The following is a 144,179-nucleotide window of genomic DNA, read 5'->3' on the forward strand; positions in this document are numbered from 1 at the left end:
TAAACGCTTGCATTAGGTTATTCTACCAGCGCAATTGAAATACTGAACTTACCCATAGTCTCAACCTCTGAGTTATTTTTCCCATTCTCATTTGCCAGACAGGGAAATTTTCTAAGATCCACAGACCTCGTCTTGACCATGCCACTGTATCCTTCCTTCAGGCAGCTTTTGCATCTTCAAATTCTACTGCGTTGAGGTTCAGACTTCTTCTTTTTTTTTTTTTTTTTTAAGATTTTATTGTTGCTTTTTCTCCCAAAGCCCCCCAGTACATAGTTGTGTATTTTTAGTTATGGGTCCTTCTAGTTGCGGCATGTGGGATGCCGCCTCAGCGTGGCCTGACGAGCAGTGCCATGTCCGCGCCCAAGATTCAAACCGGCAAAACCCTGGGCAGCCGAAGCAGAGTGCGCAAACTTAAGCACTCGGCCCCGGGGCCGGCCCTACGTTCAGACTTCTTGAGATCAGTCCAGCTCTGCCACTTACTAGACAGGTGATCTTGGGCAAGATAATGAGCCTCTCCCACAGAGTCTCCTTACCGATCCCCACAGAGATGCCCACGTCACCGACCCCAGGTGCCCACCACTGACCCTCCCACACATACCAATCACTGCCATGCAGACCCCACTCACTAAGCAAACCCCTCAGCTGACCAGTCCCAAGACACCATCTCAGACTCAGGAGCCCCTGTTCACTGACCCTCACAGACTGCTCATTCATTTTTCCAACAAGGATCATTGGGTGCTGACTCTGCTAGGAGCCTGGGACACATCAGGCTACAAAATAGAACAGGATTGTCTCCTTCATGGGACTTTTATCCCAGTGGTAGAGACAAACATTAAACAATACGTAGGACAAATAAGTAAATTACACAGTGTGTGAGAAGGTGACAAGTGCTGTGAAAAAGAAAAGAGCAGAGCAGGGTGAGGAGGCTGGAGAAGGGCAGAGGGGACGGGCTCTGACTTAAACCAGCGTGGCTTGGCGCAGGCTCCATGGAGGAAGGGGAATTTGAAGGAGGTGGGGAGCAAGCCGTGGGGACGTGTGGGGGAAGAGCGTCCTGCAGATGGAGCAGCCAGTGCAGAGGCCCAGGGCAGGGGCATGCCTGGTGTGTCTGAGGACCCAGCAGAGAGGCTGGCATGGTTGGACTGGGTGAGAGAAGGAGACAATGTGAGAAGGTCAGCAGGTGTGCCAGTCAGGGCTCTCCAGAGAAACAGAACCAAGAGAGCACATTGGTTTCTCTGGAGAGCCCCAATAGATAGATAGATGTAGATATAAATACAGATCATGTTGGATATAGGAGTATATATAGATGTAAGATATAGATAAAGTATAATAGATACAGATAAATATATGTAATATATATACATATAGAGAGAATATAGTATATATAGACATAGGATAGAAAGGCTAATAGGTAGAGACATATATATCTCCTATGTAGCATCTATCTATCTTACACCTGATAAGATACATATACTTCATATATATATATATATATATGTGTGTGTGTATACACATACATAATGTCAAGAGATATATTTTAAGGAATTGGCTCCCATGATTGTGGGGGCTGTCAAGTCTGAAACATGTAGAACATGTGGCAGGCTGGAAACTCAGGCAGGCACTGATGCTGTAATTTTGAGGCAGAATTACTTCTTTTCTGGGAAACTCGGATATTTGCTCCTAAGGCCTTCAACTGATTGGATGAGGCCCACCCACATTATTGAGGATAATTAATTCTCTCTCCTTTACTTGAAGTCAACTGATTGCAGGTCTTAACTACATCTACAAAATACCTTCACAGCAACACATTGATTAGTGTTTGACTGAATAACCTGGCTAAGGGGACACATAAAACAAACCATCACACCACGTAATGGGGGCATATCAAGTGGAGGCCCGCAGGCCATTACCACTACGGACTTGCTTTTGTTCTAAGGGAGATAGGAGACATTGCAAGGCTACACTGGAGGGTTTTAAGAGAGGAGTGAGATGGTCTGACAAATTAAAAGGACCACTCTGGCTACTGTGTTGAGAATATCTTAGAAACATCCTTTGTGCATGTGTCTTTTCAAAGTGTATTACAACAGAACAGTGTGGTGGATGCATTCATTCACTGAAATAACACTGCTCTCACTCACGCATGCACTAGCATTCTTAGAAGCACTTTTTGATGTGACCTTCTATTTTAGGAAGAGGATAAAAAGGAAGAGAGAGAAGAGGTAAGCAGAGGACGCTGGCAGCCAGGGGGACCAGTTCTCCAAGACCTATGGCCATAGAGCTTAGTGGTTAAGGGTTTGGTTTCTAGAATCAGAAAGATTTCACATTTAAAACTCTTCTCTTACTCTGCCACTGGGATCTTGGGCAAGTCACAGCTTCCTTATCCATGTGGTGAGCATGAGAACCACGTCTAGCTGATAGGTAATCATCCACCCTCACAAACCTGGGGGTCTGGTATAAATGTCATGGCTCAGTGCACGGTGCCTGGCTGATAGGAAGAGCTCAGTGGATATGGTATGATGTGAGCATTATCTATCATGCTATGAAGACCTATATAAGGAATAAAAACCCCTAGAAAGGGTAAGAAAAAGTTGATGATTAAAGAAAGCCTAAAAGGAGACGAGGACGAGGATCATGACTTACTTCTCAAGGAAGAGCTGTCGACACTTCCTTTACCTACATTATCCTTAACTCAGATGAATCATTGTAACAGCTGCATAGCCCCACTCTCAAGATCCAGTCTCTCCCTAACTTCAGGCATCCATAATATCTTCCTACTGCAGAATCTGAGGAGTAGGGCCGAAGACATAAACAGCTGCCTTTTTGAACATCTCCATAGGTAATCTGGATCGCCAGCTTTGGTAACAAACCACTTTCCTAATGAATGTGTGATCATGACACTCTCTTCATCTCATCATCCCGGTCCATCCCCCCTGTCTACTTTAGAATTTCCAACGTGCGACATTGGTAACAAAAGCCCTTCAGGATTCGTTCTCAGCCTGCATACTCAGCGACAAAGGATGGCAGGAGTAATAGAACTGGATAGGATCTTTAAAACTCTCCAGTCCACTCCTTTATTTTTTTAATCAGTAAAGAAAATAAAAACTGGATGATAAGATTTGCCCCAAGTAACACAGATAGGAAGTGGCAGAAACGAAAGGCAAGTCTGTCTCCGAGTTCATCGCCCCTACAAAAACACCGTGACTCTTCCACGAACACCTCTGCATCGCTTCTTCCACACGCCTTACCACGCGATTCCGGGTTTCAAGATCACTTACTGTTTGCAGCCAAGTTTCATGACGTCTTTGCCAACACCTCTGTCATTTCTGTGGATTCCGACAACAGTTTGTCTTGTCTCCTCACGGCACCCTTCGGAGTTCTGTCACGCTTTGTGGCTGCTCACTGCTGGGGACCCGAGTGATCTCTAATGGTCCATGGCTCATTCGTCTCTTTCAGTCTCCAGTGACTCTGAGCGCTCAGACTCCAATCTCAGGAGAAGAATACTTAGAAATGTATTAAATGTAAATCCTCGGTTCTCAACAATTCTCACTCTAAAAGACAGAGTGGGTAGCACTTAGTATGCAGACCAATAGTGGAAGTGGAAACAAGGACAGTAGGAAGGAGCACTCACTTCTCCTGACACTAAGTAAGGTGCAGAACTTTCATCCAGTCTTTCTGCATCTCAGAATTCTTCTCAGAAAGCTTCCTAACAACACAGTGACATCAGACGTAATATAATGAACTAATCAAGGTTAGTCCCTTTAAAAGCAAAATTTAACTCCCCATTATACTCAAAACGTATCTTACCATTTCTCCCAAATTACACACCTTAGTTTCCGGGATAGTATTAGTCTCCTGGATATACAGACTTTCCAGAATGGGGACCGAATCTCCTAGTTTATGTGGACACCTGACTCTACTCATAACTGTTCTCTCCAGCTCTGCATCTTCTTTATCTAAAGGGTAATTCCACATGCTGTGCTGACCTCTGGAAAGCTTCTGATCGGCCAGATCGTTAGAGCTCAGTGTCGGTGCCTGACTCTTAATGCCCATTTCAACCTTTATCATAATGTCATGAAAAGAACGAGAGTGGACATGAGTGCACAGGACACGTTTCGACTCTAAATAGCATAAAACAAGGCTACTCTTTTTTTTACCTTCACCTAAGTAAACCGATACAGCCTTTTGGTGTAAGTGGCTGGGTAAACACACATGCTCGTCTTCTCATCTATATAAGGGGCGGTGGTGGGCGGGGGAATGTGACAAGAGGGGAGCAGAGAACAGGAAGTTATTTTGAAAGTCCATCTATGACACAATGAACCCCCACACTCACCCCGGACACAGAAAGACATCAGCAGACTCCTACCTTCCAGGGATGAGGAAAGAGGGTAGTTTTTTCCCTTAAAGACACTGACTGGGAAAGTCTGAGGTCTTAGGTATACAGGGCATAGGAGGGGAAAGGGTGAGGAATGGGGCTAGAATCAAGAGTATTATTTAATAACCTTCTTACAGAAAGATTATCTTATCTCCTCTCCCACTCTTAGAATTCTATAATCAGTCAACTACCAATCAGTGTGAAGTCAGAATGAAGATACATCCAGACATGCAAGGACATGAAGTTCATCTTTTGTGTTTCCTTTCTTAGAAAGCATTTGGAGGATATGCTCCACAAAACTATGGTGTAAACCAAGAAAGAAGAAACATCAGATCCAAGAAACAATGGATCCAATAGACAGAAGATCCAGTTGGAAAGACACAGGCAGTTTTAGAAGGCAAGTTGTCTAAATTGGAGGAGGACCAAGGGTTCCAAATGGAGGAATACAGTATAAACGTGAAATCAATAGAAGATGGCAGGCTCATATGATGAAATATCTGAGAAGAATTAAGGATCTGTGGGAATTAATATAAGCAAAACTTTACGGCAGTTATCTTAGGAAAAATACAGTGCTGTATAAAAATAAAAATTTTATTCTAGGTTCCAGTTCTGGGTAATATGGAAGAAGCAGCCTCCATCCTGTCACCTCCACTGAAAGCTGCTTTACGACCTGGACAGGACGCACACAATAGCTATTCGAAGACTCTGGAAAAGAAATGATAGCAGGCAGATCGGGGGAAAAGACCAAAATCCGAAGTACTACTGAAGTCCCCCTACCCCAACTTCCCCTCTGTTATCGCCTAGTCTGCAACCTGGATGTGGGCACCAGGGTACAGACAGAGAGAGCGCTCCACACCGAAGCCTCTGGTTCTGGATCGAGAGCAGGAAAGGGGATTTCTAATGCTCAGAGAATAGGGAAATCCCCTCTAGTCCTCCTTTTTCCTTGCCCTCTCCACCTCAGTCCCAGGCAGGTTTGGAGAGGAAGAGTATGAGCTCCACTCGGATGAGCTAAGGTTGAGATCATGATTAGACAGCCCGCAGGGAATTCTGAGCAGGCTGTTACATACATGAGTCTGGATTACACTGCAGCTGCCCACACTAAATATGAAAGGTGGGGAGTCCTCCGTCTATGGGTGGGAAAGTCATTCATTTGCATGACGTCACCATGGGTGTGACTGTAAAGAGTAAAGAGAAGAGGTCAGAAGTTGAATGGTAGGGCATTCCAGTATTAAGTGGTCAGGGAGATGAGAAAGAACTAGCAGAAGATATTATCACCAAAGAATGGTGGGAAGAAAGCAGGAGTATTGAAATAGCAGCCAGTAAAGCAGGAGGAAAACCAAGACAATGTGTTGATCTGAAAGCTAAGTAAAGAGAGTAATAAACGATGTCCAGTGCTGCTGGTAGGTAATGTCAGATGAGGACGGGGAAGTGACCATCACGTTAGCAAACGTGCAGGGCACTGGTAACCTCGCCAGGAGCAGTTCAGCGGAGACGTGGGGGCACCTGACAGGATGGCTTTGAGAGAGCAAAGGGACAAGGGAGTGCAACTTTACTGAAACCAGAATCTCCTGGTTAAAGCCACTAAAAGACATAATAAAAATATTTTTAGAATTTTCATTGAAAAGCTGAAAAGATCATAAAGGGTTATCAGGTCAAACTCTCAGTGAAATCTCACTGACCCCAGAGAGGTAAGTGACTGATGAAGCTGCTTTCTCTCTGACAACATTTGAAGATTCAGGCAGACTTGAACATGGGTTTTGGACAACCTGCTGGGGCAACGTAGACAGAGTTCAAAGGCCAAGGTCAGCTCCATGGGGAACATCTAATGGGACACCCACCCCTTTTAAAGCTGGAAACTCAGAGGGCTACATACATCCGGGTAAGGAAGAAACCAGCTGAAACTTGTCCCCGTCTCTCCAGCATCCAGAGGGCATTTGTCTTGTGCATTTCAGAGCAAGAGAAAAACGAACCAATTCCTAAGATGTTATAACCACGTGACAGCCCTCACGTGGACGGGTAGCCAAATCCTCATCCCCTAGGTGTTCCGAAATATCCTGCCATAAATTGAAGTGTTCCCAGAGTGGTCCATGAGGGGCTTCGCAGAAGCAAATGTAAATCTTCCCTGGAAGATGGCACCTTCATTTGGGCCTTAGAATTCCTCCAACACAGTTATTCAAAGACAAGCAACAGCATAGCGTCAAAAGTAATTAAAGAGGGAAGTAAGGTGCCGGGAGAAAGAACCAGCAGAAACAAAGGCAATGGCAATGAAGAGACTTGCAAAGACTTCGGATGCTGAAATTAGCAGACACAAAGTAAAAAGGAACCTGACACAGCCCCCCCCCAAATCACTTTGGGCCTGGTAAATAAGCCCCCACTCCCACACCAGCGTTCCTTCTTTAAAAATTGCTTTCTAGAGGAATCTGCACTTTCAAAAAAAGCAGTAAAATAGCCTGATGGTTAAAAACAGAAGACAAGCTTGAAAATATCTTCTGTGAAGGGGATCACACTATAAAATGTGGTCTAGCATCTTGAATAGAATAAAAGATCCACTTTAGTTTTGATATTTGGTGTTTTCATTACCATGCGGCTTTCTGCAGGTGTCAAAGCCGCATTCTGTGTACAGTTCCGTAAGGCTGAGTACGTTAGCCGTGCTGTTCAATTCTTTTACATCATACTGTCCAGTGATTCAAGTGAAAAAGCAAAGACAGATAAGAAAAAGGGCTGAAACCATATCGAGTCAAAGACACACGGACACCCTTAAACAGGCCACAGCACTGACTCAGCTCCACCCAGAGTCGCTCGTAGACGAGGTTGGTTGTCAGGGAATTCCATCGTGGACGAGAGGGACAGGGACAAAGGACTGAAATACATCCTGAAAAACTGGGTCTAAAAGGTGAGGTGTAGGGCAGGACTCTTTGAATCGTCATTCAATGGAGACTTTTAAAATCTTGATTGACATTCTTCCCAGCATTAAAATTAAGTTCTAATTATCCTCTTAAATAGAGTGAAAGAAGATAAGATTTTGAGATAAGAAATTACTTTAGAAAAATATAAATTTTATTTTCTATATTTTAGGGTCAATCCATATTTTAGAAGTCATATTATTATCAAGCTCTAATAATTTAAAGTAGTGGCTCACAGATCATAGATAGACCGATGGGACAGAGTAGCCCAGAGAGAGACCAAAAGATGAGTAAAAGGTTCGAAGATACAGAGGGCATCTTCAATCAGCAGGGGAGAAGATGAGTTAGTGAATAAATGGTGTTATGACACCTGGATAGTCATCTGGAAAAAAATTAAATAGGTCCTATAATCTCACATCTTACACCAAAATGATTCCAAGGGATCAAAGATGTTAAAGTAAAAATAAAACCGGGGGAGTGGGGCGGCTCTGGGGCCGAGTGGTTAAGTTCGTGCTCTCTGCTTTGGGGCCCAGGGTTTTGCCGGTTCAAATCCTGGGCGCAGACATGGCACCGCTCATCATGGGAGGCTGAGGCAGCGTCCCACATGCCACAACTGGAAGGACCCACAACTAAAACATACAACTATGTACTGGGGGGATTTGGGGAGAAAAAGCAGAAAAAAAAAAAGCAGAAAATTAGCAACAGTTGTTAGCTCAGGTGCCAATCTTTAAAAATTAAAAAAAATAAAACCGGAAGAGTGGACAATTTAAAAAGTAACCTTGGTGTGGGTAGGTAGTTTTTAACTGTGATTTAAAACTCAGAAGCCATGAAAGAAAAGATTAATCAATTTTGTATAAATATCAAAAGCTTTTGTAACAAACAAAAACCCCATTCTGTTCAAAGACCAAACAACAACAACAAAAACTAACTAATAAAGTACATTTGCAACTTATAACAAAGGATAACAAGACTGATTGCCTTGTTATGGGAAAAGAACCTATAAACTGATTTCTAAAAACCAACAAGCCTATACTTACAGATACAGTGGCTCTTGGTCATACGACAGATGCCCAGTCTGACTCCCGAACAACAGTGCTCTCAGCTGCGAGAGTGGGCCTGGGAGCTGGCGAGCAGCACGGCGCCCGGAGTTAACAGCAGTGTATTGGACACTTGACGTTGCTATCAGAGCAGAGCTTTAATGTTCTTACCATAACCACAACAGCAAAATGGTGATTATGTGAGGTGAAGGATGTGTTAACTAATCCTGCTGGGGGAAACATTTCGCACTATCTACGTGTACCAAATCATCACATTACACACCTTGAACTTACAGGATGTTATATGTCAATTATATTTCAATAAAATGGGGTGGGGGGGAACCACTCGGAGACACCCTTTTGTCAGACTGGCAAAGATCACAGAGTCAGCTGAGGTTCCGTGCTGGCACGGCACACGTGAGGCAGTGCACACCGGCTCATCTTCTGCGGAGGGCAAGATGGTGCTGTTTTTCTAAATTAAAAACTGCACACACCGTTTGAATGCAGCAACCCGCTTCAGTGAGTTTTTCCCTACAGACATACTTGCCAAAGTATGAAATGGCATAGATCCAAGGACATTAATTGCAGCATTTTTGCAATAAGGAAACCACCTCACTGCGCCTCAATTTGGGACCACTGATTGAAATGTATTGGGGTGATCCATGCAACAGGATACTCTGCAACCATTACCAGAATGAGGCAGCTCCATATGCACTGCAATAAAGAGATCTTTGAGGTACGTTGTTAAATAAAAGTAGCAAAATGCAGAATACCACATCTAGCATGCTACCGTCTGTGTTTACAAAAGGGGTGTCGTTATGTACAGACTGTCTCTGGAAGGACACACAGTCAGGTAACGGTCGTCGCTCAGGGAGGAAACCAGACCACAGCGGGGATGGGAGGGAGGCAGTGACTTTTCACTGTACATGCTTTTGAGTTTGTACCGTGTGCTATCAAAAAGAAAAAACTTTAAATCATTTAAAATAGTTACGTATCTACTGAATAATGCTCAGACGATAATGCAACCACAACGCTCCCCACCTCCTTCGCGACAGTTCGACATGCAGTAACGGAATGAGTAGGGACTTTCCCTTATCATGCGGCCCTGGGAACAGAATTGCCCTTTATGACCCATAAGCCGATTGAAGGCATTTTCTTTAAAGAGAGGTGTGTGTTATATCCTCTACAGGCCTCAGCAAATATTTGTTGGAAATGGTGAGGTTCACGTTTATTAATTTAACACACAGTTGTTGACCCTACTGTGTGCTCAGCTTGAGCTGGGTTCTGGGCACAGAGGGCTACGCTGGGCCAAGTCCTTGACTTTGAGCTCACAGCCTAGTTGGGGAACTAGACAAAGAAACAATTACAAACCAGCCTCCGGTGCCAGGAGCTCTCCATTGCCGTGGGATAGGCGGGGCGAGGAGGCTGGAGAGGCTAGACAGATCTGGTTGTGAAGGGTCTTGACGGCCTTGCTTTCCACCCTCGGCCAAGGGGAGCCACTGAAAGGCTTGAGCAGGTGAGAGCCATGGCTGGGTCCGTGGGGTGGACAAGTCGATGGTGGCTGGAGTGGGAGATGGACTGGAGGGGACCAGAAAGACTGGTGAGGAGCCTGGGGCCATTCACCAGGGGGAACCTGGCTTGTCCCCGCAGGGAGAAGTTTATAACTCCTTTATTTTTCTTATCACAATGACTAGGAATTATAAAATCTTAGGTAATATATGTGTCAGAGAGCAACCTTGTATCTCAGTTGAGGAATATTAGTGAACAAATTAGTAATTGAACTTTAGGTGATGAACAGTTTTTTTCCAACTTTGAAATTTCTTATTCACCTCAAGGGAAATTAATTGGGAAAGGACAAATTAATTAGAAATTTTTCCATCTTTCATGTTCTGGTAAAATTTATATATCAATAGAAACTATCTGTAGCTTGGAAGTTTGAAACGCAGTCTAAAACGTGGTAGTAGCTTTCCCCGCACGTAGGCAGTGCCCAGAGCTCGCTGAGGGCTGCCCCGCTTCCTGCCAAACCTCGTCCTGCTCACCTAGGTCCCGACATGCTGGGCTCCACTCACACCTCTTTAAACCAGCCCAAGCCAGTTGTGCCTCTGAGCTTTCCCACGAGCTGTTTACTCTGTCTAGAACGCCCAAACCTTTCTCACTCACCCATCCTGTGTGTCTCTTGTCACCAGTTAATTCCTCACTGAGGCCTTCCCTAACCACACCAAAGCTGGCCCGACACTCTTTCGTAGCATCCCATTCTATTGACTCATTGCATACACTACAATTATTTGCTAATTCTTCGTTTCCTTTCATACTACCTGTCTTCCCCATTTAAGGTTCATGGAAGTAGTAACTATACGCGTCTATAACCACATATACTATGCTTGGCAGAAATTTTTAAATTAATGACTATGGCCCCTTTATGTTCCTCTGGCCACTGGCCTCAGCTTTCCTCTTTTGGGTCACCTCCACAAGGGGCATTCCCTAGCGTCTCTCTCACTGGGCCTGGGTCCAGCACCTGCATGGCTATCACAGGCTGTACCAGGGGATGCCCAGGGCTCAGATACCTATCTGTGAACTCACGGCTCCTGCACCCTCAGGTTGGAAGAGCACCTGAACTCTTCCCACCTGGTCAGCCCAAGGCTGAAGAAAGGTCTTCTTGCAGAAGTGCATGTGGAAAACCGTGCCTGGAGCACGGCCGCAAGACTGGGAACTTGCTGCACAACCTCCCACCCACCAATAGCCATGCCAGCCCCACCCCCGTGTCTGGAGTCAGGTGGCTCTCTAGGGTGGCCTGGAATGTGTCATAGAAGAGACGGCTGAACACAGTAGGTGAGCACGTGGGCTCTGGAGCTACCCCGCCTGGGTCAAGTCCTTGATTCACCATTTACCAGCTTTGCGACTTCTGAAGTTTCCAAACCTCTTTCTTCCACCTTCAAGTGCAGAGTGCTTACAACAGTACGTGGCACGAGGTGCGCCCTCGAACGTTAGCTGTTATTCCCAGTGACAGGCATATAGATCTTTCCATCCCACAGCCTGAACACTACGGTTTCTGGGGCCAGGCAGGTCTGGTTGGTCATTGTGGGGATCCAGTACAAGACTGGCCATAAAAAGATAAAAAACGCTTGGAAGCACGACTCTGGCCATGTCTCAGTGACATCTAATTGGATAAGCAGCCAACACAAATGCAACTTGTACATCTTGGAACACCAGGAACTTTCCTCATTTATTTTCAGAAAAACACAGTGATAATAATTCTTATGGCAACGATTTTTTAAGGACAGTGATGTGTGGTGTGTAGGGTAACACACAGAACAAGGAGGGATATGTCCGGGCGACCAAATCCTGGCACTTGTGGACAATGAGTGGTAGCACAACTGAGAAGTGCTTCAGTGATGGCAAACAATCAAGCCTTCTATTTTTTCTCCTTCATAAACAGGTATAAAAATATTAAAAGTAAAAATACTACCAAAAACATATTCAGCAGGAGTGGAGGTGGGCTGCGAAGCTGGGAACCCTCCTTCTGCAGGATGAAGCAGGGCGGGTGTGTCTTGTCTCCATGTCGTCCTGCTGGCTGGTCCAGCAGCAAACGGGAGGGCAGTGTGAGGAGCAGGGGCAACAGGAATGAATCGAGAGGAATCAGACGCCTGTTCTTGGACTCAATCCATGCTTAGGGGAAGGGTTTTCCCAACCAAAGGCATGCATGCAGTTCAGGGGTCTTCTGACCCAAGCCTCTGCTGCTCACGCACAGTGAGCTGGAAGCCTGAGTCTGCGGCGGCCAAGGTGCCGTGGCAGAGCAGTGCTGGAGATGGAGGAGGGCACCACCTCACGGAGATGCCGCTGTCAAGGCTGGGCAGACCCAGGTGGATGGGGAGAAGCTAGGTGTAGAACCAATCAGCTGGAGATGAGGAAGACCTGACGAGAGAGAGGGATTCGAGGAAACTGAAAGGGGAAACTTGGAGCAATTTTTTTTCCCTCGAGAGCAGGCAGTTTCAGCAGCTGTTCATGGGAGCCCACAGGCATTGAAGACTATAAGTCTAGATGCTAACCCTCTACTGAAACCCCTTCCCCTGGGCAGAGCAGGGTTGGCACCTCCAATGGGTTTGCTCCCTGGACAATTCCAAAGTACGCCAGGAGAGCTCTGATGTGGGAGGGGGGTCCTAGGTCTGCTTCTCTGGCTCATAGCTTTTTCTATAGTCCAGGTGAGGGGGCTGGGGAGACTGGCTCGCATGTAAGTTCAGCAGTCCCTCTGCCACATGCAGATTCGTCATCTTGAGATAGCATAGTTGTGGGTGTACCAGGAAGTCTGTGCACCACGTGGGGCAGGAAGTAGTGGGGGATCATCTGGATGTGCTGAGGGCAGCACGTTACCAGCTTGCAAACTCTGTAACCCTGAAGGGTCCCAAAGAGTGGTCCTGACCGTCTGTCACAGTCAGCCTCTATGTGGTCAATCAGTAAGACTAGAAAAGTGAGGTATGCAATGAACTCCTCTTCCTAGGACTCTCTGGATGTCTTGGGATTAACCTGGCTGAGGGTGGGGTAAAGTCCCTCCCAATAATTGCCAACATCTTGTCTAACACCATGCAGATCAGTTGGCAGAAGAGAAGGTAGCTGAGGATCTTTAATTCAGGGTTCTCAAAAATGCACTTTTAGGGGTCAGCCAAAGGTGATGCTGGGGGAGGTCCGACTGCCCAGAGAGCCATACTACTTCAGATTAGAAAAGTACAGAATAGCACCCAGGAAAATGCTGATGCCTATGGTTGAGAAAGTCACGCAGTGAGGTGCTGATCATATGGCAGAATGTCACCGAGCCAGAGCTAATGGCCTGGTCCAGCAGCAGTCCCATGAGTGTATCCAGGCTGGCCCAGCTCATCCCTCCAGACAGGGACGAGTGAACAGGCACCTCAGAGTCGAATTCCCTGAAGACCCAAGCCTGCTAGGAGGTGGGCTCAGGGAGCATGGACTGATCCCAGATGGAGGGCTTCAGACTGCACTGGTTCGGGTGGAGGAACAGCTCCTGGGGCTGTCACTGCGATGAATGGAGCCCTTAAAGCGGCAGCAGGTCTTGGCTCAACTGCAGGCACAGACCAAGTGGCGACAGCTCTTGTTAATAACAAACAAAATGAACAACAAATTGGCAATGTATTTCTCAGGGATTCAAGGTGAGAGAGTGACAGTCAGGACCAGGCAGGCCACACGGATAGCACTGAAGGCAGGTGTCTGCAGCAGGGACTGACTCCAACATGATGGACAACAGCCTCTTCTGAGCCTTGGAGCTGAGGTGCAGCATGTGTAGGGGCCAGCAGATTGCCCAACCTGATGGACAGCTGTTCCACAGGCCAGCACCCTGCCACTTTGCTTCCTGGAATGACAGTTTACTTGCTCTTCCATCTTCATTACATGATGTGTTCCAGCCTGCAGTGGTGTGGGCTCCCCATTCTCTGTGGAGCGGAAGGGGAGAATGCCACCAGAGGCTGAGTGTGTGAAGGCACAGAGATGTTATTTTATCTGTGATTTCCACTGAAAGCACTGAAGGTTTAAAGATGGAGACTGGACCTGTAGGACTAGAGTCTCAATCAAACTTCTGAGCATGGACACTGCCCCTGCCAGAGAATGTCACAGTGTAGCTGACCACTTCTTGACCTGTAGAATCATTCAACATGTCGCCCACCACTGTAAGGATGGGAGAGTCTTTAAGGAGTGCCATACCCGGCCGGAGAAGGAATGGCTACTTTCAAATCCAAAAGCAGAAATTCAAAGCTCTCTGCCTTTCCTGTGAACAGAGTAAATACCTTCAGAAAACTGGACAAAAGTAGGGCAAGAACTAGGATGCAGCAGGTCAATATCCCAGTAGTAACAAATACACTCTAATGCAGGGGACACAGAGGACAGCCCAGCTGAGGGGAAGAGAGTGGGTCAGAGCCTTCTGGGAGCTGGCCTTGGGGTTCCAACCTTTCATGCAGTTGCACATCAAGAAATGCCAAGTCCCAGAAGTGGAGGTGGCCTGGGACACCACTAGGTGGCTGGGATCGCCACACCTGAAGCTGCGCATGCCCTGACTGCTGTGTGTAGACTGCAGTGCAGAATTGGAGGGTATCCACACAGACTAAGGCCCTGCTTTAGGTATCGTCCCAGGGTTAGAGTCGAACTGAGGCCCAGAGGAAGTGGGTAACTCAAGATTTTGATTAACCTCTGCCTCCCAGACAGAGGTCCCAAGTTCTGAAAGCTGGGTTTGACTGCAACACCCAGTATCATGGACTGTGTATGAGATCAGATCACCACATTCCCCAAGGGCAAACGGGATGGTAATAAGTGACACAATGTTACCACTTAGGAGTTGCTAAAGCAAAAGAGGGACATGCCATTCAAATGAAGTGTCTCAGAAGGAGAATACAGGTAAGCAGCAGTGGACACATAGCCCAGGGAGACCTGGCCCCACATGGCTTGAAGCAGAAGGCGGGGAGCATAATTCAAGTAAGTCCTGGGCTGACCAGGGTGGCTGCGCGTCTTTACACTGGGCATCGGGAGTGTGGGTGTGGAGAACAGAGGGTTCCATTGAGGTGGGAATCCTCTTATATAAGAGAAGCAAGTAGAGTAAAATGCTTGTAGGCCATTTTCTTACTTTTGTGTTCCTTTGCTTCTCAACCTTAATTTTTACAATTTTATAATTTGTCTTAACAGTCAAAACATAAATTTGATAAACCAATTTCTAGGTTGTCAATGAAGATCCATTTTGGTTCTGACACTTGGTAATTCAGACTATTAAACAGCACTGGTGTTCAATTGAGGCAGCACTGAACCACGAGGAGGGTTTGCCATTCCTAAACTCTCAAAACCCACAATATCGTGAAGCTTGACTCTCAGTAAATAAAATGACTGTCTCACTGTAGTGTTCCTGGTTATTCTCTAGAATGACTCGCTTACATTTAATAACTCATAAATTCAGTCTTAAAGCTCCTCCATCTACACTCCCGTCACGTCACTTTTCTCCAATATGATGTCTCTGATGCTGAATGAGGTTGGCAGTCTGGTTGAAAGCTTTCCCACATTTATTACATTTATAGGGTTTCTCTCCTGTGTGAATCCTCTGATGTTGAGTAAGGTGTGTGCTTCGGATAAAGGCTTTCTCACAGATCTTACATTTGTAGGGTTTTTCTCTAGTGTGAATTCTCTTGTGTTGAGTGAGGGCTGAGTGGTCACTGAAGGCTTTCTCACATATGTTACACGTGTAGGGCTTTTCCCCAGTGTGAATTCTCTGATGCTGGGCTAGGGCTGACTGGTCCCTGAAGGCTTTCTCACACAAACCACATCTGTATGGTTTCTCTCCAGTGTGAATTTTCCGATGTCGAGCAAACGATGAATTATCCCTGAAAGCTTTCCCACATTCGCTACACTTATAAGGTTTCTCTCCAGTATGAATTCTCTGATGTTCAGTAAGGGAAGAGTTCACCCTGAAGGCCTTTCCACATTCATTACATTCAAAGGGCTTCTCTCCAGTGTGAATTCTCTGATGCTGAAGAAAACTGGTACTCTGATTGAAGGCTTTCCCACATTCATTACATTTATAGGGTTTCTCTCCACTATGAATATTCTGGTGTTTGGTAAGATGTGCCCTGCACACAAAGGCTTTGTCACATATGTTGCATTTAAAAGGTTTCTCTCCAGTATGTATTCTGTGATGGTGGGCAAGGTGGATATTTCGGATAAAAGCTTTTCCACATAAGTTGCATTCGAAAGGTTTCTCTCCAGTATGAATTTTCTGGTGATATGTAAGTGAGGAGCTCACTGAGAAGGCCTTTCCACATTCCTTACATTCATATGGTTTCTCACCAGTGTGAATTCTTTGGTGATGGATAAGGTGTGTACTCTGGTGAAAGGCTTTCCCACATTCTCTACATTCATATCGTTTCTCTTTAATAAGAGTTTTCTGATTTGCATTAAGTTTATTAGTATGAGTTTTCTGATGTTTATTAAGGACTGAACTCTTAGTGAAAACTTTTCCACACTCACTACACTCAAAGGCTTTTTTGCTAGACTGTAATCCCTGACTTTGAACAAAAGATGAGCTCACGGTGCAGCACTTCCCAGGTTCATCACATTCCTGGTCACTAACCACAGACAAGGTTTTCTGGTGAGCGAGTACCGCTTGCTGCAACTTCATCTCCTGGCCTCTATGCTGACGTTCCAATAGGCTGTCACATTTCCAGTGACCATCTCTAGTGAGTCTCTCCTTTATCACCCACCGATCCAATCCTTCTTCAGGAATATCTGCCTTGAGAGTAGATTTCCTACCTACAGGCATAGTGATCCAGTCTGAAAGACAGCAAAAAGAAAAACGTCTGTTTTATCCTAGTAAAACTTGTAGTTGGGATAAGAAGGTGAGCCTATTTATAATGGTAACAAATTGGTTTTAGTTTTGAAGATTTCTTGCAGTGAAGATAAGAAAGGAAAAGGGAGGAGATTCACAGAGGACACAGCAGGAGGGGTGACCTAATGGATAATGGATAAGGCAGAAGAGCCTGAGTGCAGGTCACAGGCCTGGGTTGGGATGGTGGGTACAACACTTATTTTCTTTGTGATTACAGAGAAGTTCCCTGACTTTCTAAGCCTCAAAAAAACCTATACAGACAAAACCATACCAACAGATAAGAAAAAAAATGTACCTTGTCTATTTTAGTGATAGCCCAGATGTGGCCTGAAGAAACCATTTAAACTAGAGGTCAACACTTGGTAGAAAAAAAATTCAGCTCCAGAGTAACTACTAAAATGAACATTTTGTATTTTATACTCATTTTAGCATTCAGATGGATATTAAAAATTTAGGCTACTATAAAGGCTGTGTGAAATACTCATATCTACCAATCATATTGGGACCTCCTGCTATCAGTGAGCAAGCAATATTTTCAAACCTATATGAATACTGTGACATCCATTTGAGGAAAATGTACCATGAGGACGTATGTGTGAGCACAGGAAATTGAGACAAAGCAGCAAACCTGCCAGGACACACCAGCATGTCCAGGAAGGAGAGGCCCTGCACCGAGGAAAGGAGTCTACTAGTCACTAGAAGTGGGATTCTGCTACTGGGATGGGCACCATGGTCTATGAATTATCTGACAAAATGAGTCCTCTCCCAACACACAAATTCTATACTTATTCAACAACTGTCTCACTGGGGTTCATGGGTACCTTGATATTAACAAGCAGAGTTCTGAATTGCACTTTACTTTTCCGTATATATTTGTGAATATCTGCCTTTTATGTTAAGTCTATTTAAGACTTTGTACTAGGAAATGCAATGATGAGGACTAGAGACTAAACACAGATGATGCAGAGGTTCCCGGGAAATCCTATTAAGAACAGCCTCCCTTGTCACTTTTTTTTGGTACTTACTCCAGAAAAATCTACAAAGAGCTACAATCAAAAAATAATCTACTTTATATATCTGGAAAAGAAAGATAAAGAGGTGCCTTTCAAGGCTGAAATTCTGGTCAGCTCAGAGTAACGCATCTGTGCTCAGCAGAAAGAAGGGTTGGGTATGCCGGTACTGCCCAAACTGAAGACCTTGGGGCTGGCTCTCACTTCTGGACCTGACAGAGCAGCCTGTAGCAGACCAGCATTCCTGCAGAAAACAATAGGAAAATCTGAATTAAAAATATATTCTGTCTAAAGGCATCAGAAGTTACTTGAGGCAAACTGGACAGTCTAATATTTGGAAGAGAAGGGAAATAGAGAGGTGATCCCAACACTTAGTGGTTTTTTCCTCATAGAACTTGCTGAATTCTTATGCTACTCAGGGCAAGAGCCTAAGCTAAGCAGAAATTCAGAACTTTCTATAGTCTTATGGTACTGTAAAGTCAAAAACTGGAGTTTAGGACCCTCCAAAGAAGGCAGAGTGGTGGTTGCAGCAAACGTGAAGCTCTCCACTGGGCCTCCTGGAGGGCTACAACCTAGCAGTAAGGGCAAACAAGAGACGGGCAAAGCTTTACAAACATTGCACCCCATCTCTAGCCAACAAGTCCTGGCTGGATGAGAGGGGCCTGCTTGCACTCCCGCTGCCTGTCAGAGGAGAAAGCCAGTCTCCTCTGGAGGAATACAACAGCATCCAGAGCCTCTTCACTCCTTCACACATAAGGTCACACATAACGGATTCAATCAAAAAGTACCAGGAGTACTAAGAAACTGAATCAAGAGAAAAACAGACAATAGACAAAGACCCACAGAACTCAGACACCCAAGTTATCAGATATGGATTTTACAATGTGTAATTAATATGGTCAATAAAACAGATAAGAAGGAGAATTTCAACAGAGGATTGGAACCAAAGAATCAAATGAAAATTCTAGAACTGAAAAATATAATAATTGAAATTAAGAACTCAATAGATAGATTTAACAGTATATTGGACACAGTAGAAAAGAAGAATAGTGAATAGAAAAACACATAAGCAGAAAACATCCATGGTAAAACCTGGAGGAAAAAAATTTAAAAAGAGACATATAAGTCATAGTGAAAAGGCTGAACATATGTGTGACTCGAGTTCTGGAATGGGCGGAGGAAAAGAATGGGGCAAAAACATTATTTGAAAAAATAAAGGCTGAAAAATGAATTGGAGAAGGAATACAGACTTTAAGCAGAATAAATACAAAGAAAATCCACCTAGGCACGTCATAGTAAACCACTGAAAACCAAGACCATCTTGAAAGGTGCTTGAGAGAAAAAACACATTACCTTCAAAGGAGGAAAAATAAGACAGACAGCTGTCTTTTCAACAAAAACAATGGAAGGCAGAAGACAATGAAGCAACATCTGAAGTGTTGAAAGAATGTAACTGCCAAACTAGGATTCAATAGAAAGAAAATATTCCTAAAAAGTGACTATGAAATAGATACTTCCATACAAATAAAAAGAGACTGTGTCATCAGAAAACCCACGTTAAAAGAACACAGTGACAACAGGGCCAGGCACATGGCCGAGTGGTTCAAGGCCTGCACACTCCACTTCGGCAGCCTAGGCTCATGGGTTCGGATCCTGAGGCCAGACATACTCCACTCATCAGCCATGCTGTGGCGGTGTCCCACACACGAAAAATAGAGGAAGACTGGCAAGATGTTAGCTCAGGGCTAGTTTTCCTCAGGCAAAAAAAAAAAAGAAAGAAAAAAAGGAAAAGAAATGATGATCAGAGTGCTCCAGGCAGAAACGAGGAAATGTAAGAAGGAATGAAAACCAATGGAGAGAGTGAATACATGGATAAATAAAAATATTACTGCACAAGACAATAATCATAATGTCTTCAGAGGTTGAAAACATATACATAACTAAAATACATAGCAAAAATAACACAAAAGGTTGAAGGAAGAAAACAGAATTAATGTTCTAAGGTACTAGCATTGTCTGAATTATTAAAAGTAAAAATTAATTTTGGATAATAATAAGCTGGTTTTACTTATTAGACTTATCAATAAAAGACTAGTTAAAGAAAGTACATAAACTAGCTAATACAGGGTGAAAATGGAACACTAAAAATAGTTAACTTAAGACAAGGCAAGATAGAAGACAAAAAAGTATTTAAAGCAGGAGAGTAAAATAGAAAATAAATAATACGATAGTAGACGTCCAATCTCATATATATTAGTAACTGGTCTAAATTATCTTATTAAAAAACTTAGATTGTGAGACTGGAAAAAAAATAAAATAAAACTAAATGCCACTTAGAAGAGAAATACCAAAAATACAGACACAGAAATATAGAAAAGACAAGAATGGGAAAGGATTTACCATGTAAGCATTAACCACAAGAAAGCTGGTGTACATAAACTAATATCAGACAAATCTCACAATATTAGAGAAAACAGACTTTAAGATATTCCATATTGACAAAAGGGTAAATTCTCCAGGAACATATAACAAGTCTATATTTGAATATAACGCAACTTCAAAATGTATAAAGTAAAAATTGAGAGAATGAAAAGGAAAAATAGAGAAATCTTAACAATTACAGTGAGATATGTTTACATACCATTCTCAATAATTCAGTAATCAAACTATTGAGAATAGGGATGATCTCAACAACCAGAAAAACAAACTTGACTTAATTGATATACTTAGAACACTATACTGAACAATGACAGAACACCCATTATATGTAAGAGTATACAGGACACTTACCAAGACTGACCACATACTGGGCCATGAAGCAGCATGAACACATTTCACAGGACTGAGACCATTCAGAATATGTTCTCTGAACTCAGTGGAATAAAGCCAGAAATGAATACCAAAATACCAAAAAGATAATTAGAAAATCAACAGACGTTTCTAAATTAAGCAATACATTTCTAAATAATTGATAGATCAAAAAAGAAATCACAACAAGAATTAGGAAATATTTTAAACTAAATGATAATAAAAACATGAACTGGAACTTATAGGATGCAGCTACAACCACCGTCAGGAGGAAATGTGCAATGATCTATTTGTCTATATTGATGATCAATCTCAAGAAATTAGAAAAATAGCAAAGTGCACCCAAAGGAGAAGGAAAGAAATAATAAAGATAACAGAAATTAGTAACTTAATAAAAAATTGACAGACCTCTAGAAAGACTAATCAGAAAAAGAGAAGGCACATACTACCAAGATCAAGAACGATAAAGGTGACATCAGGACAGATTCCACAGAGATTGATAAGATAATAAGATAATGAGGAAACTTTATACCAATAAATTAGACAGTTTAGACAAAGACTCCAATTCCTAGAAAGGTACAATGTACCAAAACAGACAAAAGAAGAAACAGAAAATCTGAATGGTCCTATATCTAATAAATAAATTGAATCTTCAAATTAAAACCTTCTCACAAAGAAATTTCCTTGCAGAGATGGCTTCACCAGTGAATTCTTCTGAACATTTAAAGAAGAAATAACACAATCTTACACAAGCTCTTCCAGAGCACTGAAAAGAAGGAAGACTTCCACTGGTTTTATGAAGTGAGCACAACCTACCAGAATCTGAGAAGGACAATTAAAAAAATATAAAATCCCAGACCATTCTGTCTCATGAACACAGATAAAATTCCCAAACAAAATATTAGCAAAAGGTATGACATAAAAAAGGATAATATGTTACAAATAAGTTGAAATTCAAGGATGTTCTCATACTTCAATCACTCAACGTCATTCGCCACATTAGCAAAATAAAGGGAAAAATCACATCATTATTTCAATAGATGCTGAAAAGGCATCTGACCCAATTCAACACTCAGTTATGATAAAAATTCACAGCCGAGTAGGAGTAGAACAGAATTTCCTTAATCTGATAAAAGAGTATCCCTCAAAAATCTACAACAAACATCGCAGTTAATTGTAAAATACTGAAAACATCAGACGGGGCTGAAACGAGCATGTCTGCTGTCACCTCTTCTGTTGGACACCGTAACAGAAGTCTGGACCAGTACAAGGCTAAGAGAGAAAAAATAAAAGTTTGCAAAGGAAGAAATAAAATGTCATTATTCTCAGCTAATATGATTATGTTCATATAAAAATGCATAATACTTTGTGGACAATCTCTTAGAATTAACAAGAGAATTCAGTAAAGTTTCTGGACACAAGATCAATATATAAAAACCTATATACCAGCAACAAATAATTGGAAAATGAAACTTTCAAAACATATTTATAATTGCATCAAAAACAACAAAGAGTTAGAAATAACTATAATACTATGAAAGATGTGCAAGAACTATGCACATAAAATTACAAAAACATTTCAGAGAAATTAAAGAAAACCTAAACAACTGTAGGGATATACTATATTTATAGAATGGAATACTCCTCATTTTCCCCAATTAATCTACAGATTCAGGCCAATTCTTATCAAAATCTCAGTAGAAATTTTGTTGAAATTGAATAGCCAATTCTAAAATTCTATAAACAAAGAAAAGAACAAAGCTGGAGGACTTAGAACATCAATTGTAAGACAATATACTGTTGGAGTAATTAAAACAGTGTTGTATTGGCACAAGATTAGACAACAAGAATGAAACGGAACAGAGTCCACAAATAGACCTGTACACAAACAGACCAGTGGAATAGACTATAGAGCCAGAATCAGACCCATGCACATGAGGTCAACTTAAGCATGACAAAGGTGACAGCGCAGTACAACGGGGAAAAGACAGTCTTTTCAGTAAAGGATCCTGGGCCAGCTGGATATCCACATGGAAAACAATGAATAATGAATCTTCCGTGTGAACTGTAGACCTAAGTATGAAAGACAAAAGAATAAAGCTGCTAAAGGAAAACATACAAGATCTTCATGGCACTGATGTCTTAAGTAGGACACAAAAGGCACTAGCCACCGGGGGAAGAAAACCTTGATTAATTGGACTATCTGAAACATTTAGAACTTCCGTTTATCAAATGACATCATTGGCCAGAGTGGGAAACAATGTTTGCAATACACATATCTATATGACAGAGGACTCAAATCCCAAATATACATCCCTACAAATCAATAAGAAAAGATCAGACAACTAAACAGAAAATGGGGGAAAGACACATAGTTACTTTAGAAAAGAGGGATATTTAAACAGTTAATAAAAGTAAAAAGGATGATTAATTTCAGCAGTAACAAGCTGAGACAGGAAATATTCAATATATCCTCTACAATGTGAAAATTAAAAAAAATAATACTAAGTATATAAGAGAATATGGAACCCTCATATCCTGCTGGTTGGAGTATAGCCTGGTATAAGCATTTTGGAAAACTATTTGGCAGTGTATAATAAGCTCACAAATTGATGAACAAAGTACTCCTAGCTATATATTCGAGATAAATGTATGCATATATTCTCTAAAAGACGCACAGGAATGTTCATCGCAGTACTATTCATGATAGACTCAAGCTAGAAATAAACCAAACGTCTAGCAACAGTAGAATGTATGAGTAGCGGTAGGTTTACATGGCAAAATATTGTACATCAGTGAGAACGGACTAACTATTGCTACCTGTGACAACATGGATGAATCTCAAATACACCACTGAAGGAGAGAAGTCAAACACAGAAGGGTACACACCGTATGATTCCATTCACATGAAATTTAAAAATAGGCAAAACGAAGCTATGGTCAGGGTAGTAGTTATCTTTAGGACAAAAGAAACAGAGGGGACGGAGGTTTCCGGGGTGCTGGTAACAGTCTATTTCTTGATGTAGGTGCTGATTATGCAGATGTATTTTTACTGTAAAATTTTGTTGAGTTGTACACTTATGATCCGTGTACTTTTCTGTGTTAGTATTACCTCAAAAAAGTTTACTTTAAAAAATCCAGGAGATGGCTTTAAAAAATAATAATTTGGCTCAAGAAAAACAACCACTTGTTAGCTTTCTTTTTCAGCAGCTACTGATGTCTAGTAAAGCCTCTTCCTGATTGTGATCATAGAAACACATCATCTGTGCATTTTAGAGAATATTTGTCTTTTTCATGTTTTCTGTTACAGGGTAACATTCATCTAATTGTTTATTAAGAAGGGAGTCAAATGCACCATTTTTTCTGCGCTGAAGAGTAGCTGAGGTGTAGAAAGACTGGACTCACCGAAACCGACTGTCCTGTGATAGAGCAGGCTCGGATGGGCACTCAGGCTCAGCTCTGGCTGGGGCCCAGGGCACTTCAGGGTGGGCTGAATTAGGGAGCCACACGCCAGGCTGCACTGACCCACATTCAAAAGAAAAGGGTATGGTTTTAAAATATATACCCGAAGGGCTTCAAGCAAGGCATGCGAGGAGTATGAGCCCAGGCCCTACACAGTGTGGTCAAGAAGTCGCCCCTCCGTTTCAAAAGGTTCCAGAACTGGCACCATCAGGTACGGCTGAAGTGGAGGGGTGGGGCTGCCACAATAAGGAGGACTGGTTGAAGGTCAGTTTAGGAGGGATCCCAGATCCCTCCCCCTCTACGGACGGAGGAGTTCCCTCTCCTGACTGGGCAAAGAAGGGAGGCTCTTTCTCCGGAGAGGGTACATCAAAGCTGCTCTGGGCTGAGGACACCAGGGCAGCTGGCAGCAGGAGAGCCGGCTGAAGCCTAAGCCCCACTGACCCACCCACGCACAGCTTCTTAAAAGGACGTCAGTCCTCCCACTGTTGAGTGGGGCAGACAATAGGGAGTCACTAGATAGCTGGGGAAGCTTCTAGCAAGAAAGAGATAAACTAATCAAAGAGAAAATTCGAGAACACAGAACCTATGAAGGGAGAAGAAAATGCTTTTGAAAATCATTATCTTTAGAGGTAAAGCATTTTAACTGTAAAACATGAATAAAACTTTATAAATATTTAGAGCGATATTCAGAGAAACAAGAGCTCTTGGAAATTAAAAATGATGGCAGAATTTGAAAACTCAATAGAGAATTCCTGCCAAAAACAGTTAAAAAGCCAGAAAAAAAAAAAAAAAGAAAGAAACAACTGTTTTTAGGCCATGGACAAATGACAGTGACAGATACAGACCCCCGGAGGCAGGGCCAGGTCAGAGCACAGAGCACGGAGCAGCCCAGGGGTCTGAGTGAACCGAAGCGAGAGAGATCAGGGTTTGCGGAGGCCGAGTCGGCAAACAGCTGTGGCCCACAGAAGAGAAGAAAGCCGCCGAGAGTGAACACGAAGTTTAAAACTTCCGCACAAGGAACATCCCTGGCCCAGAAGACTGCACTGTTCTGCCAAACGTTTAATGAAGAAATAACACCAATTCTACACACATTTTCTCAGAAAACAGAAAAGGGGGAACTTCCAAATTCATTTTATGACACTAACATTACTCTGATACCAAAAACAAAGATATTACGAGGACACAAAATTACAGACTAATAGCCCTCAAGTACTGATGCAAAAATTCTTAACAAAATGTTAGCAAATTAAATCCAGCAATATTTAAAAAGGATAACAAATCAAGACTAAGTTGGGTTTATTACAGGAATGCAAATTTGATTTGATATCTTAAAACCAATCAATGTAATTCACTATGTCAACCATTGCATCATCTTAAGGATTCAGAAAAGCATTTGGCAAATATTTAATACCCATCCACGACAAAACTCTCATCAAACCAGGAAAAGGTGTAAACTTTCTCACCTAATAAAGGGCATCTACAAAAAAGCCTACTCCCGACATCACACCAATGGTGGAAGGCTGGATGCTCTCCCCTAAGATGGGGAGCAAGCAGGGCGGCCCCTCACAGCTGCTACCCAGCACTTTGCTGGAGGCCTAAGCAGCACAGCAGGAAACACCTGGGCCCCACACACACCACTGTGGGAAGGCAAAGTGGAAGGGTCACTGAGAAAACAGTTTCACAGTTTATTACAAAGTTAAACACACATTTAGTTTACACCCAGCAATCCTACTTCTAGACATCTGCCTTGGTGAAAACATATGTCCACAAAAAGCATATGAACTAAAAATCATGCCCACACTTGTACCAGAATGTTCACAGCAGCTTTAGCCAAAACCTGAAAACCCCAATGTTCATTAATGATGAACGCATGAACAAACAGTGGGAAGGTCATAGAAGAGAATGCTACTCAGCAATGGTAAGGAACTACTGACACACGAAACAGCAAGGATGAGCCTCAAAGATAATGTGCCGAGTGAAAGAAGTCAGATACGAGAGCACATCCTGTACACTCCCCCTCCTATGAACGCCCGGGAAGGTAAACAGCGACATCGGCAGAGCAGTGGGCTGGGGAGGGGGAAGGGACTGACGGCAAAGGGGTAAGAGGGAACTTTCAGGGATGACAAAAATGTTATTTTTCTTGATTTCGTGATGGTTACACAACTGTATAAATTTGTCAAGACTGATCAAATATTACACTTAAAATTGGTGAATTTTATTGCATTTTTAATCAGCTAAAACATCGAAAATAATTTAAAAATATTTTTAAAGCTCAATAAAAGAACTGGAAGATAAACTTGAAGAAACTTGTCAAAAACTACAACAAAAAGGCACAAAGATGGAAATTTTAACACAAAGATAAAATTAGAAGATCGGTCCAGGAGGTATCAAGCACTCCATGAAGAGTGAACTGAAGTGGAAATCAAACAACGCTAGACGAAAATGTCCTAGAACCAAAGGGCAGGGATTGCAGATGGAAAGGCCCACCAAATACCCAAGCACAGGCTCACCGGGTCTCAGCGATACAGATACAGAACCACCCAGGCAACACTCCAAGAAACCTCAGCACACGGGAGTAAACGAGGAGATCCTGCAAGCTTTCCGAGAGAAAGATACTTCCCAAGTGGTGAAGAAGTGGAATGATTTTGGATTTCTCAACAGCAGACTGAGGTCGAGAAAACAATGGAGCAAAGTCTTCAAAACTCCGAAGGAAAAAGATTTCCAGTGCCGAATTCTATTTAGTCAAACTATCCAGAAAGTATCAAGCAGAAAAAAGACATTCAGAGACATATTAGGTTGCAAAAAACTTATTCCCATGCATCCTTTCTTAGGAAGCTACTGGAAGATGTGTGCCACTCAAAGAAGAAAGTCAACCAAGAAAGAAGATGCCATGGGCTACGCAGCCTGGGAGAGAGGGGACTCGCAGGAGGATGACAGCTGGGCACCAAGCATTCCAGCATGGAGCAGGTCAGATGGTCCAGAAGAGGCTTTTCCAGGAAAATGGAACGGTCAGCATGACTAACGAATCACCCGAAAGGCCTGAGATGCAGCCAGCCAGAGAAGGGCTGAGCTTAAACCAGTGACCAATAGAAATGAAGCTAAGAAGCAATGAACTCTGGGAATAGATTGCTGAGGAAAGCAAAAGTTGTCATAATTTACTATGGATCAGTTGTGAATAGTGTTTGAGAATGTAAAACACTGATTATTGCTCCGACTAAAGTTACACTCCCACTCTACAAGCGAGGGCAGGGAATGGAAACAGCGATAAGCATGAGGAGTTGGGGAGGTGAGCTGAGTCCTCACGTTTTATAGAAGGAATTCATAAAAAATGTCTAAAACTGCAAAGTCAAGAGGTAGCAACACAAACATGCTACTTGGAAACACAGAACCAAATATACCAAATAATCAGATAAAAGAAGAGAAAGTGGTTACTTCTAAAGAAGGGAGAATGGGGAAAAGGGGGACGGGGGCCACTGTTTTTCATAGTAAACACTGTAGTTCCATTAAACTAAATGCATGTATTACTTTGATAAAATTTAATACTGAACATAAAGAAAAAGAATAAACTCCAAAAAAGTTGAAGGAAAGAAATAACAAAGAGCAAAAATTAATGAAATAGATTAAGACAAAAAAGAAAGGATCAGCAAAGCCAAACATTTATTCATTTAAAAGTCTATTAAATGGGCCAGCCCGGAGGCGCAGAGGTTAAGTGCACACGTTATGCTTCAGTGGCCCAGGGTTCACTGTTTGGATCCCTGGTGCGGACATGGCACTGCTTGGCAAGCCATGCTGTGGTAGGTGTCCCACATATAAAGTGGAGGGAGATGGGCACGGATGTTAGCTCAGGGCCAGTCTTCCTCAGCAAAAAGAGGAGGACTGGCAGCAGATGTTAGCTTGGGGTTAATCTCCCTCAAAAAAAAAAAAAAGGGAAAAGTCTACTGAAAAAGCAAAACTCTGATGAGACTTATAAAAAAAAAAAAGATAAAAGTAAATACTACTAGAAAGTCATGCTTTCATTCAACAAATACATACTGGACCCTGGTGTGCTGAGGATCCAAGAGCAAACCACACCGAGTCCTTCCCTCCTGGATTAAGGGTAGAAAGGCTGATTTACACAGGACACAGAAAGCACAAAAATGCTTTCTGATCGGGGCTGGCCCCGTGGCCGAGTGGTTAAGCTCGCACGCTCCGTTGCGGGCGGCTCAGTGTTTCGTTGGTTTGAATCCTGGGCGTGGACATGGCACTGCTCATCAAACCATGCTGAGGCAGCATTCCACATACCACAACTAGAAGGACCCACAACGAAGAATATACAACTATGTATCAGGGAGCTTTGGGGAGAAAAAGGAAAAAATAAAATCTTAAAAAAAAAAAAAAAAAAGCTTTCTGATCATAAAGACAAACACAGGGGGCCAGCCCCGTGGCCGAGCAGTTAAGTCTGTGCGCTCCGCTGCAGCGGCCCAGGGTTTCACTGTTTTCGATCCTGGGCGCGGACATGGCACTGCTCATCAGGCCACGCTGAGGTGGCATCCCACATGCCACAATTAGAAGGACGAGCAACTAAGATATACAACTATGTACCAGGGGGATTTGGGGAGATAAAGCAGGAAAAAAAAAAGACAAAGACATATATTTTACTTCATTAATTAAGAACTTCTGTTAGTAAAGAAACAGAAAAGATAAGCTATAGACTGACATACATATTAACTGATAAAGTATTAGACTCCTGTATATATATAGAACTCCTTTACAAATAAATAAGAAAAAGATAAACTGTAATAGAAAAATGGACAAAGAATATGAATATGTAAGTCATAGAACACAAATAATCAACATACGAAGAGATGTTCAAGTTCATTAGTAAATAAGGAAATGCAAATTAAAACCGTGAGATACCACTTCTCAGGAATGGGCTAATTTTTTTTGTTTTTTAGGAAGATTAGCCCTGAGGTAAGATCTGCCACCAATCCTCCTCTTTTTGCTGAGGAAGACTGGCGCTGAGCTACCATCTGTGCCCATCTTCCTCTACTTTATATGTGGGACACTGCCACAGCATGGATTGTTGGGTCTGCACCCAGGATCCGAACCCACGAACCTGGGGCTGCCAAAGCAGAGCAGGTGAACTTAACCACTACACCACCGGGCCAGCCCCAGGGCTAATTTTTAAAAGTCTGACAGTTCAAAATTTTGGCAAGAATGTAAAGTAACAGGAACGTGCATCAATTACGAGTATAATTTGGAACAACTAATTTAATCAGCGATCTGAGGAAATCTAGGAGAGCTGAAGAAGCACATACTCTTAAATGCGGTATTTCTACACCCAAGAACGCACCTACGAGAAACTCGCAAATGAGGCCTGTGTGGATAAGGAAATATTACTGAACCATGACCACCTGGTTTTTCATGTCATTACCCACACCTGACTACGAAATGCCTCTAGGCATAAAAGTCCTCATTTACCTTCATATTTCCCCCACCAAGCGCAACAAAGAATTCGTGTTAATGATGAACCAAGGGAAGAATGAACGACGTTAGGCTGCCAGAGTGGTAGGACAGTAGGTGAATTTCTTTCAATTCCCGCCTTTTTTTTGTTATAGCACTGCTTGTGTAATACAGAGTGAAATATTAAAAATGCCTTAGTTTGGTTACAATAGAAATTCAGAATCGTATTGGGGTAAGCTAAAAGATTTTTTTTTGATAATTGAGTTTTGGAGTTCAGATATTTAAACTCCCTAACAGATTGGGTCCTAGACATTGAAGGTACAGTCACGTGCCACATAATGGCAATTTGGTCAAGGACAGATTGTATATATGACAGTGGTCCCATAAGATTAGTATCTATAGCCTAGGTGTGTGGTAGGCTGTCCCATCTAGGTTTGTGTGAGTACATTCTATGATGTTCGCACAATGATGAAATCGCCTAACCACATATTTCTTGGAATGTGTCCCCGCCATTACACAAAGTATGACTGTATATAGTTATTTACTGTAGTGTATAAATTCCTGCCCACTTCACTGGGCTACCTTGAAAAATCACTAATAAAAGGTTTTAAAAAATATTTTAGAGTCTACAAAATGCTAGCTGAAGGTGAAGTGTTGTCATGTCTCACACAAAGCAACGTGCTCTCCAGAACACTGAGGCACCTCCTCCTGCTCTTACGCTACCAGATCCAGTGGGCTCCTCAAGACAAGTATCAGCCACTACACCATCATGTTCTCTGTAGCCCCAGGCAATAAGTCCATGTCGCTTACGAGGTGCCAAGCATTGTGCTGGGTGTGAGCAATACAGCAAAATGTACCACGACCCTGGCCGCACTCCCACAGTGCTTACAGCCCAAGGGGATGCCAGCCCAAGGTGGAGAATAGTGAAATGCTGGCTGAGTGTACATACACATGGACAAACAAATATGAAGGTGGCTGAAGAAATGTGCAATGTTCAGCTGGAGGAGCTGCCTCAGTAGGCATATGGTGACTGGCCTTTAGGACCAGAAGCAGCCCTGCTGTGTGTGCCCACGGGGATTCCTCCGCACTGGAGCAGTGCGAGCAGAGACTGCACTGTCACATGCTGAACAGGACGACAGGACACACAAGCACCGGGGGGAAATGCCCAGACTACATGTCAGGACTTTTCCAAATCAGAGTATTAACCTATGCCCAATAAGGAGAGAAGAAAAATCATGCAGAGGAGGGTCCAGGGAGGGACAAACTGCCACATAAAAGGAGTGCCACATGCACACAGGGACAAATGGGGCAACACGGTATTGAGGTGAACACGGGAAAAGATACTCCTTCTCACTCCACAAGCCTAGCGCACTTGCCGAGTTCCTCCCGATGCCTCCCGGACGCAGGGTTCTTACCAAGACAGAGGCATCTCGAGGCGTCCTCTGGCATCCAAACTCCCCCTTTTCCCAGCTGTGAAAGCATATCTGGTTCAGGTCCTAAGAGTCCTGTTTTTAAAGGAAAAAAATGGACCATATCTGTTCACACCAGAGAGAAAATCAGTGCAAGGATGAGATCTGGTCCTCTAAACTTCCTGGAAAAGGTGACATAACAGGAAGGCCCAGGGTAGAGACGAGTTCCCAGGAGGCAAAGATGGCTCAGGCCTGACACAAGCAATCTGTTCCCATGTCTTTCTCCCCGCCAGAAGGGAGGAGGATTCGACCCCTAGTCCCCTGTGAGGCATCTGCACTGAGACTCCAAGAGTCACCAAGGATAGGCAGGCAGTGGCCCTGAAGACGACATCCTCGGTCAGCCCACTCCAGCCCAACCTTTCACATGTAACCAGTTGAAGGGTCCCAGAGCAACGTCCAGATGTGAAGATCAGCCTTCAGAGGCTGCCCCTTACCCAGCGAGACCAGGGTGCTGTAGTTCTCCAGCATCACCTCCCTGTGCAGGGCCCTCTGAGCAGGGCTCAGCTGCGCCCACTCGTCCCAGGTGAAGAGCACGGCCACATCCTTGAAGGTCACCGATTCCTGTAACAGGAAACCCGCCCCTGTTCACCAGCGGCTACCCTTCACGGGGCTCTCTGGGAATGCTGGGACCCTGGGCCCCGGGGGCCACTTGAGATCTGCAGGACGTTAGCATAGGGGGCCTGGCGTTCTGTGACAAGGCAAGCACTTCCTCAGGGTCTCCTAGGGGCCGAGGTTTTATTAGACCTTGTTCTCCACCTTGAAGAAACATATGTCATGGAGAAAACATGTTTCCTCAGCACTGGGACTTCATACCTGCTGTTCATTTTGACAAAACGTTTTCTCCCATCTCCCTCAATGTGCCCAGCCCTGCCTCCACCCCCACCCCTATGACCAAACCCTCCGCAGGTCTCGGCTTAGACATTACTTTCTCAGCACGGCCTTCCTCGACTGCTCCCATCACCTGTGCAGGTCCATCAACGCTCGGTCCCACTTGATGTGAGCTTTCCGTTCCCTTGGACTGTGAACTCCAGGAAGCTGTGACTGTCTCCACATCTCCCTTCTCCCCAGCATGTCTTCCAGAACATGGCGTGTGCACCTAGCACCTATTATTTGTTGCTCAGCAACTCCTGCTTCTTTCAGTTGCTCACCTGCTCACCCCCAACACACATACACGGTTCCCATGGAAACAGTCGTTCTGGGCAATGTGACCTTGCCTCTCTCTCTGATCACAACTAGCGCCGTCCTTGGAAACTAATGCCTGAGAGGCCAAGGGAGCTGCTGTGCACTGAGAAAGAAGAGTTAAGCAGAAGCCCAGAGAAGAAAGCCAAGGGTCCAAGAGAAAGGACTTTTAGGTTATTCTAGACTCCATTTCCATAGCCAAAATCCAATTGCATCTTTGCCTTTGGAAAAATACGTGGGAGATATACCAGTACCCTTCCAAGAAAAGCCTACTTTTGCTTAAGACAGTCTGAGCTGGGTTTCTATCACCTGCACCCAGAGCCTTGCACAAAGTAGGCAACCAAGAAACACTTACTGGATTCAACCCATGAACCAGTTTGCCAGGGACCACTGTCCACCTTTGTATCACCTGCACGGATCACAGCACCCGGCACGTTTTACATCCCTGAAAGAGGTCTGCTGAATGGCAACCAAATCAAGGCAGCCTGTAAACAGGAGATAAATGTGTGACACCAACGAGTTTGAGGAAAAGGCTAGGGCACGGAAATTTCACAGTGGACTGGCATCGTGCGGACAGGGTTCACAGAAAAAGTGGTGCCTAGGATGAGTCCTAAAGAACAAGTCAGAAACCAGGAGGAGGAGGGTGAGCAGCCAGTGAGCTGCCACTGGGTTGAACACAGCACCCTCAACTGGCTGCTCACCCCTTCCAACGATTTCTGCCACAGATTCCTGTCCTGGACAGGCTTAAATGTGAAGGAATTAGATAATTTTACCAAATTCATCAGAATTCATACATTCAAATGCTATCTCCTTCAAAGTGGAGTCCACACTCTTACTCTAAACAGGCTGGCGCTCAAAGCTTTTTAGTAATTTACTGAAATTGAAAACAAACCATTTGAACGATTTCATTGGTACCTAAAATTCCTCTGGAGTAAAAAGCCAAATGTCATTTTAAAAAAGAGTGCAGTCAACCCCACCTCCCCAAGAAAGTGTCAGAATTCCTCTCTTCTCTCAACTCCTATGTCAGGCACTGCCTTTACTGCTTTACAACCCTAATCTTACTTGCCAGTGGAAAGAGTACAGGTTTCCATTTTGGACCAACGTGGGCTCCAGTTCCTGTTGTGTCACTGACAATACCTTTAGCAGGATACTTAGCTCCAACATCCACTGGGACAAGCTCAATATGGTGGGGGGCGGGGAGCAACTGGGTCAGCCTCTGAGCGAGACTGGATTGGGAGAAAAGCTCCTGGTCAGGGAAAGAAACATGCTCACACTCTTCAAACCTCCAGATTCAAATCTTCTCAGGCAATCTGGAGGGACCCCATAGCAAATCCCCTCTCACCTGGGCCATGGTTGGCAGGCGGCTGACTGCCATTCCTTCTTCTCTGATGAGCCCGTTTAAGGACAAGGAGAGCAGGGCTCCTCAGGCTGGAAACTTTGAGGAGAGGACTGGATCAAAAGATAGTACACAGCAGTCCAGAGCAATGCTGTGAGCATTCATATCCTGGGAGGCGTCCAATATCCCAAGCAGTGAATTCTTCGTCCCTCTTTGCTCCCAATTCTCTCTTTCTTCGGAGGGTATTTCTGCTCACCTCCACTGTAAAGGGACTCACTCACTATGCTACTACTTTCCCCCCACATCTTTCCCCTAGCATCGGAGACAAATCCTCCTTTTCTATCTTAAATACATTGACTTCTCCTGGCCAAAGCCACCCTCCAGCCCCAGTTCTCATGCTTTCTACCCACCTTCTGGCCTTCGCCCTTAAGTTATGCTGAGAGGTCTCAAGAGAAGTGTGTCTCCTGCCTGGACAGCTGCCTAATCCTGGGAGGGCAGGGGAGGGGAGGAAGTGGGGAAGGAGGGTCGTCTTCTTTCTCAAAAAGGAAGCTAGGAAGGCTGGATCTTCATTGCCCACCTCTCTCAGGCCAAGCCCTTGTCTGGCCTCAGGCCTCTCCCCCTCTGGGGCCCAGTTTGGATGACCTAGAGTCAAAGGTGGGCGAGAAGCAGTGTATTTGTTGAGGGGGTGGGGGGCTAGCAATCTAATCCACGCAACCTCCCGTCCTGCCCTCTGCCAGGTCCCCGGGGAGCGGCTGCACAGGCTACCCAGCGCTGCCCCGGCCCGCGAGTCCCGCATACAGGGCTCCGAATCCTACCGGGGCATGTATTCCCGGAGCATAAACGGGCTACCCGTCGTCGGCTCCAAGACACACGCCAGAGGCCCTGACCGCATCCTCCTCCACATGCACTCGCAGGTTCGTACTCTAAAACCCGAGAGCCCACACCTGGCCGTCCTCCCTCCTTCTCTTTGGAAGCAAACCTCAGCCATACATCCCGGGAAGTTTGGGGCATCAGATCAGCGTCCTCCAGAACGGACCACAACCCAGACCTGCTCGGCTTTCCCTTTTCCCTGTCCCCGGGCCCGACCACTGCACCGCCGCTCCCGCTCTCCCATGCGGCTGTGGCCACCGTGCCTGGTCACCACTGAGTTGCCCTTCGAGGAACCTGTGCAGGCGGCAAAAGACCGCAACCGCCACATCGCAGGCAGAACACAATGAACTGGAGTCTGCAGCCGGGGTCTGAACTGCGCTTGCGCGTTGCCCTGGGAACCGCAGAGCTGAATCCCCACAAGTCCGAGGGGGGCAGCACTTCTACTTCCCAGACTCCTGTTTCCAGAAGGCGAATTGGCCACGAGCTCCTGCACCAGCGCCGGGCCGAGAACAACATTGCGCGCCTGCGCAGATAAGGCCCTGCCCTTCAGCCCCCTACCCCAGGTCTAGTGGTTTTCGGGGCTGAAACTACGTTTCCCAGAGGCCTCGGCGGGGGTCGCCGTTCCTCCTGCCGATGACTCCCTGCGCGCTAACCCGCATGTGCCGATTTGGTTCCGTTCTGGTGAGAGTTGGAATCGCTGTGTGCCTTGAAAAAATGCCCAAGGACATAGAGACTAGAGAAAAGTTGAGCACGGGAATGGGAGAGGTTATTCCGGGGAAGCAGCGCCTGAGCCGCTGACGAGAGCGGGTCGGGGAAGGCCCCCGAGGACGGAGTAGGAGGCCACAAGCCGACAAGGCCGCTTCCTCACAGAGGACCGCGCCTCGGCCCCGCGGGCGCAAACGATACCGCGCAGGGGAGGGTCGGCCGGGGGGCGCGGCGGGGCCGGCGGGGGCGGGGGGCTGAGCGCGCGCCTCTCGGCGCCTTCCCGGGCGGAGGAGCTCGGATGCCCAGGGGCCCCCTCTTCCCCTACTGCGGGGCAGGAGGAGGTGGTCCTCCGTTTGCGGACAGTCTTCTGCAGGTCGGGCAAGGGTGAAGCGATAGATAGAAACAGGCGACGGGAGCTACTCGTTGCCTTTGAACACCCGTTTTCATGGAGCTCAGGAAGGAGCGATGAGAGGGTTTTAACTTTGTCAGTGGTGGAAAAATAGCCAAGAAAAGTGCCTGAGGCTTGTCAGGTCACTGTTGGTCGCCTCTTAGGAAGCAGTGTCAGTGGCCCTGCCTGACACTAGGGCATCTTGTTTGCGTTTCATTGAAAATTTTATCCTGTAGACACTTGGGAGCATCATGTGTCAGGCTCTGTTCTGGGGGCTGGAGAAATAGCAGAGAAAACCCGGCACTTGTGCAGGTTTAATTCCACTCGGGGAGGTGGTCAATAAGAAACAGAAAATATGTATCAGGTAGTGCTGACACAGTGAAGCTGTGTCAAGGTTTAGAGGATGGGGCTGGGAAGTTCTCTTTCAGGAGGTAACATCTGAGCAGAGATTTGAAGACAGTGGGGGAAGCCATGTGAACATCTAGGAAGAGCCTCTAAAGGGAAGGGGACAGAAATGCTGTCCAGAGATAGACGTGTGCCTGGCGAGTTCGAGGCTCAGCAAGGCCAGTATGAGTGGAGATGGCATGGGGAACAAGGCAGTGGGAGATGAGGTAGGAAGGTAACTAGGGGCCTTGAAGGCCATCATAGAAACTTGGGGTTTACTCTGTGTGTGATGGGAAGCTGTTGAAGGGGTTTGAGCAAGAGCCACATGGCTGAGCACATCCTGACAGAGTCACTGGTCAGCTGTGGAGACAGATGCTGGCTGGGCTACAAGGGATCCAGGAAAGCCAGTTAGGAGGCTACTACGGCCACCCAGGCAAGGGACAGCCTGCCACAATTATACAAGCTTTCTACAAGGCATCTGCTTTGAGAACCTAGTGATTCTAAGATAATTAAGGGTTCTGGATGGCATGCTAAGTTTTGATATTCCATTTTCAGGTATATGAGGGTGATAATGTAACATTTACTGACCACTACCTAGATATCTACTGGGCACTTTTATAAGCACTTTACATTAGTATTGAACATAATCCAAAGCTATGAGGTTTGCACTATTAACAAATAAGAAAGCTGAGGCCCTGATATGTTAAGTGCCTTGCCTAAGGCCTCATGTCTAGTAAGCAGAACCAGGAGTCCTGCCCCTGCCGGTAGAGGAGCAGCCCAAAAGTTGTTCCCTCCTTCCTGCCCAGGACGCCTGGGAACTGACATACAAGGGCTGAAGGCTTCCAAAGCGCCTGGAAAAAGTAGTTAAACCTTCATTTATCTGACCCATTTCTTCTGGTGCAACCTCTAAGATTAATATTTTACCAATTCTGAGTTATTGCATCCATCTTAGGCTTCAATACACTTCATTCTTCCTCCCCCTCTTGTCCTGTGCCTTCCTTTTGAGCCTTTATTTTGCTGCTGTCTTTACCATTTTCATCTATGGTCTACCAATCTCTCTGTCCCCTTTCCTCTTCCCTTCCATTTGTATCTTTTGAGATCAGGTGCGAAACAAGAAAAAGAAATAAGGGAAAGGAAGAAACTGGGTGTAAGGGGACACATTATTAAAAACCTAAGTTTCTGAGGATACAATTAATTCAGTGTTTCATTCCCCTTTGTCCTTGCCTGTTCTAACTCCAAGAGGTAGACCTTAAAGGTCCCCTTGCCCAAAGAGATTGAACTGCTCAAGGTCCAAACACTCCGGGTCCATAGGGAACCTCCCCACTGCCACCCACAACATCTTCTGCACCCATCGTTGATTCCCATCTCGCCCAGTGGAAAGTTTCCTTCCTCCTAGTGAAATAGATTCCTATGGCCTCCTCCTGTGCCCCAGATCTTATTTTCCCACTTTGAGCTGCCCATCCCTTCCTTGTTGCACCTTCAGACTCTCTTACGCCTCTTCTTTTCAGTGATAAACATGCTCAATTCTTCTACCTTAAATCACACACACACTGGCGGATTGTTGGTTGGCTACATCAGCCCCATTCTCGAACCCTCCTTTTCTTTGCTTACCTCTACCATAGAGGCTAGAAGAGCTAAACACTTACGTTCCCAGCCCCTTTTGCTACCAGCCTCTAGGTAACACAGCTGTGGTCAATGAGATGGAAGGAGAAGTCTGCTGAGGGGCTTCTGGGAAAGCTTTTCTGATAAAAGGCAGATGTTGCAGGTGCTAGCCACCCACTTTCTTCCTGCCTTGAATGCAGATACTTTCTGGAGCTGTGGCAGCCATCACATGACCACGATGGAAAGCAAGGCACTAAACTATTTGGTCTCTGAACCAATGCCAACCACCGCCAGTTTTGTTATGCGAGAAAAATAAATCCCTATTTGCTTGTAAGCCATTGTTAACTGGGCTTCCTATTATTTGTAGCCCAAAGCTCTTCTAATCTCTAGACCCTCTCTCAACCCCAATCTCCCTCCAGTTATCTTTCTAAATTTCTTCTTTCTCAGTCAAGCTACTAAGTCCTTTTCAACCTTGAACTCACTCTGTGGCCCACTAAAATTTACAGAGGGTATCAATAACCCAAACCAAAGGCTGTATTTCTGTTTTTACCTTACTTTAACCCTCTAGGATTTGAAAACAGTAACCATTCCTATCCCTACGCTAAAATTCTCCTTTTAGTTGTGTGCCACCCCCTTCTCCTGATTTTTCTCTCCTTTGGCTGTTGTTTCCTCTCAGCTTCTAGGGCCTCCACTTCCTCCACTTGCCTGGTCAATGACAGTCCTCCCAGGGGCCCTTTATCACTGCCCTTCTACTTAGTCTACTGCTCGTCAGGAGACTTCGCTAGGATATCCATAACTCAGCAAAATGCCCCCAAAATGAACTCATCATTGCTCCACCCAACTGGTCAACTTCACGTGTTTTTAATTAGGGCACCCCCTTTCCCCTCAAATAAGAAATTCAGGTGCCCATATTTAATCAGTTACCACCTTATGTAGATTCTGCCTCATTATTGCTTGAATTCTTCCTTTCCTCTCCCATCCTACTGCCAATTTCTTAGGTTAGCCCTTGGAAAACAAAGAATACATCGTATTCATTTTGATTTTCTAATCATGTCTAGTGCATATTTAGCACTTATTAAATGTGAAATAAACGAAATTGTCTTTCCTATCATAACTATAGATCTACAAGATCTCCCTATGATTGTCTGAATATGTTCTGAGTTGCAGAGATTTTGTTCCTAGTTCAAATTTTCACATCTGTTAGCGTTCAGCCTCACTCTTCTCCTTTCCACTTCAAGAGTTTGATACAGAGATAAGTATTTTGAATCCTGTGTACTTAAAGACTACATTTAATTTATACTGTTTTCTAAATAATTAGCTTATTTAAACAGTTTAATGACTATATTAATTGAGAACTCAGAACACCATGCTATTGCATTAAGATATGTACAATTGTTCCATCACCTGGTAGCAACCAGCCTATATTTAGGGGAGAAAATAACAATGCAGGGGGAGGGGGAGGGACGGGGGGATAATAGGATTTGGCAGAGGTAGAGAATTTTGTCTCAGAACATCCAGGGAAACCAGACTGTGGAACAGGAGCATCTAGATAATGTATATAACATGGTAAAAGATCAAAGATCTCCTAGCATTCATTACATTTATAGGTCTGTAGCATGTTACAGCTAAAATGGATCCTGGAGACCTTCTAAGTCTCAAATCTCTCATTTACCAGAAAAGAAAACTGTGACCTGGTGAAAGGTGACTTGTGCAAGTGAGTGGCAGGTCAGGACTACGTACCAGGTCTTTGGGCTGTCCAGCTGAGCACCCTCACATGCTGTCCAGTGTGAAGTCTCTGACATCCAAAGGAGAATCTGCAGCATGCTACAACGGAGCTTATCTTCAGTGCGAATCCTCCTCGTTTAGAACATTAGCTACTTAAACTTTCTGATATAAAGTGAGTTTCACTTTCAGAATCAAGATTTCTCCACTTTGATATGGTTTCTCTGTGATGGTCTGTAGTATCTGGAAGGTATACTTGAACTGAAAGATTTCTACACCATTACATTTAGTAGGTTTCTGCATTACATGATTTATCTGATTATCACTGAAGAGTTAATCATGGGTCCAATGAAAACTTTCCTCACGTATGAGTTCTCTGATGTCGTGTAAGGTTTGTACTCCGACTGAAGGCTTTTCCACATTCATTACACTGATAGGGTTTCTCTCCTGTATGAGTTCTCTGATGCACTATAAGAGATGAATTCTTAATGAAGGCTTTTCCACATCGATCACATTCATAGGGTTTCTCACCAGTATGAATTCTTTGATGCTCAATAAGGTATGCGCTCTGGCTGAAGGCCTTTCCACATTCATTGCATTCATAAGGTTTCTCTCCAGTATGAATAACCTGATGTACAGTAAGGGATGATCGCCCAGTGAAATGTTTTCCACATACCATACACTCATATGGTTTCTCTCCAGTATGGATCCTCCGATGTTGAGTAAGAGATGAATTCTTACTGAAAGCTTTCCCACACTGATTACATTCAAAAGGTTTTACCCCAGAATGAAGTCTCTGATGTTCTATTAAATATGTACTTTGGCTAAAGGATTTTCCACATTTGTTACATCTGTACGGCTTTTCTCCAGTGTGATTTCGCTGATGCAGGGTAAGAGTTGAGCTCTTACTAAAGGCTTTTCCACATTCACCACACTCATAGGGTTTTTCTCCAGTGTGACTTCTCTGATGGACAATAAGATGCATACTCTGACTGAAGGCTTTTCCACATTCATTACATTCATAGGGTTTTTCTCCTGTGTGAGTTCTTTGATGCACTGTGAGATTCATGCTTTGGGTAAAAGCTTTCCCACATTCATTACATTTGTAGGGTTTCTCTCCAGTATGAATCCTTTCATGTTGAATAAGGGATGAATTCTTGCGGAAAGATTTTCCACATTCTTTACACTGATAGGGTTTCTCTCCAGTATGAGTTCTTTGATGAACAGTTAGGTTCATGCTCTGACTGAAGGTTTTCCCACATTCATTACATCTGTAGGGTTTCTCTCCAGTGTGAATTCTTTGGTGTACAGTAAGGGAGGAGCGTTCAATGAAGTGCTTCCCACATATATCACACTTATAGGGTTTCTCCCCAGTATGAATCCTCTGGTGCTTAAGAAGGGATGAGCTCTGACTGAAGGTTTTTCCACATTGATTACATTCATAGATTTTCTTTCCTACAAACATTCTTTGAGTTTTAATTAATTCAGAATTTTGTTTAGTGTCTTTTCCATATGAATTCTGATTATGGGGCCTTTCTCCCCTAGGAATACTTTGTTGTGTATCAAGGACTGAACCCTGACTGGAATATCTTTCAAATTCATTACCTCTACAGACCCTCCTCTCAGTGGGGGTTTCCTTATGGGGAACTGCCACTTGGCCCAGATGTCTATCCTGGTTTTTCTGTTGCCCCTCTAACCAATTATCAGGTTCCCAGGTTTCCCCTAAGGAAGAATGCCAGAGACCTTCCCTTTCCATTATTACCCATAGGATAAATCTTCAGTAACGCTGGCTCTGCAGTTGACTCTCTGGTTTCAAGTGTTGTCTCCCAGTCTGAAAAAAATAAACAATTCAAATGCACATTGGTTTCTGAGCTGGGAGACTGAAAACTGAAAAGGTGGGAATTAGAGAATAAAACTGAGAATAACCATAGGGACATTTGAGAGCTTTCAAAGATGTTCCTACAATTAGGAATAGAACTGGAAGGGAGGGAAACTGAGCTGGGACAAAAGAACAGTGAACCAGTTATAAATAATACGGGAACCAGACACAGGGTAAGCAGAACAGTGAGCCTCTGGAGGAGGGACAGACACTGAAGTCACTGACCGCGGGACAAGACTAAAGAACGAAGATGGCACTAGGGCAAATACTCATAAGCTGGGTTGGCAGAGGCAGATCCGGAGGCCCTGGCACTCGCCATCACCCCTCCTACGCTGCTGCCTGTAATCCTGACACTAACTCTTCGTAAAACATCCCAGTGTGACACAGTGAAAGGACTGTGGACCCTGGAGTCAGACAAATGGGTTCAAACCCTGGCTGTGTTCACAACTTATATCTGCACTAGTTACTTGTTTCTCTAGTTTTGAGTTTTCGGATATAAAATGAGGATAAAGATAATCTGATAAGGATTAAGTAAGATAATGTATTAAATGAGATAATTTTCACTAGTTACTTGTTTCACACTTACATCTTCACTAGTTTCTTGTTTCTCTGGGTCTGAGTTTTCAGATATAAAATAAGGATAAAAATAATCTGATAAGGATTAAGTAAGACAATGTATATAAACTACCCTTCAGGAACATACTTGTCTGGATCATAAAATGCCAGAACATACTTGAAACTTAAACTCGTGTGGGAGGATGACAATGTAAATAGCTTTCCCCTGCAAACTTTGCAGGCTGTAATTTTCTCACAAACGAGAGTCCTAAAGCGTCCTACCCTTTCCTAAATATCTACTCCTTAAAGATGAGAACTGGTGGCAGGGACAGGCAAGGGAGAATCTGTTGAACTGCTTGAGGGGACGCTGACGGAAGGACCTTGTAGCCACTCAGACTTTATTTTTTCAGATCCCATTTGTTATCCCAGACAAAATGGCCTGGAGGCAGTGAGAGGCAGAGGACAGGAAACTACAGTCTGCGAATCAGCTTGTCAGCTTGATCAAAGTCAACAGAGCCGAGATCAACACGGAGCCAGCAAACCAAAGGCTTGAGGGCAGGAGGCTTTGCTGTGAATAAGAGGTGTGCGTCAACTGGACCTCCTCCTTGCAGCCTGAGCTGCTTCCACAGAGGAGGAGAAACAGTGGCAAGCCAAGGAGGCCCCACCTCCAAAACACACACACACCACCCAGTGACCTCAGAAAGCACCCATCCGGTCAAGTACGAGAACAACAGGGAGCACAGGAACCAGAGGCGGCCACTGCCCTCCATCAGCACATCCAGCAAGCCAGCTAAAGTTCTTTGAGAACATTCAAAGTGCTACCCAGTAAACAACATAAAGGGCAAAGGGGATCCATTCACATGGTTAGACAAATAAAAAGCCCATGCAGAACTCCCTCCACTCAAAGATAAATGATACAGAGAAAATAATCAAGTTTGGAAACTATGTAGAAGTTTAAGAAATAATTTTTTTTTTGAGGAAGATTAGCCCTGAGCTAACATCTGCTGCCAATCCTCCTCTTTTTGCTGAGGAAGACTGGCCCTGAGCTAACATCTGTGCCCATCTTCCTCTACTTTATATGTGGGACGCCTGCCACAGCATGGCTTGACAAGCGGTGCCATGTCCACACCCAGGATCTGAACTGGCGAACCCCAGGCTGCCAAAGCAGAACGTGTGCACTTAACCGCTGCACCACTGGGCCAGCCCCAAGAAATGAAATTTTAAAATAATAAAAACAGGAGAATGAGAAGAAAAAAGAAGCATAAAAACTAAAAGGGAGAATAAACCTTGGAAGTATAATTAAATGCTTCCAATCATCAAAAGACATCATAAAGAAAGTAAAAAAAAAAAAAGGTCACATACTGGGAAAAGATATTTGCAACACATGACCCACAAAGAACTAGAACTAGACTTAGAAACAGTATCTCTGGAACACTAAGCCCACCAGAAAAGGGGGCAGAGGTCTTGAAAGGACTGAAGAAAAGGGAACCTGAATGGTTTGGCAAGTCTACTAAAAGGTATATACATCTAGGTAAATCTGCCTTGTAAAGGTATACCATGATTCATAAATTTAAAAGTAGCATTGTGTACAATAGCAAAAAATTGGAAACAACCCAAATATCCATCAACAATAGAATTAAATTGTGAAATGTTTATACAATGGAATAACTGACAACAGTGAATGTTATGGACTTGGTGTTTGTGTCTTCCCAAAATTCCTATGTTGAAGCCTAATCCCCACTGGGATTAGGTGGGACCTAATCTAAGAGGTGGGACCTGAGAGGTCATGAGGGGGGGACCCTTAGTGCCTTTATGAGAAGGGATGAGAGAGCTTGCTTCCTCTTTACTCTCTACCACGTGAGGATGCAGCCAGAAGGCAGCATCCTGGAAGATAATATAGGTAGTACACTCATTGACATCAAACTTAAAAGGATCTTTTCAAATACCATGTCTTCTCAGACAAGTGAAACAAAAGAAAAAATAAACAAGTGGGACTTCATCAGACTAAAGAGCTTCTGCAAGGCATAAGAAACTAGGATCAAAACAAAAAGACAACCCAACAATTGGGAGAAAATATTTGCAAATCATACATCCAATAAGGGGTTAAATCTCCATAATATATAAGGAACTCACACAACTGAACAACAAAAAAACAAACAGCCTGATCAAAAAATGGGCAGAGGATATGAACAGACATTTTCCCAAAGAAGATCTACAGATGGCCAATAAACACATGAAAAGATGTTCAACATCACTAATCACCAGAGAAATGCAAATTAAAACTACACTAAGATACCACTTACGCCTGTTAAGGTGGCTATAATCTCTAAGACTAAAGATAAATGTTGGAGAGGGTGTGGAGAAAAGGGAACCCTCATACACTGTTGATGGGAATGCAAACTGGTACAGCCACTGTGGAAACAGTATGGAGATTCCTCAAAAAACTAAAAACAGAACTACCATATGACCCAGCTATCCCACTACCGTGTATCTACCCAAAGAATTTGAAATCAACAATCCAAAGTAACACATGCACCCCTATGTTCATTGCAGCACTATTCACAATAGCCAAGACATGGAAACAAGCCAAGTGCCCATGGACTGATAATTAGATAAAGAAAATGTGGTATATACATACAATGGAACACTACTCAGCCAGAAAAAAAGACAAAATCATCCCATTTGCAACAACATGGAAGGACCTGGAGGGAATTATGCTAAGCGAAATAAGCCAGACTGAGAAAGACAAACACCAGATGATTTCACTCATATGTGGAATATAAACAAACACATGGACAAAGAAAACAGTTCAGTGGTTACCAGGGGAAGGGGGGTGGGGGGTGGGGGGTGGGCACAGGGGGTGATGGGGAGCACTTATGTGGTGACAGACAAGAAATAATGTACAACTGAAATCTCACATTGATGTAAACTATTATGAACTCAATAAAAAAATAAAGAATCATTAAAACCCCCCCAAACAAAAATTCACTGCTTTTCACATTACTAATAACTTCCCTCTCTGTTTCTGCATTAACACGGTGACTAGTGTAACACTGTCACTAGGAACAGCACCTCTGTCTTTACATTTTCTACTCATCTTTTATAAAATAGCAGAATCTAATGAAACATTCAATTGCTATCCACACAAACACTTTAGTACAGAAAAAGAAGACAATGATGCTGAAAAGAAAATTAGTCCAGGATGCAGAAGTTCTATTTTTACTAGATAGACTAGGAAATAAGAAGTCACAGCAAATGTGGAGGGAGGAGGGCAAAATGGGTGATTAGGCACATGAGTGTGGTGATGGATGTAATTAGTCTTTGGTGGTGAACCTGATGTAACCTATGTAGAAATCAAAATATAATGACGTACACCTGAAATTTATATAATGTTATAAACCAATGTTACCTCAATAAAAAAAAAGTCATAGCAAGGCAAGGAAAGTTATGATTTTTAAAAAAATTAGCATTAAAATCAAAGACAGATAGAAAGAAAACAAAACAAAACGGCTGTGTTCCCATTCTGGCCTGTCCCACCACCTCCCTGAGCGCCTTCTCTGCCTGGGAAGGGGCTGACAGTGCTGCCCCTCGGGGTTGCTGAGATGAGCACATCAGGTGAGGCCTGGGAAGAGCTGGGCACAGCACGCAGTCAATGCTCTCTCGTCTTGGTTTTGGATAGGATAATAAGACGACTAAATGGTAGATTAGTCTGGTAGTAACATGAAAGAAAATCTGGAAAGAACGAGATCCAGAGTTGGCACATGCTCGTGTTTTCTGGGCTCCATGCCCCTCCACTTCGTTGTGTCTCCAGTTTCCCCCTCTACCAGACACCTCTCTGCTCTTGTGACGACATTCAGGTCTCCTTCTGGCAGAAGCACTCTACCTCTGACTTCTCTCAGTTCTCGCCCTTTCTTCCTTTTCCTTCAGGCTAATCCTGTTGAAACGCCAGTCTGTCTTTCAAAGTCTCTAGTTGTCTGTTTCCCCTTCGCTTTTCTACCCACAGCACAGTTCCCTGGTCACAGGTGGCTTCCTTGTCACTAAGGCCAATGGCACTTTTCACTTCTTACTTGGCACTGTTGCTCTCTCCCTCTGCTTTTCTCTCTTCCCTCAGCCCAGCTCTCCCTAAGTTCTCCCCTCCTCCTCTGACCAGTCTTTCTGTCACCTTGCCAGGACATCTTTGGCCTCCAACCAGATGTTCTTGCTCTTCAGGTGCTGCTTTGCCCTTCTCACTCTCTCCTTCTGATGCTCATCTAACACTCACTGATACGACTGTCACAGATATGACTACAACCCTCAAAGCTGTATTTTCACCTGATTTCTAAAAATTCTACTTGATGTCATTCAATATTCACTCAACAAACGTATTAAATATCTACTCTGGCAGGCAATGTGCTAGGCAGAGGCTATAAAGAAAAGTAAGCTCAATCATGACAATTCAGTGAGCCTACATACTAGTGGCTAGACAGACATTCAAAGAGCTAAGGAAAATAGTGTGAAATGTGGTCACAAACAGATGAAGAATCTTTAGGACATAGCTCAGTGGAGAAGTCTGCAGAGGAGTGAAGAAGTGGGAGAGGAAACAGGGTCAGGAATATATGTATTTGACTCTGCTGCCTCCAGAAAACCCACCAGAATAGCATGGGGTAATGAAAAAGCCATAAATAAACACAATAAAATCTAGGGAACAAGGAAAAAAATGCTGCATACACATTCCCCAAAACCCCAACCAAAATTACTTAAATATCCTCATACAGAGAAGTTAATGCGTGCATTAAAAAGAAGGGACTTAGATAATGGGAAGATTCATAGAAATAAAAAACATATGCTGGTAGAAATACATTTTTTCACAGAAGGACTGAAAGACAGAGTTTCAGGAAATCTTCACATCTCACACTCCTCCCTTCAAACAGTGCCATGCAATCCACTGCAGGGTCTGTTCCCTGTGCCCAGAATGTCCTCCCACGTGACCTCTGTCTCTATGGAGTGTCTGTTCAGCAGGCGCCTAGAGGAGAGGCCTTGCCTGACGGCCTGTGGAACCGCACCCTGGCCCCGCCCACGCCCCCCGCACGCTGCTTGTCTCTCTACACAGCACTCTCTCTCCAATGCTCATTCCCTCCTTCCTCCTTCCTCGACTTTCCCTTCTCCCTCCCTGCCTTCTTTCTTTCTTTATTGTCTCCCCTACTAGGCTTTAAGCTCCACAGGGAAACTCTGCCTGTTTGCTTATTGCTGTATCCCCAGTGCTAGAAATAGGGCCTGGTGCTCAAAAAATATTTGTTGAATAAATAGGTTATTTACATAAGAATAAATACAAATAGCAATAGTAATCAAATCCATAGAAATCTGTAATAAAGGCAATTAAGGCTGCCGAAGGGATTATTTTATACCTAATAAACCAGCATTAAGAAACAGATAACATCCAAAGTTGGAAAATATGTAGCAAGAGCCACAAAAATATGTATATCTTTTGACCTGGTGATTCTTCTCCTAGAACCTTGTTCTTTAGAAAGCTTACTGGAAACCAGCAGCGATGTTCATCAGATTATTTTTTCCTATCAATATGTTCTTTTACTTATTTCTTTTATTGCTTTATACTTAGATAGCCATTCACTATCCACAAATCAAATAAATATTTGCCAATGTCTTTAATTTTAAAAAAACACATAAAAAGAAGTGGTGATCAACGCTTTCCCACAAAGTAGAGAAGATAAAGGTGTAAGAGGCATTTTTTCAGAGAAAAGTCACTGATAACATCTCAGAGAAATTTCAGTTGTGATGGAGATTAGAAACCAGATAAAGATGAAGAAGCATTAAAATTTAGAGGAGAATAGGGTTGAATAAGCAGTAGATGTGGATTAAAAACTTGGGAATGAGAAAGGAAATATATAGAACGTGAGGTTATTAATAAAAATAACGAGGCTGCAGTCATTCTTCATTTGTTTTTAAATGACTTTTAAAATACCTATAGGCTGCAGAGGAAGAAACGATGGTTTGAATGAAGGCGGGGCCGAAGCTCTGGATGCAGGTTACAGCTGGTGACTCGTCAAAGCGAGGAAAGGCCGGGATGAGACAGAAGGGATTCAAAGTACAGACGGAGACGGCGGAGGCAACAGTACCTGCTGGCCTCTCCTGAGTGCTCACTATGTTCCCAACAAGTAGGTGCTACAAAGGTAGTAACTCATTTAATCCTCATAACGTGTGACCTCCCTCCAAGGTAAGGACACGCGAGACCCAGGGAGGACGGGTGACATCACTAACACGGAGGCATCTGACAATACACATCAAACGGTGCTGGTCTCTCCAGAGACCCGGGATCCCTGAAGTGATTTCTCCCCAAGGTGACACACGCATGCAACAAGTCCTTGCAGCCTGACACTTGTTACCTGGAGAGACACACCCTGGAAATTCTTTAGTGATCAGGCTCAGTTCTTCTCGTTCCAGCTGGGAAATCACATCTGGTTTGGAAAGCTGACGCCCTGCTCAGGAGAAAAGACACTAAATGTGTGTTCTGATCTGAGTATACAAACCAGCCCCAGCACAAGTCCTCATCCCTCCCCCTTTCGGGCTTCTGAGCAAAGGAAGGCGTGGCCTCCGAAGTTTCCCATTCCCAGGCTCGGGAGAAAAGCCCTCTCACCCTGAAAGAGAGGACACCAAGCCAAGACCCTAAAACAGTGCCCTGAAAGATCAGGGATTTCGAGTCTAAAGGCAAGCATTTCAGAGCTTGTACAAGATGTCAGCAGGGGGAAAACATATCAGTACGTAGGTTTTGAGTTACAAGAAGTCCTTACCCAGCAAAGCCAGGTCCCTGGAGATCTCCAGCGTCACTTCCCACACAGGCTCCTCTGAGCAGGGTCGAGAGGAATCCACTGCTCCCAGGTGAAACACACAGACGCATCTTGGAACGTCACTGACTCCTGAAACTATAAATTCCTGCTCAACGAAGGACTGTGACAATAAAATCCTCTGAGGGCAGTGAAAAAACAAGCAGCATTAGAAGAAACAGGATACAGAGATCTGTGTGAGAAAAATGTGTAACCTCCAAAAGAAACAAAACACTAAAAATAGACACCAAAACAATATATATAACAAATATAACAAAAATACACATTACCATGAAATAGTCAGTGATGAATATAACACTGCAGAAAGTGCTTTGGCATTCAAGGATAGGAGGAGGAGGATAAGGGAGTGACAGGCAAAGGTGCCGAGCGCTGCCCCGGAGGACCGCTGGGGAAGAGAGTGTGGTGTTCTGATCCCCCGCTAGTCACCCCACTGGTGAGGGAGGGGCTCCCCACCCTGAATAGTACAAGATAACTGAACACATGGCACCAGGCCCCGGACAGATGAAACTGACAGCACTTTATTGTCACATACACAGGGAGCCTGGGAGGAGGACACTGCATACCATGCAGGGCTCCTGGGCGCTGCACTCAGGGACAGTGTGACCCAGCAGGGGCTAGGAGGCCGGCTTTGTGCTGACAAGAGGGTCAGGTGACCTTGACCACCCTGGGAAGACGAGAGTGGTTTCTTTGGACAATTTTGTGGGCTGGTAAGGAGGTGAAACCTGTTAGGTTGAGGGCTGGGAGGGGTGCACCTGGTTGGGCTGATGAGGGAAGCTAGCTGGGTGGGGAGCCTTTCCTGCTGATGGGGAGTCACCTGGAGGGAGCAGGAGAACTCATAGCTAGGTCTCTGGAGCCCGTGAGGCTCAAAGATGTCAAGGCAGCACATGGAATTTCCAGCCTTACAATACAGGTGGGAATCCCAGTTAATAAGGGGAAAGCATGTGCAACAAGATACGTCCAGAATGTGGCTGGTCTACGTGAGGACCAATAAAACACTCAGCTTGACTCGAAAATGGCATTTCAAATTTATAAGCCCATTTCAGCCCTGTTCTCTAGCCCTGAGACTAGGAAATAAAACACCATAAGCATTCAATATGTTTAACGAGTGTGATAGTTAATTTTATGCATCAACTGGATTGGGCTAAGGGATGCCCAGATGCTGGAAGGCATTATTTCTGAGTGTTTCTGTGAGGGTGTTCCCATTTGAATCAGTAGACTAAGTAAAGATCAGCCCTCGCCATGGTGGGAGGGACCATCCATTCTGTTGAGGGCCCAAATACAACAAAAAGCCCGAGGATGGGTGGATTTGCTCTCTCTTCTTGAGCTGAGCCCTCTTCTCCTGCCCTTAGACATCAGTGCTCCTGGTTCTCAGACTTTCCGACTCTGACCGGGACTCACACCACTGGCACCCCTGGTTCTCACGGCTTCTGACTCTGACCGGGACTCACACCACTGGTGTCCCTGGTTCTCAGACCTTCCGACTCTGACCAGGACTCACACCACTGGCTCTCCTGGTTCTCAGGCCTTCCGACTCTGACCTGGACTCACACCACTGGCACCCCTGGTTCTCAGGCCTGTGGGTTTGGACTGGAACCACAGCACTGGCTCTCCTGGGCCTCTAGACTGCAGATGGCAGATGGCGAGGACCCTTCAACCTCCACAACTGGGTGAGCCAATCCCTCATAATAAATCTCTTCCTCTATAGCTACATATATCCTATTGGTTCTGTTTCTCTGGAGAACCCTGACTAATACAAGGAGGGTACACATAACTAAGTGGTGGTCACCACGAATGATAACTCAAATTTGTACTGAGTTTTCACTAAAAGGAGATTCACATGCCTCACCTCATTTAATCCATACAACAACCTGCTAGATTGAGAGCACTAAATAAAATCATTTTATAGATGAGGAATCTGGGGATCCTCAAAAAAAAGGTTAAATAACTTATCTAAGATCACACAGCTGGGACTTGAAACCAAGACCATCCAACTCCCACTGTTGTGAGACGGCCAGGGAAAGAACCCTGGAATCCCCAGCAAGCAGGAGAGTCAGAAAAGGACAATAAGGGAGATGGAAGGAGGCTCAGGATTGAAGTCAGCAGAGAGTTTCAAGGGGGGAGTAGTCATTGAAGATAGAGTGGGTCAAACAGAATGATTGAAAATTAGCTAATTTCAGCAGAGTGCTGGGGGCAGAAGTCAGCTTACAGTGGACAAAAGAATAATGGAAGATAAGGAATCAGATGAAATTACTTTAAACTTTTCATGGAAAGATGAGAGCTAAGACTGTATGGAAAGAAGAACGAAATGGGTAATGGAAATAAAGTAATGGAAAAGGTTTTCATTTAAGGACAGAGAGCACTTTAATATGTAAATAAGCAAAAGCGAGAAAATTAGTGGAGAAAGAAGGACTGAAGAGATGAAATAGAACAAAACAATTTCCAACAAATTTGTGTGTTTTACATCCTACTGGCTACAGACTGAGAAAAAGTGTCAACACTCAAGCACAGAGTTCATTATCTTTCTTTCTACCTCATTATTTTTTCCTAATATTTATTTAATCAATATGTCAAAATGACAAAAAGTGTTAAAATTCACTGACAAATATTGTCAGGAACAGTAAAGGTAGCTACTAGTAGGATATAAATACATGGCAGAATTTCCATTTTATGAAAGGAAAAAAGGAACCAAGACAAATCATCAGTTCAACAAATGTAAACAAAGGAGAAGAAAGGAAACAAGACAGCAAAATAACCATAAAACATTAAATAACCAGAAAAAGACCTGATATATGTATAACAACAAACATAAATGGATTGACTTTCTCTATTAAAAGACAAAAACTCTAAAATTGGTTTAAAATCCAGTTATATGGTACATAAAGAGATATACCTAAAACACAAACCAGAAAGTTACCCCAAAAAAGGCAGAGACAAGACACAGCACATGCAAATAAAAAGACAGTGGGGTAGAAACAAACCAGCATCAGACACGGTAGAATGCATGTAGAATAGAAGGAAACAAACATAAGCCCCTGCTTTGTGAAAGAAAATAAAAAATCAGAAATAATGAGATTCCCTTTCCAAAAATGAATCCATTTGTTTTCAGTAAATTGCCTTGTTAGCTGAACATATCAGGCAAAATTAAAAGCCCAAATTCAGACTGCCATTTGCTATCCACTGGTCTTCCCCACCCCCTAGACTCTCATCACCGTAGGCAGAGCCCTGAGTGCGCCCCAGAGCTCGTCACCATCGCGACCCGCACTGTGGACCCCGCACAGGCTGCGCGTACGCCCGCGGAGCTGACTGACTAAGAGCAGAAAGACATTTTAAAAGGCTGTAGTGAAACTTAACGATATCGCTCAGAAACTGTATTCGTTGTTAGTCCCTTAAGAGTTTTCTCTCTTTCTCCTTTCCACTTAGTCTGGGTCTTTTTCTCCCCAGCACTACGTTAAGCACAGGCTAACTCACAGTGTTTAAAATAAACAGCTTCGGGGGTCTTCTTGCATTCATGCAGAGGTTTTCTTAAACCTAAAAACACAGGCTTTTCCATATTGTTTCTTTAAAAAAGTTGAGTATCAAATGGAATAGATGGGGTATTTTAAATGATGAAAGCATAATTTACAAAGAAGATATGATAGTGATGAAATTTTAGGCACCACAGCAGCAAAATGTCTTCAGATATAATTCTCAGTAACCAGTTTTTTTTTTTTTTACAAAATCACAATCATGGTTATAGTTCAATCACAGTGGCAACAAAAAATGAAACACCTCAGAATGCACTTAATAGGAAAATGCAAGATCCTCATGATCAGTCTGTAAAAAGTTAACAGAAGTCCTAATTAAAGATTTGAATAAAATGAATAATTTGTTACTTACTAGGAAGAATAAATATTGTAAGGATGGTAGTCTTCCTCAAACTGACATAAAGATTAATGGCATTCAAATCAGAATTGTATATTTCTTCTTTTTTACTGTAATTGTTGGAACGTGATAATAGTTAATAAAATCCAACTAGAAAGATAATGTATAAGAATAGTAACCAAAATTTTGAAAAGAAAAACTGGGGGGATTTGCTTTACGAAATAACAAATTCTGAAACAACAAATAAAAATGTGGTACTACAAGAGAAACAGAGCAATAGAACAGAATTTAGAAAAACAAACTTATGTATACATATGGAAATTTAGTATCTTTTTTTGGTTTTGTTTTGTTTTTTTGAGGAAGATTAGCCCTGAGCTAACATCCATGCCCATCTTCCTCTACTTTATATGTGGGACACCTCCACAGCATGGCTTGACAAGCAGTGCATAGGTCCACACACAGGACCAGACCAGCGAACCCCAGGCCGCTGAAGCGGAACGTGCACACTTAACCACTGTGCCACCGGGCTGGCTCCTAGTATCTTTTAAAGGTAGCATTGCAAATCTATGGAGACTAAGCCAATTATTCAATAGATTCCATCAGTTTGAATGCCGTCTCCTCAGAGGTGCCACTCCTGCTCTGCCGAGCTAAAACAGACCCCTAGTCACACTCAACCACACCACCCTGCTGCAAGGCCACCACAGCACTTAACACTGTCCTTAGGAACACTTCCTCTTTATTGTCTGTCTCGCCTTTCTAGAAATGAAGATCTAGGAGACCCAGACGCTGCCTGTCTCATTCACTGCTATCTTCCCAGGATCCAGAACACCGCTCACACAGGGCAGACAGGAGGCTACGTATCTCCTTAATGAACAGGTGGTTGGTGAAATGCTCACCACCATGTTACATGAAGTTAGATTCCAACCTCATAGCACAGACAAGAAATTCCAGATAGCTAAAGGATGGAAATTGAAAATGACAAAACTAACAGAAAACATAGAAAAATGTTTATATAATCTTGGGGTACAGAAAGGCTTTCAAAGCATGACTAGAAAGCCAAACAAAGGAAAAGGAAATTTAACTGCATAAAACTTCAAAACTTATTTGTAGCAAAAGATGTTATAACAAAATTAAAAGAAAAATGACAGAGGACAATATTGGTAACTTATGGTAAAAGATTAGTATCCACATTATATAAAAGGCTTCTTTATATATAAACAACCAAACATAAAAATGGGCAAAGGATGTAAACAGGTATTTAAAAAGCCAGGAAGAATGCACATCCAAGTTATTTTTGAGGTTGAGATACGGAATTATATCTTCTAGTCTTTAAAAAAAATTTTATAACTATATGCCTAATGTTTATATTCAGAAAAAGAGGATAATGTTTAAAAATAAATAAAAGTCATACTTGGGCAGTTCATAGTCACAGCACTGGCCATAAAGATGAAAATATGAGGACAAATGAACAAGGAAAATGGCTCAAGTGCTGCGCTAACAGATCCCAAATCAGTCACTGACTGTCATCATTTGACAACTGTGTTTTCTTTCTCAGAATTTTAGCCACTCATTTCCCATTGTCTGCTGTCCAGCTCCAACCGATCAGTAATTCAGAGAAGCACCAGCTAAAGTGAAGAAGTGTGTGTAGCCAGTGGATCTCACGAATGTGGGCTAACGTCCACCGCTAGAGACTGGGTACATACACTGCGGTGCCCCACGCAACGGAAGGAAGAAGTCCTTATGTACTGATACAGAGACGCCTCAAAGATATACTGTAAGATGAAAAAAATAAAAATAAAACACAAGGTGCAAAATTCTGAGTAAATATTATCTGTTACCAATTGGATAAAAACTTGGGATAAATGTATATACTGGTGTGCTCTCACAGTCATCTCTGGAGAGCTGCATAAGAAACTATGTCATGGCTTTCCTGTGGGGAGAGATGCCTGGGTGGCTGGGAGACAAGGGTAGCAAGGGGACTTTATTTTTTAAGTGCATGCTTATTTATACTTTTTAAATTTTGAACGATGTGAATACATTAACCATTTGAATTTTAAGTAAGTAATCAGAATTTCAATCAAATCATCAGCAAACATCAAACAAACCCAAAGTGAGGAACAGTCTATAGAACAGTTAGCCTGTCCTCTTCAAAAGGGTCAAGGGCATCAAAGACAAAGACTGACGAACTGTTCCAGATTAAGGGAGACTAAAGACGTGTGGCAGCTAAATGCCAGGTGTGATCTGGATTAGATCCTGGACCAGATAAAAGACATTTGTGGGACAGCTGGCAAAATACGAGTAAGGTTTGTAGAGCAGCTAATAGTATTGTATCAACATAATTTTCTCTATTTTGATAACTGTATTTTGGTTATGTAAGATAAGGGCCTTGCTTTTAGGAACACATACTGAAGTACTTAGAGAGTTAATGGGGCACTTTCTATAACTTAAGTGGTTCAGAAAAAATTAAATGTGCATATATATGCATATATGTATATATAAACACACACATACATATATATATATATATGTGAGGAGAAAGAATGAAAGCAAGCATGGCAATCCAGGTGAAGCCTATATAGGAATTTTTGGTATTATTTTTTCAACAATTATTTTAAGTTTGAAATCATTTCATAATAAAAATATTTGTTTAAAAACCACAATGAAATATCATTTCCCACCCATGGGAATAGCTAAATTAAAAACACTCATATACTAAGTGTTATGGATTGAATTGTGTCCCCCAAAAAAGATCTGTTGAAGTCCAAACTTCCAGTACCTCAGAATGTGACCTTATTTGGAAATGGGGTCCCTGTAGATGTAATTAGTTGAGATGAGGTCATACTACAGTAAGAGGGACCCCTAATCCAATATGACGGGTGTCCTTATAGGAAGACAGCCATTTGAAGACACAGACACACAGGAAGATCACCATGTGACAATGAGGGCCAAGATGGCAGTTATGCAGCTATAAGCCAAGGGGTGCCAAAGACTGCTGGCAAGCTGCCAGACACTGGGAAGAGGTGAGGAAGGACTCCCCACTTCCAGGTTTCAGAGGGAGCACAGCCCTGAAAATACCTTAGTTTTAGACTTCTAGCCTCCAAAACTGTGAGACAGTAACTTTCTGTTGTTTGAAGTCACCCAGTTTGTGTACTTTGTTACAGAAGCCTAGCAAACTATACACCAAGCATGGAAGAGGAGATAGAGCCACTGGAATGCTCAAACACTCCTGGTGGGAATGTAAAACGGGACATAACTTTGGAAAGCCATTTTGCTGTTTCTTATGAAGTTGAACATACTATTGACCAGCAATTCCACCCCTAGATATTTACTGAAGGGAAATGAAAGCATATGTCCACACAGAAACTTATATATGAATGTTTATAGCTTTATTCATAATAGCCAAAACCAGGAAACAACTGAAATGTCTATCACAAGTGAATGGATGAACAAAATGTGGAATATTCAATGGAATACTACTTGGCCATAAAAAGGAACAAACTTCTGCTATATACAGTATCATGGACAGATCTGAAAAACCTTAGGTTGAACAAAAGAAGCCAGGCACAAAAGAATATATACTGCATAATTTCATTTACATGAAGCTCTAGGAAGGGCAAGACTAATCCATAATGATAGAAATCAAACCAGTAGTTGCCTGGGATGGGGGTGTGGACTGGAAGGGGCTGAGGACACTTTTTAGGGTGATGGAAATGTTCTACAGCTTGATCGAGGTGGTGATTATGTTGGTGCATAAAGTTGTCAGAACTCAACGAATTATACACTTACAAGGGGTTATTTCACGTAAGTTATACCTGAAAAGAAAGCTAATTTAAAAACTTAGTTAATGGGACCGGCCCTGTGGCCGAGTGGTTAAATTTGTGCGCTCCACTTCCGTGGCCCAGGGTTTCGCCGGTTCGGATCCTGGGTGCAGACATGGCACCGCTCATCAAGCCATGTTGAGGTGGCGTCCCACATGCCACAACTAGAAGGACCCACAACTAGAATATACAACTAAGTACTGAGGGGGCTTTAGGAAGAAGAAGGAAAAATAAAAAAATAAAATCTTTAAAAAAACCCAAAACTTAGTTAACATTATTTTAACTAAATAAAATAAAATGACAACCAAACCACAACCTTCATGAACCGAAATCTTCTGAATGCTCCCCCTTTAAACCTTTCCCTCTTTCAGAAACTCCCTCGTCTATAAAAATTCTTACCACAAGAAAAAAAAAAATTGTAGCTATGTGTGGTGAGGGATGTTAACTAGACTTGTAGTGACCATTTTGCAATATACACAAATATTGAATCATTGTGTGTATACTTGAAACTAATATAATGTTCTATGTCAATTATATTTCAAGTTTAAAAAAATCGCATTGCTGGGCCGCACCCCCAGAGTTTCTGAGTCACAAGGTCTGGGGTGGGACTGAAGAATTTGCATTCCTGACAGCTCCCAGGTTCCCAGGGGCCGACACTTTGAGAACCGCTGCTCTAGAGAAACACTCACACAGGCATATAAGGAGACACTGGCAAAGCTGTTCCTGCAACACTGTTTATAGCAATGAAGAAAGAAAACATCCTAACTGTCCCTCTGTAGTGGAAGAGGTAAATAAAAACACGATTTGTTTTCATTATGGAATAATACATAGGAGTAAAATAAATGAGAGGAACAACACATATTAACATAGATTAAAAGAACTCCCTCTCTCTAATACCTATTTTTGTGAGTTATGTTGCCTTTTATAACTGAGCTTGATCATACTGAGGGGAGAAAGTAGTACAAATAGAAATCACAACAGTTACTACTTGTCTTTGTGAAGACTTCTTTAAACTGGTTCCTTGGATGAATAAGCAAGAGATGATTTGAAGAGACCCTAATATGTGATCTTATGAATAGAGAAAACACCACAAGTCCTTCAGTATTGCAGATAAGGTTAAGTAAGACTGACCTTAAAAACAAAAACAGAACCTTTCTCCCGGGCCAAGTCTCCCTGAGGTCGTTTCCTTTTCCAGAGAGGCAACATCTCCAGGTTCCAGTGAAAACTAGCAGGTTCCATTTTCAGGCAATCTCTCAGGGCAAAGACACCCCAGGCTCCTCACTCACTGTTTTCTCTCCATGATCTCCTCTAGCTAGATGTCCTCATGATGGACACTGCTTCTTTCTAGAAAAGCTTCTATCACGCCAACTCCCTTATGGAAGTTCCTCAGCCTCCTCTCCGCTGCCACACCTACCACCCTACCCAACACACAAACACCCCTTCCTGGCACTTGACCTCGAACTTTGTATCTGACTTCCTCTCACTACCTGTCACTGCTACATTCGTTCCACCTCTAAAACTCTAAAATACCTGGCTCTTGGCTGGAATAAGAATGCCTTCCACTTACCAAATACCTTCAACATTCCAGGGAGCTTGCTAGGCGCTATTTACATACTGGGCAGTAGGTATGATAAGTGAAATAAGCCGTGTGAGATTCTCACCGGTGTCAGTTATGAGGCAAGCCCTCAGTCAAGGATGTTATTTCTCTCATCACCACGAGGAAATAATCCTTCAGGGAAGTCAAGTCACTTGCCCAAGACAATGCAGCTATTAAATGCTAGAGGCAGGTTTAACTTTGGGACACTGACTCCATGACAGCAAATCCCCTCCGGTTATCCCTACCCAACCCTACTTCTGGTCACCACACTGATCTTCCCTCTCCAGGTCTTGGAACACTGACAATCTGGGGACCTAACCACACTTGTTCTTACTATCACATTCATGTGCAATCATTGTGACTGTGTCCTGTCCAGATGTGACCTCATTTAAGTTCCCTGAGAGTCTGTAAGCCCTATTAGCAACAGGAACATCTCTCACATGATTTTTGTTCCTTTTCTGACCCTTGCACACACCAAGAGCTCAGCAGGCCAGATATCCAGCTGAATGACAAAGTGACAGCTGAGAACAGAGCTGAGGGACACTGAGGGGGGCTTTGTGGAAAATATCCAACATTCTGAGATCTCAATAGCCCGGTCATCTGCAGTGAAGCCCACATATAGTATATGAGTAAGGGAGCGGTTTGAGAGAGAAGGAGGAGCTCACCTGAGCTCCTGAGGGCAGAGGTCCAGCAGCCACTGCCTTCTCCTTCCTTCTAGTGGGATCCTTCCTGGGGGATGGGCAGGAGGCAGAGCTGCAGGAAAGAAGGAACCCATGAGAAATGAGGCTCCTGCAACAATAAAAAATAAAATACCCATAAATAAACCATATAAAAAGTGTACAGCATCTACATAAAGAAAACTATAATTTCTATTTATTAAGCTTATTTAGATATGTTAAGAAAGATGAACAGAGACAGACACACATATTCCTGGATAGGACGTCACAATATTCTAAGTTGTCACTTCTTTGAAATCAGTTTATAAACTTCACACACTCCCACCCAAGTTATACTTAGCTAGTAATATTTTAAAGTTAATTATGGAAAAAATGATTTTTGAAGAAGTTAATTGTGTTGTATACCAACAGCCAGGAAATTTTTGAAAGGGTATAATGATGAGCGAGAACTTGTCCACTGGAGATTATAAAGCTACAATAATTAGAACGGAATGTTACTAAATAGACAGAATCACTCATTCACCAGATATACTGTTGACCACCTCCTGTGTACCAGGCGCCTTTCCTAGGGGAGGGGTGAATACAGCTGTAAACAAAACAGAGAAACTCTCTGCCCTCAAGGATGTTACAGTCTAACAAGCAAAAGGGTCAGTGGAAAAAATTCAAATCCTACCAACACAAATGGTTCAGAAAATAATTTATATATAAGAATTCAGGATATGAAAAAGCGACATTGCATATCAGTGAAGAAAAGATGAATAGTCAATAACCTGGAACAAGGGCTTACCATTTGCAAATAAAAATTTGCACATAAAATAAAACGAAAAGACTAGAAGGAAATACAGATGAACATTTTTGTGATCATGTGGAACAGGCCTCCCTAACAATTATGTCAGAGACCCAAACACGAAGGGACGGTCTTCCTGTCTGACGATATGAAAATGTAACATTTCTGAGTAGTAAGGAAACATATACTTGTGTATCAGCTACAAAACTTTAAAACAAAACACAAGTTGTATAAAAATATTCATGAGTGTTCAAAATGCAAATTTAAACCACCCTATCATTTGCACCTCTCGAAAGTTAGAGACCACCACCCACAGGTGGTGTGGGTGAATCAGGCACATTGACGTTGCAAGTGTTTGTAAACTACTCCTCTTGCCGGGAGAATAAGAGTTTCAAGCCTCAGAGACCTTGATCCAGAAATTCCACTTGAAGGACTTACGGAAAGAGACAATAAGGTAAAGTCACATGTAGCAAACGGCCTGCATTGTTTATAATATTGAAAAAAACCTTAGAAAGAACACAAAGTCCTAAAGCGACGATTAAACATGGCACAGCCATACTTTTCCTCACACTCACTAAAAATGATGACTTAGCTGTTTTTAAAAATTGGCATACCGGCCGGCCGGTGCGGGACTGGTTAAGTTTGTGCACTCCGCTGCCGGTTCGGATCCTGGGCGAGGATATGGCACCGCTCATCAAGCCATGCTGGGGGCGGCCTCCGGCATGCCACAACTAGAAGGACTCACAACTAAAAATACACAACTACGTTGGGGGGGGGACAAAAAAAAACCTTAAAAAAAAATTGTCATAAGTAGGTGTTCCTGTGGTAGTTACACAGGTAAAAATGTTTATAAAAAAGCATGGACCTTAAGATTTGCGCACTTTAAACCCTACCGAACGTATTACACAGCTCACTTTAAAAAGTAAATGGAGACAAGAACTCCAGCATCCACATCTTTGTTCTACATTTACACACACATCCTCGCCGACGTGTGGACTTTGACAGGTTCAAACGACTCCTTCCTCCCCGCACCTCCGAATTTCCAGTCGCCTCTCTTCGAGGTCAGCCGGCCGCGCACAGGAGCCCTCCTTCTCCATCCCCCCCCCCCCCCCCCCCCCAGCCGTCCTCCTCCAGCGCCCGCGGGAGCCCTCCTCCTCCATCCCCCCCGGGAGCCGGTCCTCCTCCATCGCTCGCGGGAGCCGGTCCTCCTCCATCGCCCACGGGAGTCGGTCCTCCTCCATCGCCCGCGGGAGTCGGTCCTCCTCCATCGCCCGCGGGAGTCGGTCCTCCTCCATCGCCCACGGGAGTCGGTCCTCCTCCATCCGCCCACGGGAGCCCTCCTCCTCCATCGCCCACGGGAGTCGGTCCTCCTCCATCGCCCACGGGAGCCCTCCTCCTCCATCGCCCACGGGAGTCGGTCCTCCTCCATCCGCCCACGGGAGCCCTCCTCCTCCATCGCCCGCGGGAGTCGGTCCTCCTCCATCGCCCGCGGGAGCCCTCCTCCTCCATCGCCCGCGGGAGTCGGTCCTCCTCCATCGCCCACGGGAGCCCTCCTCCTCCATCGCCCACGGGAGTCGGTCCTCCTCCATCGCCCACGGGAGCCCTCCTCCTCCATCGCCCACGGGAGTCGGTCCTCCTCCATCGCCCGCGGGAGTCGGTCCTCCTCCATCGCCCACGGGAGCCCTCCTCCTCCATCGCCCACGGGAGTCGGTCCTCCTCCATCGCCCGCGGGAGCCGGTCCTTCTCCATCGCGCGCGACGCCGCCACCGCGCGGCTGCCCAGCGGGCCGGGTCGGGCTGCGCCGGCCCTGAACCCGCGAGCGCCGGCCGCCCAGGGGGCACGCGGACCCTACCGCTAAGTCACCGGGCGGACCCTGGTTTTTGTTTTAAGAGAAAAAAACTGCTTGAAAGAAAAGCAAAGGGTTCCTCGGAGCAGAAGTTTGCCGGGCCGGCCCACTCCCACGGGGAGGGGTCGAGGGAGCCGCAGGCGCACAGGGCCGGCGCCGCGCCGCGAGACCCCGCGCCCGGTCCGCACGCCCGAGACTTTCCAGGCGGGTCCGGGGAGAGCCCGCGGGGAGGAGCTGGGCCCGAGGACTCCCGGACCGCCCGCCAGGTCCCCGCCCCGCCGGCCCCGGCAGGCGGCAGAGGGACGGCGTCGGGGCGACCCTCAGCTCTCGCTGTTGTCCCCGGCCCAGCTCCTGCGGAAGAGGCGCCCCTGGGCTCGGCGGCCCGAGGCTGCTCGGCGCGGAGAGGACGCGGTCCCCAGCCCACCCGCCGCCGGCTCCGCCCCTCAGGGCCTCGCCCGGCGCTCGCCCAGCGTCCGCCAAGCCCCGCGCGTCCCGCCTCGGGGCCGACACTCACCCTCTCCAGGCAGGAGCGGGAGCCGCCAGCGGACCGACGCGGCCCCGCCCGGCGCCTCCACGCAGGGCGCTGGACTACATTTCCCACAAGGCTGCGGGGGCGAGGTGTGGGGTCGGAGTGCGCAGGCGCGAGTCCGGAGGCGCAGGCTCCCGGGACAGCAGCTCGGCGTCCCTGGGCTAGCGGCTTGCCGAGCGAGAAGCGGACTGCGCGGCTACCTTCTTCCGGCGACCCTTACCCAGCCCTTCGTGAGTCTGTCGATGCCCACCGGGAGAGGAGAGAAGGGGCAGACAGCCTTGGCGAAGCCTCGCCGTGCTCCTCTGAAATAAAGGAAGGCCGGAGGAGTCCCTTGCGAAGTTGTCAGAAGGAGCAGAGGAGGTAGCGACACACCGGATACATGGTGAGCGCTCCATGACGGGCCTGTGCCCGCTCCTCCAGCTCAGTGGCACGTGCTGCTCTAAGTGCTTCAGAATTATCACTGTGTGGGATGCCGACAAAATCTCCGGTTAAACATGTGGCCAGAGTTCGGTTGGTTTCAGCTGGATCTGCCACTGTGGGACTTGGAGAACACATGACATTTAGGGCAGATCAGTATGGTAGCTTAGACTGTAATATTTGGTTTTCTAAAAATAACTGCTAGTTTCCTCTGCCTCTTTCTATTGCTGTGACAAAGACTCACTCCTTGACCAAACTTTAGACAGGTTCCTCTTTTCTACTAGGCTAAGTACTTGGGCCCTGTCCTTGGCCTGTGGAGCCCAGTTTTAGCAAGAATCCTAAGTCAGTTTAGGTAGGATCCACCACGCTTGGTATCTGATCAAACCCCTCATCCCCTACTCTCCATGCAGAAGAGCTTGGCCTGACTTTAGCAAGAATCTCCCTAACCCTGAAGTCTTGGTAATTTTCCATCCACTGACCGACCCCCTTACTCTGCTTGTTGGCTGTAAATCCCCAGCTGTCTTTGCTGTGTTGGGAGTTGAGTTCAGTTTTACTGCAGCCTCTCTTCCCTAGTGCAATAATACTGAATAAAATCTGTCTTTACTACCTTTAACTAGTGTCCAGCTCTGTCTCTCTTTGACAGCTGTCTGAACTATTTCAAAATATTGAAAAATATGAAAATCTTCACAATTTATTTAATCAAGCTAAGGTAACCTAAACAACACCAAACAAACTAAGTAACAATCTATCACTACACTAAGACAAATACCTTGAACTAAACAGTTTCTCCAGGACTACAAGGGCATTCTAAAATTAGAAACTACATGAACATGTTCATCATAGTTGTTCTGGCAGAGAAATGGTCCTTGATAAAACTCACAACATAGACCATGCAATTTCCAAACAAGCAGAGAGTTTGGGATGGGGATAGGAAGAAGGACAAACAAAAACCCCAATGACCCAGAAACAGAAAAGTATAAACAAATAAAAAGTTCAGAAAAAGATGTTAGCGATAAATTCAAGTCTGTCAATAATCACTAGAAATGCACATGGATTGAACTTTCCAATTAAAAGAAAAATACTATCAGATTTTTAAAAATCTAGCTATCTGCTGAAACATAAGGATACACAAACCTTAAAAGTAGAAAGTTGGGAAGAGATATAGCTGGCAGATATTAACCATAGAAAGTTAATGTAGCTACATTTAGATGAAACAAAATATATATTAAGTCAAAAAATATTGCCAGAGGTAGAGAAGGCAATCACATACCAACAAAAGGGTTAATTCACCAAAAGAAGAAAATATTCATAAACTTTTAATAATTTAGCTTCACATTATTTAAAAATGTAGCTTCAAAATACATAAAGCAAAAATTGACAGAACTATGAAGAGATTTGACATCCACCACCACAGAGAGTTATTAATACCCTATCTTTCTTAGTAATGGCTAGAAAAGCCACCCCCTCCAAAAGCACTCAAGATACAGAATATTTGAAGAGCAAAATTAACATTTGATTTAATGAACAGACATATAGAATACTGCATTCTAAAATTAATGAAAACACATTTTTCACTAATTAATGAAATCACATATTTATATTTAAAAAATGACCTCATGCTAGGCTGTAAAGTAGTCTCAACACTTCCTGAGGAATTGTACCGGATGGACCACATTATTTGACAGCAACGCAACTCGACATTTTTAAAAAGACTAGAGTACTTTTTAAAAAATTTATCTAAATTTATAGAAAGGGAATATTTAGAGGTTGGGCCGGTCACACTGACAGATTCTCTCCTTGACCAAACTCTAATGAGGCCCCTCTGAGCTCTTTTTCAACTACGCATGGATCCCCATGTTCATTTCTGCATCATCTAATTTTAACAAAAATCCTGCTAAGCCAGTTTAGCCAGAATCCTCCATCCTCCACATCTGATTGCTCTCCATATCTGACCAGGTTCCTCACCCTTCACCACCCCCGGGTGACATCTGGTCATCTGGCCCGCTTTCAGCAAGAATCCTGTTAGGTCAGTTTAGCCAGAATCCCCTCTCACCCCTGATGTTGCCTCTTAATAACTTTCCATCCTCTGACCCCCAACTTGCTCCTTGGGTATAAATTCGCACTTGCCCGTGCTATACTCAGAGCTGAGCCCAATCTCTCTTCCCCACTGCAAGACCCCGCCGTAAGTCCCTATACCTATCACGATGGCCCCCCTTGAATAAATTCTGCCTTTCCGTTCTTTAACAAGTGTGATGAACAATTTTTTCTTTAACAGTTAGGATAATCTTTTCTTTAACAACATCACATTTTGTTCCCTTCCAATACCCAGTAAAATCAAATTTAAGAGATTATTTGAAAACTTGTTAACTCACAAAATTATTTCTGCACAAAATTGGGGTTCTTTGCCCAATGCACATAAACAAGCCAATTAATTATAGCACCAGCCTTTGGTGGGAGAAATCAGCTTTTTATTCCGCAAGATCGATCTGTAGGGAGAACAGAGGACATGTGCCCTCAGATCTGTCTCCCCGATTCAGGATTTGGGACAAAATTTAAGAGGTTAGGGAGAACAGGCTGGCACGTGGAAATGCTGGCGGGACAGGTTTTGACTGGTGGGCTTCAGGCCTTTATGGTAAAGTTTTAAACATTTATGACAGAGTTCTAAACATTTATGATGGGGCTCTAAACATTTTTGATGAGGTGGGGAAGGAATTTTAACACCGGATCTTCCTGAATGAGGGACCCCTCATTTCTGAATAAGAGTCGGACTTTCAAGTTCCGGTCACATCCTGGTCCTTGGGTTCCGTGGGGAGGAGGATCTTTGGTTCCACGGTCGTTTCAGGTCACGATTTCTTTTGCACATGCCCTGGCTAGGTGACTGTAGTTTTTCTGGAAGACAATCCTTAATTACTATCTTGACGAGAGATGGGTTCTGTTCAAATTGGCTCTAAATGGGCCCATGATTACAAAATCAGGAAAATACAGGTAAAGGACACAACAGCAACATTTTGTACCTGGAAAGTAGATGGATGTTATTTTCTTGGCAAACCTGAAAAATGCCAAATTCCCAGAGAGCTGTGGGAAAAGCTGAGTGTGAATCCAACTTTATATCTCAGAAACCTCAAAAAGTACAGGATTTGCAATACTAGATACTTCTGGAATTGGGACTGAAGGTAGGGGGTGGAGCTAGAATAAAAAGGGTAAAGAAGACATAGTGGAAACTCTTTGAGACAGATCCTTAGATCTCCTTTCCCAATCAACATTATGGGCAATTTCCCCTCTTTCACCTTGGTAGAAATCTAGATAGTTCTGGAGAGGGGAATGGGAAGAGGGAAGTAAGACAGAGGCCAGCCACATGGCAGGAGGTTGAAGCTTTAAAGAATCTTGGCCAGTTGGGAATTCTCAGGAATTTAGAGATGTCTTGGGAAATATCTGAGAAAGCTGACATGTGGATTATAGAGCCCTATTTTCCTGGACTTAATTTTATTTTTAATAATTTTTTTATTGAAGTATAATGTACTTACTGAAAAATCTTAAGTGTTGTGAAAGATTGTGAAATGGACCAAAAAGATTATTAAGCATCTGTAATGGAAAACTATGAGATGTCTAGAGCATACCCTTCCAGGTTGTCTGATTCTCTAGGGTTTGAATCTTTCATTCTCTGAGCTATTTTAAAACTTGGTGAGTTTAAAATACCAGTAGACAATTGATAATGCAAATTATTCTCATCTATAGACAAGCAAATAAATTGTTTGGTGGAGGGACAACTGATTTCTCTCCAGCAACCTCCTACAAAAAAACAGTTCTGCATCTATTCGTAAATTCATTTCATGTATTTTGAACCAGTAGTAATGTTACAGGCACTTACTACGGGCCCTGATATCAATTCCCCTACCTTGAACCCAGCACATATGGGGTTAAAACCAGAACCATCCATCCCCATTCCCTGCTTCTTCAGTTACTCTCATATGTAACTATCTGTCTCTTTAACCTTGACTCTCTGAGCTTTACAACCAAATAGGAGTTACAAGCTGTTAAAGCCCACATGGCCTCAAGCTGGGTTCCCACTAAAGTTGTGGCTAATCACAGGTCTTTGAAGTTCTTTTATAGAGAAACTAATGACTAGAGAATATCAAGAAACTGAAGCTTCCCAGAGCTTGCTGGCACCAGAGTCCACCATCTGCCACAGAGACAGCCAAGGACACCCATCTGTGAATTCTCTTATCTCACTCAGCAGATAGCCTCACAAGGCCAAATGCAGACTGGTGGGAAATCACCGGCAATCAAGGCTACAGGCCCCCCTCTGCTACCTAAAACCCCAAATAAAAACCCCTACCTGGTTTCTCAACAGGGAACTAGCAGTTCTTAAGGCACTAGCCATTGCTTTGCTCCCTCTGCCTGGCAAAGAAAATAAAGCCTTTCCTTTCCATTCAAGACTGTTCTTGTTATTTGGATTGGTACTGAGTTCACAGATGAGACTTTTGGTAACAGTAACTTTTTACTTGTTCCCTCACCAATTAAGTAATTCAATAAAATCTATTCATTTTATATCTATACGACAGTAATGATTTTACCTTTAAAAAAAAAAACTATCCTTGAATAATTTACTGCTTAATGGGTCATCACAGATGAACACAACTCTGTAACCACCATCCAGTGAAACAGAATGCTATTAGCACTCCAGAAGCCCCCCTCATGCCCCGCCCAACAAATACCCCGTCCCTTCTTCCCAAAGGAAACCATTATCTTGACTTCTAACACTAGATTATTTTTACATTTTTAAAACTTTAAATAACTAGAGTACTATAGTATGTATTCTCTTCTGTCTGGCTTTCATTCAGCATTATAGCTTGATATTCACTCATACTGTTGGGAGTAGCAGCACATTACTCTATGTGAATACATCATAATTTATTTATCCATTCTATTATTGAACATTTGAGTTGTTCCAGTTTTTGGATATTAAGGAGAATGCTGCTATGAATATTCTTGTACTTGTCTTTTGGTGGAGAAAGAGAGAGATATATATGCTTATATATGTATTTGTTGTTAGTGCCAATGAGTAGTTTGTGACTCCTAGTGACCCTGTGTACAGCAGAGCAGAACCCTGCCTGGTCTTTTTGTGCCAACCTCTCATCTTCCAGTGCTGTATCAAACACTCCTCTGTTGCTATTCCTAGGGTTTTCATGCCATTATTTTTGGAAGTGAGTGGCCAGGTCCTTCTTCCTAGTCTGTCTTAGTCTGGAAGCTCCACTGAAACCTGTCCACCATGGGTGACCCTGCTGGTGAAATCCTAGTGGCAGAGCTTTCAGCATCACAGCAACATGCAGTATGACAATCGACAGATGGGTGGTGTAGTTCCCTGCCAGGATAACAAAACTGGACCTCTGCAGTGAGAGCGCCACTTAACTACTAGACCACCAGGGCTGGTTTTATATATATATATATATATTCATGAAAAGTAAAACCCGACCCCACCTTATTTTATTCACAAACGTAATAGCATCTGGATTATTGATCTAAATGTGAGTGGTAAAACAATACAGATTCTGGATCAGCACGGTCCAATAGAATATATCCATTCTGTAATGATGGACATATTGTATACCTGTACTGTCCAGTACAGTAGTCACTAGCCATACGTGGCTGTTGAGCACTTTAAATGTTGCTAGTGCAACTGAAAAACTGAACTTTTAACTTCATGTCATTTTAATTAATTTAAATAGCCACATGCAGCTAGTGCCTCCTCTATTGGACATTGCAGTTCTAGAAGTAGGGCTATCAAAAATAGGAGTATCTTTGGAATAGGGAAAGGTGTTTTTTTCCTTTTAAAGGTTACAGAAAGCACTAATCATAAATTTTAAAGAACTTGATAAATTAGACTATAAATTAAACCACAATGCATTAAAATGAGGATTTTTTTTAAAAAGTGAGGATTTTCTGTTTATCAAAATATCATTAAGAGAGTTCAAAGGCAAGACACAGAGTGGGAAAAGATATTTGCAACACACTTAACTGGCAAAGGACATATCCAGAATATAGGAAGAACTAAAAATAAGAAAAAAGGCAGAAAATCTAGTTCAAAATGGACAAGTAACTTGAATAGAAAGATATCCAAATGGCCAATAAACTTTGTTAATTATCAGGGAAATGCAAATTTAAACCACAACGCAATACTACTACGTCCCCATCAGAAGGGGAAACATTACGACCGACAGTATCAAGTGTTGGTGAGGAGATGGAGTAGTTGATGGTTGGTAAATCTGTATTGTGCAACTGCTTTGAAAGACTGTTCAGCTGTAACTACTTAAATTGAACATTTACATCCCTATGAGCCAAGAGTTCCACTAAGAGGTACATAAGACTCTGATTTTAAACAGTATGAGTCTGTCACCAAGAGCATGCTCATCTTTGGATGCCTTCAGAAAATCAGCGTGTGAATCTGAAAGAGAACTGGACCAAAATTTGGAGACCCAGTTGGATGCGCCCCTAAATGGCTTTCAGCGTACAGCCAGCATCCCTTCACCAACAGTCCTCAAAAAGGGAACCTAATTTGTAGTCGAGGGTGGGGAGACACTTAAGGTAACTTTTTTGTGTCTGATGTAGATATAGTCAGGCTCCTGAATCCTCATTGAGACTCTTAAGATCCATAGTAAGTTTGGAGCAAATGAAATCTGTATCACTAACCAAGGCTGTCATCCCTAACTCCTATATATTCTTTGTCCATTATTAAAACTTTCCAACAAAGAAAACTCTAGATCTAGGATGCCTCTTTGGTAAATTATTTCAAAAAATTTTAAAAGAACACCAATCTTACACAAAGTTTTCCAGGGAATAGTTAAAAAAAGGAACATTTAACAACATGATTTGAAAAAGCAGCATACCTCTGACTAAACAAATGAACATTATAGACCAATCACCCTCCAAAGCATGCACTTAAAAATCTACAACAAAATATTAGCAACAAATCCAGCAGGGTATTGAAATGATCATATAGCATAACCAAGTGGAGTGTATTCCAGAAATACAAGGTGGTTTATCAGGTAAAAATCAAATCAATGTAATTCACCACATGAACATGAAAGGAAGGAGAAAAGACATATAATCATCTCTGTATATTCAGTAAAATCATCTAGTAAAATTCAACATTGATTCAGGAGAAATTTTCTAAAAAATCTCTTTTAGCAAACTAGGAAGACAAGAGGACCTCTTTAATTTGATTAGACATACCTATAAAAGATCATAGCAAATATCATACCTAATGTGAATTACTGAAAACTTTTCCCCTGAGATCGGGAATGAGACAAAGATGCCCACTAACGCTACAACATCATATTACACAGAAAAGCATCTTCGTGACCTTGTGACTGGCAAAGCTTTCTTAAACAGGACATCAAACATTCTCCCCATAAAGGAACGCACTGATAAAGCAAACTTCATTACAAAACTTTACCTTGAGGGCGCGGGCCCCAAGGCCAAGTGGTTAAGCTCACACACTCTGCTTCAGCAGCCCAGGGTTTCCCTGCTTTGGATCCTGGGCGCGGACATGGCAGCGCACGTCAGGCCATGCTGAGGTGGTGTCCCACACAGCACAACCAGAGGCACTCACAACCAGAATACACAACTATGTACTCCGGGGGCTTTGGTCGGGGGGAGAGGGAGGGGGTGGGAGAGGGGGAAGGAGGAGGAGGAGGACAAGAAGAAGAAAGGAAAATTGGCAACAGATGTTAGCTCAGGTGCCAATCTTTCAGAAAAAAAAATGAGAAGCTGACAGATATTTTTAAAAAAAACTTTACTAAAAGTTTATTAAAAGACACCATTTTAAGAGAATGAAAGGCAAGCAGTTGAGTAGGGGAAGATAATTGCAATTCTTAAATATCTACAAAGACTCGAATTCATGAAATATACAGGACTCCTGAAAATCACTAACAGACAACATAATAGAAAAATTGGGATGAAACATGAATACACAAAAAGGATATCAAAATGGAAAAAAAGAGTAGGATATCCAAATGGCCAATAAACATAGGAAAAGGTGCTCAACTTCATCAGGAAATTATAAAATAAAACCATAATGAGATACCAACTCACAGCCACCGGATTCATTAAAGTAAAAGGCAACACCACGTGTTTGCAATGATGAGGGAAAAGTGCGGAACATAGACTACTAATAGAATTGTAAATTGGTTCAATCACATTATAAAATTGATTGGCAGTATTAAATATTAAAGCTGAAATTTGTATATCCTACTACTCAGCAATTTCACTTCTAGTTCCAACAGGTATGGATACATATATTTTCCAAAACATACACAGAAAAGTGTTCATAAATCTAAACTTTTTATTTTCTAGGAGGATAGTAAACATCAACTAATATTGGGCTTTGAGAAATACTAATGCATGTGGTGCATTTCTATACTAATCACTAGAATAAGGATAATAGAATAAGTAACTTCTGCCTGGAAGAGAGAAAAAAGATAGAATGATTAAAGTTATCAATCCAAAAGGATTCAAGGATAGAGAAAGGGGAGGGGATAGAGAATAGACGGAACAAATAGGAAGCACAAAATAAGATGATCTATTTAAATATAAACATATAATTACTTAATTCAGTGTAAATGGACTAAATCATCCAGTTAAGCATCTTCTTAGAGTGGAAATAGGAAACATTATTTAGTTGTAGGCTTTTTATAAGCAAAACATCTAAAACCTAAGAAACACTGAAAGGTTGAAGTTGAAGAGAGATTTCACAGAAACACTGACAACAAATCAAATCTTAAAACCTTCCAACAAAGAAAACTCTAGCTCTAGAATGCCTCTTTGGTAAATTATTTTAAAAAATTTTAAAAGAAACAACACCAATCTTACACAAAGTTTTCCAGGGAATAGTTAGAAAATAGTACCTAAATGAGTAGATCAGGGATACAGACTTTGGAACCAGCTCCCTGTGCCGGGTTCCCCGAAGCTGGCAGGAAGTGGGCAGGAACATTAGGGATACGCCCTGTGGCTGCAGAGGCTGCTCTGGCTGAGCCACTCTGGCCCCCACTTTGGCGCCACTGAACGCTGAAGATTCCTGCCATTTTCTCTTGCATTTGCCACCAGCTCTCCTAGCAGCAGCTCTTCTCTACATAGCAGGGACTCGTGCCTGAATTGGAGCACAGTCTCTCCAGGTGACGGCTTTGGTGCTCATCAGTAGCAATTATTTATGATTATAAAAATAAAACCTTTAAACAACAATATCAAGAAAAAAATTTCCATAAAGGGAGCATTTCCTGTCCTCTGCGCTCTAGAATAGGCCCTCAGGATGCAGAGAAAAGAGACACAGCCCAGGATTTCAGTGTTAATGCAGCTGAAATTTCAACAATAAAGAAGGAAGTAAAATGGAGCTATTTCCTCACTGTGTTTATGGCAGGCCACTGGCTGATACGTCTTTCAGTTAATTTCATAAGCGTTTATATAGTCCATAAAATATCTTCTGTATTTGTTACAAATATTTACTCACTTGTCCTCATAGCAACTTAAAAGAAAGGGATTATTACTAATGTCATTTTCCAAAATAGAAAACTAAGGCACAGCATGTTTCCCTAATTGGAACAGGACCTCATGGTTGTAATTTTCAGAGCTAGGAATAGAACTTGGCATTTTGGCTCTAGAGTTTACGAGCTTAACCACTGTATTATGCCACCTCATTCTAATTTTAATGGGAATGTGCAGGTTGTTGATTTTTCGTCTCAGTCATTTTTATATTTTCCATTTATCTTCTGAGGGTCATGCTTTCCTTCACCTTTGTGACTGTAGGGAATCTGTATATAATAGTTATTTGCAAGTCTTTGTCTACTAACTCTTTCATAAATATCACTTATCGGTGGGTTTTTATTGATTGATTTCTTTCCTTGTTATGAATTGAGTTTCTCAGCTTTGTTGCGTGCCCTGTAATTTTGGACTGGGGCTAGATATTGAGAATTTTCTGTTGTTGGTTGGTAAATTTTTTTGTGTTTGTATTAGTTAGGGTTCTTCAGAGAAACAGAAAAATAGGATATATGTAGCTATATATAAGAGGAGATTTGTTATGGGAACTGGCTCATACAGTTATGAAGGCTGAGAAATCCTGACTTGCCATCTGCAAGCTGGAGACCCAGGAAAGCTGGTGGTAGAATTCAGTCCAAGGCTGAAGGCCCAAGAACCAGGAGTCCAGATATCCAAGGGCAGGAGAAGATGGATGTCCCAGCTCAGAGAGAGAATTCACCCTTCCTCCACCTTTTTGTTCTGTTTGGGCCCTCAGTGGATTAGATGATGCCCGCCCACATTGGTGAGGGCACATCTTTACTCTGTCCACCATACAAATGCTAACTTCTTCCAGAAGCACCTTCTCAGAAACACCCAGAAATAATGCTTTATCAGCTATCTTGGCATCCATTAGCCCAGTCAAATTGACATAAAATTAACCATCAAAGTATTCCTTTAATTATTTTTGGACTTTGTTTTGTAATGCAGTTAGTTAGAAAAGTTTGGTCTTTTTGAGGGTTCTTTTAGATACTATGACTCATCAGGTAGGAGGTTTTCCACTCTAGCTGCTGGGGACACAAATTCTTCCTGGCTCCAAGTGACCCCAAGATTGTTCAGCCTGCTTCTTTCTGGTGGCTCTTACCCAGTCTGGGTAGTTTGCTCACGTGCATACACTGATCAGTGCGTGAGCAAGGAGTCAAGCAAACACCCACAAGAACTTTCTTGTCTCTGTGCAGCTCTCTCCTCTTTGATACTTGAACCCTAGATTTCTAGCTGTCTTTCCCTCTTCAAATTCTCAACCCTATTTCCTTAACTCAGGGGTAACTCCACCCTCTGCCTGGACCCCCTTCTCACTGTGTCCTGGAAGCTCTCTGCAGGCTCTGAGCTGTGGCCGCTGTGGGGACCCCTCACTTGGTTCCTGCCTCCAGACACTGTCCTGTGCTCCTATTGTCCAGTATCTGAAAATGTTTGGTTCATGTATTTCATCTGGCTTTTTACTTGTTAGATGCTATAGGCAAGTCTGGTTCTTATTATTCTATCATAGGCATAAGGGTTGTAATCCAGATTACATACCCGGCTCCAGGTATATAATCTGAAAAAGAGAGAGAAGAAAGAATGAAGGAAAATAAAAATAGACTCATAGAAATGTGAGTCACCATTAAGCACACCAATATATGCATAATAGGAGTACCAGCAAGATAGGAGAGAAGAGAGGAGAAAAATATTTTGAGGAAATGATGACTGAAAATATCCCAAATTTACTGAAAAATAATGACCTACATATTCAGAAAACTCAACAAACTCCAAGTAGAATAAACACAAAGAGATCAATAATTAGACACATCACATTAAAAATGTTAAAAGCCAAAAACAAGGAGATAATCTTGAAAACGGCAAGAGAAAAACAACTGGTCACTTATAAAGGAAACCTAATAAGAGCAAGAGCTGACTTCTTATCAGAAACAATGGGAGCTAGAAAGCAGTGGGATGACATATTCAAAGAGCTCAAAGGAAAAAACCTGTCAACCAAGAATCATATATTCAGTAAAGCTATCTTTCAAACATGAAGATGAAACAAAGACATCACCAGATAAACAAAAACAAAGAGTTTGTTGCTAATACACCCACCTTGTGAGAAACATTAAAGGAAGTTCTTCAGGTGGTAATTTGAATCCACATGAAAAAACAAAGAGCACTGGAAAAGGTAATTATGTAATTATAAAAGATAGTATATATGCATATTTCTTATCCTTCTCTTAACTGATTTGAAAAGTAATTCTATAAAACAATATGCATATAATTTGTTGTTAGGCCTAACATTTAGAAATGTTCTATATTTGTCAATAACAGCACAAAGAAGGTGGGTGGAGGAAGCAAAGCTGTATTGGGCTAATAATTCCAGATGTTAAATGGAATCCACAGGGACCAATGAAGAGAACCAGAAATGATCAATAATGTGGTTTATCTAAAAAAGCTACAAATATTTACTTGTTCTCCTTTCTTTTCAAAGCTTCTTTAAAAGTTAAAACATTACATAAGATAATTATAGCAATGTACTGTTGGTTTTATAACATTTATAGATGTAATATGTATAACAATAACAGCACAAAAGGGGTAAAAGAGAATAGAGTTATATAGGAGCAGTGTTTCTATTTCTCACTGGGATTAAGTTAGAATAAATCTGAAGCTGATTTTGATAAGTTAGGATGTATAAGGTAAGTCCTAGAGGAAGCACTAAGGAAATAAGTTTAAAAATCATAGTGAAAAAATTATAGAAATTAAAATGCTATTTTAGAAAATATCTAATAAATGTAAGAGAAAGCAGTAAAAGATGAATAGAAGAACAAAAAATAGGTGAGACAGAGAAAACAAAAAGTAATGTGTAGTTGTAAATAAAACTATATCAATAAACATATTAAGTGTGAATGGATTACATAACACAGTCAAAAGGCAGAGGTTGTCAAATTACATAGAAAATGAGATCCAACTCTATGCTGTCTACAGGAGATATGTGTTAGAGTCAAAGATAGAAACAGATGGAAAGTAAAAGGATGAAAAAACATATTGCATGCAAAGAGCAATCAGAGTAAAGCTGGAGTGGCTATACAAATACCAAAAAAAGTAAACTTTGAAAAAAAAATGTTACTAGAGATGAAGGACATTTTATAGTGATAAAAGAGCCACTGCATCAAGAAGATAAAATAATTCAAGGTAGGTGAAGCAGCCTGCATTTCTCCCAGCAACGTGTGAGTGTTCTGGTTGTACTATATCCCTGTCTGCAGTTGATATTGTCAGTCTTAAATTTCAGGCATTCTGGTGTGGTGGTATCTCACTGTGGTTTTAATTTGCATTTCCCAAATAACTAATTTTGAATAGCTCTCCACGTACTTAATTGACATTTGTGTATCTTTTTTGATGAAGGGTTCAAATATTTCTTGGGGGGGGGGGGTTGTTTGTCTCCTTATTTAACTCTGAATGTTCTTTATATATTGTGCATTAAAGCCCTTAATCAGAGAAAAAAAGAAGACATAACTAAAAACATAAATGCACCTAATAACAGAGCGGCAAATATGTGAAACAAAAATGGACAGAAATGAAGGGAGAACTAGATAGTTAAACAATAATAGTTGGAGACTTTACTATCCTGCTTTCAATAATGGATAGAACTAGGCAGAATATCAACAGGAAATGGAAATTTGAAGAACACTATAAACCAAGCAGACCTAATAGACATCTATAAAACAATTCCTCCAACAGCAGCAGAACACTAAGCTCAAGGCCACATGGAAAATTCTCCAGGACAGACTACACGTTTGCAATTTAAAAAACACCTCAGTAAATTAGAAGGCTCGAAATAATACAATGCGTGTTCTTCCATACAATAGAATGAAACTATAAATCAGTATCTCAGAAATATGGAAAACTCACAAATATGTGGATATTAAACTACATGCTTCTAAAAAATCAATGGGTCAAAGAACAAATCAAAAGAGATACTGGAAAATACTCTTGAGATGAATGAAAATGAAGAAATAATAAACCAAATCTTATGGGATACAGCTAAAGCAGTCTTTAGAGAGAAATTTATAGCTGTAAATGCCTATACTAAAAAAGAAGAAAGACCTCAAATAATAACCTAACCTTCTACCTTAAGACACTGGAAAAAGATCAAACTAAAACTAGAGGAAGCAGAAGAAAGAAAATAATAAAGGTTAGCATAGAAATTAATGAAATGAAGACCAGAAAACGTTAGAGAAGATCAATTAAGTCAAAAGCTGTTATCTTAAAAGACCAACAAAATTGACAAATCTTTAGCTAGATTGACCGAGAAAAAGAGAGAAGACTCACATTACTAGAATCATAAGTGAAAAAGGGGATATTACTACCACTATATAGAAATAAAAAAGATTAGAGAGGGATTTTAAGAAAAACTGTATACTGGGGTTGCCCAGTGGCATAGTGGTTGGGTTTGTGTGCTCCACTTTGGCAGCCTGGGGTTTGCAGGTTTGGATCCTGGGTGTGGACCTATACACTGCTCATCAAGCCATGCTGAGGTGCTGTCCCACATAGAAGAATTAGAAGGATGTACAACTAGGATATACAACTATGTATTGGAGCTTTGGGGAGAAAAAAGAAGATTGGCAACAGATGTTAGGTCAGGGCCAGTCTTCCTCACACACACACAAAAAAAGTATACCAAACATTAGAGAACTTAAGATGAAACAGACAATTTCCTAGACAGTCCAAAAGTACCTAAATAGACTCAAGAAGAACTAGACAATCTGAATAGATCTATGACAAGAAGAGAGACTGAATTAGAAAATTTTTAAAAACTACACACACACAAAACCTCAGGCCCAGATGGTCTCACCACTGAATTCTACCAAACATTTAAAGAATTAATACCAATATTTGAAAGCTCTTCCAAAAAGTAGAAGAAACATTTCCCAACTCATTCTATGATGTCGGTGTTACCTTGATATCAAACCAGACAAAGACAACATAAGAAAAACACCAATATCTGTTATGATATTCTATGCTATCCTATACATATACTATTATGAATATGGGTGCAAAAATCCTCAATAAAATACTAGCTACAAAATTCAGCAACTTATAAAAAGAATTATACAGTATGAATAAAACTTATTTATCCCAGGAATGCAAGGTGCATTGAACATCCAAAAATTAACGAATGTAAAACACCATGGCAATAAAATAAAAAAATAAAAACTGCAAGATCATCTCAATAGATACAGAAAAAGCATGAGGCAAAATCCAACAATCTCATGATAAAAGCACTCAAAGATACAGAAATAGAAGGGAACTTCCTCAACTTGATAATCTACAAAAAACCTACAGCTAACATCATAGTTAGTGGTGAAAGACTGGATGCTTCCTCCCTAACATCAGGAACAGACAAGGATGTCCACTATCGCCACTTCTACTCAACATGTACTGGAGGTTCTGGCCGTAGAAGTTAGGCAAGAGAAAGACACAAAAGGCCTCCATGTTGGAAAGGAAGAAGTACACTATTTCTATTTGCAGATTACATGATCATGCATATAGAAAATTTTAAGGAATTCACTAAAAACTATTAGAACTAATAAGCAAGTTTAGCAAGGTTACAGGATATAAGATCAATATACAAAAATCAGTTGTATTTCTATACACTTGTAATAATCTGAAAATGAAATGAAAACAATTCCATTTACAATACCATCAAAAAGAATAAAATATTTAGGAATAACTTTAATAAAAGACATGTAAAACTTAGGCTTTGAATACTAAAAAACTGTTGAAAGCAATGAAAGATGATCTAATTAAATGGAAAAATATTCCATGTTCATGGTCTGAAAGACTTAATATTGTTAAGATGCCATTATTCTCCAAAAAGATCTACAGAGATAATCCAAACTCTATCAGAATCCCACCTGACTTCTTTGTAGAAATTGACAATCTGATTTTAAAATTTACACAGAATTCCACGAGACCCACAGCAGCCAAAACAATATTAACAAAAAGAATATTGAAGGAGGACTCATATTTTCTAATTAAAAAAATCACTACCAAGCAATGGTAATCAAGACAGTGTAGTACTAGCATGAGGATAGATACAGAGATCAATGGAATAAAGTTGAGAGCCCGGGAATAAACCCATGTGATTTTTGACAAGGGTGCTAAAGACCATTCAATGGGGAAAGAATATTCTTTTCAACATATGGTGCTTGGACAACTGGATTTCCATGCAAAGGCATGAAGTGTGACTCCTACTGCGATATTGTGATTTATAAGAAACATATATATTTGTTCATTCAGATGACTGAAACATACTTCTCAGATATATTTGGCCTTCATCCATAGTTCCTGACTCTCAGCTCCCAAATCCCTTGGAATTTCCTGAGCAATAAGACCCCATTCAAGGGTAGGGGCTGTTTGCCAGGAGAACCAGCCATGTGATCAGAGGACTGGAACTTTCAGTCCCATCCCCTGATTTCCAGGTAGGGAAGGAGGGCTTCGTTGAATCAGTTGCCAATGGCCAGTGACTTAGTCAACATGACTATGTAACGAAGCCTCCATAAAACGCCCCCCTTTTTTGGAGAGCTGCTATGTTGGGGAACCAGAACTCTTCCATATGCCACCATGCTGGGTCCAAAGCTCCACGAGGGCAGAGGCTCTTTTGTTCAGGACTTCACCTTATCTATCCATCTGGCTGTTGATTCATATCCTTTAATATCCTTTGTAGTAAATCGGTAATCTAGTGAGCAAACGAGTTTTCTTGAGTTTTGTGATTTTTGACAACTGTGCTAAAGACCATTCTAGAAAATTAATTGAACCCAAGGAGGAGGTTGTAGGAAGCTCTGACTTATAGCCAGTCAGTCAGAAGTACAAGTAACAACCTGGACTTGCAATTGGCATCCGAGTTGGAGGGGGTCATTGGAACCTCCAGTTTGTACCCGATTGGTCAGAAGCACAGGTAAAAACCCAGGCATGTGACTGGGATCTTAAGCGGAGGACAGTCTTGTGGGACTGAGCCCCCTCCCTATGGAATCTGATTGTATCTTCGAGTAGACAGTGTCAAAATTGAGTTGACTTCTTGGATACCTTTGGCAGCTGAGAACTGCTTGTTGCTGTGGGGAAGCCTCTACACACACATATACTGGAACTGGGTCCAGCAACCCTGTGCACCTACTAACACTATATAAAAATGAACTCAAAATGGATTAATGACCTAAATATGAGAGCTAAAACCACAAAACTCTCAGAAGAAAACGTAAGAGAATCTTCACGACTTTGCATTTGGCAATGGATTCTTAGATATAAAACTAACAGCATAAGAAAAGAAAACAGAAAAATTGGACTTTATCAAAATTAAAAATGGTTGTGCTTCAAAGTGTACTATCAAAAAAAAAGATAACTCACAATGGGAAAAAACAATTGCAAATTATATATCTGACAAGAGACCAGTATGTAGAACATAAAAGAATACACAACTCAACAAAAAAAGACAACCCAATTAATAAATGGGCAAATTATCTTAATTGGCATTTTTCCAAAGAAGATATACAAATCGCCAATAAGCACATGAAAAAATGCTCAACATCACTAGCCATCAGGGAAATACAAATCAAAACCACAGTGAAATTCCACTTCACATCCACTAGGATGGCCAGAATAAAACAGTCAGAAAATAGGTGTTAGTTAGGATGTGGAGAAATTGGAACCCTCATACACTGCTGGTAGGAATGTAAAATGGTGGAACAAATTTGGAAAATCATCTAGTAGGTCCTCAAATGGTAAAACAGAGTGACCGTACTATCAAGCAATTCCACTCCCAGGTATATAGCCAAGAGAAATGAAAACATACGTTCACACAAAAACTTATACACAAATGTTTATAGCAGCTGTAATCATAATAGCCAAAAGGTAGGAAAAACTCAAATGTCCATCAATTGATGAATCAATAAACAAAATGTACTATATCCATACAACGGAATGTTCAGATATAAAAAGAAATGATATTAAAAGGATACAAAAATGATATAAAAGATACCTACAACATGAAATAGACCTTGAAAACTTTCTTAAGAAGCCAGTCATGAAAGATGATGTATTATGCGATTCCACTCATTTGAAATGTCCAGAATAGGTAAATATATAGAGCCATAAATAGATGAGTGGTTGCTTAGGGTTGGGGGGTATAGAGGGAGATAGGACAGTGACAGCCAAAGAGTATGGGGTTTCTTTTTGAAGTGATGAAAATGTTCTAAAATTGCCTGTAGTGATGGTTGCACCTATCTCTGAATATACTAAGAACTATTGGCTTGTACTCTCTAAGTGGGTGAATCATATGGTATGCATACTCAATAGCTTTAAAAGTTCATGTACAGAATTCCATGCGAACATAAGTTTTCCATACTTTCTAACAGATGCCCAGAGTGCAATTGCTAGGTCATATGGTAGTTGTGTTGTTCGTGGTCTTAGGAGGAAATTGTTCAGTCTTTTACCAATAAGTATTAGGTTAGCTGGAGGGTTTTTCTAGATGTTCTTTATCAAGTTGAGGAAGTTCTCCTCTATTCCTATTCTTCTGAGAGTTTTTATTATATTTGGGTGTTTGATTTTGTGAAATGCCTTATCTGTATCAATTGATATGATCATGTGACTTTTCTTATTTAGCATGCTATTAGAAAGGATTACATTGATTGGTTTTCAAATATTAGACGTGTCTTAAATTCATGGAAAAAAACCCACTTGATCATGGTTTATAACCTTTTTAATATATTGTTGAATTCCATTTGCTATTATTTTGTTATGGACTTTTGTTACTTATTCATGACAGATGTTGGTCAGTTTTCTTTTCTTGTACTCTTTGGTTTTCATATCAAGGTAATACTATCTTATGAAATGAATTGAGAAGTGCTCCCTCTTCTTCTGGTTTTTGGAAGAGAGTATATAAAATTCATGTTAATTCTTCCTTGACCATTTAGTAGAATTATCCAGTGAAATAGTCTGGACCTTGAGATTTCTTTTGAGGGAGATTTTCAATTATGAATTAAATTTCCTTAATAGTTATAGAACTATTCAGATCGCATTTCAAGGAATTGGTCTATATCATCTAAGTTGTCCAATTCAAGTCTGGAGAAATGCTTGCTGTTTCGTATTTTATGAGCTGGTCAGTCAGCTGTGACTAGAAGAGATTCAGAAGAGGCTCAGGAAAAAAAATAAGGTTAATTATACTCACAGGTCCTAGAGACAGGAGGCATGGCCTGCTACGCAGGGCCACATAGGAAAGACACCAGGGTGGGCAGGAGCATTCAAGGTCTTTGACAGCCTAATTCTAGCTTTCATTTACAAAATTATTTTTTCTTTGATCCCATCAGGAGCCCTTTACATAAGCAAGGCTAGTTTCCCCACTGGTCCCTACAGATGCTGCATTTATTCTCCCTCTGAGCCTTTTACTCCTGTTACTCTTATCCTTGCTTTCCCCTTCCTTTCCAGGTATTATGATCCCATCCATCCTTCAGACTTGGATAATAAAGAATTATTTCTGCTCTGAGTTCTTAGAACATAATCTTGATCACTTCATCAAGCTCCTATTTATTAAGGAAGAAACCTGATCTTATGTACACATACACATATATTATGATACATCAGGACCAGGTAGGATTTATTTCAGGAATATAACATGGGTTAACATAAAAATCTAGTCAATGTAGTTCTCTATTAAATGTATGGAGAAAAACACTATGATCATTTCAATCAAAGAAGAAAGCTGACTATGACAAAATACTACTCCCATTTTTGATAAAAACTCACAGCACACTAGACATCTAAGGGAATGTCCTTATTCTGATAACAGATGTCCACAAACTATAGCTAACATCATATTAAATGGTGAAATACTGAATGTTATCATTTGTATTCGACATTGTACTGGCCTGTGCTAAACAGTGCTATAAGAAAAATTTTAAAAAGATATTACAATTACAAAAGAAAAATAAAATGGCCATTATTTTCAGATGACAATTGTGTATACAGAAAATTAAATAGAATCTACAAAAAAGCTATTAGAAAAAAGTGATTTTAGCAAGGTTACTGGATACAAGGTCAATATACAAAAATCAATTGTACTTCTATGTACTAGTAACAAGTAATTGGAAAATGAAGTTTACAAATTTACAACAGCACAGTGAGTGCACATCACGTCCTCTCATGCCTCACCACTGCACAAACTTTCTCCCTGTGAAAACCTTTCCATCAATTCCACACACCTGTTGAACTCCTACATTTCTTTCCAGTCTCTCTTCAGGCTTATCACCCTCTTAAAGCATTCTTTCTCCCCATTCCTGAGTAGTTATTAAACTTTAATTCAGAAGGAAATTCTTTTCTTAAAAAAACAAAAAGTAACACACACCTTAAACTGATAAAATTGATACAAGTGGCGCTTTCTTATTGAAACAAGAGTAGGGAGTGAACACAGACCCCCAAGTTCCTAAAAAATGGCCAAAGATTGAATGTCATTAATTTGATTAACATTTTTAAAGCAAAGATCCAAAAATTGCTACTGTAATCAGTTTCTTAAAAAATGAGATCTTTCTCCTGCTGTACAGAAAATAACATCCACAGGCATAAATTCCTTCCCCATCTGAATCAGACACACTTATTTGCATTCCCATCTTTTTGTAGGTTTTTCCCTCCAGCCTAAAGTTAAGGTTCATTCCTACACCTATGCTCATAATCCCTCATAACATCTCAGAAAGTTTGTTCCACTCAATGATCTCTTCTTTAATTCACCCTCAACGTGTGTACACATTATTGCCTCAATCATTAAAATATAAATGCTCCCTAAATAATTTTCTCCCCTCTAAATACAGCCATCCTTACTTCCCTTGCATTTACTCCTCTTGAAACAGTCTATAACAGCATACTAGTCCTCACTTTCCTATAATAATCTGACAGAAGTCTGACTTGTGTTCACCCTAATTCACTGACATTGCTCTTGCCCAGGTCTCCAATTACCAGGTCTCCTAGTTACCAATTCCACTTTATTCTTTCCCCGTTACTAACACTACTGCCTGTCTGAGGTTCACTTCTCCTTTGGGCTCAGTGACATCACTCTCCTGGCTTTTCTCCTGTCTGAAGTCCCATTCCTTTTCTTCTTAGTCCAGTTCTTTTTTTTCCACAATTGGTTATATATACATATTTTGCTGGGTTTGATCCTACCCCTTTCTCATTCTAATGAATCTCTCTGCTGGCCAACTTCAGGTACCATGGTTTTGACTACCAACTATTATTTTATTTACTCCTACTTCTAGTCTTCTGGCTCACATTTCCCTTTTAGACTTTAGGGCCAATTTTACATGCATAAAGTCAAAGTTGTTGACCCCCTGTATTGCCTACTTGATGCATGGCACTCCATCCATCCAGTTAACCAAGGTAGAAACCTGGGAGCCAATTATTCGATTGCAAAAACCACGCCGTATGTATTTTACACTAATATTTGTCACATATTCTTCATCCCACTGTCTGTTCTTGAGTTTAGAGCCTCATTCACTAACAGTTAAATGACTGTATGTCCATACTTCCAGGCTTCAGGCTCCTCAGCTGTCTGTAACCTCCTAAATTCATTCTCTACATTATTGCCAGGACAGTTTCCCTCACACCAAATCTGATTCCATAAATTTCAGAATAAAATTCAAATTCCTTAGAATGGGAAATAAGACCTGTGGTTATCTGGCCTCTGCCTTCTTCTCAAGTTTCAACATCTGTCATTCTCCTCATTAATTCTTAGAATTCCTATTATTCTTTCAAACTTGGGCTCTGGCAGCACTGTCCCTGGGTCTCCCCAGGATCCATTCCTTCTTTCGGCATCCTGTGCAGATCTCTACATTTACATTCTGCAACACAGTTATCATCATAATCTATTTCTCTGTGAAAACGACTTCAACATATGATAGTTTGCTTTACTCACTTGATATTCCCTTCAACCCCATGCTCTCACCCACTCAATTCATGACCTCTTGAAGATAGGGCTTCTTTCTTCTGTACAATTGACAGTGCCCAGAATAGTACCTGGTCCAAACCCGGGGTTAAATGAATATTTACTGTGTAAAACAGTTCTGAAAGTTTGGAATTATTTTCCTTCTTTTATTTTTCTTTGCAGTCTTAAGTTTAAAAACTAGAAAACCACAAGAGGGGAAAAGAGGCTTTTATTTCAAGAAATTACTTTCTTTCCAAGACTGCCACATGTGATAGGTTCTTTCAACTATTTCTTAGAATTTCTTTTGCAGCCAACTAAAAAAATATTAATAGCTTTAACCTTGATGTGAGTGCCTAAACAAACTGTATGTTTCCTACTTACCTCACCTGAATCTTACATGATATTCACAGCATAGCTAATACAATGATATAATAAGTATATCTTCTAGGCAACAAAGAAAAATTATTCTGAGAACAAACTTAGAAATTATGTAAAAAATTTGGAAGACTGTCTGGTGTAGTTTGGAAATAACTAGAAAAACGAGGAGGAAGAAAACAGATTTTATTTCTCTTTTTTAATGAAATCCATGCAGAAAGTTTGACAACAGGTTAGGAAAAGGCAAATTCCAGAGACTAAGAGGTAGTTTACAGTTTGTTTTTATCTTTTATTTGGTCCTTTGTTCTAAAAATGCATATATTTTAAGATCAATTCTTTTGTTTGCTATTTAAATGTTATAATAAATATGCTACTAACTTATACAGTTGGTCTTTCTAAGGAGAAATCCAGCACCCCTGTACTCAGTTTTCTCACATTTACATACTCCATATAGCATACAGTGCTATATACATAGAAAAAAACCCATCTTTTATCTTACAAATGGCCAAAAGCAATACTTGCATTGTGAATTATTTGTCTCAAGATATTTTAAAAAGCGACTGAGAGGTATGAAAGTATTCCCCGTATTTATTATATACTCAAGGTTTATCCTTCGGTTTTAATACTTGGTAAGGACTAAACTAAAATTGAAAGTGTTCTCACATTCATTATTTTATTAAATCAATCTCAGGTACGTATTCTCTGATAAGCTTTGGTCCAAGGCTCTCACACATGAAAATCTACTTTCTAGGGGTTCTCTTCAACATGAATTTTATAATGATTGGTAAGGGACGACCTCTGGCTGAAGAGTTTCCCACACGCATTACATTCATAGGGTTTCTCTCCAGTATGAATTCTCTGATGGGCAATAAGTGATGAGCTTTGTCTAAAAGTTTTCCCACACGTATGACATTTAAAGGGTTTTTCTCCTGTATGAATTCTTTGATGTTGAATAAGAGCTGCACTTTGGCCAAAAGATATCCCACATTCCTCACATCGATATGGTTTCTCTCCAGTATGAATTCTCTGATGATTACTAAGGGAGGAGTTACACCTGAATGTCTTCCCACACTCATTACATTTATAGGGTCTTTCTCCGGTATGCATTCTCTGATGTTGAATGAGAGCTGAACTCTGTCTGAAGGCTTTCCCACACACTTTACATTTACACGGTTTCTCTCCAGTATGAATCCTCTCATGAATAATAAGTGTTGAGTGGGAACTTAAGGCTTTACCACATTCATTACAATTATATAATTTCTCTCCAGTATGAATTATTTGATGTCTATTAAGACGTGAAACAGAAGTGAAGCCTTTCCCACACTGATTACATCTGTACGGCTTTTCTCCAGTGTGAATTCTTTCATGTTGAATGAGAGAGGCACTCTGACTGAAGGCTCTCCCACATTCACTACATTTAAAAGGTTTCTCTCCAGTGTGAATTCTCTGATGATAACGAAGGGATGAGCTCGACTTAAAGGTGTTGCCACATTCGTTACATAAATAGGACTTCTTTCTGGAATGATGTCTCTGACACCCAGAAAGGGACGTGCTGCAACTAGATGCTTTCCTACCTGGATTATACTTATGGGGATTTTCTCGAGCATGGATTTTTTGATGTATAAAAAGGCCAGACCTTCTGCCGAAGGATTTGCCACATTCTTTACATCGATAGGATTTTTCCACAGTATGTGTTCTTAGGTGTTTACAAAGGGATGCACTATGGCTGAAGGCTTTCCCACACTGTTTACATATATAGGGCTTCTCTCCAGTATGAGTTCTTTGATGTTGAATAAGAGCTGAACTTTGGCTAAAGGCTTTCAAACATTCTTTACATTTAAATAATTTCTCTCCAGTATGGTTTTTCTGATGTTTACGAAGGGATGAATTGTGAATGAAGGCTTTTTCACATATATTACATTTATAGCGCTTCTCGGCTGTTTTGATTTTTGGTTGGTTAAGTAAATTTGAATTCTGCTTGAAGCTACTTCTTTGTATTTCATATTTTGATGGTATTTTTTCTTTAGCAACCCTCTGCTGCTTAACAAAGACTGATTTCAGGCTAAAATTTTGGCCAAATTCAATAAGGCTTCTTTCTACAGTGAGGATTTTCTTATGAGTCATTGAAATTATTTGTAAACTTTCATTTCTGTCCTGTTTCTTTAATCTGTCTTCATATATGCAGGGTTTTTCTGATATGAAGTTCCAGGGCTCATCCTTTTTGAGTCTTTTCCTTAGAAGTCCCTGAAATGAGGAGTCTTGAGTTTGAGTTGACTTTGTGGTTCTAGGACTGCTCTTACACCCTGAAAAAAGCAAAAACAAAGAAAATGCCAATGATTCATGTTATTGGCTGAAACTAAATGTGTAGACAGAATATTAATGATACCTAAATAAGGGCTTGGTATCTGATTAAAAGATAATAGCAAGAGAAAATACGAGAAGTTACACTGTATAAAAACAATAATGAGTGAGGGCTGAAGTAGTAGGGTGAATAAAAGAATAAAGGAAGCATTTAAAGAAGGTAAAAGTGTAAGAGTAACCAGGAAAATGGAGACTAGAGAGAAGGGATTAGAGGAGAAATGTGAATTGGAATGCTGTCTGGTACCCAAAGCCTATGACAGACTCGTAAATTATCTCCATGATATGATGTCTTCCTTCCTTTTCCTACATGCCAAACTTCTCTGTAGGCTTCAGATTCACTTCAAATGTTAGCTCCTCTGTGCATCCTTTCTTAACTCTGAGCTCCAACAATCCAGTCCCCTCATTATACCACTTACTACAGTATATCATATTGTATGTAAATCCAGAGCCTAAGAGACCTGTGAGACACCATCAAATGGACCAAAATATGCATGTGGAAGTCCTAGAAAGAGAAGAGAGAGAAACGGGCAGAGAGATCACTTGAAGACATAATGGCTGAAAACTTTCCAAATTTGATGCAAGTATGAATCTATAAATCATGAAGCTTAATAAACTCCAAATGGAATAAATTCAAAGAGACTCACACTGAGACACACTTTCATCAAACTGTCCAAACCCAAAGCTAAAGAGAGTACACTGAAAGCAGCAAGAGAGAAGACTTGCTGTATAAAGGATCTTAAACAATATCATCAGATTTCTCATCAGAAACTTTGGAGGCCAGAAAGTAGTGGGTTGATATATTCAAAGTACTGAAAGAAAAAAAAAAACTGTCAACAAGGAATTCTCTAAGTGACAAAACTCTCCTTCAAAATGAGGAAGAGGGGGCCAGCCCGGTGGTGTAGTGGTTAAGTTCATGCACTCCACTTCAGTGGCCTGGGGTTCATGGATTCAGATCCTGGGTACGGACCTACACACCACTCGTCAAGCTATGCTGTGGCTGTGTCCCACATACAAAATAGAGGAAGATTGGCACAGATGTTAGCTCAGGGCCAATCTTCCTCACCAAAAAAAGAAAGCAAAAGGAAGAAATTAAGATATCCCCAGGTAAACAAAGCTAAGGGATTTTGTCTCTAGCAGACCTGCCCTACAAGAATTGTTAAACAGAGCCCTTGAAGTTGTAATGAAAGGATGCTAGACAATAACCTGAGGCCATGACAAAATAAAGATCTCTGGTAAAGGTAAATGCATGGTCAATATAAAAATTAGTACTATTATAATTTTGCTTTGTAACTCCACTTTTTATTTTCTATATGATTTAAGAGATAAATGCATTAAAAATGCAGAAAATCAGGGACAAAAAGATAAAAGGCATATAGAAAACCAACAGCAAAACAGCAGGAATTCCTCCATATCAGTAATTACTTTAAATATAAATAGATCAACTCTCCAATTAAAATACAGATATTGGCAGAATGGAAAGAAACAAACGTAATCCAACTATATGCTACTTATTAGAATACTCACTTTAGATCCAAAGACACAAACTAGCTGAAAGTGAGAGGATGGAAAGATACTTCATATAAACAGAAGTACCAACAGAGAGCTGCAGCACTACACTAGTACCAGACAAAACAGACTTAAGAACAAAAAAAGTCAGAAGAGACAAAGAAGGGCGTTATATACTAATAAAAGGTTCAATTCAGCAAGAAAATAATACGAGTGAAACATTTACATGCCTAGTAAGACATCCTCAAAATATATGAAGCAAAAATTAATGAAACTGAAGGGAGAAATAATTTTACAATAATAGAGACTTCAATACCCCACGTTCAATAAAGGATAGAACAACTTGACAGAAGGGAAGAAAGGAAATCAAGGCCTTGAACAACAAATAAAGCAATTGATCTAATAGATACACACAGAACATGCTACCTGTCAAAAACAGAATACACGTCTTCACATGGGACATCCTCCAGAATAGACCACGTGTCACACACAAAACAAGTCTCAACAGATTTAAAAATACAGGCATCATAGAGGCATTCAACCTCAATGGAATGCAATTAGAAATCACTACAAGTAAAACTGGAAAATTCACAAACATGCAGAAATTGAACAATACACTCTTAAACAACCAATGTGTCAACAAAGAAATCACAAGGGAAATTAGAAAAGACTACAGACAAATGAAAACAAAAACACAACTTATTAAAACTTATGGGGTGCAGTAAAAGCAGTGCTGGGAGGAAAATTTATAGATGTAATAAATCTAACTTTACAACTTAATGAACTAGAAAAAGAACAAACTAAACTCAAAGCTAGCAAATGGAAGGAAATAATAAAGGTAAGAGCTCAGATAAAACAGAGAACAGAAAAATAGAATCAACAAAATCAAAACTGGTTCTTTGAAAATAGCTACAAAATTGAGAAAGAAAACTTTAGTGAGACTAAGAGTCAAAGTGAGAAGACCTAAATTACTAAAATAAGAAATGCAAGTGGCAACGTTACTATGGATTCTACAGTCATTAAAAAGATTACAAGAAAGAACTATGGGCAACTGTATGACAACAAACTGGACAGCCTAGAAGATATGGACAAATTCCTAGGAACACAAAACTTACCAGACTGAATATGAAGAAAGAGAAAATCTAAATAGACACATAACTAGTAAGGTAACAGAAGTAGTAATTAGAAACCTCTCAACAAAGAAAAGCCTTGGACCAAAGGTTTCACTGGCAAATTCTACCTAATAGTAAAGAACTAACACCAGTTCTTCTCAAACTCTTCCAAAAAATTGAAAAAGAGGGAACACTTCCTAACTTATTCTGGAGGCCAGCACTGCCCTGGTAACAAAGCCAGACAAAAACACTACAAAAGAAAAGAAAACTAAAGAGAAATATTCCTTATGAATATTGATTTAAAAATCCTCAATAAAGTGCTAGCAAACAGAATTCAGCATCATATTAAAAGGATTATACACCATGACCAAATGAGATTTATCCCTGGAATGCCAGAATGGTTCAACATATGAACATCAATTAACGCATTAGCACAATGAAGGGATAAAACCACATGATCATCTCAAGTGATGCAGAAAAAGCATGACAATATTCAACACCTTTTTATGAGAAAAACACTCAGCAAACTGGGAACAGAACGAAACTACCCCAATGTAATAAAGGCCATATAAGAAAAGTCCACAGCTAACATCATAGTCAATGGTAAACGACTGAAATCTTTTCCTCTAAGTTCAAGAACAAGACAAGCATGCCCACTTTCACCACTTCTATTCAACATAGCATTGGAACTTTTAGCCAGAGCAATTAGGCAAGAAAAAGAAATAAAAGTATACAAGTTTGAAAGGAAGAAGTGAAATTATCTCAGTTGCAGATAACATGATCTTATATGTAGAAAACCCTAAAGATTCCAGAAAAAAAAACTGTTAGAATAAACAAATTCAGCAAAGTAGCAGGATAAAAAATCAACACACAAAAATCAGTTGTTTTTATACCCTAACAATGACCAATCCAAAACAGAAATAGAAATAGAAAAAAGGATTTCATTTATGAAAGCATTAAAAAGAATACTTAAGAATTAACTCAAAGAAGGAGGTCAAAGACTTGTACATTGAAAACTACAAAAATTTTAGAAAGAAAGTAGACATTGATAAATGTCACGTGTTCATGGATTGTAAGGCTTAATATTAAGATGGCAATACTGCCTAAAGCAATCTACAGATTCAATGCAATCTCTATCAAAATCCCCATGATGTTTTTTTTTCAGAAATAGAAAAATCCATTCTAAAATTCCTATGAAATCTCAAAGGACCCTGAAAAGCCAAAATAATCTTTAAGAAGAACTAAGTTGGAGGACTCACACTTCCTGATTTCAAAACTTATTACAAAGTTACAATAATTTAAACAGCACGATACTGGCAGAAAGATGGACATATCGACCAATAATAGAAAGTCCTGAAATAAACCTGCACATATATGGTCAAATGGTTTTTGACAAGGTGCCAAAACCATTCAATGAGGAAAAGACAGTCTTTCAACAAATGGTGCTGGGAAAACAGGATATCCACATGCAAAAAAAAAATGAGGTTGAACCCTTACCTAACATCATACACAAAAATTAACTCAAAATGAATCCATGACTTAAATGTAAAACATAAAACTGTTAGAAGAAAACCTAGGGCAAAATCGTCATGACACTGGATTTTGCAATGATTTCTAGGATAGGACACCAAAAAAGCAAAGGCAACAAAGGGGAAAATACACAAATTGGACTTCATCAAAATCAAAAGCTTTTGTGCATCACAGGACACTACCAGCAGAATAAAAAGGCAACCTACAGGATGGGAGAAAATATTTGCCAATCTTACGTCTGCTAAAAGGTTAATATCCAGAATACATAAAGAACTTCTACAACTCAACACTAAAAAACAAATAACCCAATTCAAAAATGGGCAGAGGACTTGAATAGACATTTCTCCATAGAAGATAAACCAATGGCCAATAAGCACATGAAAAGATGCTCAACATCACTAATTAGTAAGGAAATGCAAATCAAAACCACAAGATACCATTTCACCTCTATTAGCATGGCTATTATATATTTTAAAAAAAAACCTCGGAAAATAAACGTTGGCAAGGATGTGGAGAAATTGGAACCCTCATGCAATGCTGGTGGGAGTGTAAAATAAAGCGGCCACTGTGGAAAACGGTATGGCAGTTCCTTAAAAATTTAAGCAGAGAATTAGCATGTGTTCCAACAATTCCACTCCTGCATATATACCCAAAGGAATTGAAAGAACACGAAGAGATATCTGTACAACCATGTTCATAGCAGCATTATTCACAGTAGCCAAAAGGTGGAAACAACCCATATGTCCGTTGACAGATGAATGGATAAACAACAATGGAATATTATTTAGTCTTAAAAAAAATGAAATTCTGATAGATGCTATCACATGGACGAACCTTTTACCAAGGGTTGGGGAGGGAGCCAAGTGTATTCATACAGTGGAATATTATTCATCCATGAAAAGGAATGAAGTATGGATACATGTTACAACATTGATGAACCATGAAAATATTATGCTAAGTGAAAGAAGCTAAATAGAAAGAGCCACATGCTGTATAATTCCATTTACATGAAATGTCCACAATAGCCAAATCTGTAGAGACAGAAAGTCGATTAGTAGTTTCCAGGGGTGATGAGGATAGGGGAATGTGGAGTGATCGCTAATGGGTACAGGGTTTCTTTTGGGGGTGATGAAAATGTTCTAAAATTAGGTAGTGGTAATGGTTGAAGGTCTCTGTGAATATACTTAAAACCATTGAAGTGTACACCTAAAATGGTGAATTTTAGAGTATATGAACTATATCTTAATATAGCTGTTTAAAAAAAGCGAGAGAGAAAACAACCATTCCCAGCAACAGTCCCATGTGTTCCTGCCCCATCCCTGCCTCAGATATAAGGCTCTGTGGTGAGCAACGGGAGACTGAGAAAAAAGCTAGAAAGACAGGAGCAACTCTATTAAAGAGCCTGAAGAAGAGCTAAAGCGGCCACCAGAAAGATTAACCCCACTTTGAATTGAAAAATATGAAAAAGGTAACCAAGAAGATGAGAACAGGAGCACAGGAAAGGTAAAGTAGGGCTCTATTTAAATTCCTAGCTCACAACACTAGAAAAACAAAGTAAAGGAAAAGAAAGCCATGGAAGAAAATTATAAGGACAAAAGCATAAATTAGTAATGAAGAGAACAGATACCCTATCCAAATAAGTTTGAAAACCTACTTGAGATAGATAATTTCTTAGATATACAGTTACCAAAATTGACCCCATTAGAATTAGAAAGTTGGAATAGACCAATTTTCATTAAAAAATAAAGTTATTGGGGCTGGCCCCATGGCCGAGTGGCTAAGTTCGCGCGCTCCGCTGCAGGTGGCCCAGTGTTTCGTTGGTTCGAATCCTGGGCACGGACATGGCACTGCTCATCAAACCACGCTGAGGCAGCGTCCCACATGCCACAACTAGAAGGACCCACAACTAAGAATATACAACTATGTACTGGGGGGCTTTGGAGAGAAAAAAGGAAAAAATAAAAATCTTTAAAAAAATAAATAAATAAATAAAGTTATTAAAGAGCAATCCCACAAAAAACCACAGGGGAATTCTATCAAACTTTGAAGCATCAGATAGTCCCAACATTCTATAAATTATTCCAGTGCACTGAAAAGAAGAAAAATTCCTAATTCCTTTTATGAAGGAAAATAATATTGAAACCTTAACCAGATAAACAATACAAAGAAAGAAAACCATACATCACAACATCAATGCAAACATTCTAAAAAAGTTATTTTTAGCAAACAGATTCTAACACCACATTATTCCAGGAATGCAATGTTGGTTCAATATTAGGAAATCCATTAATATCATATAGTTTTCTCTTCTACCCTGTGACTTAAGACCAGAAATCGTGTCCTACTCACCTATAAATCCTCATTATGGCACTCAAATTACAAACAACATTTTTGTTTTATTAATCTTCCTTAAACACAGCACTTTCATCTTTCTGAACAACGTCAAATACTCTTAGTTAATAGACATACATGTTTGGAACTCTTAAAGAAGTTGCATTACACGATAGTCGGGTTGTGGGGAGGCTTCAGGACCAACCCAAAGAGAGAAGCAGGTAGGCATTGAGTTACTCTGCGTAAGCGTCAAAACATAAGGGGAAGCCAAAGTTGCAAGCCAGGAAGGTAGGGAGTTTATGCCTCGAGAAAGAGTCGATAACAAATTGTATGCAATATTGAAAAGCAGTCAAGCATCAGTAATAAGCCAGCCAAGAACAGAACGAGGTAAAGGAGCATTAACATAATGCTAAGAGAGTATAAAACAGAATTTAATAAATATTAAAACTTGGTTAAGGCCATAATTCAATAATTCCAGTTACAATGATATTATATGGTTCATCGAATAATTACAAAAAGCAAAGTTTTAGTTTGCAAAAAGTTAAAATTTAAATAGGTATGTTTTAGAGTACTGTTGGAATGAAATTAGAAGATAAAATGGCCTATTAATAAATCTCTGGCTCTGTTTATTAAAGTGGTTCTAAATAATATCACTTCAGTAGTAATGTATGTTATAGTCCTTAAGACTCTGATCTCGAGGCCGGCCCCGTGGCCGAGTGGTTAAGTTCGTGTGCTCTGCTGCAGGTGGCCCAGTGTTTCGTCGGTTTAAATCCTGGGTGCAGACATGGTACCACTCATCAAGCAACACTGAGGCAGCGTCCCACGTGCCACAACTAGGACCCACAACTAAGAATACACAACTATGTACTGGGGGGGCTTTGGGGAGAAAGAGGAAAAAAATATAATCTTCAAAAAAAAAAAGACTCTGATCTCTTACAACTAAAAGGAATGAGGACTCCTTGGAAGGATGGCTCTTTCTTTTATAGCCTATGGAAGGTATGAAGTATGTATGAGGTTTCTTTGCACCGGTTCTGGAAGGTACAAAGTGAGTATGGGACATATTGACATTAATAGAAAGCAAGGATGTGAACAAAGTTCATAGGGTTGGTAAGATACGTATTAAATGCATTGGCATGTTTGCCTATTCTGGTGTGGGATGAGGTGGGGAATAGGGAGGAGAATGGAGTGGGAATATAAGAGTGAAAAACTGGACCCTGCACACACCAGTGGGGGAAATGTGTTACAAAACAGAATATGGCGAACTCAACCCTCTGCCCTTGAGGTTTTAAAATATGCAACATATATATACTTACATATACATGTTCACACGTGTGTGTGTGTGTGTGTGTGTAGGGTTGTGACAAGGGACATAGGAGCCAGCTTAAAGGAGTTTCTGATGGCTAAGTCAACAATTTGTATCTAAAATAATTAGTTAATTAAGTTTGTAAAAAGTCACGAGTCCATAATGATAATAGAAGGAAAAAAGTATAATTCTTAATTAAAAAAATGGGAACTAGATTGATATTTATAAGGAAGTTATTGTTCAGTTTTATGTATGGTATCAAGATGGACAGATGACTACCTACACACAAAGACTGGTACAGTCACCATGAATAAATGGCTTGAAGGGGGAAAAACAGCTTCAAACGTCTCAACATAATAGTGCCAATGAAATTAACACTAATCTCTAACAGCATCTTATATACAAGCAGTGTTCAAATATTCCTAATTGTCTCATACATTTTTTCAATTGGGAAACAATCAAGGTTCACCCACTGAATTTGGTTGCTATGTCTCTTAAATCTCTTTTAATCTATAGGTTATAAATGTAATCTGTAACCTGTTGAAGTGAAGGTCATTTGGCCTCTAGAATGTCACATATTCTGGGTGTTACTAATTGCACATCTGTTGTGTGTTTCACACGTGCCTCTATCTCCTGTAAATTAGTAGACGGTCCTAGAGGCCTGATCAGATCCAACCTCAATTACTGTATTATATCCAGAGGCACTAATATCTGTTTATTTTTATAATGTTACAACTGATGAATACATTCAAGTGGTCTCAGCCTGATACATCTTATAAAGTTCCCCGTTAGCTTTACAATTTCCTGATTTTAGCAGCTTTTGATAATCACTAACTAGATCCATGATCTCATTAGGGGTTACAAAATAGTGATGCTCTAATTCTACCATTTTTCTGCATTTATTAGCTGGAATTATTCTAATAAAAAATAACCTTCCTTCATAAATTATGGTTAGCCTGAGATACGGTTCCTAAAGGAAAGGCAGGAAATTATTTTTTTCCTCTCCCTTTATTTGCCAGTGTTTAAGATAATGACTTGGTTCTCTAGCATCCTCCAAAAGTGACCAATGAAGCTTTTTTTTGTTTAAGTATCAACATAAACTTACGAATTTTACCATATTTCATGTTTGGTTGCTTTTTCTTTTTTAATTCTTTGTATTCATTACTCCTTTACATGCTCAAAAATGTCCCATTTATGGCTAATTTGAATTCTATCAAATTAGCTCCTGATGTGACTCATTTGTCTTGGGAGCTCTTCCTTTCCTGTAGGACAAGATATTCTGTTCATCTAGAACATCTTCCCAAACGTAGTAGAATCAGTCACTTTTCCAAGGAGCCCTGGTTCCTGATAATGGAAAAAGGTCTTTACAAAGTGTAGTCTGGGAACTAGAGGTGTTCATTACTACTAGGTTGGTCATTGTTTCAAGGCTTCTTTCAAAGATAAAGCTAGGAGACAACTAATTGGACATTCACCAATTAACAAAGGATATCCAGATAGCATCTCAAGATGCCTAAAAGTCTCATGCTACTACACATCAGAAGGCAGACGGACTTCCCCCTGGGAGGAGGTGGAAATAGGTGAAAACTCTCTGACCCCCGACCCCCGGACAGCCTGGTTCCTACAGGAGGCTCTCTTCCAGTGGACTCCCCCATAGCATCGCCACACACCAAGGGCAGGAGTGTGCACTCACCAGCGGAGCGACGGTGGAAACAGGTGACAACAGCCCTACCCAAGCCACCCGAGATCACACTTAAGCCCAGGGGGAATTCCCCAGGGCCCCGCACCCACCGGCAGGGAAGGCCTCTGCTCGCCATTAGCAGGGAGGCCCCACCCAGAAGCCAGAACAAAGAGAAGCACCTGGCGGGCCCGGCATGGCACCAGACCACAAGCTGCCACTGGGCTCATGGTCTCTGGTGCACGGCTCGGTACAGAGGGCACCTGGACTTCCCGTAGACGTGCTTGGCGACACGGTTGGAGCTCCAGCGCCTGGCTCTGCGGCACGGAGGAAGGCTCCGGGGTCCTGCATCTCCCCGGGAGGGAAAGCCTCTGCTCGCCATTAGCAGGGAGGCCACGCCCAGAATCCAGGACAAAGGGAAGCTCCCGGTGGGCAGATCCCCCGGGGTGGCTCCAGACCGCAAGCTGCCGCTGGGCTCACGGTCTCCGGCGCACAGGTCGGTGCAGGGGGTGCCCAGACATCCCGTGGACACGCTTGGGGACTGGGTGGAGCTCCAACACCCAGCTCTGCGGCCCGGAGGGTCGCTCCAAGGTCCCGCAACCCCCAGCAGGGAGGGCCTCTGCTCGCCATTGGCAGGGAGGCCCCGCCCAGCATTCAGAACACCAGGAAGCTCCCTAGAGCAGAATTCCCCACAAGGCAGCAGCTTACAAGCCACCGCCAAGCCCACGGACTCTGGCCATGTCCCAGACGAGGCAAGCGGCTCCCAGAGATCCTGTGAGAGTGGAGTGGGACAGAGTGGAGCTCCGGTGAAACAGCTACATAGCCCAGGGGGGAACTCCAGGTTCCTACAGCAGCCTCAGCAAAAGCCTCTGCACAGCACTAGTGGAGAGGTCCCGACTGGCAATCACAAGGCGGGAAGGCCCTGGGGCAAAAGCAGCACAGCTAGGTGAGCTAACGACAGACTGCAGAAGATAACCCATAGCTCTGCTGGGACCTATAGTGGACAAGTGTGATCTGGTGGGCTCTGTTAGGGACAAATCGGAGATTATAAGTGATCCTGCTCCTGGCTGCTGGGAAAGCCCACAACACCGCTGCAGACCACAAGGAGGGAGCACGTCTAAGTGGGCTGCAACAATAGGCACCAGCAGCCTGAGGCCCCCTTGTGATTGCCCCCACAACTGACGAGGGACCCCACAAGACCACTGTGACTACGAGGAGGGGTCCAGGCCCAGTCAGTAACAGCTGACAGGGTTCCTGGTTGGTGCAGTCTAAACAGCTGCACCCGTCCCCCAAACCAGTTGCAACAAGTGGAAGCAGCGACTAAACTCTATCTCTATGCGGAGGCACAAATCCACGCCATTAAGCACTATGAAAAAATATATTAAATCTCCAGAACAGAAGGAAAATGACAAGCACCCAGAAAACAATCCCAAAAACAATGAAATCTATAACCTAAATGACGATTTCAAAACTGCCATTATGAAAAAACTCAACAAGCTAAAAGAGAATTCAGATAGACGACTCAGCGAGTTCAGGAGCTATGTCACAAAAGTGCTTGACACTATAAAGAAGAACCAATTAGAAATACTGGCGATGAAGAACACAATGGAGGAGATTAAGAAAAATCTGGACTCTCTGAACAGTAGGGTCGATAATATGGAGGGCAGAATTAGCAATTTGGAGGATAGGAATATAGAAATGCTGCAGGCAGAGGAGGAGAGAGAACTAAGACTAAAAAGAAATGAAGAAACTCTCTGAGAATTATCCGACTCAATTAGGAGATGCAACATAAGGATTATAGGTATACCAGAGGGAGAAGAGAAGGAGAAGGGGGCAGAAGGCCTGTTCAAAGAAATAATAGCTGAGAACCTTCCAAACTCGGGAAGAGAGATGGAACTTCATGTGACAGAAGCCAATAGATCTCCAAACTTTATTAATGCAAGAAGACCAACCCCAAGGCATATAGTAGTGAAACTAGCAAAAGTCAACGACAAAGAGAAAATACTAAGGGCATCCAGGCAGAAGAAAATAACTTACAAAGGAAACCCCATAAGGCTATCAGCAGATTTCTCAAGAGAGACCTTACAGGCTAGAAGAGATTGGAATGAAATATTCAAAACTCTGAAGGACAAAAACCTGCAGCCAAGAATACTCTACCCAGTGAAAATATCCTTCAAATACGATGGAGAAATAAAAACTTTCCCAGATAAACAGAAGTTCAGGGAGTTCATCACCACAAAAGCTCCTCTTCAAGAATTGCTCAGGAAGAAACTCATTCCTGAAAAATCAAAAAAGGGAAAGGGGTTACAAAATCCAGAACAAAGGAGATAAGCAGAAGGACAATAAAACAAAGTAATAGCTCTCCATCAGGACAAATGCAAAAGAACCGGAAAACAAGTGATAAAATGGCAACAGTAGGCCCCCACGTTTCAATAATCACTCTAAATGTGAATGGATTGAACTCTCCAATCAAAAGACACAGAGCGGCAGGATGATCAAAGAACAAGATCCAACAATATGCTGCCTCCAGGAAACACACCTCAGCCTCAAAGACAAACACAGACTCAAAGTGAAGGGATGGAAGACAATACTCCAAGCTAATAATGAACAAAAGAAAGCAGGTGTTGCCATACTTATATCAGACAAAGTAGACTTCAAAGCAAAACAGATAAAGAAAGACAAAGAGGGGCAGTATATAATGATAAAAGGGATGCTCCACCATGATGACATAACACTTATAAATATATATGCACCTAACACAGAAGCACCAAAATTCGTAAAGAAACTATTAACAAAACTAAAAGGAGACATCAACAGCAATACAATAGTAGGGGACCTCAACACCCCATTAACACTAATGGACAGATCTTCCGTACAGAAAATCAACAAGGAAATTCTAGAATTAAATGAAAAATTAGATCAGATGGACCTAATAGATATATATAGGACACTTCATCCAAAACAGCAGGTAACACATTCTTCTCAAGCATGCATGGAACATTCTCAAGGATAGACCATATCTTGGGAAACAAAGCAAGCATCAATAAGTTCAAGAGGGTTGAAATAATATCAACCATCTTTTCTGATGACAACGCTATGAAAGTAGAAATCAACTACAAGAATAAAGCTGCGAAAGGGCCAAAAATGTGGAGACTAAACAACATGCTACTGAACAAACAATGGATTATTGAAGAAATTAAAGAAGAAATCAAATATTACCTGGAGACAAATGAAAATGAAAATGAAAACACACCGTACCAAATGATTTGGGACACAGCAAAGGCAGTCCTAAGAGGGAAGTTCATTGCAATACAGGCTCACCTCAATAAGCAAGAAAAATCTTACATAAACAACCTCAAACGACACCTAACGGAATTAGAAAAAGGACAAACAAAGCCCAAAGCCAGTAGAAGGAGGGAAATAATAAAAATTAGGGCAGAAATAAATGATATTGAAACAAAAAAGACAGTAGAAAGGATCAATGAAACAAAGAATTGGTTCTTCAAAAAAATTAACAAAATCGACAAACCCTTAGCCAGACTCACTAAAAAAAAAAGAGAGAGATGTCTCAAATAAATAAAATTAGAAACAAGAGAGGAGAAATCACAACAGATACCGAAGAAATACAAAGGATCATAAGAGAATACTATGAAAAACTATATGCCAACAAATTGAACAACCTAGAAGAAATGGATAAATTCCTAGCCTCATACCACCTACCCAAGCTGAATGAGGAAGAAATAGAGAATCTGAATGGACCAATCACAAGTAAAGAAATAGAAACAGTAATCAAAAACCTCCCAAAAATAAGAGTCCAGGGCCAGACGGCTTCTCTGGAGAATTCTACCACACATTCAAAGAAGATTTAATACCTATCCTTCTCAAACTATTCCAGAAAATTGAGGAAGATGGAGCACTCCCTAATACACTCTATGAAGCGAACATCACCCTGATCCCCAAACCTGACAAGGACAACACAAAGAAGGAAAACTACAGGCCAATATCACTGATGAACATAGATGCAAAAATCCTCAACAGAATTTTGGCAAACTGAATACAGCAATACATCAAAAAGAGTATACACCATGATCAAGTGGGATTTATACCAGGGACACAGGGATGGTTCAACATCCGCAAGTCAATCAACGTGATTCACTACATTAACAAAATGAGAAACAAAAACCACATGATCATCTCAACAGATGGAGAGAAAGCATTCGACAAGATCCAACATCCATTTATGATAAAAACCCTCAATAAAATAGGTATAGAAGGAAAGTACCTCAACATAATAAAGGCCATATATGACAAACCCACAGCCAACATTATATTCAACGGACAAAAACTGAAACCCATCCCTCTGAGAACACGAACAAGACAAGGGTGCCCACTTTCACCATTCTTATTCAACATAGTACTGGAGGTGTTGGCCAGAGCTATTCGGCAGGAAAAAGAAATAAAAGGAATCCAAATAGGCAACGAACAAGTAAAACTCTCGCTGTTTGCAGACAACATCATCTTATATATAGAAAACCCCAAAGAAGCCATAGAAAAACTATTAGAAACAATCATTCCATGCACATGGATTGGAAGAATAAACATAGTTAAAATGTCCATTCTACCTAAAGCAATCTACAGATTCAATACCATCCCAATCAGAATTCCAATGTCATTCTTTACAGAAATTGAACAAAGAATCCAAAAATTCATATGGGGCAACAAAAGACCCCGAATTGCTAAAGCAATCCTGAGAAAGAAGAACAAAGCTGGAGGCATCACAATCCCTGACTTCAAAACATACTACAAAGCAAGAGTAATCAAAACAGCATGGTACTGGTACAAAAACACATGCACAGATCAATGGAACAGAATTGAAAGCCCAGAAATAAAACCACACATCTATGGACAGCTAATCTTTGACAAAGGAGCTGAGGGCCTACAATGGAGGAAAGAAAGTCTCTTCAAAAAATGGTGCTGGGAAAACTGGACAGCCACATGTAAAAGAATGAAAATCAACCATTCTTTTTCACCATTTACTAAAATAAACTCAAAATGGATCAAAGACCTAAAGATTAGGCCTGAAACAATAAGTCTCCTAGAAGAGAGTATCGGCAGCACACTCTTTGACATCAGCTTCAAAAGAATCTTTTCGGACCCCATAACCCCTCACATGAGGGAAACAACAAAAAGAATAAACAAATGGGACTTCATCAGGCTAAAGAGCTTCTTCAAGGCAAAGGAAAACAGGATTGAAACAAAAAAACAGCCCACTAAATGGGAAAAAATATTCACAAGTTATTTATCCGACAAAGGGTTAATCTCCAGAATATACAAAGAACTCACACAACTCAAGAATAAAAAATCAAATAACCCAATTACAAAATGGGCAGGGGACATGAACAGACATTTCTCCAAAGAAGATATATGGATGGCCAATAGACACATGAAAAGATGCTCATCATCACTAATCATCAGGGAAACGCAAATCAAAACTACACTAAGATATCACCTTACACCTGTTAGAATGGCAAAAATATCCAAAACCAAGAGTGACAAATGTTTTAGAGGCTGTGGAGAAAAGGGAACCCTCATACACTGTTGGTGGGAATGCAAACTGGTGCAGCCACTATGGAAAACAGTATGGAGATTTCTCAAAAAGTTAATAGAAATACCTTATGACGCAGCTATCCCACTACTGGGTATCTATCCTAAGAACCTGAAATCAGCAATTCCAGAAGTTCTATGCACCCGTATCTTCATTGCAGCATTATTCACAATAGCCAAGTCATGGAACCAACCTAAGTGCCCAGCAACTGATGACTGGATAAAGAAGTTGTGGTACATATATACACAATGGAATACTACTCAGCCATAAAAAAGGACAAAGTCGTCCCATTCACAGCAACATGGATAGACCTTGAGAGTATTATGTTGAGTGAAATAAGCTAGACAGAGAAACAAGAACTCTGTATGTCTCCACTCATAGGTGGTAGTTACCATATGGACAAAGAGAACTGATCGGTGGTTGCCAGGGGAAAGGGGGGTGGGGGGAGGGCACTAGGGGTGAAGTGGTGTACCTACAACATGACTAATAATGATGTACAACTGTAATTTCACAAGGATGTTAACTTTTATAACCTTAATAATAATAAAAAGAAGATAAAGCTAGGAAATACTTTTTAAATGAGACTATATAATCATGAGTTCATTCTAACATTTTCAATTCAAATTTAATATTATAACAATGCTACTTAACCTCTTTCATTTTATATTTGCATCTCTTCTCTCATACTGAAAACTGGATCCTAATGATACTAACAAAATTACTCATTTGTTTTTCTTATATAATTTCAAAGTAACAATACCAGTATTATTGTTAAAAATATGAACATGAAAAACAATTTAAGATTTGTTTGCAATTCTTTTTATCCTCAGGCTATATAACCCACTAGAACATTCACTCAAATTGCCATATTTTAAAGACATAATTGAAATAATTCTTTTCTGCTTTGGTTAAACCATTAACCTGAAACACAATGAGGTTCATTTGTTTCATTTTGCTTTCAATTTTCAGGTATTCTTTTTTCTTGTTTACTTAATTTTATAAGACATTTTCATAGCTCCAAATTCAAAACTATAAAACAAGGTTCTTTCAGAGAAATCTTGATTCTGTCCTTGTCCTCTTCATCTTTTCTTCTTCCCTTACCTTATACATAACTATATATAGATCTGTATCACCTTCCATATTACATAAAAGTGTGATACTCACTGTTCTACATTCCCCTCCCTTAGTAATATATTATGGAGATCCACAGAGGAGTTTACTGAGGTCTTCATTCCTTTTTTACAGCTACCTAGAATTCCACTCTGAGGAACTACCTGCATTTATTCAACCAGATTTCATTAACAGACAATTTGGTTAAGTCTGATTTTTAGTTTTCTAATTTTAATACAACTGGAATTTACACTGGTACATGTGAAATCCTCTGTCACATGTACATCAGGATAGAGAGCACTTCCTAATTTACTCTATGGAGCTAATACAGCCCTGATATGACAAAGACAATATGAAAAAAAGAAACCAACAGACCGCATCTCTCATGAATATAAATGTAAAAATCCTTAAACTATTAGGAATAGAATTCAGCAATATATAAAAAGAATTATACACCATAACCAAGTGCATTCATTCCAGTGTTGTAAGGCTGGTTTGCTCTTTGAAAAACCAGCATTAATTAACCTACAATATTAACAGGCAAGACAAGAAAAATCACATGATCCTATCAAATGATATATTAAAAACCGTTTGACAAAATCCAACATCCACTCATGGTAAAAACTCCTAGAAAAATATCTCAATTTGATAAACAGCATGTACAAAAACCTATAGCTAACATTATAGTTAACGATGAAAGACTGAATGCTTTGTACATAAGATTGGGGACAAGACAAGAATGTCTGCTCTTAATACTCTTATTCAGTGTAGGACTGCAAGTCTAGTTAGTAGACTATGGCAAGAAAAAGAAATAGAAAGTATACAGATCAGGGGCCTGGCCTGGTGGCATAGTGGTTAAGTTTGCAATCTCCATTTCAGTGGTCCATGGTTCACGGGTTTGGATCCTGGGTCTGGACATACACGCTGCTCATCACGCCATGCTGTGGCAGCATCCCACATACAAAATAGAGGAAGACTGGCATGGATGTCAGCTCAGGGACAATCTTCCTCGAGCAAAAAGAGGAAGATTGGCAACAGATGTTAGCTCAGGACCAGTCTTCCTCACACACATACACACACACACAAAAGGTATACAGATCAGAAAGGAAGAAATAAAACTATTATTTGTAGATGACAACACATGGAAAATCCCAAGGAATCTACAAAACATCTCCCAGAACTAATAAGAGAGTTCAGAAAGGTCATAGGATACAAGATAAACATACAAAAATCAATATTTCCATATACTAGCAATGAACATGTGGTGGTGAAATTATCACTACAATGCCATTTATAATCACTCAAAAAATGCTTTGGTGTAAACTTAAAACACGTACAGGACTTGTATGCTGAATACTATAAACCACTGATGAAAGACATTAAAGAAGAGCTAAATAAATGGAAAGATGTACCATATTCATGGATGGGAAGATTTGACTTAGTAAAGATCTCAACTGTCCCAAAGTTGATATATGGATTTACTGCAATTCCTATCAAAATCTCAGCAAGATTTTTTTGCAGATAGATAAGATTATTCTAAAATTTATATGGAAGGCAAAGGAACTAGAATAGCTGAAATAACTTTCAAGAAGAAGAATAAACTGGGAATAATCACTCTACCCAACATTAAGGCCTCTATATAGCTACAGTAACCCACAAAATGTGGTGTGGGTGGAGGGATATATACAGATCAGTGGAAGAGAACACCGAGAAATAGGCTCACACAAATATGCTCAACTGATTTTTGACAAAGGTACAAAAGAATTCAGTGGAGGAAAGACAGCTGCTTCAACAGATAATGCTGGAACAACTGAATGTCCATAAGCAAAAAAAGTGAATCTTGACCTAACCCCACTTCTAATACAAAAATTAACTCAAAAAGGATCATGAACATAAATGTACAATGTAAAACTACAGCACTTCTAGAAAAAAACAGAAGTAAATCTTTAAGATCTAAGGGTAGGCAAAGAGTTCTTAGATTTGACACCAAAGGGACAATTCATAAAAGGAAACATTGATAAATTGGACATCATCAAAATTAAAACTTTCATTCTGTAAGACATGTTTGAGGACGAAAGGAAACTAAAGACTATGAGAAAATATTTGCAAACCACATATCCACAAATGACCACGATCTAGACTATATAAGGAACCCTCAAAACTCAACAGTAAAAAACCAAACAATTCAATCAGAAAATGGACAAAAGACACAGACATATCACCAAAGATATACAGATGGCCAATTAGCACATGGAAACATGTTCAACATCAGGGAACATGCAAATTAAAATCACAATGTTTATCACCATACACATAACAGAACTTGCTAAAATAAAAACTAGTGACAACATAAAATGTTGGCAACGATACAGAGAAACTGTACTCATATGTCACTACATTGTGAGTGGAATATGAAATGTAAAATGTTTCCAGTCACTCTGTAAAACAATTTGGCTGTGTCTTCAGAAACTAAACATGCAACTAACATATGATCAGCCATTGTACTCCTGGGCATCTATGATACAGAAATGAAAACTTATTTTCACAGAAAAACCTGCACATAAATGTTTATAGCAGTGTTATTTGAAATTGTCAAATACTGGAAACAATCCAGATGTCCTTCAATAAGTGACTGGTTATACAAACTATGGTATATCCATTTCATGGAATACCACTCAGCAGTCAAAAGAAGGAAATAGTGATACACACAACTACTTGGATAAACTTCCAGAGATCTATGATGAAAGAAAAAAACCATTCCCAAAAGGTTACACACTGTATAATTCCATTTATATGACATCCTTAAAATGACAAAATTGTAGAAATGGATTAGTGGTTACCAGGGGTTAAGGACAAGGGGAGGCGGGGGACAGGGACAGGTAATAAGATGGAAGTGGGTATGTCTAAACAATGGGTGACGAGAGGGGATCCTTATGGTGACTGAAGGAATTCTTCTGTCTCTTTACTGTATCAACATCAATAATTTGGTTGTAATGTTGTACTATAGTTTTGGAACTAGGTAAAGGGACATGAAATCTCTCTGTTCTATTTCTTATAATTGCATGTGAATCTACAATGATCTCAAAATAAAAAACTTTTTTAAACAAGTAAAATTTCCCCTCAAAGTAAAAAACCAAATTTACGCCATCCCCCAAATCTGATCTCCTCCCAGTGCCACTATCTCTGTGAATATCACTGTCCATCCCAGAACAAGCCACAAACCAAGCAAGCATCTCTGACACCTCCATTTCCTTTACCTTCTGTATCTAATCCATCTCCAAGTCCCACTGCTTTATCCCCCAAATAGCCTTGAAGCTGGTCCACTTCTGTCTGTCTCCAAGAGCACAACCTAGCCAAGCCCTTCAGGCATTCACTCACCGAAGGCCTACTCTGACAAGGCACTGGGGAAATGGGGACAAATGAAACAGACAACCCAGCATAAGGGAGTTTACAATCGAGAGGAAGACACAGATAGTAAGTAAACAGGTACCACCATGCAGTGCTAAGCACTCAGAGGAAGAGGAAGCACGGGGAGGGCATCAAGGACATGGGGGATGGAGGTTGTGTCTTACATGAGCTGTGTGACCCGGGAGTGGGACATGTGGGCTCCGGCCATGAGGCAGAAGAACACTCCAGGAGAGGAAAAGCAAGTACAGAGGCCCTGAGGCGGACCCTGCTTGGCCCGTGGCACAAGTGCAAGGAGGCCAGGGTGAGCAGAGTCCTCGAATGAAGGGCAGAGTGCAAGGAGGGGAAAGGGTAGCTGGGGCCAGACCATGCAGGCCTCTCAGGCCACTCTGGATTGTGCTCTAGGTGACGGAAGCCACCAGAGGTTGTGAGCAAAGGAGTGAGTCGGCCTGATTTGCCTTTTAGATACGTTCATGTGCCACACAATGATGTCAGTCAACGACGGACCGCATAGGTCCCGTAAGAACAGTACCATAGAGCCCAGGCGTGTAGTAGGCTACATGGTCTAGGTTTGTGTAAGTGACCTCCATGATGTGTGCACAATGACAAAATCAGCTAATGACACATCTGAGAACTTACCCCTGTCGTTAAGCATGTGTGACTGTAGGTCATTCTGGCAGCTACAGGGAGAACAGATGTCGGCGGCAGGATGGGAGGTGCAGGGGCATGTGGGGGTCTTTGTTGGGGAGGGCAGGGGGCAAGGACAGGCTAACTCACACATATTAGACTGGGCTACGGAGCACGTGGGCTCCACTTTCACCTTGTGAGAAATTCACTCTCTCAAACCACCGCACCTACTGCCATAGACTGCGACCCCGCCAGCACTTTGTGCGACTGGAAAACCCGGCCTTCCCTGCAGGAGCGCCAGCAAGTCCCGGGAGTGGAAGGCGGCCCGAGCGACCCTCAGCTGACCACCCTGCACAGTTCAGTCCGCTCGACTCGGTTTCTCGCATAAAGACAGCAAAGGAAGAGAAAAAGACAAGGAAAGACAAGCACGGTTTCACTGGAGGTAACGGTTTACCCAGATCATCTCTGGATTTCTGAATTTCAGATTTCAAGAATATTTCCACATTTGGGTGTAAACCCAACTCACGAGACGCACAAGTTGGTTTACTCACATCATTCTCATCCTAACTCTTCCAGAAAAGCATGGCCTCCGTGAGTATACTCGGGGCTCATTTCTTAAGCAAGACTCAGATGAGACGCACACCCTTGGGGTCAGCGCCTCTCACCTCTCAACTGGAATATCCGCACTCAGGGAGGACACGACTGTCTTTCCGGTTTGTTTTGTTTTTCCTACTTGTGAACAGTTTTGAAGGGAAGAAAACTTTTTTAAAGAACATTTGGAGGCATCCAGAGGTGGGAGGAGTCCTCTGGTGGAGCGCGCGCTTTCCTGTCCCTGGCTGTTCAAAGGGAAGGCTTCGGCTCTGCTCTAGAGTTAACAATCGGGGGTGCGTCCAGGAGCGTCCAGATCCTTCACCTGTGCCCGCAGGGAAGTGCTGCCTTCCCCGGGAGAGCCGTTCTGAGGCCACTTTAGTCCAGGCCGATGGAGACTCGTCAGGGGTGCGGGAAAGACATAGCCACACGCCCACACTCCCAGGATGTCCTGTCTGCTCTCATCTTGAGGGAACAGAGGAGGTTCACCCATTGAGAGGAACACGCACTGGCCGGCTCGGACGCCCTGACCCCTTCAGACACCCACCCACAGTTTGCCTTTAGGGGCGTCTTGGCAAACCCGAGCAGGGGCTAACTGAGGACGGCGACCCCATCGCCAGGTGGTCCCAGCACCTCCCTGGACAGCTTTGGCCTCCAGCCAGACCGTCTATTCTGTTTAAGCCAACAACACCCACTTCACTCAGGACGGGAGACTCACTCACGGATGAGAGGCTCCCGGGGAGGGGAGAGGGTCCTTTCTTCTCTGCCCCTGAGCTTTCGGGCCAGACTCGCCCACCCTAAAAAGCAGGACTGACACCCCTCCCAACTCGCAGCTGTTCCCTGCTGCCTGCACTCTCTGCTTACTTTGGGGTGGCGTCTGCCAGTATCCACAAAATTAGTCTATTTCTCCCAAATGAGAGTTGAAATGATAGATAGACAAGTGTGGTTCCCACATCAAAAACCTCAACTTACAGCAGGAGGAGATCTCCCCCTGGCGTGGGGCTGGAGCATTGAGGCAGCCTGGCCCGCAGCTCCTCTGCTGGGCCCACGAGGTGAGGGCGGTGGACTGACTGTCTGGACCTGTCCCAGCCTCAGACAAGTCCCCCCATGTCGCACCAACGGGCTCCTTGCTGGCCGCAGGCTGACCTTGGCAGAATGTAACCCTGGGGCTGCAGCTCCTCCCAGCTCCTCAGGGCTTGCCTGGCTCTCAGGCACAGACCAGACCCTGTGACGGGGCTCCCCGGGCCCAGTGGGATCTGGTCCCTGCTCCTTTCCTGCTGACTCTTCTCTGCTCTTCCCGCTCCCATCTGCACACGCTGGCTTCCTTTCTCTGGACTCGCACATAGGCCCTTTCCGATGCCTGGAACACTCCACATCCTGGGGTCCGGCCCTTCATCAGGAAGCCTTTGCCAGCACCACCCCCTCCTGTTCCACGCGGTCTCTGCACTGCGTCTCTTTCCTTCCAGGTCCTGACGGGACCCTGTCATTCCACACCCTCGTGCGCTCAGTTCAGGAGGCTGTCTCCCCACCTGACTGGGCTCCACCAGGGCAGGTCCTGCGTCTATCCGTCACTGCTGCACCGCCAGTGCCCAGCATGGAACTCACTCTCTGCTTATCACAGGACAGGAGCGCAGTGGCAGGGCTGGAACCTGGCTCCTCCAGGGCCCAAGCCTCCCCAGTTCAACAGCTCTCCATCCCCAACTTCCAAGACAGCCGCCTCTCCCGTTTCTCTCCTCCGATGACCTTCTCAGGCTCAGCCACACACTCTTCTTTAACCCACCTCGTAAAAGTTGAGGTTTCCTGGGACTCCGTCCTCTGCCCTGTCCCCTCTCCTGGTCATCGCAAGGCATCTTCAATGCCACCTTTGCACCATGGCTTCCTGACCTTCCTTTCGAGTTCCAGCACCCCACACCTCATACAAGTGTCCACTGGCGATCTCTACTCGAGGGTTCCACTTACATCTCAGATGAACCCATCCCACGCCGAACTCATCCTGCACCCTCAAAGGGCCCCTCCTCTTCCCTCGTGAACCCCACGTCTGGGCCCCAGTAACGTCTTGCCTACATTATGCATTAACCTCCGGAAGGTTCCCACTCCTAATTTTGCCTCACTTTAAATCTAAGCCCGCCAACGCTTCTAAAGTGACCATTTTTATTAAAGTCAAACTACACAAGGACTTCATGAATATACGCTCTACGAGAAATCCAAACATTACGTGAGATAAAGTGCCCTCTCCTCATGCCCATTCTCAGTCACGTTCCAAATGGAGCCAGCTAAGGGGTGCCCCCCAGCCCTGCTCTCTGCCCTTACACGCGCATTTTACATCAGACAAACACCCACACAGTTTTCTTTACACACATACGGTGATGCATCTTAGCAGTGTTGCGCAGCCTGCTTTCATCCTTCCCGCACCCTGGGCTCGGGCCACCTCACTGCGCCCTCTACCCGACTGTGGCGCTGTTCACCAGAGGGACATGCCATGGCTTCTTTAGCTATGCCTTTAGTGGAGAATGTCTGTGCTGTGTCTGATTCAGACCAACCTTTCCAAAATATCAAGGACCGTAACGTTCTTTTGCTTAAAATCCTTTAATTGTCTGCAGTCATCCAGGGGACATTCACATCTCGAGAAGTGCACCAAAGCAAGTTACAGCGCGGACCCCCCAGCTCTCTAACACCCCTCCTCTGGCGCCTCCTCTGTCCCACATACACTGAGCTTCAGGCAGAATGACCGACCCGCAGCTCCATAACTGCACCACGTTTGTGAACGAAGACGTGGAAACGTAGCCCTCTTCTGACGCAACAGGAGAGAGGAGGAAAGAGACGGAGATTCATTTGTGAAGCGATCACCAGAGAAAAAGAGGAAGCTCGTGTCGGGGCCTGCACGTCCCCTTCGGCACTTCTTGGGGACTGAGCCCCGGAGAACATTCCTGCCCCACGCCGTCCGCCTGCCAACCAGCCTGCTGCCTGCAGCCATTCCTGGGCACCTGAGCCGCCCACTCGCCGCCCACTCACCTGCGGAGCAGCCTCCAGAACTTTCTCTCTCCACCTTCCAGGGATCTTCTCCTCGCTGCAACAGGGAGATCACTTTGGGTTTGGAAAATGGGAGTCCTGCTCACAGACAAAAAAAAAAAAAAGACTTGGTTTTGTTTCCACACAAAGAGGTAGCCCAGATCTGAGCGGAAAACTCAGGGGATGGGGCAAAGGGCTCCTGTGGGGTGCTCCAGCTGTGCCCCCACGATGTGAGGGGTGTGCTCGGGACAATGCAAGGGACTCCCAGGACATGACGACGTAATAACTAGTTGTATGTGAGGGAACCGTGATAAACACGCAGCCTTCATTAGGAGGGTACCACTGGCTTTCTGTATCAGATGGAAGATGTTAGGTGCACAGACTGAATTAAAATTTGTAAAAAGCTATGTATCAAGGTATTCTATGCCAAGCAGCTTGGTTAAAACAAGAAAACACTGTCTGACTCCCTTTCAAAGATGGCAGTCTTAAGCAAACTACAGCTCATAGGACAAACCTAGGCCACTATCTGTTTACATACGGCCCTTGAGAAAAGAATGGTTAAAAAAAGAAGAAACGGAATATGTTACAGAGACTGTATGTGGCCTGCAAAGCCTAAAATATTTACTACCTGGCCCTTCACAAAAAAGGGGGGCTGATCCCCGCAAAAGTCAAGCAGGAAAGGCAAGTGGTAGGTCCAGAGGTTGAACAAAGTCCTCTGCTGAGAGCTGTGCAGACAAACCCCAGTACAGTTGCTGTGAGAAATGATGCCTGAACCGCGAAGACGCTCCTAATGTGCACTTATACCGAGAGAAGTGGCTGATTACTGGCACCACCTCCTCCATTCCCATACCCGGGGCAGCTCCATGCCTATGAGGGGAATATATTTTTAATACTTATTTGTGGAGATCCTGTAAGGACAATCGCACAGCAAAACTCAGGGCAAGTTTATTAGATGATCCACAGCTTTCATCTAGGGAAGTGGGTGCTACGTTATTCTGATTTATGAATTGGGGAGGCAAGCAGAAGGTCAATGAAGAGGGCAGAGGGCAGCTCTCTGCTGAGAGATGAGCAAACAAATCACAGAACAATCAGAGTAGGAAAACGTAGCCTGAACTACGAGGGACTTCTAACGTGCAGCTGTGCAGACTGCCCCATGCATGGGGTATTCCACGCACATAAGGGGAGAAAAAGGTTTCATATTTATTCATGGAGACCGAATCTGTACAAGCCTGAGGCAAAGCTCAGCTAAAGTTTCTGATGACCCACGATTTTTAACGGAGAAGCAGGTTCCCGGTTATCCCAATTTCTGAATTCCTTCTCTACAGGGACGATTTCCTTACCCAATGAGACCAGGTTACTGTAGTTCTCCAGCATCACATCCTGGTACAAGCTCCTCTGAGAAGGACCCAGCTTTCTCCACTCATCCCGCGTAAAGAGCACAGCCACATCCTCAAACGTCACCGACACCTATAATGACAAGCCATCCCATCTCACCCAGGACCACCCATCACACACTGAGGAAGGTGGCGTGGGGAGGCAGACGGGCTACCATGAAATGCTGCTCCTATTATTCCAGGTTCTGAAGGTTCCAGATCATCTGTTTAGTGAACAGCTGACCAATGACAAATGTATACTGAGCATCAGGAAGCATGAACCAGGCTCTGTGTCAACCACAATAAGAGATGTGCGGAGGAACGAAGGCCATCAGTGGGAGTGTCCATTAGAATAATGGTTCTGATGGTGCTTCAATAATACATATTAAAAGCTTTAAACGGTTTTAAACTAATATTTGTTAGCTCACCAATTACTATATTTGGATTATAACAAACAGTGCACAAAAATGCACACATAGGACATTTATCGTGGGGTTAGTGACAGCAAAAAAACCGAAAACCTAAATAATCACTGATCATGGAGACTAGGTTAAATAACTTAAGGGACTATGTGTGTGCTCACGGAAGCCTGAGGACAGCAGTAACGAAAGACTGAAACAGCTCCCTTTTATTGAACGCTTTCTATGGGTCAGGTACTGTTCTTGGAGTTTTATGTTAATCTGCAATATAACCTTCACTTAAAATTCACAACAACCCTAAGAAGAAGGCACTATTCTTGTCCCCATTTTACACAAGAGAAAACAAAGTCACAGAGAGGATAAGAAATTTGTCTGAAGTCGCACAGCTGGTCAGCAGTAGAGCTGGGACTCGGATCCGGGGAGGTCCCGGTCTCCACTCTGAATCACTCTGCAAAGCGGCCTCTTGCAACCTCCCAAAGAGAGTCAACGAACAAACAAGACGATCCATTCAAGGGACTTAACCCCGTGTCTGGCTCATTTTAAAGGTTCAGATGTCAGCTGTCATCAAATCAATATAAAATGCTGGGAAATCATTAAAATTGACGGTAATAAGTCAACATTTGTTGACTTAAAAATATAGCCACGATATTAAATACGAAAGGAAGGTTATAGATCAGTGTGTATAGCTTGCTCCCATTTTTGAAAATAACTATATATGTATGTAGAAAATGATGTTGAGGGATGCATAACAAATGACTGACAGTGATTACCTCCAGATGGTGGGGTTAAGGGCAATTTTACTTTCTTTTGTATACACGAAAAACATATACCCACAAATACATGTACATAGACACAACTATATATACACACACATAAACACATCTACGCACATACATATATACACGTACACACATGTATACAGATACATATAGGTGCAAATTTTATTCTCTAAAATTTTTACCATGATCATGCAATATTTTTATGGTAAGAAAAAGCATTAAATTACTTGCATATTGGGGAGGAATGCAAGAAATGACCTTTGCTCTCAAAGAATTTACAACCCAAGTGGCAGGCAAGAGAAGTGCAGGAAATGACTTGAACAATGAAAGAGAAAGACGTAGCTGGACAGGACCATATACCATCTCCCAGTTCAGTCTTCATTTGAGATAGAAACACAGGGTCCAGGGCAGTCAAGACCCGGGTCACATACTCTCCTAGTGGCAGAGGCAGGACAGTAATTAAAGGTTCCTTTTAACCCAGCACTCGGTATAGTCTGTCTCTGGTCTGAAAGGTCCTGTCACTGAGTATTACACACGAGTCCACGCGGTCCTACCACACGGGCAGCAGCAAGGTTGGGGAGGATGCTGTCGGGGATCCAGTCACACGCAGGGATGGAGAAGATTCTGGGCAAGAGAGCAAGCTGGCTCAGCTGGCATGGAAAGGAAAGCCTTAGAAAAGACCAGCCCAGACTGGCAGTGGCAGGCTCATGCCTCAGGAGACAAACCCCACTGCACTCTCCCCAAAAGCTGCCCACAGTGCAGAAGAGCTCGGGCACCACAGGGCTGGGTCTGCCCTGCTTCTGAAAGGTGCACCGGAGGCATGGCCGGACCATACCCCAAGCCTGAACCTGGAGGCCAGACACCCTGAGCCTGAATTCAGGTTAATTTCTTTGAGCCTCAGTTTCCCCATATGTAAAATGAGGCTAATAACTGTTATGACAGCAAGAACAAAGGTGATGCTGTTCCTGTTACATGAGGATCAGTAAGGAAAGGAGGAGGATTTTCTGGGTCCTAGAAACACTGCACAGCAGCTTCTGGCTATCAACGTTAACAGTATTACTACTGGAATAATATGACTCCGCTACCACAGGCGCCACACACGAACATCTACCATCTGCCCGGCCCCATCTAACACTCTCAAGAACCAACTCACTGATGCTCTCCCAACCCTATGAGGTAGGCACTGCTCTTACTCCCATTTGACAGGTGAGGAAACTGAGGCATGGAGAGGTGGAGTTACATGTCCAAAGCCCACAAACGGCAACAGAGGAGATGGGTTCACACCCCGCCGCCTGTCTCTGAGCCCCACCTCCTCACCACTGTGCACACGGCCTCTCCACCACCCGGACCCCACGGACCTCCCTGCCGCTGCCCGAGGGGCTTCTCTCTGCCTGGGAGTCCAGAGACCTCTCCCACTGGGTCCCCTCCCGCCCGGCTCCGCTTTGTTCACGGGGGGGGGGGGGGGGGGGGGCCATCCCCATCCCCATCCCCAACCCCACGACACGAAGATGGAGACGGCAGGTCGAGAAGGCTTTTCGCGAGAGTGGGAGAGCAAGGCACCCGATCCACAAAGTTAAGAGGCAGAAAAAACGGAAAACTATGGGCTGGAGACGCCTGGGGAGTGGAGATGCCTGGGGAAGGTGTCAGGAGGATTCGCGGGGGAGCAAAGAAAAAGAAAAGAAAAGCATTCTTGCCAAGGGCAGGGAAGTGGGGAGGGAAGGAGACAAGGGCAAGACAGGGAGGTGGGAGGAAGGAGTTCTGCCAAGTGCACATGTCCCCGGGTAACAGAAGACACATGGCATCTTAGCCGTCGAGTTAGCGATCACACAGCGACTCGAGGTTAATGAACAAAGGGCTGTCTACTAGGAAAAGAGAGTCTAGACGCGGATTCGGGAGAGGAGGCAAGCACGCCCTACAGGACCCCCCGTGCACCAGGCGGACTGACTCCTCCAAGGGCAAAAGGCTGGGGCTCGGAACGCTGGCGCGGGCTGGGCAGGCCCGACACGCATGGCTGCCGCCACGGCCCGGGGCGCAGTGAGCTCACCTGAGGCCTCGCTCCCCTCCGTGCAGCAGCCATGTCCGCCGGCGGCGCTCTTCCCGGAGGACGGGCGGAGGCTCCCGAAGGCGGATCTGAGGGAAGAAAGAGGGGCCAGGAGGAAGCCCCTTCCGCTGCCCGCGCCTCTGAGCCAGCAGCGCTGCGGTCCTCGCGCCTCGGAACGACCCCGCGTGCCGCGGAGCGGGAAGTCAGCGGAGCGGGAAGTCAGCGGAGCCGGAGTGGGCAGCACCGGTCCGGCCCCACCTCTTCCCCGGCTCAGGGAGCCAGGACCGGGACTCCGGCAGCAGCGCCTCGCAGTGGGCCGGGCCGTCTACACCGGCGGCCCCGCAGCGCGGCCGGCAGTGCCAGCACCCCGCCTCCAGAGCAGGTCCGAGGGCACACGCCGGCGCGGGGGCACCGCGCTCCGGACCTCACGCCATCCCGGGCACAACTCGTCTCCGCGCCGCCCGCGCCCTCCGGCAAGGAGTCAGACTCCGGATTCCGAGAACTCGGCTCCGGAAAGGGCCGCAGCCGCAGCCCCGAGCACCGAGCCCCGAGCCCCGGGCCGTCCGCCCGCGTCCGCCGCCCTCCGCCGCTCACCTCGCCCAGGCTCGGCGCTTCCGGGGCCCGTGCCTCCCCGTCCACGCTCGGCCGCGGGGGCTCCGGGACCGCCCGGCCGACAGCAGCCTCGGGTCGGGATTCCCCCCGGGCGACGCCTGCGGGACCTCGGTCCCCGGAGGCGCTAGCTCCCGCGGCAAACGACCTGCGCCCCGCGCAGAGCCCAGAGAGGCGGGGCAGGGGCGAGTGAGGGCCGGCCGGCCGCCAACGCCTCTGGGAAGTGTAGTCCACGAGAGGACCGGGGATTCTGGGGAGTGTAGTTCCCCGCGTGGCCTGCGCGGCGCGGCCCCGTTTAGCCGATCTCGTGCCCGGCTCCCGCTTCCGGGCTGGCGGGCGCGTTCTGTGAGATGCTGAGCGCGCGCTTCCTGGTTCCTCGAGAAGGAAACGGAAGGGTGTCGTGGGAGCGCGTCTGCGGAAGTGGTAGGCAGGCGGGTGGGCGGCCGCCGGGAACGAGCCTGTTTCCCCTTCAGTCGTTCAGCAGGCGTGCTGAGTGCCCGCCGCGTGCCGAGCGCCGTCGTGCGCGGTCGGAAGTAGGTCAGTGAACGAAACAAAGGTCATCGCCCTCGACACCTTTCTGGGCGGCGGGAGCGGAGAATAAGCCACGGACGTGCCTGTGCGACGGCTGAGAAGACAGGCGTGTGGGAGACGAGGAGGGGAGCAGGCTCGTGGGGCCCGGGCCGCTTGGGGCGGGAGGCGGGAGCCGGAGGGCAGATCCCGGGCGGCGCGGGGCGATCCCGGACCTGGGCGGACTGCAGAGCGTTCTCCTCCGTGTTTCTCACTAGAGGAACACGTGCCCCATTTAGAAGGCTTGATAAATACAGAAAAGTGAAAGGAAAATGCACTTTACGCCACCACACAAAAATAAGTGGTCCCAGTTTGTTCTTTAAACAGCCCGTTGAACTCCGTATTGATCAATCGTTGCCGCTCCCATTTTAACAAAATGGAATATTGCAGACATCACTTGTAACCCGTGCTGGTTTTTCCCCCACTTAAGAATACGCCTTGAACATTTGCATTTGCCAGTAAATGTTCCCCGTCAGTAGTGTTTTCAGTGGCTTCAGTGCGTTCCATTGCATCTAATTAAATTTTTTAGTTAAACACATTTAACTAAACTGAGCTTAGTTAAATGTACTTAAATAAAGCTCTATTGTTGTGTTATGTCCAGTTTTTTGCTCCCTTACTAGCCTTGTAGCTACATCTTTGAGGGTTATTTTCTTAGCTTACGTTCCTTGAAGTCGAACTGCTGGGTCAAGGGCTGGTGGGGTTCTGAGCACCCTGTCCCCTCGCCTTCCTGGCAGATTGTACAGCTTATGTTTCCATACGCAGTTTGTGACAGTATGTGCCTAGCGCCCGTGCCCACTCTGGGAGTTTTCTTCTTAATGCTTTTTAAAAATGTTTATTTAATAGAGCAGTTTTTTATATCGAATTTTGAATACTTGTTAAATTAAATACAGACATGCATCGCGTAAGGACGGGAATACGTTCTGAAAAATGTGCCGTTGGGTGATTTCCTCATTGTGTGACCATCATAGATGTACAGCCTGCTGTGCGCCCGGGCTCCTGGTGCTAATCTCACGGGGCCACTGTTGTATGTGCCGTCCATCGTCGACTGAAACGTGCAGCGCATGACTGTATGACGTCCTGTGTTTATTGAACCGTTTAGATATTTTCTGATGTTAATTGCTTTATATAGGTACTGGGACCAGTTTGTGTTGAAATGTTCAAGATTTTGGTATCATTTTGAAGTAGATGCATAGTTTTTTCAAAAGAGAAAAGTGCTTTCTTGTTTACCCAATGAAAATAGTGCATTCATTCTAAAATTTTTACACACGCACTATATGGAATGAAGAAACGTGTAATAAAGAAACAAGTCCAGTGGAAACACTGATTACATCTATTCATATATGCTGTTGTGTGTGCATCCTCACATTTGTGTGTATGAAACAAATAGAATCCTGTTTCTCCTATTTTACAAAGTGTGAAATATACATACACAAAGCCAATTAGAACGTATAATTCAGCTTGACAGTGATGATAAAGAGAACACCCCTGTAAACACCCACCCAAGCCAAGAAGTAGACCCTCTCTGGCAGTCAGTACTCCTTTGTGATCACAGCTACTGTCATGACTTTTCAGACAGATTTTTGCTGTTCTTTATAGTTTTACCACCCATTTGTGCATCCTTATGCAGTAGTTTTACCTGTTTTTAACTGTATATAATAGAATCATCCAGCCGTATCTTTGTGTGCTTTGTTCTCCAAATAGTTTGTCAGATTCATCCTCATTGCATGTAGCTTTACCTGCTATTACTGTAGATGGACATTTGTGTTGTTTCCAATTTTAACTATTAAGAACCACAATAAAATGAATTTAGTAATATATCGGTAATAACTGCAATAACGATTGAACCTAAGTGATGGTATACAGGTTTTCACTGTAAAATTCTTTCAACTTTCCTTTGTGTTTAAAAATTTTCATAATAAAATGTCGGAATAACTCTGTATCTGGGATTTGAGCCAAAACGGAACAGCCCCAATCCTCCCAGGTCATCCCTCTTACAGCTGAAAGCCCCTGGACATAACACAGGAAACAAGCATCGGGAGAATGAAATGTGGAAAGAGGACGGCCAACTGCCCCAGGACTAGAGGGCTGAGGAGCACCGTGGTGGTAAATCCGCGTCTTCCTCATCTCCTCCCATGTCGCTCGGCTAAGGTATTGGAGACGCTCGCAAGCCAGAAACAGCGACACACACAGACCGAACAAGTTCTGAGAAAAGTCAAAGCGGGGAAAAGAGTGGCTAACGCAGAGCACTTCTGGTACCACCCACCTTATTCCAACCAAACCCCCACGAGAACCCACCCCACTCACCTGAACCAGAGAAGCCGGAGGAAGTGGGAAGAGAAGGAACTGTCGACCATGAATTCTACAAAGAGGAAAGATCATTCAAGAATAAAAGGGAAATAGGGACATTCTCAGACAAAGGATAACTACAAGTGTTTACTGCTAGCAAAGCTCCCCTTAGAGAGTAATTAAAGGAAATACTCTAAACAGAGTAAGTGATAACAGAAAAAGGCTTGGAACTATAGAAAGAAAAAAACATCAGAGTGGGTAAAAATAGGGATAAATAAAATAGACTATCCTACTGATGAGTTTCTTGAATCATAGGTGATGGTTGAAGCAAAAACAGCACCATTTGCAGTGGTGCTCCGTGCACGTAGGAGAAGGAGTTAGGACGGCTGTGTTTAAGAAGTGGAGGCAAAGGGGCATAAATGGAAGTTGGGTTTCTGCATTTCCCTGACCAACTTATGTCTGTATATTTTATATCTAGAGCAACCACTAAAAAAACTATAGAAAGTGATTTACTCCAAAACAGTGGAATAAGTCAAGGTGGAATTCTTTTTTTTCAAAGAGTTTGAATAATTTATTTTATGATAGAGTTGAAGAATGTATTTCCAAAATAATACATTTAGGTAATAAGTGATTTTTATACATACTTATCTGTAGAAAATTAATGAATTCCATATTACATTTAGATATTTAACTTTTTCATCTGGTAGGAAAAATTCCCTTGTTTTCAAAGGTTACATTATGCATGTTTGTACATTTTCAACTCCATATGATTTTTAGTATCACCAGTTTGATTGTGCTTGCAGTTAAAGTTGTAGGTAAACTCCTGGATAGCTGCCTTAACAATTGAGTCTTTCCATTTAGGATATGGATTTTCTCTCAAATGCCAGGCTTTTTATCGTTTCTTGCATATTTCTTTCCTGTTTCCTCTTTGGAAGGTTTTTAGAATTATCTTTTGTTATGAAACTATGTGTAGATAACCCTCAAAGTGGATCTTTTTCTTTTTTTATTGCAGTTATAACATTAAATATATTAAATATTAAATATAAATATATTAAATATATTAAACATAAATATATTAAATATAAAACATTGGTTTATAACATTAAATAAATTTCAGGTGTACATCATTATATTTTGATTCCTGTGTAGATTACATCTGTTCACCACCCAAAGACTAATTAGATCCATCACCACACTCATGTGCCTGATCACCTCTTTCCCCCTCCACCCTCCCCCTGCACCAATCCAGTGTCTGTCTCTATGTGCGTGTTTGTTGCTGTTTTTATCTTCTATTCATGAGTGAGATCATAGGGTATTTCACTTTCTCCCTCTGACTTATTTCGCTTAGCATAATACCCTCAAGATCCATCCACGTTGTTACAAATGGCCAAATTTCATCATTTCTTATGGCTGAGTCGTATTCCATTGTGTTTATCCGTTCGTTCCTTGATGGGCACCTAGGTTGCTTCCAAGTCTTGGCTATTGTGAATAAGGCTGCAATGAACGTAGGGGTGCATATTTCAAGTTGGAATTCTAAAAAATGTTCAGGTAACCCGTGGAAAGGCAAGAAAAGAGAAACCGAAGAATGAGAAGCAGAAAACAAACTAAAAATCATTTTTCTGTGATTAATCAAATGGCTCACAATAGATAAGATACTCTATCTTGAGGGGCTTTTTAATTTTCATTTTCAGGTAAGAGTAATAATAGCTTTAAAAAGCATGCTGCTGTAACAAGCTGCTCACAAAAAGATCAATACTGTATGATTCCACTTATATGAGGTACTTAGAGACAGACAGCAGAGGGTGCCTGCCAGGGGCTGGGGGAGCGGAAGTGAAAAGTTAGTGTTTAATGGGCACAGGGTTTGAGTTTTACAAGATGAAGGGTTCTGCAGATGGACAGTGGTGAAGGTTGGACAACATTATGTAATTAATACCATAGATACTTTACACAAAGTGAATTTAATACCACTGAACTATACACGGAAAAATGCTTAAGATGGTAAATTTTATGTTAGGTGTATTTTACCACAGTGAAAAATTGAAAGAAGTGCTGTGATCATTCTGTACACACGGGTGTACCTCTTCATGAGTTTCTAGGGTTTGCAGATGCCTGCGGATATGTGAAGACTTTCCTGCGAGTCCCAGCTTTAAGGGACCGAACTTCTAGGCCACAGAGTCCATTTGTACTCTGCTGCATGGGGAAGGTTCTCTTCTCTCCTCATTCCCTTCAAATCGCTCTCTTCTCGCTCCCCAGAGGACTCCTAAAATGGTGCAGTGCCCCAGGGTGTCACTCTGGGCGCGGCACCCTGGGCCTGCTGAAACCAGTCTTTTCCAGGAAGACATCTTTCCTGAGAATGAAAAACCCCAAACGCAGGGCTTCCCTCTCTGTAGTCGTGTTTCTGTTAACAGTGAAGCGTTGTTAGAAATGGGGTACACGACCCATAGGGTGCTCTGAAGCCAGGTGTTTCAACAATCTGGAAGTAATGCTAATTTCTTTGAACAGTCCTTTCTCATCCATTCAACAAACCCTGTCAAATAATAAACTGCTCTTGAGAGAGAGTGTACGGTGAGAACAAAGCAATAAGGGCTTTGGTAAAGAAAATATTGAATGCTGAAAATGGTGCGCGCAAACACACACTTTTTTTTAAAGTAAGCACTATTCTTCAGTAAGAGATGCAAAGTGGATGCCAACTAGCACCTTAGTGGGCTTGCTAATGACAACTCTGTCTGCAGCTCTCAATGTTCATCCATAGGAGGGGCCATTTACCATGTGACTTGTGTTTTTTCTAACACCATCAAGTGATTAACACAATTGTGACACTATTTACCTGGAGATAGCATCAGATCCCACAAGTTACGGGTTCAGCTGCACAAGCATGTCCCCACCCCCAACTTCAGATGCCACTTGCAAGGTCAGGTGTTACCTGTATTTGACCAACTGGCTATATCGGAGGTTTCCACAGCCCCCTCCTCAGGTTTAATTAATTTGCTAGAGCTGCTCATAGGACTCAGGAAAAGCGTTTACTTCTTAGATCACCAGCTTATTGTAAAAGGATCTATCTCAGGAACAGCCAGATGGAAGAGCTGCAGAGGGCAAGGTGTGGGGAAAGGGGTGCAGAGCTTACTTGCTGTCTCCACATGCTACTCTCCCAGCACCTCTGCAAGTTTGTCAACCTGGAGGCTCGCCAAACCCCAGCCTTTGGAGTTTTGATGGAAGCTTCATTACATAGGCACGATTGATTGATTGATCGATTGATTAAATCATTGGCCATTGGTGATTGAGCTTAATCTCCAGTCCCTCTCCCTTTCCCTGAAGGTGGGGAGTAGGGTAGGGCTAAGTTGCAACCCTCTAATCGCATGGTAGGTTCCCATGGCACCCAGCCCCCATCTTTAGGGGCTTTCCAAAAGTTAGTTCATTAGCATAAACTCAGGTGTGGTTGAAAAGGGCTGGTTGTGAATATCAAGACGCTTATCACTTAAGGAAGTCCAAGTGTTTTAGGAGCTCTGTGCCAGAAACTGGATGAAGGTCAGATGCATATTTCTGATTATAAGTCACAAACTGGCAACAACAGCAACTTTAAACAGTCGTAGCTACGTGTTAATGATGCTCATTATTTTCCTCTATTTTTTAAATGCAGATTTTTAAGTATACATTTTCATAAATGTTGATAAATTTGTTCGACCCCAAATAAAACATGAAACATTCTCACCATCCCAGAAAGTTCCCTCGAGCTCCTTCCCACTGAAGACCACCCACCCAGCAGCAGCAACCGTCCCGATTCCTTTCACCATCAAAATTAGTTTTGCCAGTTCTAAAACTTCATATAAATAGAATCAGCTAGTATGTACTGTTTTTGTGTCTGGCTTCTTTCACCCCACATATTATTTATGAGATTCATCCATGATGTCCTATGTGTCTTCTTGTGGCGTGTAGTATTTCGTTGCACAAATATACAACAACGTCCATCCATGCCCCTGTTGATGGGCGTTTGGATCTTTTCTAATTTGTATGAATAAGGCTGCCATGAGCATTAGTGTACAAGTCTTTCGGTGGGTAGAGATTAGAACTGCTAGGTGTAGGGTAGGCGTGTTGTCTGCTCGGGCTACCATAACAAAATGCTGTAGGCTGGGCGGTTTAAACAGTGGAAACGTATTTCTCACAGCTCTGGAGGCTAGGAAGTCCTGGGGAATTCTCATCTGAGGAGCCTGAGATCAAGGTGCCAGCAAGGTAGCGTTCATTTTGAGGCCTCCTCTTGTGGCTTGTGGGCAGCTGCCATTTGCCCGTGTGCTCACATGACTTCTTCGTGAGTGAAGGAAAGAGAGAGCGAGTGAGCGAGCCCTCTTCTAACAAGGGCCCCCCATCATGGCCTCATCTAACGCTAGTTACCTCTCAAGGGCCTCATCTTTAAATGCCACTAAATTGGGGGTTAGAGTTTCAACATACGAATTTTGGGGGGACACAAACATTCAGTCCATAACAGTGGGTGATGTTTAACTTATAACAAACTATTAAGTAGTTTTTCAAAGTGGTTGTATCATTTTACACTCCCAAGAGCAATGTGTGAGAGTTCCACATACTCACCAACACTTGGTATTGTCATTTTCTTTTTCATTTTAGCCTTTTATTGTACAGTGGCATCTCATTGTACTTTTAATTTGTATTTTCTGAAGACTAATGATTTTGAGCTCTCTTCCTGTGCTAATGGGCCGTTTGTGTGTATTCTTTCATGACGCGTCTGCTCTAGTCTCTTGCACGTCATCGTCACAGTTGTAAAGGTCTCTATGAAATATGATTGATTCGGTGGCAAAGGATACAAGCAGGTCTGAAGAGAGTCAGGACTTGCAGGGGAGTGGGGTGCCACCAATTAGACGGCTGTTTTTCTTACCCTCCCAACCGTAAATTAAATTTCATTAAGCCTCTAGATGCTGTATCAACTTAAACTGTCCCTTAGCCTTTTGGTCACATAACTTAATTTAGCTTCTCTTAGACGTTTCCTGGCGAGTTTACTTATCTCAAACAATGGTTCTGCAGGTGAGGAATGCCTCTGCAAGGCCTGGCTAATTTTATCAAACTCAGATGGATAAAACTGATATCAAAATTGGTATCAAAGTCAGTTATCTCATGTTGTTAAGAACTTTATTTAAAGGCACTCACCCGAGCAGAGACTCTGCATTCTCATTATAACAATGATTATTCGTCATTGTTCAGCTGTGTCCCTGAGCTCTGGCACAGCTTGTTGTCTTCAGATGACCCCAACTGGAAGCAAACTGCTCTACCACCAGAGGACCTCAGGGGTCACATTCTACTTCATTCCCACGGTTCTGATCCTTCAATCATTACCTCTTTGTTATACGATGTTTAACATAATAATATAACAAGTAATAACCTGTATCTGTAATCATACTACATGTCTATACCAATTACAGTAGTCACCCCTTATCCATGGCTTTGCTTGGAGGCCAACCACAAATCTTAGAATATTAATATTTTATTAATAGTTTATGGATTGTTAATATTAAATGAAAAATTCCAGAAATAAACAATTTATAAGTTTTAAATTGCGTGTCGTTCTGAGCATCAGGGTGAAATCTCGAGCCATCTCGCTCCGTCCTGCTTGGGCTGTGACTCATCCGTTTGTCCAGCAGATCCATGCTGTATATGCTACCTGCCATTAGTTGCTTAGTAGCCATCTGGGTTATCAGCTCGACTCACCGTGCTTGTGTTCAAGTCACCCTTATTTAGCCCAAAGCACTAGAGTAGTGATGCTGGCAATTAGGGTATGCCAAAGAGAAGCCCTAGACTGCTTCCTTTACGTGAAAAGGTGAAAGTTCTCAACTTAATAAAGAAAGAAAAAGTCATATGCTAAGGTTGCTAAGATGTATGGTAACTTTTTTTACAGTATATTTGCTATAGTTCTATTTTATTATTACAGTTGTTAATCTCTTACCCTGCCTAATTTATAAATTAAACTTTATCATAGGTGTGTATGTATAGGAAAAAACTATGAATACTATATATAGGGTTAGGTACTATCCCCGGTTTGAAGCATCCACTGGGGGTCTTGGAACGTGTCCCCCATGGATAAGGGGGGCTACTGTAATAACATTAATTGAAATCCGAATCTAATCTTGTTCTTGTGAAAACTAATAAACAGAAACTTCATTTAAAATGGAGTCAGGAAAGCCAGAAGGGGAGCTCTCCCCTCCTAGGATGATTGCCAAGGCCAACAAGAAGACAGACTTCCTCTTCTTGCCCAGCAACAGCTCAGCCAATGAGAGACTGTCCCAACTCAGCCAGTGAAAAGCCACCACACCTGGGACTCCCAGTCTCCTACAGGGGACTCTGCTTACCATGGCCCTCTCACCTTTCTCTTCCCCCCTTTAAAGAGTTTCTCCTCCTTGTGTTGCTCTAGACTTGCACATGGCTCGCCATGGTTGCAGACCTTGAATTGCAATTCTTTTCTGATCTGGAATAAACCCTTTTTGCTGGAGAAATAACTGGTTGGCTGTTTAAGGTCAGCGTTCTACAAGACTAAAATTATTGGCTAGGTTTAAGGTACACATATTTTGAAACATTTACAATTGATCCGGTTCCAACAAGTAATCCACACTTGTTCCTTTCTCATTCATGTTATTGATGACTTTATGGCAATACGTTCCGTTTCTTGATTCAGCAATATATCAGCCTGAGAAATGTGACTCAGTGGTGCAAATATCAGCGAAGCATTCCAGTTTGAGTCGCCTCTAAGAAGGAATCCTCTGGGTGGCAACCAGGTCAATCTTAGCGACCTCCGTTTGATATGAAGATGAGATTTGAAAGAGGAAAAATTCACAAGAGTCTTAAGAGCTCCCTTCATTAACAAAATCAAGTAGCAATAATTTGTTTAGCAAACATCAAGTAGCAGCAAATTGTGGTCCATTAATCTCTTGCTACCATAGGGCATATTTTGAGAAAATTTTAAGGTACCCAGTAAAGATTTCCTCCTGTGCTCGTTACCAGCTGTAGGGCTCGAGCAGAATTCCGTAAAGCATTCGACTCTGTGCAGGAGGCGATGCTGTGAGTCCCTGTGTTCTGAAGGCCTCCAGACGCCAGGTATCAATGGCCCACACAGACGGACAAATCTGAGAAATAGACTTGAAGTGGAAGTGAGTGTTTTCTGTCCCAAGAGGGAAAGGTGAGAAATCATGATTAATAAATATGACCATGCATCTTAACATACAGAAAAGTTTAGATCTTTTATCTAAGAGTGTATGTCTAAGATTAGATGTGTGACTTTTGGGCTATCGTCCTCCTGATTGAATGTCCAGAAGTATCTTCTGGCCCAGCAGCCATAATTTCACTTGGCTTCACACCATCATGTTGTTTCATTCATGTTTTGAATAGCTACCACAAGCCCAGCGTGCCAGCTGCTCTGCGTCAGACATTTCCCTTCAGTGGGAGTGGTCTGTTCAGAAGTGCACACAGTGGTTCACCAGCTGTTTCTTCTGAGGCTTCAGGTGATAATCAGGTAGCAAGAATCACCCTGGCTTTGAAGCCCTGGGCCCTACCGGATGCAATGGTTCTCGTCACGTCCTATGAAGACAGCTTAGTTGCCAAGGTCCGGCCAAGGGACTTGCCCATCCAAACACAGTTTGCCATCAGGAGTCGTTTTATCACAAGCAACGTTACCTAGTAATGCGGCTGATGAATCTTGGTAGCGTGTTACCAAGGCAATCAGAGCCATAAATAAGATGCTTAGAAACACGGTTGGCCTGCTTTCTTGGTTGGTTACCAGGGGAACAGAGCTAGTATGCCAATCAAGGTCAAATTCTTTCACAGAGAAAGGGAAAGGATTTTTTTAACTCCTTACCTATCATCTGTCACCTTGTTCTTGGGTTGATTTGTTTTTTAATTAAACTGTATTTTGAGATAATTGTTGATTCCCATGCAGTTGTAAGAAATAACACGGAGTTGTAAGAAATAATAATATACTTTACCCCATTTCCCCAATGGCAACATCTTGCAAAACTATAGTACAATAACACATTGCTTAGTTTTTATAATACAGAGAAGGAGACAAGTTAGTATAAACACGATCACCAGGACTTGTATTGTAAAATGGGCCATTAACATCCCATTTAGTCCTTAAATAATTAGGTGAAAATTTTGATCAAAATAATTTCTTAGTATCCATAATATTTTTATAGGCAATTTTCTACTAAATAAGAGTATGACAGTATTTAACACACCAAATAGTGTTAATTGACAGAGTTAACATATCAAGCCAGAGTACAGTGTCCCTTTCATCCTCTTGGCAAGTGTCTCTTTTACGTATTTCAAACTTAGTATGTTTTAAATAGGATATTTTACCTTCACTCCCAAACCAGTTTTACCAACATTTTTTAGATAGACTTTGTTTTTTCGATCAGTATTAGTTTCACAGTGAAACTGAGCAGAAAGTACAGAGAGCTCCCAGACACCTCCTACCCCACGTGCACAGCTTCCTCCACTGTCAACATCCGGACCCAGATGGCACATTTGATACAATACATCAATAGCTCCCAAAGTCCAGTTTACATTAAAACTCATTCTTAGTGTTGCCTCACTTTTTTTTTTTTTTTTTTAAATCCCAGTTAATGGCGACTCTGTCCTTTGGGTGCTCAGGTAAAAGATTCCAGATTTTCCTTGATCTCTCTCTTCTTTCTCATACCCCACATTGATCCACTAGTAAAGTTAGGACTTTTCCAAATCCCAAATCTACTTTGGTCACAAAAAAACAAAATTACGCGTTCTGGTTTGAATTGTTAAAATACTCAGTCAATATTTTTATAGCTTCAAATAGCCTGTTTTAATTATCCCCTTAGGAAAGCTTTTTTTCTTAGTCTGCATTCCTAACATTTTTCCTTAGATGGTAGCACAGATCATTGGTCAGATTCCAGTACAGGTTTAAGTTAGCGATGAGCTTCTGCAGCCTAGAGCCAACTTTGTCAGAGTTCTTGGTCAGCTGCTCAGATTTCCCCCATATACGTAGGCTCAGGCACCTTTGCAAAGGTCAGGGTCACACCAAGCTGCTGTGGGTATTGCATAGCTGCTCTGTGCGTCAGGCCATTTGGCAGTCCCATCCAGCCCTGTGCGCAACCAGCAGACCATCTGTTCTTTCCTTGCATGCCCTGCAGTGGAGTGCTCCTGGGTGCTTTCCCGAGGGGATTGGAGGTCAGAGGGAACCCGGTAGTGTCATATATAGTGTCCCATGTGGTCTCCATAATTCTGCCTGCCCTCCTTCTTCCTTTGTGCCCACACCTGGGCTTGCGTATTTCACAGTGGTAGTGGGGGGGGGGGGGGGTGGGGAAAGGTGTGGTTCCCGGGTGCAGCTCTCAGATGCTTTCAAGTGGGGATGAGCCCAAGTGCGACTGGAACCACCTTGTGGTCCCATCCCTTTCACTTGAGTCAAAAACGGGGGGACATCAGGGTTCTGTGCCAGCTGTGACTTTTGCAGCCCAACTGTGGCATTGTTTCTGTCAGTCTCTCTGTGGAGGGATTTGGAGACAGGTCTGCTTCAATGACAGTCTTTCTCTTGGCACAGATTTGGCCTCGTCTGAACCTTGTTAATTTTTTCTGTTGGATTTAGCTCTGACTTTTGCCCCAGAAAATGTGTAAGACAATGAATAATAACCAAGTCATCGTTTCACTTTCTTGGTTGTGTAATTGAAATTGTTGCCATTTTGTGATACAGTTTTTATACTGTACTAATAAGACGAAAATTCTCTGTCCTGAGTCCCCACAGATTGTACTTTGTGCCTCTGGCCATTTCCTGATCTCATCCACTTATCAAAGGGACTGCGAGGCCAGTTTGGAACTCAACTTGCTACTCCAAGGACCTCAGGACATAGTCTTAGTTCCAGATATCTCTAGGAATGTGGCTTACGTGACAGCAAAAGGCACAAGCTGAAGAGCATCAGGACCTCGGCAGTGTCGGAGGCCCCGGTTCATCAGAGCTGTTGCTTCCCGTCTTCGCAGCCACACATTCACCTCCGCTGAGCCTCATGACAGCACATGACCCTAAAGTGCCTTTCGGGCAGATAAACTTGCAGTTAACTTCGCTTAGTTTTCTCCTGACAATTTGGCTTTCCTGAGCCCACATGTGGGAAGCATTCCTGACGTACCTGTTTCAGTTGTGTAGCTTAGCAGGTACTCGGGAGCTGTTTCCGAATAGCCCCTGTTGTTGAGAAACGCTTATCCAATAGTAACTCACGGAGCAGGTGCTCTGCGTGCCCAGCGTCGCTTCCTGTCTCCCAGGGATCCGCATCACAGCCACACTGCCCTAACACCGAAGTCTTCTGCCTGTTTTGATGGAGTTGCTCGTCTGTTTGTTATTTATGAGTTATTTATATTCTGGGTAAAAGATCTTTGTCAGATGTATGTGCTGTGTGCTGTGAGTATATTCTCATCTGTGGCTTGCTTTCTCATTTTCTTAATGGTGTCTTTTGGAGAGAAGAAAGTTTTAATTTTGATAGTACGATTTGTCACATCTTTTTCTTTTCTAGTTAGCGCTTACATGCCCTGTTTAGGAGATCTTTACTCAGGCAAAGGTTAAGATTTTCCCCTCTAAGCTTTATAATTTTGCCTCTTACATTGAGGTCTGTGGTCCATTTTGAGTTAATGTTTGTGTCTGGGGTGAGCTCTGGTTGAAGTTCACTTTTCCCATGAGGAAATCCGGTTGTCTCAGCACCCTTCATTGCAAGGGCTTCCCTTTTCTCAGTGAACTGCCTCGAAGTCTTTATCAACAAAGCAATTATCTGCATATATTTTCTTCTAGGTATTTTACGGTTTTAGGTATTACATTTCAAAATAAACAAATGGAACTACATCAAACTAAAAAGCTTCTGTGCAGCGAAGGAAACTATCATCAAAATGAGAAGGCATCATACTGAATGGGAGAAGATATTTGCAAATCATATATCCAACAAGGGTTACTATTCAAAATACATCAAGAACTCATACAATTCAACAACAAAAAAGCAAACAACCCTGTTAAAAAATGGGCAGAGGATCTGAACAAATGTTTTTCCAAGGAAGATATACAGATGGCCAACAGGCTCATGAAAAGATGTTCAAAATCACTAATTATTAGGGAAATACAAATCAAAATCACAATGAGATATCACCCCATACCCATCAGAATGGCTATTATTAAAAAGACAAGAAATAACAAATGTTGGAGAGGATGTGGAGAAAGTGAACCCTCGTGCACCGCTGGTGGGGATGTAAATTGGTGCAGCCACTATGGAAAACAGTGTGGAGACTCCTCAAAAAATTAAGAACAGAACTCCCATATGACCCAGCTATTCCACTGCTGGGTATGCATCCAAAGAACATGAAAACACTCGTTCAAAAAGATATATGCACCCCTATATTCATTGCAGCATTATTTACAATAATTTACAAGGTATGGAAACAACTGAAGTGTCCATTAATGGATGAATGGATAAAGAAGATGTGGTGTATATATATATATATATATATATATATATATATATATATATATATATATATAAAATGGAATACTACTCAGCCATATAAAAGAATGAAATTTTGCCATTTGCAACAACATGGATAGACCTTGAGAGCATTTAGCTAAATGAAATAAGTCAGACGGAGAAAGACAAATACCCCATATTTCACTCATATGTGGAATCATATGTGGAATCTAAAAAATCAAAACAAATGAAAAAATAAAACAAAAACAAACTCATAGATACAGAGAGCAGATTGGTGGTTCCTAGAGGGGAAGACGATTGGGGGTGGATTAAATGGGCAAAGGGGGTCAATTGTATGGTAATGGATGGAAACTAGACTTCTGGTGGTGTGTGTGTTGTAGTGTATACAGATGTCAAATTATAATGTTGCACACCTGAAACTTACATAATGTTATAAACCAATTTTACGTGAATAAAAACATCAACTATCTGGGTGTTCAATTCTGGCCAGGATGGAGTAACAGAGGCTGAATTCATCCTCCTGCTGAAAAATGGACAAAATGTATGAAGTGATGGTTTCAGGACAATGGGCATCAGGCAGTGAAGGACAATGATCTCTCAGAAAAGAGAAACAAATGGAAATGAGTGGATTTCCTAAGTTGAGGAGACAGTGCTGAGATTCCAGAGCACCGAGGCATCTGGAGTTTACAGAAAAGAGTAGTGGAGAAGATAGAGCCACACAGAAAGAGTGCTCCAGAGATCTTCAGAGGATCCTGCTCAAGTGTTTCACTGTTGCTCACTGACGCATGCCTGTGGAGAGGCTGCCTTAAGCTGGGGAAGGACCCCCCTGAAAGGATTAGAGGCAACTCTCTGATGTGGACATAGGGCCAGGAATGACGCCTGTACCCAACGTGCAGAAAACATGATTCATGGAGCACTGGATAAGTGCAGAGAGGGGTCTGACCTCAGCAGTGGGGAATGGTCAGCCGTAGACTGTGCACTGCTCCAGTCCCACCCAGCAAATCCTAAAAGCAAGACCAGAAAGGAGCAAACTGTTTTCAAGTAACTTGACTGCATCTCAGAACAAACTCAAGACTATTTGTGGGAATACGAAAACATCCAGCACTCAATGATGTAAAATTCATATTGTCTGACATCTAATAAAGCATTACCATGCATGCAAAGAAGCAGGAAAGTGAACATGGAATTAGAAATCAATAATGAAATGGTATCTGGAGAATCTTCAAGTATTTAGAAATTAAATAACACACTTCTAAATTACCAAAGGGTCAATGAGGAAATCACAGGGAAATTAGAAAATACACTAACTGCATGATTATGGAAATAATGTATGAAGATTTGTGAGATGGAGCCAAGCATTGCTCACAGGAAAACTTATAGCTTTACATACCAATATTAGAAAAAGGAGGGGCCAGCTGGTTGGTGCAGCAGTTAAGTTTGCACATTCCACTTCGGCAGCCTGGGGTTCACCGGTTCGGGTCCCGGGTGCCGCTTGTCAAGCTATGCAGGCATCCCACATATAAAGTAGAGGAAGATGGGCACAGATGTTAGCTCAGGGCCAGTCTTCCTCAGCAAAAAAAAAAGAGGAGGATTGGCAGCACATGTTAGCTCAGGGCTAATCTTCCTAAAAAGAAAGGAGTACGTTCTAAAATCAGTGATCTAAGCTTCCGCTCTAAAAAGCTAGTCAAAGAATAGAAAATTAAATACAACACAATTAGAAATAAGTAAGTGATAAAAAGTACATCCAATACGTGAAATAGAAAACAAAAATGATAGAAAAAATCAGTGAAACCAAAATTTGGAGCAATCTCTAAAGTGGTGAAATAAATTGCCAACCTACACTTCTATACCCAGTGTTACAAACTTTCAATTATAAGATGAATAAATTTCATGGATCTAACATGCAGCATGGGCACTATAGTTAACAATACTGTGTTGTATACTTGAAAGTTGCTCTAAGAGTGTGTTCTCACCATAAGACAACAACAACACAGTAATTATGTGAGGCAAAGGACGCATAGCTAACCTTATTGTGGTAACCATTTCACCATGTATACATGCATCAAATCATCACATTGTACACCTTCAACTTATACAATGTCAGTTACATCTCAATAAAGCTGGAAAAGGTGAAATAAAATAAAATTCTGTACCTAGTGAAAATATCTTTAAAAATTAAGATGAAATAGTTTTTTTTCAGGCATATAAAAATTGAAAGAACTTATCGCCAGCAGACCTGGATGATAAATGTTAAAGGAAGTCCTTTGGGCAAAAGGAAGATGATGCCAGATGGAAGTATGGATCTACATGGAAAAAGGAAGAGTGCTGAGAATGGCAAATAACTGCATTTTCTCTGTTACTTAGATATCATCATAAGATAATTGACTGGCTAATCAGAAATAGTACCTTTGTAGTGTGAGTTTTATAACATACATATAATTAAAATGTAAGACAGCACAAATTAAATTGGAAAGGAAAATGGAAAAATACTCTTGTAAGGTTATTATACGATATGTGAAGGGGTGTAGTATCACTTGAAGATAGACTCTTATAAGTGAAAGATACATACTATAAACCTCAAAGCAAACACTAAATACCAAAACAAAGAGGCGTGGCAAATTAGCCAACCCAGGAGAGAAATAGAATCAGAAAAAGTATTCAGTTAATCCAAAAGAAGGCAGAAAGGAAGCGAAGAGGGAACAAATCACAGAGGGAACAAAGAAGAAACAAATATCAAGATGACAGATGGAAAACTAACCATGTTGGTAATTATAACAAATGTCAATAAACATCCAATTAAAAGTCAGAGATAGTTAAATTGTATAAAAAAGTAAGATCCTAATAAATGTGATATAGAATATAAAAGATAAAAGCATAAAAATAACTGTAAAACTATGTAAATGGATACACAATATAAAAAGATGTAATTTGTGACATTGGTCATGTAAAGTGGGGCAGGATGTAAAGGAATAGAGCTGTTATATGCAATTGAAATTAAGTCGTTAGTAGCTTAAAAAAGATTATAACTATAAGATGTTTTATGTAACCACCATGGTAGCCACAAAGAAAATACCTACAAAGAAAGAATGTGATGATAAAAGAACTATGGATTGACATGCTAAAAATGAAAAGCATCAGAAATGGAACATAAAAATGTAATTTTTTTCTTATTTTTATTTGCTCTAATGGATAATTGGCTGTTTAAAGCAGTAATAGCAACAATGTATCTGTTATTTACAGCTTATGTTAAGGTGGAATATATAACAACAAGAACAGGAGGGAAGAATTGGGAATATATTGTTAGAAGTTCCTTACACCAGTAACATAACATGATTTAAAAGTAGACTAATATTATTATAATGTATATTGTAAACTCTAGGCCAATGACTAAAAAAGTGAAAAAAAACCCCGAATAAATAAATAATAAATCTGTAGAGAAGGTAAAATGAAATAATTTAAAAATGTTTAATTCAAGAGATGGCATTAAATGAGGAAAAGAAGCAAAGAACAAATGGAAGAATTAAAAAAAGCAAGTGTTAGATTTTAATTCAATTATATAAATAATCACCTTAAATTTGAATGATTTAAACACACCAATTAAAAAGAGAGATTTTGAGATCAGATTAAAAGAATTGAGACCCAAGTATATGCTGTCTACAACAAACTCACTTCAGATAAATACATGGATAAGTTGAAAGTAAAAGGCTAAAGAAAGATGTGCCACGCAAGCACTGATCAAAAGGAAGCTGGGGTAGAGATACTAATTACAAAGTAGATGTCTGAAAAAGGAATATTACCAGGTCTAAAGAAGAACATAACGTGAGAAAACAGGGGTCAGTTCACCAAGAGGACGTAACAATCCCACATACGCATGCACAAATAACACTTTCAAAATGTATGAGGCAATAACTGATAGATCTGAAAGGAGAAATAGAAAAATTTATCACAGAGTTGAGCTAGAAACCAATGACACAGATATTAGCAAAATCCTCTAAGTATTTGGAAATTAAACAAGACATCTACTAAATAACACATGGGTTAGTGAAGAAGCCTCAAGGGAAATTTAAAACTATTTTGAACTAAATGAAAGTGAAAACACAAATGTATCAAAATTTGTGAGACTCAGGTTAAGCAGTGCTTAGAGGGAAATTTCTAGTATTGAATGCTTATAGTAAAAACAGAAAGATCTTGGGGCCGCCGCGTGCCATAGTGGTTAGTTCGCATGCTCTACTTCAGCAGCCCAGGGTTCACAGGTTCAGATCCCAGGTGCGGACCTAGCACTGCTCATCAAGCCACACTGTGGTGGCGTCCCACATCCCACATCCCACAGAAGAAGATTGGCACAGATGTTAGCTCAGTGACAATATTCCTCACCAATAAGAAAAGAAAAAAGAAAGATCTAAAATCAATAACCTAAGCTTCCACCTGAATAAGCCAAGAAAGGAAATATAAGCAGAAAAAAAATTAAAAAGACAAGACAGAAATCAATTAAATTGAAAATAATGGAAATTTGCTAAAAGAGTAGAACTTAAATATCTCACAAAGAAAATGAAAAAATATGTGAACTGATGGGTGTGTTAATAACTAGATGGGAGGAGTCCTTTGACGATGTCCACATGTATCAAGTCATCGTGATGTACACTTCAAATATCTTACAGTTTTATTTGTCAGTTATATCTCAATAAAGCTGAACAAGATAGAAAAGGAAAAGAAAAAATAAAACAAAAAGCTAGCTCTTTGAATAATTATCAGTAAAACTGATAAAGGTCTAGCCAGCCTGACCAAGAAAAGAGAGAAAGTTCAAATTAGCAAGATCAGCAACGAATGAGGGAACATCACTACTGATGCCCCAAAATTAAAACAGGAAGCACGGGAATACTACGTACAGTTCCATGTCCATGGATTGAGAAATGAAGTGAGTCCTTGAAAGGCCTAGGCTTCTGTGAGTCTCTCAAGGTAAAACAGATAGTCTGAATGGTCTTACGTCTGTCACAGAAATTGAGTTCTTTGTTAAAATTCTTCCAAAATGAAAATCCAGGCCTGAGTGGTTTCAGCTGAGATTCTACCAAATATTTAAGAAGAAATAATACCAATTATACACAATCTCTTCCAGAAAATAGAAGAGGAGAGGATACTTACCAACTCATTTTATTAAGCATTACCTTAATGCCAAAACTAGAGAAAGAAATTACAAATAAAGAAAACCACAGACCAATATCCCTCACATAGATGCAAGCATCCTTAACAAAATATTAAGAAATCTCATTCAGCAATATACGCAAAAAGGGTAAGACATCATAACCAATTGGGGTTCGTCTCTGGAATGCAAGGTCATTCAGATTTGAAGATCAATCAACATAAATCACTATACTAACACCCAGGAAAACCATGGAACTGCAGAGAAAAGAAAACCTGCTCCTAAAGAGCCCACACACAGACTCACTCAGCCCGGGAAGCAGTGAAAAAACACCAGACAGAAAAGTCATAGTCCATAAAAAAAGAGACTCACTTACTAAACTTGGATCGCCTCCTGGAGAGGCAGAAAGCAGCTGCTCCCCCACCCCCAGGACTGAGATGCTGGCAGCAGTCATTTTCGTGACCTAGTTCAGCCATGCTGACGCCAGTGCTGGCTGGCACCATTTTGGAATCCTCCCTCTAGTCTGCCCCCCCGCCCCCCACTAGCACACCCAAGGCAGTCCTGTGCAGCCAGCTAGCAGAGGCAGCCCATGCCAGGGGCCTGCCCTGACCAGTGAGCCTGAAGCAGCCTTGCTCTACCCAGCCTTGCAACGAAGCACAAGGGGTCTGCCCCACCCACCCACACACCTGAAATGACCGTGCACTGCTGAGCCCACCAGCACCCCTGAGGCAGCAGTGTGCTGCTGGGCTGCACAGCTAGCACATGCTGAGGGCCTGTCTCACCCACCAGCAAACCAGCAGCAGTCATGGGCCACACAGCCAGCTGCAACTTTGCCTGCCCTCCCCACCAGGGAGCCCACAGCAGTCATGCACCCCCACGCCTTGCAACCAGCCACATGGGGGACCTGCTTCATCCACCAGTGCACGTGAGGTAATCGTGCACTGCTGGGCCCTGCAACCAGCCACATCAGGGGCCTGCCCTGCTCACCAGCGAGCCCATAGCATTCACGCACCCCCTGGCCTCACAGCCAGCCAGTTGGGGACCTGCCCTGCCCAATAGCATTCCTACAGCAGCTGCACATGGCTGGGCATTGCAGCCAGCTGACCTGGGGCCAGCCTTGCCTACCAACCCACCTGCAGCAATTACAGCCCCTCCACAACAGAAAGGCACATGCAGCCTACACATGGGACACCCCTGCAATATCAGACATGGTGATGACAGAGAGTGCACTGCTGGGCCCCATAAGACGTCTCCTACACAGGGCCACTTTCAAGATTGAGAGACGTAGCTGGTCTACCTAACACGTAGAAATGAACACAGAGAAGTAGGAAAAATGGGGAGATAGAGGATTGTGTTATAAATAAAAGAAAAAGACAAATCCTCAGAAAAACAAAAACTAAACAAAGGAGATATAAGCAATCTACCTGATAAAAAGTACAAAGTAATGGTCATGCTGATGCTCACTGAACTTGAGAGAAGAATAGATGAACACAGCAAGACCTTCAACAAAGAGTTAGAAGATATAAAAAAGAACCAATCAGAGCTGAAGAATGCAATAATCGAAATGAAAAATTCTCTAGAGGGAGTTGACAATAAAGTAGATGACACAGAAGAACGGATCAGTGATCTGGATGACAGCGTAGAGGAAATCATCAAGCTGAACAGAAAAAAGAATTTAAAAAAACGAGGATGGTTTAAGGGCCCTCTGGGACAACATTGAGCATACTAACATTTGCATTATAGGTGTCCCAGGAGGAGAGGAGAGAGACAAAGGGGCAGAGAACTTATCTGAGGAAGTAATAGCTGAAAACTTCGCTAACCTGGGGAAGGAAACAGACATCCAGATACAGGAAGCACAGAGAGCACCAAACAAGATAAACCCAAAGAGGCCCACACCAAGACACATTATAACTAAAATGTCAAGAATCAAAGGTAAAGAGAGAATCTTAAAAGCTGCAAGAGAAAAGCTACAAGTTGTGTATAAGGCAACTCCCATAAGATTATCAGTTGACTTCTCTCAGCAGAAGCCTTACAGGCTAGAAGGGAGTCACATGATATATTCAAAGTGCTGAAAGGAAAAAACCTATGACCAAGAATCCTCTACCCAGCAAGGTTATCATTCAGAATGGAAGGACAGATAAAGAGTTTTCCAGACAAGCGAAAACTAAAGGAGTTTGTCACCACTAAACCAGCCTTACAAGAAATGTTGAAGGGACTTATTTAAGTGGAAAAGAAAAGATCTCAAATAGAAATAAGAAAATTATCAAGGAAAAAATATCACTGGTAAAGGCAAATCTATAGTAAAGGTAGTGTGTCAGCCACTTATAAAGCTAGCATGAAGGTCAAAAGATAAAAGTACTAAAATCATCTACATATACAACAAGAAGTTAAGGGATACACAAAATAAAACAGCTAAAATATGATGTCAGAAACAAAAAACATGGCGGAGGGAGTAAAAATGTAGGACTGTTAGAATGCATATGCACTTAGAGACTATCAACTTAATATAGACTGCTACACACATAGGTTGGGATATATGAACCTCCTGATTACCACAAACCAAAACCTTTAACAAACACACAACAAAATAAAGAGAAAGGAACCCAAACATGACACTAAAGAGAGTCATCAAATCACATGGGAAGAGAATAGGTGAAGAAGAAAGGAACAGAGAACTACAAAAACATCCAGAAAACAGTAACAAAATGGCAACAAATGCATAACTATCAACAGTTACTTTAATGTAAATGAACCAAATGCTCCGACGAAAAAGAAAAAGAGCTGAAAGCTGCCCAAATTGGAAAGGAAGAAGTAAAAGTGTCACTGTTTGCAGACGACATGATTTTTATATAGAAAACCCTAAAAGATTCCACCAAAAAACTGTTAGAAGTAATTAACGCATACAGTAAAGCAGCAGGGTACAAAATCTACATACAAGAAATCAGCTGCATTTCTGTATACTAACAATGAAGTAGCAGAAAGAGAAATCAAGAATATAATCCCATGTACGATCACAACAAAAAGAATAAAATACCTAGGAATACATTTAACCAAGGAGGTGAAAGACGTGTACACTGAAAACTGTGAGACTTTACTGAAAGAAATCGAAGAATACACAAAGAAATGGAAACATATTCTGTGCTCGTGGATCAGAAGAATTAACATAGTTAAAATGTCCATATTACCTCAAACAATATACAGATTCAATGCAATCCCATCCAGAATCCCAATGACATTTTTCCTGAAATTTACATGGAACAACGAAAGACCCCGCATAGCCAAAGCAATCCTGAGGGAAAAGAACCAAATCTGGGGGCGTTGCACTCCCTGATTTCAAAGTATACTGCAAATCTATAGTAATTAAAACGGCATGGTACTGACACAAAAACAGACACACGGCTCTTTGGAACAGAATTGAGAGCTCAGAAATAAACCCACACATTTATGGATAGCTAATTTTTGACAAAGAAGGCAAGAACATACAATGGAGGAAGGAAAGCCTCTTCAATAAGTGGTGTTGGGAAAATTGGACAGCCACATGCAAAAGAATGAAAGTAGACCATTATCTTACACCACACACACAAATTAGCTCAAAATGGATTAAAGACTTGAATGTAAGACCTGAAGCCATAAAACTTCTAGAAAAAAAACATAGGCGGTATGCTCTTTCACATCAGTCTTAGCACTATCTTTTTGGATGTGTTTCCTCAGAGAAGGGAAACAAAAGAAAAAACAAATAGGATGACATTAAACTAAAAAGCTTCTGCATAGCAAAATAAACCATCAACAAAATGAAAAGACAACCTGCCAATTGGAAGAAGATATTTGCAAATCATATATCTGATAAGGGATTAATTTCCAAAATATATAAAGAACTCATACAACTCAACAACAACAAAAAAACCAGCAACCCAATTAACAAATGGGCAGAGGATCTGAACAGACATTTTTCCAAAGAAGATATACAGATGGCCAACAGGAACATGAAACGATGTTCAACATCACTAATTATTAGGGAAATGCAAATCAAAATTACAATGACATATCACTTCATGCTCATCAGAAAAGATTTTATTAAAAAGACAAGAAATAATAAGCGTTGGAGAGGATGTGGAGAAAAGAGAACCCTTGTGCACTGCTAGTGGGAATGTAAATTGCTGCAGCCACTATGGAAAACAGTATGGAGATTCCTGAAAAAATTAAAAATAGAACTACCATATGATTCAGCTATCCTACTTCTGGGTGTTTATTCAAAGAACAAGAAAACACTCATTCCAAAAGACATATGCACCTCTATGCTCATTGCAGCATTATTCACAATAGCCAAGACTTAGAAATAACCTGTGTCCATTGATGAATGCACGGAAAAGAAGATGTGGTATGTATATAAATATACAATGGAATACTACTCACTCATAAAAAGATGAAATCTTATGATGGATTTAATTTGTATTTCCTATTAACTAATAATGCTGTGCATGTTTTCATGTGCTTATGGCTATCCGAATATCTTCCTTCGGTAAAATGTTTTTTGAAATATTTTGCCCATTTTGTTAAACTATTGGTTTTCTTACTATTGAGATTTCCTCATACATCCTGGATACAAGTCTTTTGTCAGATGAGTGATTTGCAATTAACTTCTCCTGGCTTTTGGCTTTTATTTTGGATTATGATTTTGGTGTGATATCTTAAGAAATCTTTGTCTAACCCAGTGGCTGGAAAATATTTTTTGTCAAAGGCCACATACAGCGTCTGTCGTGTATTCCATAGTCTTCTTTTTTTTGTTTTTGCTGTTGCTTTTACAGCTTTTTAATAACTTAAAAACAATGCTGAGCTCACAGACTGTGCAAAAACAGGCCATGGCTGTATTTGGCCAGCAGCCCATAACTCCCGCACCGCTGGTCTAACTAAGGTAACAAAGGTGGACTCTTATGTTTCTTCTAGAAGTTCTATAGTGTTAGATTTCACATTTGGGTCTATGGTGGGTTTTTTGTTTCTTTCTTTGGGGTCTTTTTGGTGAGGAAGATTGGCCCTCAGCTAACATGTGTTGCCAATCTTCTTCTTTTTCTCTTGAGGAAGATTGTCCCTGAACTCACACCTGTGCCAGTCTTCCTCCGTTTGTGGCTAGATGAGCGGCGCTTAGGTCCACACCTGGCATCCAAACCCACGAACCCGGGGCACTGAAGTGGAGTGCACGAACTTAACCACTAGGCCGCTGGGCTGGTGCCTGTGGTCTATTTTAAGTTAATTTTTATTTGCGGTGTGAAGCAAAGATGGAAGTTCTTTCTTTTTTATTTTTTTGCATATGGACATCCAGTTGTTCCAGTGCCATTTGTGGGAAAGATCATCCCTTCTACACTGACCTGCCTTTACAACTTTGTTGAAAATCAATTGCTCTTATATGTATGGATTTTTTTGGACTTGACTTTGTTTCATTCATGTATTTGTCTGTCTTCATGCCCGTAACTTACTGTGTGAGTATTAGCGTAAGCCTTGAAATCAGGTAGTGTTAATCCTGCAAATTTGTCCTTCTTTTGCAAAGTTATTTTGACTATTCTAAGTTTCCATATACATTTTTAAAGTAGCTTGTCAAATCCCACAAAGACGACTGTTAGGAGTTTTAAAAAATTAATAAATTAATTAATTTTTGAGGAAGATAAGCCCTGAGCTAACATCTGCCGCTAATCCTCCTCTTTTTGCTGAGGAAGATTGGCCCCGAGCTAACATCCATGCCCATCTTCCTCTACTTTATTTGTGGGACACCTGCCACAGCATGGCTTGACAAGTGGTACACAGGTCCACACCTGGGATCCAAACCCCTGAACACCAGGCCACTGAAGCAGAACGTGCAAACTTAACCACTGCGCCACTGGGCCGGCCCCAAGACTCTTAGGATTTTGATTAATATTGCATTGAACCTACAGATAAGTTGGGGAGAAGTGACATCTTGACAATGCTGTGTTTTCCTAACCGTGAGCACAGTCTATCTCTTCACTGATTTGTCTTCTTTCCTTTCTCTCAACATTAGTCTGTGATTTACACGCCTTACACATCTTTTGCCAGATGCATCTTAAAGTATTTCATACTTTTTATGCTATTGTAAATTGTGCTGTTTTTTATTTCACTTTCCAATTATTTGTTGCTAGCCTATGGAAGTAGAATTTATTTTTTAAGCAAGAATCTTGTATCCTGCAAACTTGCTTTTTGTTTTTGGTAGATTCCATAGGCTTTTCCATGTAGGTGACTGTCATTTATGAAGACATTTTTACTTCTTCTCTTCCAGTCTGGATGAATTCTGTTTTTTTTCCTCTCCTAATGAACTCGTCGGAACGTCTAGTACAATGTCGAGTAGAGGAGGTGGCAGCGGACGTGTTTGCCTTATTCCTGATCTTAGGGGAAGCATTCAGCCTGTCCATTAAGTATGATGTGAGCTGTGGGCTTTTCATACATGGCCTGTATCAGATTGAGGGGCTTCTCTTACATTCCTAGTGCGCTGAGAGATGTATTTTTCTCCGGGAAAGATTCGCCCTGAGCTGACCTCTGTCGCCAATCTTCCTCTCTCTCGTTGTTTTCTCCCCAAAGCCCCAGTACTCAGCTGTCTATTCTAGTGGTAACTCCTTCTATGTGAGCCTCCAGATGGCACGGCTACTGATGGATGAATGGTGTGCTTCCACGCCCTGGAACCGAACCCGGGCCTCTGAAGCGGAGTGCGCTGAACTTTAACCACTAGGCCGTCGGCGCTGCTCGAGATCTTATTCTTTAACCAGGAATGTATTTGGATTTTGTCAAATGCTTTTCTGCATCTATTCAAATGAACATATGGTTTTTCTTTTTGAGGCTGTTAATATGATGATTTGCACTAAGTGATTTTCAAGTGTGAAACCAACTTTCTGTTTCTGGTATAAATTTTGATGCACTGTCAGTTTTACATATTGCTGAGTTTGTTTTGCTAAAATACTGCTAAGAATATTTTTATCTACATCCATGAGGGATGTTGGTCTCTAGTTTTCTTTTACCCAATATCTTTATCTGCCTTTGGTGTCAGAGTAGTGTTGGCCTCCTAAAATGAGTTGTGAAGGATTCTATCTTCTTCAATTTTCTGGAGGAGGTTATTTCTGTTATTTCTTCCTTAAGTGTTTGGTAGAATTCACCAGTGAATCCATACGGGATTGAAGTTTTCTTAAGGAGAAGGATTTTAATTATGAATTTGATTTATACAGGTTTTTAAATTTTTCTTGAGTAAATTTTGGTAGTTTGTGTCTTCCAAGAGGTTTATCATTCACAGAAGTTGTTGAATGTGTTGCTATAAAGTTGTTCATAACACCGTGTGCTTATCCTTTTAACGCCTGTAGAATCTGCAGACATCGCCTCTCTTGCTCTGGATAGTGTTAATCCGTGTCTTCTCCCTCTTGTTCTGACCGGTCTACTTAGACTGTCTGGTTTCTTAAGGCAGAAGCTGAGGTCAGCCGTTGGTTTGACACTTTTCTTTGTTTCTATTAGAAGCTCTAGTGTCATACATTTCCCGTGAGGAGCTGCTACTTTCTTTTGATGGTTTTTTCTGCACCCGGTGCGTTAAAGTTTGTTATTTTATTTCTAAATATGTGGGGATATTCAAGATAGCATCATGTTATTGATTTTTAATTTAATTCTATGGTGGTTAACATAATGTATTTGACTTGAATCCTTTAAAATTTATTGAGGATTGCTTTACGGCCCAGAATATAGCCTACCTAGGTAAATGTGTCACATGCACTCGAAAAAAACGTGTATTCTGCCTTTTGAACGGACTATCCTATGAATGTCAGTTAGGTCCAGGTGGTTGATAGCTGTTGTTCGAATATTCTACATCCTTATTAATTTTCTATCTACATATTCTGTCAGTTACTGAGAGAGGAATACTGAAATCTCTGACTGTACTCGTGGACGCGTCCAGCTCTGTTTGCAAATCTATCAGTTTTCCTTCAGTAGATGCCTTAAAACTTTAGGTTCTTAAGGTGGTCTGCGTTAACAGATACTTTTATCCTTATGGAATGAACTTCTTTACCCTGGCAGTATTCTTTGGTTTTTCTTTCTTTCATTGAGGTCACGTTTTTAACATTAATAATAACATTAATTTATAACATTATATAAATTTCAGGTGTACATCATCATATTTTGACTTCTGTATAGACTGTGTCCTGTTCACCAGCAGAAGTCTAGCTGCCATCCGTCACTGTACACATGTGCCCCTTTCCCCCTTTCCCCCTCTCCCCATCCCTTCCCCTTTGGTAACCACTAGTCTGTTCTCGGTACCTATGTGTGTGTGTGTTTATCTTCCACATATGAGTGAAGTCATACAGTAATTGTCTCTCTCCCTCTGACTTATTTCACTTAGTGTAATATCCTCAAGGTCCATCTACGTTGTTGCAAATGGCAAGATTTCATCTTTGTACGGCTGAGTAAGATTCCATTATATATATATATGTATGTATATATATATATATATATATATATATATATATATATATATATATGGTGAGTTTGTTACCAGATTGAAGTGGTTATAGTTATTTTTGAGGCTTCCTTTCCCGTTAACCTTTATGTTATAATTAAGTGTTTATTAACCTTTTGTGATAAGGAGTTGCAATTTTCTGATTTTGTTTATTTATCACCTTGCTCGAAACTTTGTATACCTTTGCCTTTTGTTTCAGATGGGAGAGCTCCTTTCAACATTTCTTGTAAGACAGGTCTAGTGGTGATGAACTCCCTCAGCTTTTGTTTGTCTAGGCAAACCTTTATTTTCCCTTCTTATCTGAAGGATAACTTTGCTGGATAGAATATTCTTGGCTGACAGTTTTTATCTTTTAATATTTTGAATATATCATTCTACTCTCTCGTGGATGGTAGAGTTTCTGCTGAGAAATCTGCTGATAGCCTAATAGGGGTTCCTTTGTAGGTTATTATTTTTTTCTCCAGCTGCCCTTAATATTCTTTCTTTGTCATTGGCTTAGAGAAGGTCCTTTTGCATTGAGATAATTACGTGTTCTATTAACTTATGGACTTGAATATCCAATTCTTTCCCCAGGTTTGGGAAGTTGCCAGCTATTATTTCTTTAAATAATCTCTCTGCTCCTTTCTCCTTCTCTTCTCTTTCTGGAATATCCTTTATCCTTATGTTGCTTTTCCTAATAGAGCTGGCTACGTCTCATGGAATCTCTCCATTTTTAAAAAACCTGAGATCTCTGTCCTCTTCCATCTGAGTCATTTCTAGATTTTGATCTTCGAGTTTGCTGATTCTCTCTTTCATATGGTCTGCTCTATTTCCAGTGCTTTCTACTTTATTTTTCATCTCATTTGTTGTCTTCTTCATCTCCAGAATTTCTGTTTGGTTCTTTTTTAGAGTTTTAATCTCTTTGGTGAAGATCTCCTTCTGCTCATTAATTTTATTCTTGAGCTCATTGAACTGCCTTTCTGAGTTTTCTTGTAGTTCGTTGAGTTTCTTCACGACAGCTATTTTGAATGCTCTGTCAGAAGGTTGTAAGCTTCTGGGACTTCAAGTTTGGTTTCTGGAGAGTTGTCTTCTTTTTGTGCTGCCATGTTCCTGTAGTTCTTCATGGTGCTTGATGAGATTT

The 144,179-nt window shown here is 42.0% G+C and overlaps 2 protein-coding genes and 1 long non-coding RNA gene across 33 annotated transcripts; 2 read left to right on the plus strand and 1 right to left on the minus strand.

The window, feature by feature from the left end:
• Positions 1-11,505: 11,505 nt before the first annotated feature.
• Positions 11,506-115,219, minus strand: ZNF454 (zinc finger protein 454). Of its 31 annotated transcripts, XM_070233725.1 has the most exons (9): positions 61,425-61,512; positions 58,266-58,389; positions 48,271-48,402; positions 47,866-47,958; positions 39,070-40,882; positions 33,387-33,479; positions 31,300-31,426; positions 30,812-30,901; positions 11,506-16,619 (listed from the first exon to the last, which is right to left on the minus strand). In XM_070233725.1, exons 6-9 carry the CDS (start codon positions 33,417-33,419, stop codon positions 15,286-15,288), a joined length of 1,584 nt encoding a protein of 527 aa, XP_070089826.1. In that variant the 5' UTR covers positions 33,420-33,479; positions 39,070-40,882; positions 47,866-47,958; positions 48,271-48,402; positions 58,266-58,389; positions 61,425-61,512; the 3' UTR covers positions 11,506-15,285. The 31 variants fall into 31 exon arrangements, 30 of the variants coding, with proteins under 30 accessions (XP_070089826.1, XP_070089837.1, XP_070089832.1 ...); XM_070233736.1 differs by lacking the exon at positions 33,387-33,479 and having other exon boundaries at positions 48,271-48,396; positions 58,266-58,353; positions 61,425-61,550; XM_070233731.1 differs by lacking the exon at positions 33,387-33,479 and having other exon boundaries at positions 58,266-58,353; positions 61,425-61,550.
• On the plus strand, positions 34,636-39,419 carry LOC138917432 (uncharacterized). Its single transcript, XR_011425413.1, has 2 exons — positions 34,636-34,931; positions 39,005-39,419. It is a non-coding gene; the product is annotated as an uncharacterized lncRNA (long non-coding RNA).
• On the plus strand, positions 55,815-66,290 carry LOC111767709 (collagen alpha-1(I) chain-like). Its single transcript, XM_070233588.1, has 3 exons — positions 55,815-55,986; positions 60,185-61,821; positions 65,956-66,290. Exons 1-2 carry the CDS (start codon positions 55,815-55,817, stop codon positions 61,801-61,803), a joined length of 1,791 nt encoding a protein of 596 aa, XP_070089689.1. The 3' UTR covers positions 61,804-61,821; positions 65,956-66,290.
• Positions 115,220-144,179: the final 28,960 nt, after the last annotated feature.

The sequence above is a fragment of the Equus caballus genome, chromosome 14, assembly GCF_041296265.1.
Source record: "Equus caballus isolate H_3958 breed thoroughbred chromosome 14, TB-T2T, whole genome shotgun sequence".
NCBI lineage: Eukaryota > Metazoa > Chordata > Mammalia > Perissodactyla > Equidae > Equus > Equus caballus.

Excerpts from the sequence above, each read along its gene's own strand:
- LOC111767709 (XM_070233588.1), top strand. The coding sequence starts at position 55,815 with ATGATAGAAATCAAACCAGTAGTTGCCTGGGATGGGGGTGTGGACTGG. Across the intron at positions 55,987-60,184 it reads CTTACAAGGGGTTATTTCAC|CCGTCCTCCTCCAGCGCCCG; the intron begins GTAAGTTATACC and ends CCCCCCCCCCAG.
- ZNF454 (XM_070233722.1), bottom strand. The coding sequence starts at position 114,528 with ATGGCTGCTGCACGGAGGGGAGCGAGGCCTCAG. Across the intron at positions 109,980-111,220 it reads CAGTAACCTGGTCTCATTGG|GACTCCCATTTTCCAAACCC; the intron begins GTAAGGAAATCG and ends GTCTGTGAGCAG. Across the intron at positions 86,022-109,883 it reads TTCTGGAGGCTGCTCCGCAG|GGTGTAAGAGCAGTCCTAGA; the intron begins GTGAGTGGGCGG and ends TGCTTTTTTCAG.